General features: G+C 45.0%; 1 protein-coding gene and 1 long non-coding RNA gene across 2 annotated transcripts, besides 16 other annotated features; one reads left to right on the top strand and one right to left on the bottom strand.

Annotated features, from left to right (window-relative positions):
* Window positions 1–13,679: 13,679 nt before the first annotated feature.
* Window positions 13,680–60,765, bottom strand: Wt1 (Wilms tumor 1 homolog). The gene is made up of 10 exons (NM_144783.2): window positions 59,852–60,765; window positions 54,234–54,356; window positions 53,790–53,892; window positions 44,132–44,209; window positions 43,102–43,152; window positions 23,873–23,969; window positions 20,326–20,476; window positions 18,171–18,260; window positions 17,276–17,368; window positions 13,680–15,071 (listed from the first exon to the last, which is right to left on the bottom strand). The coding sequence occupies exons 1-10, from the start codon at window positions 60,495–60,497 to the stop codon at window positions 14,950–14,952; spliced, it is 1,554 nt and encodes a 517-aa protein (NP_659032.3). The 5' UTR covers window positions 60,498–60,765; the 3' UTR covers window positions 13,680–14,949.
* Window positions 60,512–61,278: a promoter, noted in NCBI's record as "-513 to +254 fragment for Wt1 promoter". NCBI's record gives the evidence for it as "EXISTENCE:reporter gene assay evidence [ECO:0000049][PMID:8119964]".
* Window positions 60,521–60,750: an enhancer, noted in NCBI's record as "+261 to +491". NCBI's record gives its function as "mediates induction of expression by nuclear factor kappa B" and the evidence as "EXISTENCE:reporter gene assay evidence [ECO:0000049][PMID:9572484]".
* Window positions 60,541–60,585: a protein binding site, noted in NCBI's record as "footprint G". NCBI's record gives the evidence for it as "EXISTENCE:nuclease protection assay evidence [ECO:0001106][PMID:8119964]".
* Window positions 60,623–60,639: a protein binding site, noted in NCBI's record as "kB.d". NCBI's record gives its function as "positive regulation of transcription" and the evidence as "EXISTENCE:protein binding evidence [ECO:0000024][PMID:9572484]".
* Window positions 60,672–60,742: a protein binding site, noted in NCBI's record as "footprint F". NCBI's record gives the evidence for it as "EXISTENCE:nuclease protection assay evidence [ECO:0001106][PMID:8119964]".
* Window positions 60,673–60,689: a protein binding site, noted in NCBI's record as "kB.u". NCBI's record gives the evidence for it as "EXISTENCE:protein binding evidence [ECO:0000024][PMID:9572484]".
* Wt1os (Wilms tumor 1 homolog, opposite strand) lies at window positions 60,784–110,756 on the top strand. The gene is made up of 7 exons (NR_015462.1): window positions 60,784–60,971; window positions 86,533–86,704; window positions 86,996–87,091; window positions 97,785–98,283; window positions 101,490–101,656; window positions 107,509–107,731; window positions 108,835–110,756. It is a non-coding gene; the product is annotated as a Wilms tumor 1 homolog, opposite strand (long non-coding RNA).
* Window positions 60,811–60,844: a protein binding site, noted in NCBI's record as "footprint E". NCBI's record gives the evidence for it as "EXISTENCE:nuclease protection assay evidence [ECO:0001106][PMID:8119964]".
* Window positions 60,860–60,894: a protein binding site, noted in NCBI's record as "footprint D". NCBI's record gives the evidence for it as "EXISTENCE:nuclease protection assay evidence [ECO:0001106][PMID:8119964]".
* Window positions 60,910–60,961: a protein binding site, noted in NCBI's record as "footprint C". NCBI's record gives the evidence for it as "EXISTENCE:nuclease protection assay evidence [ECO:0001106][PMID:8119964]".
* Window positions 61,027–61,058: a protein binding site, noted in NCBI's record as "footprint B". NCBI's record gives the evidence for it as "EXISTENCE:nuclease protection assay evidence [ECO:0001106][PMID:8119964]".
* Window positions 61,046–61,062: a protein binding site, noted in NCBI's record as "P site". NCBI's record gives the evidence for it as "EXISTENCE:protein binding evidence [ECO:0000024][PMID:8861958]".
* Window positions 61,046–61,062: a protein binding site, noted in NCBI's record as "P site". NCBI's record gives the evidence for it as "EXISTENCE:protein binding evidence [ECO:0000024][PMID:9336463]".
* Window positions 61,046–61,083: a transcriptional cis regulatory region, noted in NCBI's record as "38 nt human/mouse conserved region". NCBI's record gives its function as "mediates positive regulation of transcription by Pax8" and the evidence as "EXISTENCE:reporter gene assay evidence [ECO:0000049][PMID:8861958]".
* Window positions 61,064–61,083: a protein binding site, noted in NCBI's record as "D site". NCBI's record gives the evidence for it as "EXISTENCE:protein binding evidence [ECO:0000024][PMID:8861958]".
* Window positions 61,064–61,083: a protein binding site, noted in NCBI's record as "D site". NCBI's record gives the evidence for it as "EXISTENCE:protein binding evidence [ECO:0000024][PMID:9336463]".
* Window positions 61,100–61,125: a protein binding site, noted in NCBI's record as "footprint A". NCBI's record gives the evidence for it as "EXISTENCE:nuclease protection assay evidence [ECO:0001106][PMID:8119964]".
* Window positions 110,757–121,896: the final 11,140 nt, after the last annotated feature.

Genomic DNA, 121,896 nt, shown 5'->3' with positions numbered 1-121,896 from the left:
AAGACAGAGGGATGGGTAAGATGTCCCCCTCACGCTTCCCTCCCCACACTCGAATGTGTTGCATGCTTTAGATTAAAATAAAGGCAAACACACACACACAAATGAAGCCAGTACCTATAGGAAGACTTTTCAATGGTCAAGAATGTCAAAAGTCATTAAAACAATGGCCAAGATAAACACACAGGAAAAGACAAAGGGAGAAAAATCACCCCATAAATTTTTCCGGTGTTTTTATATACTTTACATATGGTCAACACTGCGCTCCAAACACATTCATTTTAAGAGCTATTTGATTTTTGCCAACTTCCCAGGTTTCGTCTTATCTGCTACAATGCTTCATTTCACTTTGGAGAGACCTGAAATCCCAGCTCTGAGTCTTGTCCATGTATTTGGCTAGAAGCAAAACTAGTTTTCTGCATGATGTATACCCCAGCGGCTCTGGGGGCCCTGATCCCCTTAGGCTGTGACGAAGGCAGCATACAGCAGCTTCCGAGTTCCCAGAGACAAGGCCTGCTCCCAGTGGATTGCAGCCACTCTCTGAGGCAATGTCTCCATGTGAAACCTCCTTAGCTCCAATCTCCCAGTGCTAATGGTCTTTCCTGAGGAATGGCATCCCAGCTTTTCCAGGATGGAAAAAAGTCCAAAACCAGGAGATCCCACTTCCTGCTGATTAGAACCTGAACTCTGCACGGAGCTCAGAAAGCTAGACTCTAAAACTGGCTTTGCTACTAATGTTGGAGTATGAGTCTCTCTCTGTACAAGGAGACTGGGCTACACGTTTTCTTTTACGCCCCAATCCTTTAACCCTCAGAATCTTTTCAGTTCTGTTTAGTTCTAACAACTTAAATTAGTAGTGGTTTCCCATTGCCAAGAGCTCACAATGGGTCATGCAAATTGTTCAGCACCTTAAAGGCACACGCCATGCCCTCGGAGCTATGACGTCATCTCTCTTCGGCCCACTGTTTTAAAATGCAGTCAGCTTATAGAGTAAAGCGGGACAAGCTACTGTAGGAGTCCTCCCCTGACATGGGTCACTGACTGATGCCCTCGCCTAACAAATGTGCTCCACATGGGATTCCACAAGGAAATGTCGGTAGACGCTACAGTTTGAAGATCCACACCATTCAAGCCCCACTAGAAGGATTTAGGGGGCTAGAAATTACTCTGGCTACAATATTTGTGTGGGGTTTGAGGGTTAAACGTGGCCATAAGGATTAGACCCTAATCAATGAAACTGTGGCTGTAATGGTTAGTTTCTAACGTCAGTCAGCTCGTCACAACTTGGAATCATCTAAGTAGAGAGTCTCAAGTGAGAAATGTGTCCATCAGATGGGGCTGTGGGAGCATCTTTGGGAAACTGTCTTGATTGCCTTAGTTGATACAGGGAGACCCACCCTAAATGTGGGTGCTGCCTTCTTGTAGCAGCCCAGGCTAAAAGGACATAGAAGAAGAGTATGTGCCTTTTGGTTGGTTGCTTTCTTCTCACAGAGTTCATTTATCTATTGCTGCTGCTGCTTCTGATGATGATGATGATGACGACGACGACGATGATGATTCTTTTGCTGGTATCAGAAGAAGCAGCTTTTCTGGGCTTCCAACATGGGCTAAGGACCAGTGGTCCTCTAAGAGCCCTCTAGTCCTTCAGCACCAGATTGGGACTGCAGAGGTTCCCCTGCCTCGTAGACTGGAAGTAACCACCTGTTTTCTGCCTTTCAGATGTAAGACTATTCCAACCTTGTTGTGTAAACTGATTTAATCAGCCCTTCATGTATATTTCATTATTCTAGACAACCCTGACTGATACAGCAGCAGCTTTATGACAATAGAGAACTAAACGGAACTTAGAAGAAATTGCTGTGGCTTCTTTTTAAAGTCAGCGCCAGTTTCTACAAGTACTGAGTGAGGATGAGGAAGGAAGCAGAAGTGGTCAGGTGCAGTTAGAGGAGACAGAAAGAGAAAGTGAGAGTGACAGCAGAGGCCACACACCTTACACAGTCCTCCTCAGCTCTTCGCAGGGATCACCCTCACCTCAATGGGCTTGTTAGTCTAGCAGGACAGGATAAAAAAAAAGTTTCTGGGGATGGTTAAGAGATGTGTCCCCTGACCACCACTGATCATCAGTTGAGCCAGAATTAAGCATCATGGACTGCTTCTATCATATTTGATTGGCACAACTGATGGCTTGTGGCCAGAGAATTCAAAGACCTGGGACCCAGGCTCACATCTGCTAAGGACAAGGTTATGTTGGGTTTCAGAGAAACAACCGGCGTCTCTGAAAGGTGGAAGACATTTCTTTGCCAAACTGGTCTTTTCCTGTGTAGTAATGGAGCTGAGGTGACGAGGGACCAGCCAAGCCCAGCTGGGAGAGGTTCTTCTGTTCAAGGGATGCCCCATGGCTGACACAGGAACCATCTCATGAATTGAGGTGTCAGGACAGCACATTAGAGGAAGCATAGGACATGTGATGTTAAGCCAAAGCACAGCCCCTGCTGAGCACATCTTCAAAAAAAAAGAAATTGGGCTTCTTCAACACACACATACACACACACACACACACACACACACACACACACACACACACACTTGTCTCTTTGGCTCTCTCTGTGAAGACTATATGCTTAAAAAGGAAATGCCCCTCCTGAGAGAGGGAATCATGGACTCTACTAAAATAGACTTGTTGCCCAGACTCTCAGGGATTGCCCACCATACAGAAAGCATCCCCAAGATCAGATCAGGCGGCCCTGGCTCTGGAGTTATGGGTGTCTGTCAAACAAACAATCCTACTTTTAAGCACTTACCAATAATTGTTGTATAAACACTTCCAATTTGAGTTGACTAAATGGTCTCTCTTGAGCCAGTTGTTCCTGGTAAGTAATTTTCTGAGCCAGTTGTCAGAATAGGTAGCTTGGCTCCTATTAAGAAACCTATGAAAAGTGGTTCTGAAGACCCCTAGAGTGCTGTCCCTGAAAAAAAAAAAAACAAAAAAAAAAAAAAACAAAAACAATGTCTTATAGACACTGGCACCATGGTTCTTGATCTGAGCAGATCAAGAAATCGCCTTGCCTGTCCTTTTAATTTTTGTACTTTCTCTATCTAGAAGGTTCTTTTCTTCCCTTCCTAAACAGTTCCTGTGCAGAAAAGCAACAGAGTCAACTCACCTGGACCCTGGGGGGCTCCCAGAGACTGAAGCACCAATCAAAGAGCATGCATGGGCCTAGGCCCCTCCTCACATATGTAGCAGATGTGCAGCTCAGTCTTCATGTGGGTCCCCCAACAACTGGAGCGGTGGTCATCCCAAAAGCAGTTGTCTGTGTGAGGAATATGTTCCTGTAACTGGGCTGCCTTGTCTGGCCTCAGTAGGAACTGATGTGCCTAGTGGTGGGAGGACCCAGGGGGCCTCCCCCCTTTCAGAGGAGAGGGGAGGGGGTTGTGGGAAGGGCTGTATAAGTAGTTGACTAGGAAGGGGCAGCGATCAGGATGCAAAGTAAATAAATATATTTTTTAAAAGACCCTGTGCATCTTTGAGACTTAAAAACCCACTAAAGCTTTCCTTGACCCTACAGGCAAAGGTCAGTTTTGATCCTTAGGAAATGTGTGCATCTCCTGTTTGTGTTTCTGTTTCTCTCATAAGACGGAGGCCCTGAGGAGGAGGGTGACACGTGATTCAGCACTCAACTAGGGGCTGGACACTCAGCAAGTTTGCAACAAATGTCTGCTAAGTGGATGAGATTGGAGCCCTCTCTGACTTGAAGTTATGGAGTGAATGCTATCACTCCCTGGCCTAGTTTAAATATCTATGTCTCCAGAATGGCAGTATGATAGAACTGTCTAATGAGAGGATTGGGCAGAGCAGGTTCAAGGTTATGCTTCCTCTCCAGTTATAGACAGAGCATCCTTGGCCACTCTCAGTTCTGAAAGTGTGTGCTGGGGGCCGCTGGGGCACTGCCCTGGGTGTTGACTTTATGACAATCTAACCAGGTGGGAGAGGTAGATCTTATCACTAATACTTAGTCCATCTTCTGTGTTCCCCTAAAGACTGGATCCTGTAGTCCTTCCTGTGTAGGGCTGCAGACAGAGAAAGTATCCTGCAGGACGTCCCCTCAGGATCCATCAAGAGCACTTGAGCATCAAAAGGTCAGAAGGCAGGGCTGAGGGCGCAGTTTAGGGACAGTACTTGCTTAGCATGCACAAAGCTCTGTGTTCAAGAGCATACTCTGATAGCTCCCACCTGTAGCCCATGAACCTCATGCACTCCAAAAATGGCTATGAATGTGGTCCAAGGGGGGGGGGGGGATGATAAACTTACTTAAAACATTATGGGGGTGGGGAAACAGGTTGTGAGGATTTTTGTTTGTTTGTTTTGGTTTAGTTTGGTTGGTTTGGGGAGGGTTGTTGTTATTTTGTTTTGCAACTAGATTGTACGGTTCTCCACCACGAACTTTGTAGATGACAATGTAAGACTCTAGACCAATTGCCTCAACTGAGGATTTCCAATCTGCAAGAGCCGTAGCCCTGGGAGAGGCTGGCTCACATTCCTTTCCTATTGTCTGCATTTCTTGCTGACCCGGTGAGGCAGAAGACAGCCACTCCACCCCATCCTGCATGCTCTATATACACTGCCCCAAAGCCCCGGATGCACTCCCAGTAGGGGACAAGGGGAAAGAGAACAGTGAATGAGAAAGGTGGAGAACAAGGCGGCTGGAAAGAGTAGTAATGGGCTCTACATAAACAGGTGATAAAAGCTGATAACAGCAATGGCAAAATTCAGGAAATAAAAACACTGTTCAGAAGATTTATAGACGAGCTAACACGGAGCTTCGCTGGCAATAACTCGAACTGATAAAAATGTAACAGGGCATCAGCCACATAAACACCCAGCCACTTCAATGCTTCCATGTATATTATGATGACCCCAGTTGGTTGACACCATCCAGCCCCCCCTGACCCGGCACCAGGAGCAGCGCCCGATGCGTCAGGAGGAGGTTGTGTCGGGTCGAGGCTGCCGGGTAGCTTTTTTAGAAAGACAAGTTATGTTTGACTGGATGCAGATGGCCCAGTGAAAAATGAATTCTGCCAGCAGACCCTGCTTTATCAGTGGCAGAAGTTCAGCGGGGATGAGACTTGCCCACCCCTGGCCCGACAGAGCAAGCCTCTGGTTTCAACGCCATATCACACTACGTCTTAAAGAATTCCTCCAAGTGCTTGGAGCCGACACATATCTGCTTCTGGGAGTGCATCTAGGGCTTTGGGGCATAGTACTGAGCATGCGGGGTGGAATGGGGTAGCTCTTCTGCCCCACTGGGTCAGCATGAAATGCAGACAGCAGGAAAGCTCTCCCAGGGCCATCGTGCCTTGGTCCTGATGATAATGGACTGAACCCTCAGAACCTGTAAGCCTACCCCAATTAAGTGTTGTCCTTTATAAGAGTTGTCTTGGCCATGGTGTCTGTTCACAGTGATGGAAACCCTAACTAAGACAAGTGCATTGACTGAGTGTAGAGATGGCTGACTCGGCCCAGGGCGTTTTCAGCAGCCAGATGTGCCTGACTGAGAGATAATGACTGCAGTGGGGTTTGAGAGCCTGTCAGATGCAGCGATTTAACTTGACTTGATCATGCGCAGTAGAAGGCAGAGCCCTGCTCCCACTGGCCCTGGGCTAAGGGAGCCAGCCTAGGCAATGCAATCCAGCCCAACCTAGCCATTGTGGAGAGATCGACGGTATCCCAAAGCATCATCCTAGGATGAGAAAGTTGGATGGTCCATGATCAATGATTATGGACCATAGAGTCTTGAATGAAGTAGTACCTTCTAGCCCACACTCTAGCTGACATTGCTTTTTAAGAAAATAATTGATACGAGAGGTGGGATCTTTTCATTCTATTGACCTTGTTAACTTTTTAAAAATTTAATTTATTTATTTTTTTACATATTCACTTTACACCCCACTCACTGCCCCTCTCCTGGCCACCCCCTCCCACAATCTGTTCCCATCACCCCTCCCCTTCTCCTCTGAGAGGGTTTTAAAAAGTATCTTTCTGGCTGCTGAAACCCTCAAATTAATTAGTATATGCCTTCAGAGATCCTACCTACCTGCCAAGGTTTCATTATATAATGCTACCCTCTGTATGTCTTATAGATGCAGAAACACATGCAGACGATGTGTGAGCATACCTAAGGGAGCAGAGGAGGTCAGTGTGCAGAGTGAAGAGCCAGGCACAACTGTGAAACTCTGGGGATTTTATGCTTGGGTAAGGCATAGTGTGATGCTTAACAAAGTTGTTGAGAAAAAAAACAAAAACCTTACAACAGCTCATGCCTTAAATGTTACAACGATGCTTAAGAGTTTAAATAGAGATAGCATGCACAGAAGGAAAAAGATACTCCCAGAAACCATAAGGTTATTGAATGAAAACTCCGAATCAAGAGTAAGTTACCTCCCTATAATTGTGGGCCAGGAATGTCTCTAAAACCCCTGACAAAATAAAAGCTAGCATTACGGCTGCTGGCTGCATGCCAGAACTAAATGCTAAGATCCTGTTACTTATCTCTGTTCCTGAAGTTACCACACACTCTAGGTGGGATACATAAAGAAATCAAAAGCAGGATTCTCCCTTCCTGTCAAAGGGGCTATTGGGCTACTAAGGAATAGTCATTGAATGATAGATCACTAGCATAGGTTATTATCTAAGGCTACCATCTATACAGTCTGTGCCTGGCTTCCTTGGAGTTGTTCATCTATCTATAAAAATAGCCTGATAATGTCAACAGCATGCCAAGCAAGAGGTATTCTCTGGGGTAATAGTGGTATGGCCGTTATGGATACAGTTGTTTCCTAATTGGATTTAAGGCCCATGTCACAGAAAGGAACTCACAGTTGGTGTTGTAAGACAAACAAAACCTTGTGGTTAGGAAGATCATGGGCACTGCTGTGGAAACTATTGTGTCTGTTTTGTTAATTAGAGACAATATGCCTGTCAAGTGGCCTTCAAGACCTTCCTGTCTGTGCCTATAGGTTGCTATGATGTTGGCCTTGGCTAAAGAAGTTGCTTTTTGCAGTGGGCGGTGCTTACTTCAGACCCATAGCTAGTCAAAGTACAAAACTAGCAATCCAACAACCAAAATGATGAGGTGGCTCTCGAGGCATGTGAGGCTTCTCCCTGAGGATATAGGCGCGGCTAACCATTTCGGGAGGTGGGTATCAGTGGCGTAGTTGTCCAAGGTTCCAAGACTTCTGTAAATAACCCCTCCTTTGTGTTCCTCTAACCCACTTAAATTTATTGCTTCACTAGTTAGACTGGGTGAGACCTTTTACTTTTGATCTGTCATCACTGCCTTACCCAGGGCAAACACATGCTTGTTCCCATTTCCCCATGCGCAGTCATGTAACGCCTGGTCACCCCAGTCACTAGAAAATACTGACAGCTACAGTTCAAGGGAGAATGACTAACCCTGGCCTTTCCTGTAAGACCACCACAGCCTGCTCACTGCCCAGTGAACTCAGGGCATGTTTATCAGCAGGGCATCCACAGGAAGAGGTCAGTTCCTCCTCGAAGCTGTTTCTGGGATGAAGGCAAATGCTGATTCTTCTGCTTGTTGTCATCTTTCTTGCCACAACATCATCATGGCCTTTTAGCAGATGAGTCTCTGCTTCTCCCCATTGCTAGGACAGAGGTTTGTTAGGGTCCAAGATAGATGGGAGCCTAAGCCCTCATTAAATGATAAAGGCCATTTGCAGGGTGTAATTTTAAAAATACAGATGGTTCTACTACTGGCCCCATCATCACTAGAAACCAACAGCTTCCCCCCAGGCATCTCCTTCTAATGTAGAGCTTTGGAAAGCAAGATGCCATTCTCCAAAAGTGATCATTGACCCTGAACTTTTCAAATGTGTTTCTCAGTTTTCCTCTTTTCTCAGTACCTGGCTAACATACCCTCTTTGGTTCTGGTATCTAATATAAAATACTGAATGAGCCTATTAAGCAAATAGGCTCTCTACCTGAATATAAGAGAGGGAACATCTTGCCAGTCCTGCCTGTTGTCTCTGGAAGCGTGATATCTGTCTCCAGTGCCCTAGATAGTGAATGAGCAGGGCAGCTGTGTGCTCCTCTGTATAGGCCTACTGTTATGGTAGGGGTCCAGCAAGCCCTGAGATCAGAGGAAGGGAGATACAGAGCAGTGTAATAGTTAAGAGCCGGCCGTGAGCCATTTAGGCTACTGTCCCACAGTGCCATATGCACAAGCTGACTGACCCTGGGGGAGAACGAGGTGTTTCTTAAGCCTTAGTTCTTCATCTGCAAAGTGGAGATCGCTCATAGAGAGAGCACGCACACGCAATGGTGCTGACGTGCACAGAGAGGTCCAGCAGCGGATGTGCACAATCGCTCCCCTTGTGTCCCTTGAGCACCCTGCATACGAGCCCCGGGGGTGGTGCCAGCACAGCATGTCCAGGTTCACACAGGGGTCGGCCTTGTCAGACCTCCCTGACACCCACGCTTCATTACTCATCGGTCTCCTCTCTTCCTGGCCATGTCTTCCTCTTTCTGCCCCTCCATCTTTCCCCCAGGAGTCCGCCTGTCCTCTCAGTGGGCCTTGGAGTCCCTCTTGTCAGACCATCCTTCTCCAACACTGTCAGCCTCACCAGTGCTCCAGGGATGATGCAAGAGAGGAAGCCCTCATGTTCCAACCATCACCCCCTGACATTTATCTCAGCCCTGTCCCCCTGGACCACCTTTCAACCCTCCCCTGCTCCATGAAAATCACTCAGTGTCTCTTAACACATATTCGGAGTCTGGTCTGCTCTTGCTGCTTATGTCTGTCTACAGGCTCTGCCCAAGACTTCCCAATGGTGGCCTGATTTCCAGCCTGTGCTTACTGCTTTGCCCCACAAACCTTAACTTCAGGGGCACCATTGTCTCCCAGTCCCTACCCCTGCAACCCACCCTATGGGAAGTCTGTTGAGAAACATAAGGTCTCTTGTGGTTCTCCTGGGATCTCCAGCCTTCTGAGACTCCACCCTGCTTTGTTTTCTGTCTCACTCTCATTGAAACCCAAGAACTAACAGAATCAGGATTTTGATCTGAAAAACAGAAAACCCCAGAGCCTTCCCCAGAAGCAGCTACTTTCTCGGCATAGCTTCAGTGATGATGGGCATTCCATCAGTCTGGAGACCATTATCATAAAAATTTATTTTTGTTATATGTGTTTTTGTGTTGTTTGCACCATGCATGTGAGTATAGATGTGTGCATGTGCAGGCCAGGGGTTAATGTTGAGTGTCTGTCTCCATGACTCTCCACCTTGCATTTTGAGTCATGGTCTCTCATTGAACCCAGTGCTCATCAACTGACCACCTAACTAACCAGAGAATCCACCTGTCTCCGCCCCTAGTACTGAGAGTTAAGAGGTGGGCTGCTTCTCCTGCGTTTTTATGTGGGCTCCAAGGATCCGAATTCAGATCCTCGTGTGAATGCAGCAGGCATTTTACTGTCTGAGCCAGCTCCTCCTAAATTTGTTTTTAATTCATTAACTTCTGCATGATTCTATCAAATACATATTTATCTAGATTTCAATCACTTGATAAATGATCACTAGAAGAAGAGACATCAGAGGAAAGAGCAAGAAGCCTTTAGACCATCTTCAAAATTTGTTTTTCCTGTAGTTTGTTTGCATTCATCTCAGATTCATTACAAAGCTACTCTGCCTGCTCAGACACTTCAAAGAAAAATGTCTCCTCGGAGTAGCTAGTTCAGAAAGGAGGATTTAGATATCAATTGGAAAACACCCGACTGGTGATTAGCTGGTGACAATTCTTTCTGGTAAAAGTGAGTCCCTTTTTCTATACCAGGATCTCTCAAACTTGGCACCACTGACTCTCAGAGATGGATAATTCATTGGCAGAAAGAATGGCTATCCTGGGCATGATGGGCTGTTATCTATCTCTCTGGTGTAAGTCCTTTCTCTCTGTCATGATTACCCGAGGCCTGACTAATAAAGTCCTAAAGGAGCAAAGCCACTCCCTGCTTAAAAGCCCTTGTGCTGGCTAGTCTCATGTCCATTTGGCACAAGCTAGAGTTATCCAAAAAAGAAGGAATCTCAATTGAGAAGATGCCTCCATAAAGCAATTTCTTAGTGATTGATGGGGACAGGGCCCAGCCCATTGTGGGTGGTGCCATCTCTAGGCTGGTGGGTTCTAGGTTCTACAAGAAAATGGAGTGAGCAAGCCATGTGAAGCAATCCAGTAAGCAGCACCCCTCCAGGTTCCTGCCCTGCTGGAGTTCCTGTTCAGACTTCCTTCGATGATATACAGCAATATGGAAGTGTAAGCCAATTAAACCCTTTCCTTCCTGACTTGCTTATTGGTCATGGTATTCCACTGCAATAAAAAAAATAATTAAAACAGCTCTGGTTCTACACATGTATGCACATGCATACACCCTCAAGGACACACTGGCAGGACTGAGTTTGGCGAGGATGCTATGATCACTTGAAAGAGAACAGCCCCCTTTCTTTAATAGTTAGTCCTCAATTGGTAAAACTGTTTGGGAAGGATTGGGAGATGTGGTCTCTTTGAAGTCAGTGTGTCATAGGGGAACACTTTGAGGTTCCAGAAACTTACTGCCATCCCCAAATACACTCTTTGCCTTCTGCTTGCAGTTTTGAAATGTGAGCTTTTAGCTATCTCTGCCACCAAGCCTTTTCTCTGCGATCATGGACTCTAACCCTCTGAAAACATAAGCCAAATTAAACATTTTTTAATAAGTTGCCTTGGTCATAGTGTTTTATCACAGCAATAGAAAAGTGACTAGTTAGTACCAAGGAGCTGACTGCTGCTGTGACAGACCTGACATGTAGGTTTGGGATGTGTGTGGAATGTGTTGGGACTGTCGACTTAGATAGGATGGAGTAACAGGGTCTGAAAGGTAACTTCCGATGGAGTGTCTTTCCTGGGCCAGTGTGCACAGTTCCTCCAGTACCTTCTGGATGATCCCCCTGACCTTCAGCCCCACAGAACCAAAGCAGAACTCCAGGACCATCATCATGGCCATTATGAACAGTCAGCCTGGTTTAGTGCCATCGTAGGATTGCCAAGTGTCACCAGTCACCTTTGAGTCCCTTTCAGCAAATACTTGTTGAGCCCACCGTATAGGTCCTTGTTACACGTCTGTTATCCACAGTCCACCATGGCAGGAGTCATTTGGGAGCCGGTCAGAATGCAGATGTTCAGGCTTTCTGCTGGAAGTTCTACAACAGAGGCTGGACCCGAGCAAACTCTTTGGGTGGTTTCAGTGGACATTAAAGCTGGGTTTGGATCCATGACATGAGTAACTCGGGGGAGGAAAAAGAGCACCCATTTAGTTCACATCTTGATTGGGAAGATATGACTGAGAGAGGAAGCAACAGGCCAGAGTATGGGCTTTCATCACCAAGCATGTTTTAGTGGGAAATAGATATTGCTTGCTAAGTCATTCCTCACCTAAGAATGGTCACTGAGACTCAGTGTTTTCATCCATAAAACGGGGACATGTTTCCTGTCTACCTTACAGGATTGCCTACAGATTGAAACAGAATATGGAAAAGTACCACAATGACACAAGACACTGTTCAAGGATGCGTACTCTTGATGCTTAAGAAATTCATAAATGAGAGAGCTCAGGAAAACTAGGAATAGTGTCAAAAGATTCAGCCAAGGAGGGGTCGGGGCTGAACTGGAGTAAAAGAAGATGGAGAACTGCACAGTTTGCCCACCTCCAGTGCTGACCACAGGGATCACCTACTGACCACCACCACCAGCTACCTCCTGACAGCCTGCAAAGGATCAGCACCTCTGCTCTCAGAAACAGTGTCAACCGGTGCTTTGCAAAAGACACAAGACACACAGGTGTGGTCTTTCTGGGCAAGAAGCCTAGCTGTTGCAAATAATCACTGTGGCTCCAGGTACAGGGCAAAGGACATTTTGTCACGTTGCAGGGCTGACTTATGAATCTGGCCAGACACTGCGAGCAAAGGATGGGAGATACAGGAAATCAACAGGTGAGTTAATGGGCAAGAGTTCTAGAAAATTCTCCTAAGACTTTTGGTACACCAGGTTTTGTTTTTCATTTAATTGTCCTGTGCTCATGTCAGGGAGGGGCTATTGCCTTCTCATAGACAAAACAGAACAGCACAGAACAGCACAGCACAGAACAGAACAGAACAGCACAGCACAGAACAGAACAGCACAGAACAGAACAGCACAGAACAGAACAGCACAGAACAGCACAGCACAGCACAGCACAGAACAGAACAGAACAGAACAGAACAGCACAGAACAGAACAGCACAGAACAGAACAGAACAGAACAGCACAGCACAGCACAGAACAGAACAGAACAGAACAGAACAGAACAGCACAGCACAGAACAGAACAGCACAGCACAGCACAGCACAGCACAGCACAGCACAGAACAGAACAGAACAGAACAGAACAGAACAGAACAGAACAGAACAGCACAGAACAGCACAGAACAGCACAGAACAGAACAGAACAGAACAGAACAGAACAGCACAGAACAGAACAGAACAGAACAGAACAGAACAGAACAGAACAGAACAGAACAGCACAGAACAGAACAGAACAGAACAGAACAGAACAGAACAGAACAGAACAGAACAGAACAGCACAGAACAGAAGGCCACAGGCATAGGATTTGAACCCAGACTGTTCTTCTTTCTGAAGTCCATGTTCTTCCCCCTGAGCTACACTGCTGCGGTCTTTGAATCTCTGGTCTGCCCTGAGCAGTGGGAACACTGTGCTTGGACTTTTGTTGTGAAACCCACTCTCTGACTCACTGATGTCTGCCATGCTTGTCCTGAGCTTCTCCAGAGAAATGCTGTCTTCTGGCAAGAAAAGATAAAAAAAAAAAATGCTGATACCCATGAGTCACCACACTCACTATAATTAACGGTGGTGCAAGAGCCAGGAGCAGCAGAAGAGCCTCCAGACCCCTCTTTTAGGCTGTCCCAACTTTGAGCTGCAAAGAGAGTCTCCTGCAGCTAAGCTCCTTTGTGCCCAAGATCCTCTAAAATGAAGAAACAAAACCGGACTGCTTGCAAGCTCTAAGATAATGGAGCTGAGAGAGGCTGAACAAATCCTTAGGATCCAAAAACATACACCAAAACAGGGGGTGCACAGGTTACCGAGTATGCAGATCTTGGCTTTCAGACTCAGCTGCCCTGGGAAGTCTAAGCAGTTTCCCGCCTACTGAGATGAATCATGGCAGCTACAGTTGTACATTCAGTTGTACTCGGTCTTCAGCGTCCGCCCTCCTGATACCTGGAAGATTTCAGTGAACCTTCCAAAAAGGCTAGATATCAGTAGAGCCTCTCTATTTTCCTCTGTTGCTCTGGGCCTGATGCAGTGATTATTTTATTAAAATAAGCCTTGAACCACAATACCCACCAGACCATGAGCAAGCCACCCAAGCGTCCCAGAAGCACAACTGCTTCATGGTGTAGAGCGAAGGTGGCCCCCGCAACTCTGAAGAGATCATTCCCAGACCAACAAAAAGAAGTTAACTATTATAGTCAGGGGCCTGGATGGGCCATTACTGGTAGCTATCAGTGCCGATGACATGGTTGCCTGTTTAAGAGAGGTTCAACCGACCTTGAGATTTGAACACAATACAACCAAAAGACTCCTGCATTTTCCTTTTGAATAGACTTTAATTGACAGCCAAGTGGAAAAAGATGCAGGTTACATTTTTAGTATTATCATCAATACACTGTAAGATTGACATCCACACAGTGATGCAGCTAATACCATACACCTCCTAATTTTAGTTGACAAAGAGCACATCATATATATACATATATATTTACACAGTATTTCAAGCTACAGTAAATAATAAACTCCCTCCCTTTAAAAAACAACAACAACACACGCACACCTTTAAACAATGGATTTCCTCACAATAATATATCTTTTTTTTTTCCCTACATACTTGCAGATTCAAAGATACTTAAGTTACTTAAGAACAGTCTTACCAGTGAAGATCCTGGACCAGCCCCTAGTTTCTTTTAAAGTCATTTTAATTTTTACAACTTGAAGCCACATAACCAGTGTGGTCTATACACTCTAAAGATGCCCCAGATGATGGAACTGAGTCCTCCACATCCTGCACAAGAGGAGGAAAGTACATCTCTGAGGATGTACCTAATTACAACTAAAAAATAAATCAAAGACATTAAAAAAAGATCTCTGCTCTTAAAACATCATTTCTTAAGAGCCCAGTGCTAGTGTTCAGAGTGAATAGCTGAGCAGGAAGGCTCCTCTCTGTCCTAACTATACAGGAGTTCTAGTTAATACCAACCTACTATGCAGTTACTCAAAACCTATGAGCTTTAACAATCGCCTGTAGAATTACATCTGGCCTTCCAGGTTTCCAGGTTTGCAGCCAGACCTCTGAAATTCTGCACGATTCTTGCCCCTGGTGCCTTGCTCTCTGATTTATTTCTTTCTAGGGCAGTTAGTAAATGGGAACTATGACAGAGTTTACATTAGCAGGCACATACACATGCCCTGGCCTATAAATATCCCATGAAAGAAAATGTAACAGTCTCTCTAATCCTGGGGAAATGATCACAAAGGAGAAGAGGAAACCCGGGGGGGGGGGCGGGGGGCATTATCAACAATGGTTCTTCTAACAGTAGAAAATTCAGACAATAGCAATGGACTTTCTAGACACCGTGAACCACTTTTTTCAGGCCTGTGAGTTAATCAAAAGTGGGCGGAGCACCGACTCCTTCCGGCAAACCTGATAGGATGCAGTCAATCAGGTGTGCTGTCTTGGAAGTCGGATGTAGATCCACAGTCGTGTCCTTTGAAAGGTGAGTGGGAGGAATTTCAAAATCAGATTTGGAAGCAGTTTGCACACTTTCCTGCCTGGGATGCTGGACTGTCTCCGTGTCGGACCCCTCAAAGCGCCAGCTGGAGTTTGGTCATGTTTCTCTGATGCATGTTGTGATGGCGGACCAATTCGTCTGAGCGCGCAAACTTTTTCTGACAACTGTGCCACCGACAGCTGAAGGGCTTTTCACCTGTTGACACAATTGCCAGTCAGGGACACTTGCAGCAGAGGGACTGGGCACAGGTTCAACTATCAAAGGCCTGAGTTAAATCACCACAACCCGCCCTGGACTCCCATGGGTCATTCCCTAAGCTAGCCAACTGGCTCTTCACCGGCAGCCCGGGATTAGCAATGCCTTTTGAGGGCTTGAAAATCAGAAGCACTGTAAATATAACAAAATGGAAAACTTGGGAGATAGGAGAGAAGTCTAGTTTGTGGAAATCTCTAAGCAGCTCATAAATTAGGGGGGTTGGGGAAACCTCTGTTTTATCTCTAAGGATGCTCTGTGACCTGTACAAATGTTTCCCTGTTGCTAAGTAGGAGCTGATCTGCAAGGGCCACTGAACCACCACCCTGGATACTACTGATTGATGATCTGGGACCAAAACTTTACTCTTTATATAGAGATCGTTTAAAATAAACCATGGATACCAATTTGTATCCTTTTTGCATCTTCCTAGTGCAGAGTCTGACTCAGAAACAAACTGTGTTAGAGCGGAGGTTCTAGTTGCAAATAATTAAGCCTGCTCTGACTTGGGAGCTCTCGTTCTCATTAAAGACAATAAATAGCTTGCATGTGATGCCTAACACACAGGCGTCACTTAGAGGTGTATGTTCCTTGCCTTTAAAACAGCCTTGCAATGAAATGTTATCTTCACTTCACAGATCCAAACAGGATTTGAATCTAGACATACCTAGTTCTAAACTCCATACTCATCCCTGTATCACATCCCCAGGGCTTGCCAAGGAAAATGTCACAGGAAACAAGCTATGTGCCATCTGGAGTATCTTCCCAGGGCATTGATATCTGCCCCTTGAGAAATGTCTCTAAAGATGAGGTGCTTTGAGGCCAGACTGATCAAATATGGCATCCAGCAGTTTGTTGGTGGCCCAGGTCACAGGGAAGGAGGTGTGCAGGGGCAGACTATGAATTTGGGACCAACTAAAAGACAATATATCAAAAATACCCAAGGAAGGAGACTAGGACCTGTGTCTTCCCCATCACTGGGACTCAGGGGCTTTGACAGATCTAAGGTATAACCTGTCTGTCCTGAAGAACGGGGACTTTCCAGGGCACTTGCAATGCCATGGCTTCCTCCCCTACTATTCACTGGCCATCTGCTTTTCCTAAACTGGCTCCTGCCTGCCACTCCCACCTCCTCATGGGCACTTCTCAACTCCTTCTCACATTGGTCCTCTCAGGGGCACCCAGCTTGGGTGATTCTGGCTCCCTCTTCAATTCCCTGGCTTCTCGGGATGGTTGTTTGAACTCAAGCTCTTTCTCCAAGAGCAAAAACAATAGGGATGAGGTAGGGCAGGAGCGGTCACCCCTGAGGTTGCCACCCAACTGCTTTGTGGCTCTGGACAAACTATTTAATCACCACCCCCAACACAGACTCATCTGCTCAATGAGAACTAAAACCACCTACCCTATACCCTACTCTTCTTCCAAGGATGCTGTAAAGATGAAGGGCTAATTTAAGAGCCGGTCCTGCTTCCTAAGGAAGCAGATGAGCAAAAGGGACGGTGCTATGTTCACTAGGAATGTCCTCAGTCCATGCGCAAACACAGTGCTTCAGCAGCTAAGTGCTTGTCAATCCCCCATTCTCCTCTCTGTGCTGGCATAGAGGAAATATACCCATGGGTTTGTGTTAATCTGGCAGAAACCTAGACTCCTGATTGAGTGTTAAGTAAGTGGAGTACGCTCTGCGATCGTAAATGAAACTTAGGTTCACAGCAGAATAGAATATCTTGAATTTCTGATCATGCTGTGAGGGTGATTGTTCAATTGGTAATACAGCACACTGGGGACAGTGGCACACTGGGGACAGTGGCACACTGGGGACAGTGGCACACTGGGGACAGTGACACACTGGGGACAGGGGCACACTGGGGACAGTGGCACACTGAGGACAGAAGGGATGAGCCTTTCTTTGAACCTTTGTTCTGAATCTCCTGGACATTCCCTGCCCATCCCTTGCCTACCCAATGCTCATTGACCCTTTCTCTGAAAAACATTATCATTTATCATATAAAGATAGCCAGACATAGCCACTCTCTAAGTGAATTCTCAACTCTAGAACTTTTACATAAGTCTCTCTCGTTACAAACAGTTTCATTCAACAGTAGCTTAGAAAATAATGAAAAAATAAACGTGAAGAAAAGTTTACGCACTTGTTTTACCTGTATGAGTCCTGGTGTGGGTCTTCAGATGGTCGGACCGGGAAAACTTTCGCTGACAAGTTTTACACTGGAATGGTTTCACACCTAAACGGACAGAGAAGGTCTAGCCTCGGCCCTAGCAATGTGGGGCACAGTGAGACACATAAGGCCGGCTTTCTGGCAGCTGGAGAAGCCCCGCATATCCTTCACATCAGCCAGGTCTGGGTCTATCTGGACCTCACATTTCTTTGATTCCCCGGACCCAACAGAAGCCACCTGATTCTGTACAGCCACCTCCAGGAGCTGCTCCTGACTTGGAAAAAAAGCCATTTCCTAGTCACAAGCATCCAGTTCTCACCAGTAGACAAGTGCTAAAGACTGAGGAAAGAAAATCACTGCAAACAGGATTCTCGCCACAGCCCTGGTTCCTGACTGGTGGCAGCAGCCTGCTGAGGGATCTCACAGCTGCTGCGGCTCTCAGCTCTCGTGGGAAACATGAGATGGTTCCTTCCTTTCCTTTCTCTTTCTCCTTTGTAAAGAAAGACGTTTTGTGATGTGTGTGTATGTACGTGTGTGTGAGTGAATGTATGCCACGTGTGTGTGTTGCCCTCAGAAGCTAGAAGAGAGTGTCCGATGGAGCTGCAGTGGCAGGCAGTTATGGGCCACCTGAGGTGGACGCTGGGAACCGAACCCGAGTGCCCTGCAAGAACAAGTACTCTTAACTGCCAAGCCCTCGTCTCTAGAGCCCTTCTTTTTAAAAGAAAAGTCTCCAGGTGAGGGGAAGAAAGCTGGAAAAAATAAACAGATAGATGACCCTCTCGTCTGTGTTCAGCAGAGAAGACAGTCACAACATCAGCTCTAACCCAAGGGCCTGTGACTTCTGGCAATGAGAAGGGAACCAACAAACCTGTGTGTCTCCTTTGGTGTCTTTTGAGCTGGTCTGAGCGAGAAAACCTTCTCTCGCAGTCCTTGAAGTCACACTGGTATGGTTTCTCACCTTAGAGAAAACACACGTCATTCTGAGTCCGATGCTGGAAGCAAACCTCATCCCGGGGAAACCCTAGCTGCAGATGAAGGGACCCCCAAATGCCCAAAGCACTAAGGGGAGCCTGTTAGGGTAGTACTGTAGACTTCCAGGAAAGTGAAATCCCACTTACACACGTGCCCGTGGACACAGGAAGGAGTGAATGAGGGTACCCTGGCACAGTTCCCTCCGTGAAATGGAGCCAATAACCTGACAGCATCAAAGGGTTCAGGAAGAGATTAGACCAAACGGTCCAAGTAAAAGGAATAGACTGGTGCCTACCACTGAGGCAATGCTCAGGAAAGTGTCTTATGGTTTGAAATGGAATGTCTCCCATATGTTAGCATGGACTATTTAGAGAAGCCAAAAAAAAATTGCCAAAAAAGTTTGTTTCAAAGTCCATGTTTGAATCAGAGATAAAATTTTGGATAGAGGCGCCTTGAGGCTGGCCTTGTGAATGAACTGTTCTGTGTTTTATGGCCTGAAGATCTGATGTTCTCTGCTACTGACTTCTTGTTCCTGGGCCCAACATAAATGACTCCATGGTTGTAAGATCCCCAATTAAGCCAGCAGCTGAAGCGCTTAGCAAGGTTGTGGTCCTTTAATCTGGACTGAGTCAGCAGTAGGATTGTGCAACCCTGGACTCAGAAAGAAGAGCCCCACCCCTGTGTCCACAGGGAAAGTTCAGCCAAACGCTGGGAGAAAAGACCCCAAGAGTGCACTGAGTTTCTACAAATGTTTCCACCTCCTAGAATTCTGACTCACTGGATTCTGGGATGGAGAGCTAGCTACTTCGTGGTCAGTAGGGTCTTTCCATTGATGGACAGCTCCAAGTTTCTTTTCCTGTCTCAAGACCTCTGGTGCTTCTCTGGTTTCTGTGTGTCTCCTGTAGCTGACCTCACTACTCTGAACCCTCCTCGCCCTTCATCTTTATGTCCCCGTTCCTACCCATCCAAATGCTAAGCACACACCCTTCACAAGGCTGCTTGCTCGGCAATGCTGTCTTATGGTTTGAAATGGAATGTCTCCCACAGACTCGCGCATTTGACCCCTTGGTCTCAAGCTCATAGTGTGTGAGATCTTGTGGAACATTTTAGGATGTGAAACCTAACAAGAAACAGCAAGCTGCTGTGGTTGTGGCCCTGGAGACATAACCTGGTGCACTTCTGGCTCTCATCTCCCATCTTCCGTCTCCCTCTGCTTCTTCATCCAGAGGTATGAATGATCACCTTCATGCTCCCATTGCTTTAAGGATGTTCCCAACATTATACATTCCCAGCCGTGATAGACTGTGTTCCCAAACAGTGAGCCAAAGGGAAGCCATTTGTGAGGTGTTCAGTGACAGTGGTGAAAGAAACGTCTGGTACAACCTGCTTGGAAACCTCACGGCCTTCTTTATCAAAGAACTGATTCCCGAACATCTATGTGTGTCTTTGGACCTACCCTTCAAAGTTTATGGTGACCTTGCCTGTCAATCTCTGAGCCACCTGATTGTCCTATCCCAGGCTTGTCTTCCCTGTTAAAGATGATAATAGTGCTTCAGGAATAACACTACCATGTATTCAGTCCAGGAGACACAGGTCCTATGCTAGGTGTGTTATAGCTACAACTCCTGTAGCACAGCTTGAATTAAAGTGCAAGGCTTGAAAATTGTGTACTGTTATACACGACAGTATACAGCATTGTCATCCTCATTGTCCTTACAAGGCACTCCGAGTTCAGAAGGATGTTGAGCGATGGTGGCTCAAGGTCTCATCAGTTGGTGGTGAATGCAACGTTCAAACAGGTGTCACTTTTATTCTGTGGCGTTTGCTTCTCACCACCCTGTTCTGCTTCCTTGGATATGGCTGAAAATGTTGGTTTCTTTAATAAAGGATGGGAAACCAACATGCCAACAGCCCTGCAGCTTCAGAGTCACCTTGGCTTGAGCTTTCAAAGCACAACCTTTCTACCCCACAAGTCACCTGTGACCTGAGCAGTGTCAGAGTCCAGAATGGAGGCTCATGAAGCACCATGGCTCGACAGTGGACACACTTACCAGTGTGCTTCCGGCTATGCATCTGTAAGTGGGACAGCTTAAAATATCTCTTATTGCAGCCTGGGTATGCACACATGAAAGGACGTTTCTCACTGGTTTCAGATGCTGACCGGACAAGAGTTGGGGCCACTCCAGATACACGCCGCACATCCTGCAGGCAAAATATAAGAGGCATGGAGACCTTGTGCCATATGTGAACATTAATGTTATCCCATGGGAAACAGAACGCTGAAATATACCAAAAGAAGAGAAGGAAGGTAATGATATGAGACAAAAAAAAAAAAGTTTGCTTCCATACCCTAGATACCTGTGACAGACATCACTAACGGATGATAGATTAGGAAATCTCATGATGCAGTATTCTGATTACAACTGATCAACAGAACTTGGATTTGAAATGAAACTTCTTGGTGTCCCTGACACAGAACCTCTAGAGAAGAAGCATTAGTGTCTACAGAGTTCCCAATCTATCTCTCACTTGAGATAGAATTCCAGATCCCCAGAGGGTATGCATGCCTCCCCATTGGAAACATGACCATTTGTTTATGGACTCAGCCAGAAAAATGGATGAGAAAGTTCTTATTGGAGAAGACATGAGACACTAAATGAGGCCCAAAAGGACCTAAGCTTCACATCTAAATAAATGATAAACAAGTCTTTGGATCTGGGGCCTCTGAATCCACCAGATTACTGTAGTATAATCAGCATGATCCTTGAAAGTGACACAGGAAAACACTGGGCGCTGTCCACCTTCTGTGACTTTTATGTCTTATTTCCATAACACCTACCAGTTCCTGTCATTTAGCAGGGAAAACAAATCTCCTTTCTTGCCCTTAAGCTGTGATTCCTTGATATTAGAAATAATTCCTCCTTGTTCAACTACAGATGTGTCCATCAAGGCCAAAGGCATGGACAGCTGACACAGGAACACATCTGTGATGGTATGAAGACCTGGGCCAATCTCTAAACCAGTGGTTCTTAACCCTCTTAATGCTGCAACCCTTTAATATCATTCCTCATGTTGTGGTGACCCTCAACCATAAAATTATTTTATTGATACTTCATAACTGTAATTTTTCTATGTTATCAATCATAATGTAATTATCTGATATGCAGGATATCTGACATATGACTCCCAAAGGAGTCATGACCCACAGGTTGAGAACCACTGCTATAAGCTTAGTAACTCCCTCTTCTATGTATCTTCCGATCTGCCCATTCACACACTCACATTCTTGTTACTAGTTCATTTCCCTTGCCCTGAGAGGGCACTTTTTTTGTAAGGAGAAATTCAGTACTGTATTGGTAGGTCATAATGTATGTCAATATTTGCCTTTCTACCAGGGCTAATGGTGGTATACAAATGAATCATAGGCCAGTAATTTGTTTAGCATATTGTAGAAGAAAAAGAGTAAGTGGGGAAATAACACCTGTACAGCAAGTGTGGTGTCTACTAGAGGCTCTGACAGTGGATCTGATAAACGGAGTCTGGTAGGAAGGAAGGCACAATAAGCCTTCTTCATCTCTTTTCATCTGAGATGAAGACCATGTAGGATTAAGACTAAAAGCAGCCGTTACTGTCAGTCTGCCGTCTTCTGAATGATGCTGATGGTGTCTGCTGTGGGACACTCACATAACTCCTTCTATCACATCTCTGCATTTCTGAGACTTGTTTATTCCTCACCAGAGAGAGTCTTGTGATAACAGAGAACACTTTACTAATTCCATGAAGTAGATCTCCTTGCCCACACCACATAGGGCCTGGCCCACATGCAACTTATTTTCAGGGTCTTAGCTTCCCTCCAAAGGACACTCTAGCTACTTCTCTTGTGGCAGCCACTGAATTGCATTTGTAAATAACAGATGTGAGTCCTTGGTAATTGTGGTTCTGACTATCCAAAAGAGGCTTGGGGCCAGGTAGGGCCTCCCCTTGAATACACTACATTCTCTGAGATTCTTCACCTACCCTGGAGATCTCTCCCTCCTGTTTCCACTGATCAACAATATTATTTTATTTCTACCAATCAACAATATTAATCAGCCAAACAAGGATTATGGAGTCTGATAAAATATGTGTTGTACACCTGAGCTCCCACTTACTAGCTATGTGGTTTTAGACAAGTCTTTTGTCTTCTCTCTTAAGTGTGCAGTGAGGGTCACATGAGAGAACAAAGGCCTGCATAGACATGCAGGAATCATAGACACAAGTGGCTAAGTCAAAGAAGTTAACCTGAAAATGCCACACAGAGTATCCAAGAATGTTCTGAGAAAGGGGCGATAATTGTTGGGAAGAGAGAAATGGGAAAGGGGTATGATGTATAGGTAGTGAGCACCTTGGAAACAGTAACCTATGCTGTATAATACTAGATAGGTAGGTACATACATACATACATACATACATACATACATACATACATACGTAGATACATAGATAAGTAGATAGATAGATAGATACATACATACATACATACATACATACATACATAGATACATAGATACATACATAGATACATAGATAAATGATTGAGAGATAAATAGAGGGTAAATGATGGATGGATAGATAGATAGATAGATAGATAGATAGATAGATAGATAGATAGATAGATAGATAGATAGACAGATAGATCGATAGATAATTGAGAGAGAGACAGTGGGTGGGTAGGTGGGTGGGTGGGTGGATGGATTGATGGAAATATAAAGAGATAGGTGGGTGGGTGGGTGGATGGAGGGAGGGAGAGAGATTGATTGATTGATTGATTGATTGATTGATTATGTGTGTATCAAAGCCCATAGAAATATATGACAAGGCAATTTGTTACAAATAATGTTCTTTTTGTTTTGTTGTTGTTATTGTTGTTGGTTTTTTGAGATAGGGTTTCTCTGTGTAGCCTTGGCTGTCCTGGAACTCACTTTGTAGACCAGACTGGCTTTGAACTCACAGAGATTCGCCTGCCTCCAGAATGCTGGGACTAAAGTCATGTGCTACCATGGCCTGACCAGTTACGAATAATACAGCAACATTCATTGTAACAAGTGTATCATACCAGAGACATTATGTAAATGTGGGGGCAGGAGGGCATAGGAATTCTATAATTTCTATGAATATTTTGTATAAGCCTAGAAGCTAGAAAAAGTGCATGTTTTTAAAGTCTGTGTCTAAATCCCAGCATATAGAACATGCGTAGCTACAAGTGGTGCTATTGTTAATGCTATTATGAACACTGACAAAACAGTCTACCTCTGAGTGTTTTACTATACAGATCAAATCTTAGAAGCCAAGGGTCCAGGTCACTAATTCAAGTGCAGATGACCCCCACACAAGAACTGTACCACTCACCAGGAGAAACTGGAAACAGTAAGGGAAGAAAGGTGAGATTCTGCAGGAAGGGTCTTTGTGGCCATCAGGCCAGGTAACATCTTTGGGCAGTGGGGAGCTCCTTCCCACCCCCTCTGACGGCTTGCCGGGGCCAGAAGGTCCTTCAGCTGAGGGTGGCAGGGCATGTAAGCAGAGGAAAAGGTGGCCTTGGGCCGGGCCTCCTACACTCACCTGAATGCCTCGGAAGACCCCGTGGGTGTGTATTCTGTACTGGGCACCACAGAGGATGGGGGCCGTGTGGTTCTCACTCTCATACCCTGTGCCGTGGCTGCAAACAAAGGGTTAAAGTTGGTTCATGGTCACCTTTTGGAAATACAGAGTCTTACCTCACTCCATGGGCTCACTCTGGAACAGGGCTCTGTGAAGTCCGAGGCCATTCCGTCTGTGTGTTACCACTTTGCAGCCACCCCTGCCCCAAAATTCACCCTCAGAGGCAAACTGTCTGGTGCTGTGTGCCTCATTCAGACAAGCAAAAAAAAAAAAAAAAAAAAGAAAAAAGAAAAAAGAAAAAAAAGGCCACAGTGTCAGGATCTCATCCCAGGCAAGTTGTTTACCAGCATCTGAGCAGTGGCCCCAGCAGGAGCATCTCAGGAATGAGCAGAATGCTGCAGGCTTCGAGGGAAGTACACTGGGGTTTTGTCGGCACCTCATGACTCAGTTCTTACCAGATAGCACCAAGAAAGTGATGACATTTACAAGAGATGTCACGTCCTCAGAAGGGAGTGGGGGTGCACGTCTGTGGCTCCTCTCATCCACTGATCAGTTTTCCAGATCAAGTTAACTCTGTCTCTCTCTCCCTCTCTCTCTTTCTCTCTCTCTCTTCTTCTCTCTCTCTCTCTCTCTCTCTCTCTCTCTCTCTCTCTCTCTCTCTCTGTGTGTGTGTGTGTGTGTGTGTGTGTGTGTTCACTGCATGTGCATATGTGTGAATGTTTGTGTGCATCCCTAACTAGACATCCAGTACCTTCCTTGGTTTCTCTTCCTTCTATCTTTTGTAACTGAGTCTCTCCCTGAGCCTAGATCTCACCAATTCAGCTAGGCTGGCTGCCCAGCAATTCTAGAGATTCCCCCTGTCTCCATTGTCTCCATTTCTTCAGTGCTGGGATTACAAACACACCTGGATTTTTTTTTTTTTTTTTTTTTTTTTTTTTTTTTTGTGGATAGGTTCTGGGAGGTTGTGCTGAGGTCCTCAGGTTGGCATGGTAAGTACTTTACTGACTGAGCCATCCCCCTGCCCCCAAATAGCCTGGGAGCTCTCAGGTTGATCTTTTTGAAGTCTCACATCCCTCCAGCCTTACTTGTAGTTCCAGGATACCCCCAAGCAATGCATTTCCTAGAAGTTGAGTCAGTCGGGCATGAAGGACAATTGTCCAGTGCTCATTGATGGCTACTTAACTCTTTGTGGGCATTCTGCCCTGAAAAGACTCTCTCCTCTAGGTACAGTTCTGGAATCCTTACTGTAGTGATTTTATTTCCAATCCAGCCAGCACAAAAATTCTGGCCCACATTTGCAATATATGAGAATTATATCAAGAGTCTCTCTGGGGATGGTGAATGAGCATGCACATTTCTGTGAAAGGAAGCAGCTACTTCAAAAAATACCCATAAATCCCACCAAAATATAACTAAAAAGTGGCCATATTATCCAGAAATCCTAGGTGTATTCCTAAGAGAAATAAAAGCAGATATCCAAGGAAAAACACTTGTATATGTCATTCGCTGGCATTCTTTATTCTCACAAGCCAGAAATGAGAATCAACTCACCAATTGATACCAATTTATCAACTGATAAAGGACTAAATAATGAAGTTTATCTACACTGTGGAGTATTATATGACAAAAAGTGAAGTATTGATATCCTATAGTGAGTTTAAGATCTAAGGCACAAAATACCATATATTGCAGAATTCCATTTATACAGAATGTCCAGACTAAGAGCTTAGTAGTTGGTTGCCTGGGACAAAGCAAGCTGAGGAAAACTTGGGAGTAATTACAGAAAATGTCCTAACTATGTAGGAATGGTTACACAGTCTGTAACTTTATCAGAAACTGTTGCCCTGTACACTCTAAATGGGGGAACTGTATGGCATATAAAAGCAATGAAGCTGCTTTGAAATGCTTCAGAGAAAGATGAGCATGGCAGTGCACACCTATAACCCTAGCACTTGGGAGGTAGAGAAAGAAGGAACAAGAGACTAGCCTAGGCTAACATGAGACCTTTTCTCAAAACAAACCAACATACAAAATAATAATGATGATAATAAACTTTGTAGTTGCATCATTTAAAAGCCTCCAAGTGAAATTAACCAACTAGAATCTGCCTCCTCCACCTCTGCTCCTCCATCATCATGGACACCAGGGGAGAGACAGGTGACCTAGTGGATCGGCCCACTCTGTCTGATGGACTTGGGGAAGGCCTGGGGCTGACTCATCCCTAACTCCCCAGAGGAAGGAATTCCTGGAAAAGAGAAATGTCTGCCAGGAAGGCTTTAGTGTCCACACAGCCCAGGGCCACGCCAGCTGTGGGGTCTCATATTGAGTTGTGGATCAAGCATTTCAGAAAGAAAGGTCTGTCTTTTTTGGACTGTTTGTGGAAGGAGATAGCTGTCCTGTTTCCAAGCCTATACTGCACCATGACTGTATATCCCCCATCAAATGATCTGATGCATCTTGCCAAGAGAGGGGGAGCCTCAGAGAACTAAACCAGGGTCAAGCATACAAGAGTTGGGAGGAAGTCAGACAGCATCGGCCTTTCTGACCCTCAGACTGCGCTCAGAAGGAAAGTGAGAATGTGATGCCTTCCTCACACTCTTCCGAACACAGGAGAGGTATCGTGGATGCAATGATTCTGTAGCAGCACAAAAAAGACAGGGGCAGAATGAGCACAGGACACCTCAACAGCTGGGAGACACTGGTTTTACTTGGTTCACCATCTGCATGAAGCCAAATTGTGATTTACACATTTTTCTTCAGGGGAGGGGATAATTAGCAATCTGAATTGACAGCTGTTCTCCCTATATTCGCTGAGTTCTTCAACGGTAGAAACAGGGAGCATGGAAAACAGATTTTCATCAAGATGTTTGTCCAGTGACAGTGAGCATTGACCCTCAGAGTCTCATGCAAGCCAGTAAGCAAAAGAAGCCACTAGAAATGCAACCATGCCTGCCTCTATCACTCAGTTCTTCTACCAAGTCTATGAATAAGGAAAACAGTTGGCCCCTGCCTATTTATTCATCTGTCCCCATACCATTCCACGTGGTAGAACTCCTGTAAGCCAGATTGCTTCCCAGTGTGGTTCTCCCAGAACACCAAATACAATACATGAACATTTAACCAGTGTACTCGTTCTCTCTCTCCCTCCCTCCCTCCCTCTCTCTCTCTCTCCCTCCCTCCCTCCCTCTCTCTCTTTCCCCCCCCTCTCTCTCCAAGGAAAGCCAGCTTGGCTGTCTTGAACTGTAGATCAAAAGAGGTAAAAAAAAAAAAAAACACCTAGGAAGATCATCTGCTTCCCCACTCAAAGAAGGACTCTATTTTAGTTCATGCGCATGACTGTTAACTAGTTTTAAAAATAACCATTTCAGCTGGAAGTCCTGCTGATGCACAACAAATCTCACTGTGCTGAGCTTGCTTACAATGTGTCCTCTAAGAACCAAAAAGCCATGGTAGAAAGAGCAGTACAGCTGGCCATTAGAGTCACCAATCCCAACACCAGGCTACGCAGCGAAGAAAATTAATAGATGGCTTGAGTGCATGTTGTGTTTAAATAAAACCACAAAAGCTGCAAAAAAAATAAATAAATAAATAACCATGTCATTTGGAGTCAGTTAGCTAAACCATCCCTCACTACTGCCTCCTGGTAAACCACAGAGTCAGTGCTCTTAAGTTTGAGCCATTTCTGTGCATCTCCTCTGCTCCACACTAAACTTGACCTTGAGTATAGACTCTGCTCTCCTTTCTGCATGCTGCACCTTAGAAATTGTAGCAGATATGGAACCCATAAGCATTCCTGAGATGGCCTAAGTCTAAACCCTCTTCCACACAATCATCATTCAGTTTGGGGGAGATGGTCTTCCAGGCTCCAGAGCTGTGTCAACTGTAACAAGTGAAATGGGGTCGAAAGAACTTTAGAATCAGGACTGTAACATGAATGCAGGAGGCTAAAGGTGTGGGCCTCATGCATTACATCCAAATCAAGTCACTCAGAATCAATGTGTCAGTCAAGTATATGTCACTATGGCCGTGGTCCACAGACTGCCAGTGCTCAAACCTTGGTCAGGAGCGTGGGCTGCTCAGCTTAGTGTGAACATAGGACTATTTGTAGCAGGACTAAAGATAAATAGTTCCATGGCACTCCATCAACAGTGCTCTTTCTAGGTCTAATAAAATCTCCAATTCTCCCTTATTCCATTCCTAACTAGCATGAACTGGGCCGGTCTCCACGGCCTGAACTGAAAGATGTAATGTTTTAGGGAAGAACTGAGAACTACACATTAGTGCTTCAAACTCTGTCTGACTTGTCTCAGGGAGTCATTCCAACTACTTAAATTCTTCAGAATCTGGACTTGGCTTCCAAAACATTTGTTTTCCATCCCTGTAGCATCTCTACATTCGGAAAGCACCTTCCCAGGGTTGAGAAGATAACTCATCCAGTAAAATGTATGCCATGCAAGCATGAGAAACTGAGTTCAACTCCCAGAAACAATGTAAAAATCTAGCATGGTGATATGTGCTTGTAAGACCAACCCTGGGGAGATAAAGACAGGCAGATCTCTGGGGCTTGCTGGCCAGCCAATCTAGTCTAGTTAGCAAACTACAAGCCAATGAAGAGACTCTGTCTCAAAAAGCAAAGTAAATGGTTCTAAGAATAACTCTAAGGTCCTCTGGCCTCCGTGAGTGTACACATGCACCCCCAGATGCATATTCATAGACACATAGGCACACAAAAGATACCCTCACTAGTTGTTGATACATATTATACGTTACATAATATATGACAAATATTTCTCTAGAATATTGAGATGATGGGATCCCAGATGATCTCTCTGCAGGACAATTTAAAGGATAACATTATAGAAAAAATAAGTCTTATAGATAGAGCAGAAGGTAGCCCGAGACAGAAAGGCTGAGATGATGATGGTGATCAACACAACCACAGAGTGCTGAGACCCACCTGATGGCTTAGACGGACAGGTGAAGCCAAGCTTTGTGCCAGGACAACTCTCCTTGCCACAGCCCATGACTCTGCTGTGGATGAGCCAAACCAAGTCCAAGGGAGGGTGGGACTCACAAAGGCCTAGAGCTACAAAGCCTGCCAAGAATGACAAGAGGCACAGCAGCCATGGTGAACATGTTCCTAAAGGCAAAGATGCACATTCCAAATAAAAGAATCACAGCCCAGAGACAGGAAGTGTTCATCACAGAGCTGTAGCTAGAAGGTGGGTTTTAGAGCAGAGTGTGGACCCCAGAATGACAAATAAATAAGGGGCTCCTTTCTCGGGATACAAATGCATGGCTTCCCTACCATCCACTCCAGATAACAGGGGAAATAAAGGAAAGTAAGATGTGCACATAGCCAAGTATATGAAATCAGCATAAGTAAGCCTGGCCTTTCTTAAGCTAGGAAATTGTTGCTTCATAAGACTGTGGTCCTATTTTGCTATCTCTTAATCTTCCTCTTAAGAATAAGATCTTGATTCAACTGAATGCCAGAGGGAAAGGGTTAGATGACTCTATGGCTAGCATCATTAGAAGGCTACATGATTGGCAGCTACGCATCCAGGTGGAAAGGGGCAGTGTCCTTGGTAAAGACAGGTGAGGGTGTGAAAGAGGAAACTAAGGTAATGTGATTACTTTCCCCAGCCTGAAAGAACTCGTTCTGTTCTAGAAATCACACACTAGGTTGACAAAGACACTTTAGGCTATCTTTGGTACTACTGTCCAGCCAATGATCGACCACCTAGGAGGCATTTAGCCCCTCTCTATCATGCCCACAGAACTTCTAAAAGAACTATTAAAATATCTCGTTGCAATACAGACTCACCATGGTAGTTACCTTCTCTGCTCAGAACAGTAATCCTACCACCAAAGGAACAGACGTGGGCTTGTGCTTTGTCTCTGACTGAGCAAATTTCGTTCTTACTCATCTGATCTGTTTTCTTCCCCACATTCCCTGAAAGACCCAGCTTCGTAACAGTCCCTTACTGCTCAAGGGTTTCCAGAATGCAGTGGCTTTCTTTCTTACTTGGAGTTCTCAATTCCTCCACCACCTATCTCATTCTCCACCAATTTCAGAGAGGATCAGACAAGTGGACAATTGTTTGATGACAAAATGTGGGCTTGCTTTTTTTTTTTTTTTTCCTTAAAGCAGAGCCACGAACTCAAACGAAGTAAATGATGAAGACTCTGAGGAACTAGTAGCATCTCAACTGAAAGTGGCCTGGCCACGTGGCCTGTGTATCACATCTCTGTCGGCCCATCACTGTCTTGTGAACTTAGTGCTGGCATCGGCTCCCACTCTTGAGGAACTTCTCCAAAATCCCCTGATTTTCGCATCCATGCAAATAACATCTTTTTTAAAACCTTCTTCTGAGATGCATAGCTACCGATTTGCATCCCCTGCTTCCAAGGCCAATCAGTGAAGCATAAACTATCAACCAAGAATTCTCCATCTTGGTTCTGCTATGTTCTCTTTGCACGCCAATTACAGGTAAAGACATGCCTAATCCTTCGAAAACTGGGTACCTGCCTCTCCCAGGCCATGAAAACTTGAAAGAATGCTATACTTTTGTCTGTGTGTATAAGTGTTTGGCTGAATGAATATATATGTACCATATGCATGCCTGGTGCCCATGGAGGTAAGAACAGGGGACAGGTCCCCTGGAACTGGAGTTGCAAGTGTCTGTGAGCAATGTGTAGGTGTTGAGAACCAAACCCAAGTCCTCTGCAAGAACAACAAGTGCTCTTACCTACCAAGCCATCTCTCCAGCCCCCAGGGATAATATATGTACACCGCAGGAATGACCATTGCTGTTAGAGTAGAATCTAGTTTTCAGCTGTTGGTGTCAGATTTTAGCTTCTGAGCTTCACTAGCCCATTAAACAATGGGATTAAACATTGACATTACAGACAGAAAGCCATGCCTGCCATACCACTAGTTCAAGAACATTAGTTTCTCAGGACTGCTGTATATAATAAAGAAGCACAAGTTGGGGTGGTTTAAATCAAAGCAAATTTATCCTCTCACAACTCCAGGCCACAGAACCCCATCATTTGAGAGGGTAAAGCAGGAGGGTTGCTGCAACTTCCAGGCCAACCTGGGCTACATGGTGAGTACAAAGCCAGCCTGGGACAGAGAGTGAAACCCTGTCTGGAAGAAAGGAGGTTCAAAATCAACCTAAGCCCTAAGGGACTGGGTGGACACCTTTCTTCCAGTGACTCCAAGGGAAGTTTCTCCCCCTTGTCTTTTTCAGTTCTGGTACTTGCCCACATGTCCTGATCCCTCCTTTTTTCACACCCTACCTGCTTTGTACCTCCTGTTACTTTCCTGTAGTCTAGTTTCCCACAGCCTCCCTCTTCTAAGGACACTGTGCTTGCCCCTCTCCCAACTCCAGATAATCCTGGACCATCCCACTATCACCACCTCAAGACCCTAGCTGAATCGTTTTTGCCTGTTACCGTGAACACATACATGCATGGCTTCAGAAATTAGGATCTGGGTATCGCTAGGTATTCAGCCTATCATACCAAAGGAATCGGTGTGTTCCTGTTCTTGCAGATGCAGTTGAAAAAGCTAAATTCATCTGGATTCTACATCTCCAGATTACTCTGAGGACACACTGTTCTTGAATCCAAAAGTCTGAGTCCTAGGCCTACATTAACCACTAATTTTTCTCCATGTGGCTAGTGAGTCATCTCATTGTTTCTGTATCCAAGACTCATCATTTGCAGGATGAAGCTAACAACCTATTTTGAACTCCTGCTTGAAGATTAAAGAGGTGAACTATGTAGGGAGCAAAAGTTAAATATCGTCAAGTAACCATATCCCAACAATATTCAGGAGGTCTATGATTGTAACTCATAGACACCCATAAAAATTATTTACTCCATGTTTTAGTTATGATTCTGGTGATAGAGATCAATAAAACTTGTATTTTTTTTTATCTTAAATACAACCTATATCTAGAAACCATTAAAGATACACCTATCACCTTAGTCCAATGCTTCGCCTCTGTGGCTCCTGTTCCATGTAAAGTAAAAATAACAACATCAGCACTATATGCCTTCTAGAAGCCCAAACTAGGTCAGGGAAGCATTGTGCAACACTTGGAACAGGATAGACATTAAATAAATGTTCACTGTTGCTTCCATAGTTACCAATGTCATTTCATTACAAAGTATTTTGGGTTTTAAGAAGAAGTTGAGTTATATGTCCAATGTCAGAGAAGGGGCCAATGGCAGAGCTGAGGTCTGAGTCCAGCCCAGTACATTTTTTTCTCCCTTTACAATAAGCAGGACAATTTTGTGGTACAATTTAATCTTCTATCATCATCACACTTGAATGACCTCCAGCTCTTTCCTCCAGGGTCTGACTCAAGTTAGACGTTTTGTTGTTTTACCAGTATAGCCAGGGGTAGACGAAGAGAGGAGAAGGGAATGGGTGTAATAAGTTGAGTACAGCACACTGTGACTTATACTGTGAGACTGTATTTAGCTGGGTATAAAAATAAGCCCTATACTGGGAGAAGAGAGATGGATTAGACAGAAAATTGCTTGCTCCAGAAGCACGAAGAACTAAGTTTAGATCCCCAACACCGATGTAAAAAATAAAGTAAAAAATGTAAATCCAGCTGTAATCCCAGTCCTTAAGAAAGCAGAGACAGGAGCATCCCTGGGACTCTGTGGCCAACCAGCCTAGCTGAATCAGGGAGTTCCAGGTTCAGTGAGAGAGAAGCTCTTAAAAGGTAAGTGGGTAGTGATTGAGGATGCATGACATTGGATACACACACACACACACACACACACACACACACACACACACACACATACATGCAGAGAGAGAGAGAGAGAGAGAGAGAGAGAGAGAGAGAGCAATGCTAATTGATAGAAATGCCCACTTACAGATGACTGATCAGTCCAAACTGTACAATTCTCATCAAAACCTCTTTTCTTTCCATGGAACCATATAGAAGTGGTCAGGTTGCCAGCCCAGCACACACCTCCTGTCTCCGTTCCCCCGCAGCAGTGTAAACTGTATGGCAGCTTTCACAGGCATAAAATGTGTCCTGAGACAACCTGCTTTTCCTACACAGCTTTTAAAAAAATGCATCAATGCACATCCTTAGAAAGCTTACAGAAAGAGGAAAGTGTCCTTCATAGAACACAAACTATAAACCCCCTTCTTTCTAAAAATGTGTACATTGTGGTCTGGCTCAGGAAAGACACAAAACATTCAAAGAGAAGCTTCTTAAGCAATGATTAATTCTGATATTCCACAGGCACAAGAAGATTAATAAAAAGGAATTGAGGTTTTCCAGATGAAGAAAACCAGAGCTTCCCTGAAATCCCTTATCAACAGAAGAAGTTAAAAAAAAAGAAGAAGAAAGAAAGAAAGAAAGAAAGAAAGAAAGAAAGAAAGAAAGAAAGAAAGAAAGAAAGGAAGGAAGGAAGGAAGGAAGGAAAAAATGAGCTTTTTGAAGGCAATTAGCATTTAATACAAGTATAAAAGCAAGGATCTTGGCCTGTGATTTTTCTCCCCCCCTCCCGCCCCCCAGCCTCTAGTTATTGACCAGGTGTGCAAGACCCTACACTCACACACCATCATCACCTTTGCCTTCTCACCTCTACAGAGCTCATCCAGGAGACATGCAGACAACCTCTAACTCTTATGTATCAGACCATGGAATTTACCCAGAATGCTCTCTGCACCCTCCATCCTCAATGCCCAGGGCTTAACAGGAGACATGCAAATAAGTGCCTGTCTTCTTTTAGTGTTGACAATAAACTTCGCTGCAAGCCCTAAGGCCCGTCACCCCCTTGTCTAACACGTAATCTAGAGGGGAAGAAAGTAAAGGAGCCACGTTAAGAAACTAAGAGCTTCCTCGAAGGTTATCTGAGACTAAGCTCTGCCTCACTTACCAAAATCTCCTAGCTTGAAGATAAAGAAGCCCACAGCTAGCCAAGCCTCAAGATGTAATTATCTGACTGTAGAAGTGCAGGGCTTCAAGGTCTGAGGTTGCAAGTCTGACAAAGGCAGCAACCTGCCAGACAGCTACCAAGCACCTGGCCTGCTATCTCCCATAGCAACAGAGACAAAGGCTTCAAGAGAGAACACTCAACAGAGTCAAACAGCACAAGCCTCCTAAGGAATGCTCACCCTAAAGCAGGATAAACCACAGCCAGCTCAAACTGATCAGCCCCAGAACACCTCAGGCCAAAAGGCCCAGGAATCAGCCCTGGTAGTCCTGGTAGTTGCCACAGAATGCTTAAGAGTAGAGCATCACCGAATTAAAATCCAGCTTCCTGTAGCCATAGGAATGTCAAAACACACTTTTACAAATGCAGACAAGATCTGAGTGGGGAAATGAAGGACTCCCTGATTATCCACATTCATAGCTATTGACAACCTGTCATAGAAGTATACGGATCAATGTATTACTTCATTCTGTCTGACTGTGGTCACCTGAGAGCACAGTTATGCATAGGTGTTAAGAGCAAAATTATATAACCACACTCACCTCTTTGTGAAATTCAATTCAGTTTTTCTGGTGATGTTTAATGTGCTCGACCCACCGGTAGTATAACCCAACCCCAAATGATACATCTACAACACAATCCCTATGCCCAAAGCTCAAGGAGCCTGTCCAGAGAAGGGGGAGAGAGACTGTAAGAGCCAGAGGACCAAGACTTCTGCTGCAAGGCACTGTCTTTTATTGTGACAGGGAAGCTTCACACATGAAGTCTCAACAATATGATCTCGTAGACAGGGCCCCAAAATGACACCCACTGACACACCAATGTGGATGGGAGACATGTCACATGGTCTCACCCTGAGATGAAAAAGCTACAAGTTCTTAATGGTTGCTGAGAAGGGGAGAATCAGTCCTCTCCAGAAATAAGCCCCTGACAGATGATTCAGCTGTAAATACATGTGATCATGTGAGCAAAGCAAAGTGATCTCAGCAGACTGCATGTGTGTGTGTGTGTGTGTGTGTGTATTAATTAATTAATTAGTTTGTTTGTTTGTTTGTTTATGTGTGTGCATACACATGAGAGTGGCAAGGCCCATGTATGGAGGTCAGAGGAAACCTTGTGGACACTGGTTCTCTCTCTCCACCATCGAGTCCTAGGGACTGAAGTTGGGTCCTTGGCCTTGGCAGCAAGCACCTTTACCTACTGAGCTGTCACACGTGAACACGGACTACATGTGTACCTGGTTCTGAAGAAGGAATCAGATCCCATGGAGCTGGAGGTGTGAATAGTTTCGGTCCACCATGTGGATGCTGAGACCCAAACCCACAGCCTCTGAGAGAGCAGTGAGTGCCCTCAACTATTGAGCTATCTCTAGCCTCCCATTTAATATTTTTCTAGTTATAATATAATTTCATTATTTCCCTCTTCCCTTTCCTCCCTCCAACCCCATCCCCCATAGACTCCTCCTTGCTCTCTTTCAAATTAATGGCCTCTATTTTCATTCATTGTTGTTACATATACATATGTCTAATTATATTCATATATATTACTAAATGAGTTACACTCTCTCTTCAGTCTGTATTATACAACTTGTATGTAGATTTTCAGTGCTAGCCATTGGGGATTGCATAACCAGTCGGTGTGCTCCTCTCTGGAGAAGACAATTTCCCCCGCTCCTGGCTTTCCTCAGCTGCCTGTGACTCTTTGTGTAGGCTTGAATACATTATATTTTTTGAGAAAGATTTTTTTTCTGTGCAGCCCTGGATGTCCTGGAACTTGTTCTATAGACCAGGCTGGCATCAAACTCAGAGATCTACCCGCCTCTGCCTCCCAACTGCTGGAATTAAACACGTGCGCCACCATTGCCAGCTTTGAGTGGTTTTGTTTATTTACTGTGTATAAGTGTTTTGGCTGCATGTGTGCCTGGTGTCTGGTATGGCTAGGAGGCCAAATAGGGTGTTGAATCCCCTGGAACTGGAGTTACTGACAATTGTGAGTCACCAGGTGGGTGCTGGAACCTGAACTGGATCCTCTGCAAAAAGCAAGCAGTGCTCTTAACTCCTGAGCCAACTCTCCAGCCCAATATACTTAATTTAATAATAACTTTATAATAGTCCTCTTCCTATGAGACTGAGAAAGCATACTCTGCCGCCCATCCCCCACTCCTACTCCATCCTGGCTTACACATCCCATGGAGACCAAGTACACTCACTCCACCACCCCCAACTCCGGCCTCTAGAACCTCTTCATTGAATACCTCTTGGTTTGCTGCCCACAGATATCCCTTCCCTGCCCCGCCCTACCCTTGGATAACAGTCTTCTGTTCCCTTCCAGGAACCTCCACTTCTAACCACATTCTCTGAGAGAGAATACATGGCCGGCTGAGATCTCACCAACCAGACCACTGCATGCCCAGTCACAAGACCAATCCCTTTCCTGAGTCTTTTTGTTAAAGAACCGATAGAAAGCTGCCCTCCTTAGGAAGCTATAGGAGCCAGAATCCAAAACTGGCTTTGCCACAGTGGGGAGAGCCCGCCTGCCTGAGAAGGCAGCCAATACAGACAGTTGAAAGACAGTATTCTAATGGCTGCCCAAATCCAGGAATCCTCACAAGCCTTTTAAAGTATATCGAACCTGGGGATGGAGAAATGGTTCAGTGGTTAAGATAACAAGTTGTTACCTGGTCCATGTCAATCAGTTAATGACTGCCTATAACTCCAGCTGTGGGGGACTCAACACCTTCTTCTAGACTCTGCAGGCACCTGCGCTAATATGCACATGTACACATAATTAAAGAATAATAAAAATCAGCATTTAAAGAATACAATAAAATAACCTACTGAATTCTCCTTTGGATCCTACCTATGCAAAGGGCATTATTTAATAGTCAATAGGTAACTGGAGTGTGGACCCTGTTTGTTCCATCCACATGGTTCTCACTAAACCTTGACTATATTCCCCTTCGGGACGTTTAATAAGGGACTCAGTGGTTCGTAGCCAGTCCTCCCACTGTATCAATCAGCCTTAAGAGCCATCAAAACCCTCACCACATGCAATGCTCCTCCAGCTCCTCCCAGCTGATCTCACCCAGAGCAGATGCTCTATTACCCAGTGTCCACCGGCCCTGGATGCTTAGCAGGACAGCTTGAGGACTTTTAGAAACTCTCCTTTCTGCATGAACACACAGACTCAGGAACTCATAGTCTCATGGACCACCTCATCAGACCACACAGGAAAACTCTGGACTCTCCTCATACATCACTGGCAGTGAGGTGCTAACTTACCAGAATCCTTGGTTCATCCAACTTGCTGGGTTCTTCTGTATTCTTGATGGTTTGGCTCTATAGCCAGACGCGTCTACTGGCTCTACCAGAAGAGCAGTGCCCTAAACCTAAATGATAGGTGATGCCATGCACTCTTGCATCTGAGAAAAGCTATTCCAACCATATGAAAGCTTCTAGGAAAGAACCAATGGTTCTCAAAGCTCAGGTTCTGGATCAGCACGGGGTTCTGGAGACTCCTGAATTTCCAGTTGCAATAGAGGCACATGGGAGAGATGGCTCAGCAGTTAAGAACACTGACTGCTCTTCTGGAGGTCCTGAGTTCAAATCCCAGCAACCACATGGTGGCTCACAACCATCTGTAATGAGATCGGATGCCCTCTTCTGGTGTGTCTGAAGATAGCTACAGTGTACTTACATATAATAAATAAATAAATCTTTAAAAAAAATTTTTTTTTAAATCTCTTCCAAACCACCCTTCAAAATGACCTTGATGGGCCGGAAAGATGGATCACAGGTTAAGAACACTGGCTGCTCTTCCAGTAGGTTCTGAGTTCAATTCCCAGCAACCACATTGTGACTCATAACCATCAAAAATGAGAGCTGGTGCCCCCTTCTGGGATGCAGGCATACATGCAGGCAGAATGACCTTGAATAGCACTGTCAAGCAGGAAGGCCTGGAGTCCATCTCCAGGACAGAAAAACAAGCTTACCATAAAAAGAAAAAACCTCAAGGCAAAGAAACAAAGGAAACCCCACGTAATAATTCAAGTGAATCATAGTCTCAAAGATATTATAAAAAGCCCCGCCCCCGCCCCCAAGACAAAGTTTCTCTGTGTAGCCTGGCTGTCCTGAAACTTACTCTGTAGACCAGGCTGGCTTTGAATCCAGAGATCCACCTGCCTCTGCCTTCCTAGTGCTGGGATTAAAGGCGAACACCACCAATACCTGACTAATAAAAATCTTTTAATGGAAAGAAGCTAGCCATTGATGAGAGTTAAACTACAAAAGAGAAAATACCTACAGTGCATGTGACAAGAAAGAGACCGCGTATAAACAAAGAGTACCGACAAAGCAATACCATTACTAGATAACCTGTGAGCAGAGCCTAGGGGGCCTCTCCCTGCCTCACCTACATTACTCCATCATCCCTTCCTGTTACCTAAAGGTCCAAAAAAGAAAAAAGAAAGAAAGAAAAGAAAACCACCCTCTCCTGACTGGCTTCCCCAGTCAGCCAGAGCCCTTGTCTTTGGATGTACACCCCTGTTCTGTAGCCCTGCCTGAAGAAGTCTTTATGGGCTATCTCCACTCATCTCCTCCCATTAGCCCTTGGGCACACTAGGCAAGCACACTACCCTTGAACTACACCCTAGCTCCTCAGAATCTCTTAAGCCCATCTATCAGTCTTCTCGCCTCCATTCTCTCTAAACCATCCATGAATAACTGCTGTGAATAGAAATGTGTCTCCAGCATTTTCTTTCTGCAGATACACACACAACAAATGTTGCTTTTTAAAAATTATCTATGCCATGAGATGACAGGTGATTTCCATGTGATGTTCTAGCACTGCCTGAAATACTTTTAATGAGAAATTTGTGTTATTTTCTAATCAAGGTGGGGGGGGACTGATTTTGTCTCAGATAAAGTGAGCATCTTTGCTTTATGGGGCATTCCATCTGTGCCTTGTTTCAAAAGTGAGGAATTGGGAAGGAAGCTAAGACAAACGAGTGTGTTTGTTTTCAGTAGAGAAACACCTACTAAAAAATGCAGTAGCCCCTTATTTCTGAGAAACGTTTGGATGAGTCTTTAATAGTGTACGTTCTAAGTCGGCATTTCATTTTCCTAGCTGGAGATTATTATCTCGCCTTGGACAGATGACAAAGGGAAGGATAATAGTGGCAGGGGGTGGTCTCAGAAGGGCAGGAGGAGCCAGGTCTGAAATACTCCTTGAGTCATAAGATCCTTCCCTTGTGTGCTGTACCCTCTCTTCTGAGAACACATAGTTCATTCTCCCACCACGCCCACCAGAGCCCTTGCTAACCTCACTTCATCTCCAAGTGTGGAAGCCACCATCATCCTCCTTTTCTAGTTGGCCCCTTGGTACCAGTTTCCTTTTACCATCTTTCCTGTCTGATCTCAACAAACCTGTCATTTCCCTTTCGCATTTATGAGACAAAATATAATTCTGACCTTAAAACCGAACAGTCATAAACATACTTTTGAGGCAATAACAAAAACAAAACCTTACATTGCTCAAAAATTATTTTTAAATTAGAAATAAGTTTAAGATAATTTTAAGGGACTGTATTCCAATAATGAACACTCTCATGAAGTCTGAAACTCTAATTTGATGATGGCCTGTCAATATGTGTTTACCGGACTCAGTAGGTGGAGTCAATCATTTCTTCAGAGAAAAATGGCACTGGGGTAAGTGTATGCATAGGACGTGTAAAGGAGTGCGCAGCACAATGTTAATAAGACTCCGCTGGGCCACTCGTGGGGGTGGGGTGGGGATGGTTGCCTTCCCACATCACTGCATTCTTTGAATGCTCTGATTTTCACAACTACTTAAAAATATTAAAAAAAAATAATAAATGCACTAACTCGATACATGCTCAAAGGGAAAGGGAGGGGAGAGTGTAAAACCATGAAAGCAGCAAAAGTCTTCCTGTCCTCCCGTAGCTAGAGGGACAAGGACACTACCCTGAAGTCTCTGTCTCCAGCAAACGCAGGAGTCCATTCTACAAATAGAAGATCTATCAGACTTCTGCCAGGTCCAAGGCAAGGCAAAAGCAAAGAAGTGTGGCAGAGAACCTATTTAGGATGTATGAGATAGGCATTCCATCCCAGCAAGCCCAAAGGGAGGGGATTGCTTTCAGGAGCATAACTTGAGCCATTTGGAAGAGGGAAATGAACAGCTTGGGGCACGGGGTAAAAGAGCAAGCTCAGGAATGTTCTATTCACGGAGCTGCTCGTATTCCTGGAATCATGTCTCCCAACCTTTGCTTTGGCATCTGAAGTGCCAGGAGCTACTTAAGAGCTGGTTGTCTGTTTTCAAGAAGTAAATCTCTGGGACAGGTACTGTGTGCGCAGGCGCAGAGGGAAGGTGCGGGGCTGTGCCGGAGCTCCCAGCCAGAGCCTCAGCTATCTCTTTTGGCAGAGGTTCTCAGAGATGAGACCATGTCTAGTGGGGATTTTCTCCAGCTTTGACAGCTTTGGCCCCACCAAAACACACAGTGTTGTTTCCCCATACATCACTCCTTGGAAGTCTTCTGGGTTTTCCTTTCCAGCATCCACGGGTCAAATACCGTGTGTTCCCAACAGTCTGTGAACTTCTTGGACCAGCAAAGGGACATTGATTTTGCTCAGCACTCCTTTTGAGTTTCTATTGTGTTGGATTTCCCACTCCCCCTACCCAGTCCCAAGAGAGTAACTTCCTCCTCGTTCTAATAACTTGGACCACAGTCAAGGTTGATGTGTTTCTCCATTTTGTGGGCTATTTTCTTCAGAAGAGACAAAACAGAGGCCAACAGGGTAGCTGAGGTTTGTCAGCAGCCTTAGGAAGTCAGCAGCCATTAAGAATACACAAAGAACATGTTTTCAAACAAATACAAAGTAGACAGAACAAGACGTTGGTCTGGTAGGAAATAGAAGTGTTCAAAATGGAGTCTTTATGCTCAGCAATGACTCCTCAGAAGTGTCTTATCCTAAGAACCCACTTTGAAAAAAAGAAAAAAGAAAAAAATTCTTGCTTCAGGAGATGGTAAAAGTGCTTGCTCTTGCAAGCACGAGGACCTGAGTTCAAATCCCCAGTAGTCAACACAAAAACCCATGCACGACATCATGTTCACACACACACACACACACACACACAATGATTTCTATTTGGCTATGGGAGAAGAAAGGAAAAGGGCTTCACAAAGTGCCTTCTCTCTAACTGAATCTGAAATACAGGACTCTCCCCTTCGAGGTGATCAAAGCAATGTGACCACAAGGGACATGAGGAAACTCAAAACTAGGTAATGGGGAGCTGTAGAGATGGCACTTTCCAGGGGGCATGGATTCAATTCCCACTACCCCTGTGGTAACTCACAACCCTCTGTGACACCAGTTCCAGGAAATCGAATGCTGTCCGTCTTTTGGCCTCTGTGGGCACTACAAGTATATGGTGCATAGACACATATGCAGGCAAAGCAGCCATAAAATAAAATAAAATATTTTCTTTGGGATAGGAGGGATGGGTGAGACAGGGTCTCTCTACATAGTCCTGGCTGTCCTGGATTTATTCTGTAGACCAGGCTGGCCTCAAACTCACAGAGATCCACCTGCCTCTGCCTCCTGAGTGCTGGGATTAAAGGTATGTGTTACCATGCCAGGCCAATAAAATGAATCTCAAATAAATTAATTAATTCATTAATAAAAATTTAAAAAGTACTCTCTTCTGGAGTAGAAAAAAAGGGTTCAATCGGAGGTACATGGTATTTTATTTTAATTTTAAAAACTGACATTTTTATGAGTTATGTGTGAATAGTGACTTCTTTCTTAAAATTATGAGTCCAATTGTCAGTGTTCTCATCGCAGAGGAAAAATCCATTTCTTCTCACACAGCACTCCAAATGAAGTCAGTATTCAAGAAGTCTGTTTTTATGTTAGAACTGTTTTCCCAAGATGAAAGTGATGAATGGGTAAAAATTCTTCTCTTATAGATGTGTGTGTGTGTGTGTGTGTGTGTGTGTGTGTGTGTGTGTAACCCAATCACCCTTAGCTTCATCCTGATGATACAACTTCCAACCCCTGCCAAGTGATACATCCTACACAGATAAGTCCTTTAAGATACCCAATCTAGTCCAGACACAGTGTCATTTTGGGGAGCCAAAGCAGATATATTTCTGTAAGTTTCTAGCTAACCTGGTCTACACAGGGAGTTCCAGGCTAGCCAGGGTTACAAAGTGAGACCCCCCATCTCAAAAAATAAAATAAAAATAAAAAACAGACTAAAGAAAAAGGTATCAAATTGTCTCAATTGTAGAAAGACTCAAACAAATACATACCAACATTCTTTATCCATCATTTTGGGGATCAAACAAATCATGAAACTTGTATTTTGGCATGAAGACTATTTTAAAATTAAAACATACTGCTTACTTTAAGATCACACTCTGGCGTTTCATCTGGGAGAGTTACCAGATTCTGTACAGTGGTGGAAAGTAGAACCCCCAAATTAAGAAAAGTTCATGGAAATAGAGAGAAAAGCATTTCAAAACTATAGAGGTTTTGTTTGCTTTGTTTTCAGTACCACAGAAAAGGGGAAATACTTGGATACAATAGCAGAAAATTTGAAGGACAGGGACAGGTCTCAGATGACAAAAAGTGACTCCGCTGAAGGAGATCCAGTGAGGAGAACAGAATCGACAAAGGAAGGTGAAGGCTGGTCCTGGTGTGTAAGCAAAGAAAACAAAATCAAGAGACACAGCTCCAGCAATGCCCCAGAGTGCAGCTCTAGGGCTGGCGAAGAAGCTTAAGAAAGAGTGGGGACAAGTGCATGCAAAATCTGCCCTGAGTCTTGGTAAAAAGTTGGCTCTCCCCGGAAAATGTAAATCTATGGAGAAACGCAAGGCCAAGTAAACCCAGGCTCAAAGACCTGACTGAGCTACGAATAATACATTTGACACCACAGAGTGCTCTGTGAAACAAGGGAACGAGTGGGCATCCTACTGCATGGATTTTTTTTAACCTGTTTTGCACGGATATTGATGAGAAAAATATCACTAACTCCATGCGGATCATGATAAGTCTATACAGTAAAGAAGAAGAAGGCAGAGGTAGTACGGTAGACAGATCTTCCCTACACCCACCGAGTGCCCTTAGCCCCCATGTCAGGCCTAACTCCTGCGTTGCCCCACATGTCAGTCAACAAAGCCATTGTCCACTCACTTGCTCTGCCCTTCTGTCCATTTCACTGAGCTGGAGCTCCCAGCAGCCATTCTAGAAGAGAAGAAAAGTAGGAATGGAGCACGGAGGACGCACGGACCGGGCAAGCCCCTGGCGCCCAGAATCCAGTAGGAAGTTCTAAAGCTAATGACCACGTCAAGAGCGCTGAAGTAGGCCCCCAGTCACACTGGTTGGGGGTCAAAGGAACCCCGAGAAAGGCTGGACAGAGACTGAGCTTTGGAATCAGATCTGGGCTTGGAACCCAAGATCGCCCACTGACCGGTTGGGAATCTGAGAAGTGGTTTGACTCTCTAGGATGTATCGTTTCATCTTCCACACAGGAGCCGGTGCCTAGATTCCAGAAGCCTGTTAGGAAGCCAAGGTGCAGCGGCCTAGAAGGGCACCTGTCATCTCCTCAGCCTTGTTAGAAATTACATGTGAGCTCCCTGACTACCGAAAACCAGCCCCACCCGCCTTCCTCGCTTCTGTTTTTGTTTTTAGGCGCAAAGAGATGCTCTGTACATGTTTGGCAGCAGCATTCCCCTACAGTGTTTGTATATCTTGATCGAACACTGACTCCTGGTCAGTGCAACCAGGATTGGTCACATCTAACTTCAGACTGTTCAAATCATCGCCGCACTAATACAATTCAGATCGCAGACTTTGTACATGCAAAGCATTTCTTGACAAGATAGTGCAGTGTTTAACATCTGGGATAGCACCAGCGAAAACATAAACATTCAATGAAGTTTCATGGGCACAACGTCTTTGAAGATTTCTAAAACATTCAACAAAGAAAGGCCACACTGAGGGTTGCCAATATTCTGCGTTCCCTTGATCCAGACAAAAACATCCCATTTACATTTTTGAAAATTTCATGTTAAACATGCCCCTCCCACTGGGAGAGGGAGGAAAGTCTCCGAGTGCCACTGTGAGCTAGCTCCCCCGACCTTTTCTAAGCCTAGGCCTGTTCTCCCTTCAGAAGCTATAAGAACCCTGAAAATGATTTAAACAGGTATAAGTAGTTCCTTACCCCTTTAAGGTAGCTCCTAGGTTCATCTGATTCCAGGTCATGCATTCAAGCTGGGAGGTCATTTGGTATAAATTGTCACTGTGAAAAACACCCACAGTTAGAAACACAGCCACAGACACAATACACAAGACTGTACTGTTTCTTTAAGTGAAATGAAGTTTTTACTTTATAGCACATGCCTTCTAAAATAATGAATATGTGAATCTGAAATGATTTTCATTTCATACCATCAATCTCTTCCCTTACACACACAAAAAGATTAACACACACATACATACATACATACATACATACATACATACACACACATACACACACAAACTCACACATACTGCAGAAGAAATGAGAACCATTTAGTTGTTAAAGAAAAAAGCCTCAATCTCATGAACTATGGAATTTCTAATGAGATAGTAAACCTTGGAGGGAAGAGGCAGAGGGAGTAAGGCTTTGAAAGGTTACACGGGCTGGACAACTCAACAGTAAAGTTAAAAGCCTGAAGCTGAGAGCAAACCGACCGACGGCGGCAGATTAATTATTCGTGACAGGGTCATTACATTTGTTTAATCAAAAGGATGAGTATCATGTGGATTATGAGAGTCCGAAAGGTCAGAGTGATGGGCTAATACCCACGGATGTGATGACCGAAAGAAACAGGGCACTAATCCCAGTTCACTCACAGCTGAGAAACTATTCTGCATCTATTTTATAATTCTTGTGCAAGTCAAGTGAGGTTTTTAGGAAAAAAAAATTAGCAGCCCATTATTTACATTAACACTTCAAAGGGGAAAATATACCTCCATGTCAACCAATCAAGAGCTGCTCTCTCCAGTCTGTCTCTCACTACTAACACACACATGAATGGCCAGAAATCTACAGTGACCAAGCCCGATTAGGAAGGCATTTAGGGCAGAACTGAAAGGGTTAATTATGAAATCTGTGGCCCAGGAGATTAATGGCTTGTCTGGTAACCTTCGGTCTAAACGTATTACAGAAGAAAATTTTCACCCTACCTTCATGGCAGAAGTGAGCAGAGATAAGAAACATTCGCTACCTAATGTGTGATACCAGATCACAAATCCTAATGTGTGATACCAGATCACAAATCCTGGATAGTCTCCTGTCTTCTCCCGACATTCCTTTCTGTTGCTTCATCTGGCACAGGCAATCGGAGTTTTTAAACTCAGTTTTCAGGGCCAACTGAATGGAACTGAGAACTTGTGGAGAGGTGACAGAAATCACAGCACTCTGAATCACTGAATACTGTGCATGCTCACTCAGCCTTGCTTGATGAATAACAGAAGAGCCCATCTGACTCCTATAATCTCTCTGCAAATTATTTAGAACTCCTTAAGGCCAGAACATGGGCTGAGGAAGGAAATCGGCTTCCAGGAGGAGATGTTTGCCAATGAAAAATAAACCGACTTCAAACTCCAAGTAGGTGTAGCTTCATTAGTGAGTGTATATCTGGGCCCATCGTTCATCCCTGGGTCTGACTGCTTATTAAGCTATCACAATATCCTGCATATCAATGGAGGGGAGAAAAAAGATTAAGTTCCTCCTGGAGCTTTTCCGTTTGCAGCGGCAGCAGCCCGTGCTGGTCTGTGCCACTGTGTTTCGCAATTCCACAAATTCCTTCTGTAAGGCTGATGTAATTAATTCCTGAAAGACCCCAACTTTTATTAGAAGTGCCAGGCTGCTGCATTTACCACAGCAGAGTTTCTTGAACTTTCTTTGGGCTGACAGTTCATTAATAAGTGGCCTCCTCCACAATCTCTCCGCTGGTTTTTGTTCTCCTGTGCCTTTTCATCAAGCAATCCATTATTAATCTTGCCATTAATCTCAGACAACAGGCCCTGTATTCCCCAGGTAGCTCTATATTTTTGTCACTGGTTTTTAAAAAATTGTTCACCAACTAAAATCACCAAGCTGCTGTTGACAATTTTCCTGGGCCCCGTTGGGATGTGACGTCTCTCTGGACGGATTCAATCCTTATATAAGTCTCAGAACATCATCATTTTCAAGGGTGAGTGACAGAGGTCGATGCATGTGGGTGAATGAATGATTCCCAAATACCTAATCTTACATTTAGAGATTGTCTAAGACTGAATACACAGCCCTATTGATTCCTAGTTGCATCAATACCAAAGGATCTCAAAGACAAATATCTTTAAATGCATTTCCTTGGTCCCCAGAAAGAATATTCTCAAATACAGAACTTATATCCCATACATGTGTGTCTTCCTACAGGAACTCTGTATTACATTGTAAAAATTCTGTATTACATTGTTCAATATGGAAACCACTAGCTGAGGTTGAAGAATGGAAATGGAGCCTCATTGAGAGGAAGCTTGGGTTATACTGGGTTAAGTACAGTGCTTTAAAACCACCTTCTTTGTTTCTCTTATTTTAATGTGGTTACTAGCACATTTCAAATACACATACAGCTTATACTGTGTTTCTACTAGACAGTGATATTTATGAGTGGAACTTGGTAAGTCCTCCTTTGGCAGCATTTGGCATCTGAGCCTAGTTCTCACTGTTATTTACATAATAATCATACTTTCACAATAGTATCATAATAATTTTTAGATAATACCACTAATTTTAGAAAGATATTTTCTCTTTGTGATCTTTCTCTATAGAGAAATCAATGGGATTATGTTTTGAGTCTATGAAAATCTGAGCAAATTATCGTTCTGCTCTCTGTACCTCAGATTTCACATCTGTCAAATGAGAAAATTAATCTTGGTCTCATTTTCTAGTGATATTGTAAGGCTCAAAGAGGTTGATGCTCGTAATGGCTCTCCAAAGATGATACGGAGAGCACACAGTCTTCTAACCTGTCAACTTTTATCTGGCACATTTGCACATTCTGGGTATCACTACCAACAGCTTCATGAAGTCATCACCCCCATTTGTCAGACAAGGACTGGGACACGAACGGGTATCTGGTGCTAGAATGACTGACGACCCTCTTTCCTGCCCTTTTACAGGTTCCTGAGAATGATTCAACAGTGGAACCTATGCTATCATTTCTACAATAACAGTACAGAGTGAATCTGGAGGTAAAAGACAGTACACCCAAAGGGACATCAGGACCAGAGACTCCTGGAAGCTGCAGAGATGCAGGATGCCTGTTGTATCCTCTCCTCCTCACTCAGGAGAGTGCATCCTCCCTGGTCAGGTGACTGACCTCCCAACGCTTTGGTTGTTCTGATATCTCAGCAGTAGAGCTTCAGAAGAGGGAGGGTAGGGACACTGATTGGGAAAGAAGAGAATGCAGGAAGTCTCCAAGCTACTAGTGGGTTTCCTTAACTATATCCTGCCTTCTGTGGCTGGGGCTCCACAGTGGCTTCAGTGGGCTGGCTGCATGGCACAGCTTTTCCTCTAAAGCCAAAAGGAGCGATGACAATAGCTACACAGAGGGCAGAATGTCAATGTGAGCTAAAAATACTGGGTCACCCCATCGTCAGGTTCTGATCTCTTTGGGCAATCGTTCAACACCCAGCTCTCATCATGGAAGCCTGCGGAAAGAGGCAGCATCACTCAGGGAATACTGACCTCTGGCAAGTGAGGCATTTACTTATTAAACGACATGGTGTCTGCGTCCCTCACCTCATCCCCAGAAGGGATCAGATAAGCAGGTGGTTTGGCTCAGGGCAGCCCCAGTGGTCACGTAGACATTTCAGCTCCGACCATTAAGCTCTGCCTGGTCGGAAATGGACTCCGAAGCTACAGGCTGCCAAAATATAGTCCCAAAGTCATGATGGCTTTTATATTTATAAGAAAACTCTTTTTTTGAGTCACTTGTTTCCTATGTAAAAAAATAATAATAATGTTTGAAGTCAGAGGCAAGGGAGAGAAGAAAGAAACTTCTATAGCTGGGATTAATGCAAGTTGGAGTTAAATAAAAGGAAGTCAGTCCTAGCAGAAGGGGCACTTGAGAGGAAATCAGTAGTAGATCATAGAGTTTGTTTTGGCCTGGATTGCAGAATTACTGTGTTCTTGACCCCTACACAAAAGAAAGGAAGGGGGGAAAAACTCCACTATTATCTAGACCAGAACTCCTCCACTCTTCAAATGCAGTGGACTTCAGCACGTTTTCATCTTTAAATGTGTTTACTACATTCGGCAGAACAAGGAAGAAAGAGTCTTGTCAGAATCCTCTAACTAACTTCTTAGAGATCACGGTCTCTTCCACCAACCACTGTGTCAGTGAGAGAATCTCAGCAGAGATAAAGCTTGCCTGTGGGATTGAAAGACAGGTTTTTGTTGTTGTTGTTGTTGTTGTTTTGGGGGGGTTGTTTTTTTTAAAGTGGAGACACCCAGCATCATTAGTGGTAACACTTTGAGAGACTTTGAGATAAGGACTTCGGCTACAATGGCCCAGCACTGGACCAAGGGAGAGGTCTCGATGGCCCTTAAGCAAGGCACATGTGGAGAGACTTCCACAGAGTCCCTTTCGTGCACCGATCCTCCCTCCATGGCGCCAGAGAGGCTGACTGTCCTGAACTTTCTGCCCAGCAGGCTGCAGTGAATAATTATTTCATAGTCGCTCTCTTGGTATTGTACTTGCCCTCAGCCTCACCAGCTAACCAAAGGAAAGCCCACTGGGGACTCTATTTCTAATAACAAACACTTGGTTGGCATACAAGTTACAGGAATACTTGGGACTAGATTGCTCCCCTCCCTGGATACGGGTTCAGTTCAAGCCTGTGGCTTTGATAACACGGCCCACCACCCTGGATACCACTTCAGACCTTCCACCTCTGCCTGCTCTCTGGAAAACGAACAGAAGTTTGTACTTCTGTACAGTGCAAAAATATACCGTATGATGCACATGGTTTGCCAGAGGAAGACAGGTGGAATGAATGGTAATTTTATGTTGAGGACAGCTGTCATCTGATTTATGACTTAATTGAAGTCCAGTCCACTTGGTAAGTCATGGATATCCCTTTGACCAACAGTTTCCAAAATTCCACAGAAAATCTAAGGTGGTTGTTCTCCTGTGAAATCCACAGGTCGGGGGCTCTACTGAACACATAAGTGTTAGAGAATCATCAGCATTCCATTAAAAATATTTTTAACATAGGGTTTTGATTTTTGTTTTGCTTCTTTTAGAATTGGAGTGGTGCTATCTGCCAAAGGGCAAATATAGAGCAAAGGCAAACTTTCTCATTTAAGCCTGTAGCACAGCTAAAGAAAGCCAATTATTCTATTGCCTGGAGCAGCGATTCTCAACCTGCAGGTCTGCATAGCAGATATTTACATCGTGAATTATTAACAGTAGCAAAATTACAGTTACAAAATAGCAATGATATAGCTTTATGTTGGGGTGGAGGTGGTCTCACCACAACCTAAGGAACTGTATTAAAGGATCAAAGTATTAGGAGGGTTGAGAACCACTAGGCTGGAGAGATAGCTTGGCTTCTAGAAGACCAGAGTACAATTCCCAGAACCCACCCACCAGAGGCTCGAAACCACCTATAATTCTATTTCCAGGGGATCTAATACTCTCTTTTAGTCACTGCATGTACATGACACATGCAGACAAAACACCATACACCTAAAAACAAATACATTTTTAAAAAGAAAGACATATAGAGCTAGTGGTAAAGAAAAAGGATGGGTTCAAAAAAAAAAAAAAACTACAGTGTGAAGGGGGAAAAAAACAGTACAAACAGGAATGTGTTCCAAACACAGTACCCAGCACTTCTCAAAGTAGCTGTGAGGCTCACGCCATGCCTTAGGGAGTGGCAGCTCCTCCCGTAGAAGTAGGTTAGCAAGCAGAAGAGCCCATAAGACCTGGACACAGTGTCCAGCCAGCCGCCTTGTCCAGAAAGAAACTGCAGTGGGTTTTGCTGAGTGAGGTCAGACTTCATGACACCTCACTCTGGAAGATCATGTGGTTCACTCTTCCCTGAAACCTTGCTTCTGAGCAAGCACAAAACAGTGTAAACCTGGAAGTGCTCCCAGATCATCGCAGATGAGAAGAACGATGTACTCTAGAAGTCTTTAGGGGGCTTCTGCTGTACTGAGCATCATCCCAATGCTAGATGCCGTGTGGCAAAGCTTCAGGAGCTTCAGGAGCCTGGAGAATAAACAAAACCCACCAGGGAAAACATTGCATAATGCTCTCAATGGGAGGTATGAGTAAAATGGGCCTCTACCACTATGGGAGAATTAGAGTGGTGGCACATGCCATCCCCAGAGTGTGGCACTTAGCTGTCCCCAGAGAGTGGCATTTAGCCCTGTGAGAGGGAGGTGTACAGACAGTTGAAGAATAGATTGGATCCTCCTCACTATCTAAATTTTAATCCAAAGTTGTATTTCCTATCATGTTTCATGGGGTTGGGATTACCTCTCAGTTTCTTCCTTTGTAAAATAGAGGTGATAACCAACCCTTTGCCCACCTCAAAGAATAGTGATTACTTACTATTTATCAGTAAAAGATGCTGGCATAGGAAGGGGCATAATCCAACCAAGCAGTCCAGATCACTCGTGTTCAGAATACAAAAGGGCTTTAGACTCTCTTCATCAAGTTTCTAAGCTTACCTCCTCATCAGTAAAATGGAAATTATAGCATCTACTTCATAGATAGTAAGATTAATGGGTGAGCTGAGCATGCTACAGGAGACAGAAGATGATGCAGAGGATGAAAGAGCCGACATTTTGAGGCTTTCTTCAAAGCAGGCTCACATTAGTTTTCTGCTTATTTAATGCCAGAGGCATAGCATTTCTGTGTCACAAGCTAGAGAATGACACTAGACCCCAAGCCTGGGAGAGAGACAAAGGGAAGAGTGGGCTCTAGTCAGGAAGCATCAGTTGATAAGAGGCTGCCTGGGGCATCAAGTGCAGCAAGGCTTACAAAATACAAGCAAGCCTTTCTCTCCCAGGTGCTCCCGACTTTACAAGGAAAAAGGTACCGAGCCAAGGGCCAGTAAGTAGCCACACCACTGACCATCTAAAATCAGAAGCTAAGCCATGTAGCAATCGAAGTTTGCTCCCATTTTCTCTGCTACTTAAACATTACATTCACGTAAGTGATTAAACACACTTCAAATATTTTTAGAAATAGAAAAGCATGCTACCTTAGTACACTTGTCCTCATCATTTCTTTGGAAAGTTATTCCAAAAGTTATTTGGAAAAAGGATTGCCAATCCTGTGAATCTAAGGCAAGCACCAAAGATGCAAGTGAACGCTTCAAGCAAGAAATCTCTCTTCCTACAGAAGTCACAACTGGTCTTGCTGCGTTTCTACTTAGGAAAGCTATGTGTTTTTAGGAGATCAGTGTTAAAAAAAAATAAGATCAAAGCAGGTTTTAGAATGTCGTAAAAAGAATAAAAGGATAAGCAAATATTTATGCAAGGTGAATCTGACAAAATTGCTTCAATAAAGGCCAGTCAGAAGCTAGGTTAGAAAATATGTGTGCTTCATATATGAGATATGATCTTGGTGTAGTTCAGTGGTAGAGGAGATGCTTAAGCATGCAAAAGGTCCCAGCGACAAGAATCTGTGACAATCAGATTCCCATCCCACCTGCTTTCATTTGAGAGAAACCATAGATTCATCCCAAAGTCACATTCCATCACAAAATCTCCCCAAATCAAAAATCCACAACAGTAACTTCATTTGGGAAAATGATACTAAATCGTAGATTGTGATCACTTTATGCAAGAGACCTTCTTGTGGCTGCTCAGCCCTTCTGATGGACCCCCTTTTCAGAGCCCCTCAATATGGGCCAAGGCTTGTAAGAAAGGGAATAAGCAATAGCACACGCGTGAGTGAGTAAGAGACAGAGACACAGAGAGAGACAGAGAGAGAGAGAATTACATCTTGCCAGTCCCCAGCTACCAAGAAGGCACGGGCCCCATCTCAACAATACCCACTCCCACACCAAGCTCTTCCTGACTGAGGGGACCAAGGTCTTCACACCAGGAATTGTTCCAGAGCCTCCCGCCCCCTTATAGCTACTAGAATAACATCGATGACACTCTAGCCATAGACAGGAAGGATGTCTGTAGCTGTTGCCACCACTCTCTGTAAGGGAAGAGGCTTCCAGCTGCGAGTGCAGTCTGCTCTTGAACTTGTTCTGGGGATTTGGCCCCACTGAGACTGTGGCCTCTGGGTAGCATCCTGGCTCTGGAGAGCTCGCCCAAGACCACTTTCTAGATAGAGAGAGGGACATGCATATGTCCCTCTCTGCTCCTTGTGCATATGTTTCTCTCCCTCCTGCCTAAAGAAAAGCCATTCAGAATCCAAGATTCGATTAGATAGGATGGATTTTTCACGCTAAATAGAAACGTTTTCGAAGTCAGAGCACTCCAGAGGGCAAATAGAAGAGACCGGGCTTTATGCCTCTGATACCAAGGATGGGAGAGAAAGACCAGCCTCAAGGTCAATGCACCTGAGGCTCTAGGTTTCACCGTTGGACTGCAGGCTCCAGAGTCTACAACAAGGACGTTCCCCTCCTCCACCTCAGGGACTGGAGGTCCCCAGGCGCGGCCATTCCCCCACCCAATCTCCCAAGACAGACGCTTTTCCTTCCTTCATTACCTCATTACCTCCTTCCCTTGACGTCAGCCTCCCGGAGTCAAGGGGCGGGAGGATGGGAATGGGTTTGGGGCAGTCGGTGTCAGGAGCCCCATAGTACAGTGGGGAGGAGGGAGCGGTGAGGTAATGCGCACCCAATCCTCGGCAGCCAAGATGAGGCGCGCAGCACCTTCCAGCCTGTCATGAACCGGTGTGTGTGCATCGCAGTTACTAAGCAACGCTATCTGCGACGCGGGATGCCCGCCAAGTTCACCCAAAGTTGAAGAATAAATTTGGGGTAGAAAAGGTGGAGAGTGGAACTAGAAGCCAGAGAAGGGGGCGGGGGGGGGGGGGAGCAGAGTTAAATGAGGAAAAAAGCTGAACTTCCTTCTCCAGGGAGCAAGAAGGCTTTGCTTGCCAGCGCAGACATCTCCACAATCACCATCTCGAGCAAAGGCCCCAGAGCGCACACAGGACAGCCACAAAACACGTCCACAAAACATTGCCACAGGCCAAAACTCTAGAGAGCAAGGGTGAGAGGAAGGAAGTGGCCCACTGTTTAAGTAGTTTGGCCTGTGTGGTCAGTTGACACGGAAGGCTTTTAACTGGAAGGACAGGGTTGGAGTACACTTGGTCCTTTTTTTTTTTTTTTTTCTTTTTTTTTTTTTTTTTCTTTTTTGTCCGGGCAAGTTAAAGGGCTCCCAGCAAAGACCACTAAGAAATAACTCATGACAGGGCATGGTGGCACATGCCTTTAAATCTCAGCACTCTGGAGACCTGAGACAAGCAGATTCCTCAGTTCGAAGCCAGACTGGTCTACAGAAAAACTACCAGGACAGTCAGAAAAATCCTGTCTCTCGAAAAACCAAAGAAAAGAAATAAACCCTCAAAGCAGCAGTTCCCTTTTTATCTCCAAACACAACGGCCGGCCGTCGTTTTATAGGCCAAGCAATAGCCCAAGACACCTGCTTTAATTAGAGTGTCTGGGTCTAAAGAAGACTTCTTTTGCCTGCCTTCTTTTCGCCTGTTGAACGCGATGCGGAGGGTCAGGCATTCTCTCGCCGCCAGCTCACCTGCACTTCCTGGATTTCCAGGATCTAGTCTCGGTGCTCCGCGCCTTCTTACCTGCTGTAGGGCGTCCTCAGGAGCAGGGCCTGGCTGCCTGTGCAACTGTCAGTAGGGGTGTGGCAGCCATACACCGGAGGTGGCACGGAGTACTGCTGCTCGCCTGCCAGAGAGCCAAGGGCAGCAGTGAGCGAGACTCGGGAGTGCGAGTCACTGGCAGAGGTTCTGGTGGAGGGGGGACGGGATGGAGAGCTTGCTGAGCATCAGACGGTGAGGTTTGGCTCCAGCTGCAGGACAGCGAGGCCGCCTCAACTCAAGGACTACTTCCCCACGATGAGCGGAAGGAGATTCGATCTTTTAAATAGGGTAAAACAAGCTAGTATTTCTAATGTCCCTTTAAATGTTTCTACTCGCTCTCCCAATTTGCTAGGGATTGAAAATTCGGATAGGATGCGGTACTATAGATGGAGGCATCCAGTAAAGACCCGCATCTTTCCCACTCACCCAGCGAGCCCTGCTGGCCCATGGGGTCCTCGTGTTTGAAGGAATGGTTGGGGAACTGCGCCGCGTGATGCGAGGGCGTGTGGCCATAGCTGGGCGCCCCGTCGAAAGTGACCGTGCTGTATCCTGAAGAAGCGGCAGGGAAGAAAAAAAAGAAAAAAGAAAAAAAAAAGTACAGAATCAATTAGGTTCCTGAAAAAGCAGGGGCACTAGCAGCGGGTACCCGATGTCCTAACTCTCGTCAGCAGTAGAGTCGTCCTCTGCCACCCCTGCCGCCCCCCACCCCCACCCCCACCCCTGCCTTCTAGGACTTCAGGCTCTAAGCGGGGAACCCAACGCTGTAGTGGGAACTAATCCGATCCTTTCTCCCAAATAAAATTACAAACTCCCCGCTTCCCCCAATTCCTCTGTGCCTGTCTTCCATTGCAGCCTCCAGCAAGTTGGGTGTAAAAACCGTCGCCCGCCTGGCGGAGAAACTGTCTTTCGTAAAAACAAACAACACCGTGGCTCTCGCGCTGGGGCGGCTCGGTCCAGAGGACTGGGTTTCCTCTGCTGACCCCGCTTTGACTCAGGGCTGTAAATCAAGGGCCCGCGCACCAACTTTCATTAATTACTCTGAGCCAGTTCAACGGTCTGCGCTTTAAAAGGAGAGAGTAATTACCAGGGCATGTTACCTCTCTGGTCTGCACAGCCTGACACCAAGACACTCAAGGCCTTTAGGAAAGCTTGTAGGGGGGGGGGGTGCGGGAGGAGGGAAGAAAGACCCTTCCAGTTAGGGCGAATCCTTTTGCCCCTCCCAGCCTACCTGGAGCCCAGAGGGCTCAGTTCTGCCCACAGCTGTGGTGACCAACCTTCTTGCCCCACAGGCCAGTACAATGTCCCTACCTATCCCTGTGTAGCAGTATCTCAGCCTCTGTTTTCTTGCTGAAAGCTGAGGCTGGTGACCTCCCCTATCTCTCAAATGGATGAAAATCAACAGGGAGTCTTGAAAATCTTATTCTTTCACGATATTGTTACTAAGTTTCTATAAACACATTCCCCACTTGTTTTGCCAAAGCTCAAGTTGGTGTGCAAGCCGACATCTTAAAGATCCTTCTAGGGACTTAATTGGGGTAGGGCCTCCTCCCCCACCTCTTGGTGAAGTTCAGGAGAGGGAGCCAGGCCTTTCAGGACAGAATGAGAGCTGAGTGGCTACACCTTGTCCCTTCAGTAGCCTCCCTCTGTAGCCCCAGTGGCTTCCTACTGTGCAGTCTCTAAATCCCAATAAATTCTAGCCCCCCCCCCCCAAGTAGAACAAAGTGCCCACCTGACTTGGAAATGTCTGGTTTCTTTGGAGACTCAGTTATGTCATGTGATGTTTTTACCCACCAGCTGATGGAGGTCCTTCAATCGATAAGGAGTTGCTGAGACCATTCATTCAGTACAGAGACAGCTATCTCCAATGTCAAAATACCGAGGGGACACCCACTGTCCAAACAAAAACACAAGCTTCCATCCTATCGGGGTTACTCCGGAGCAGTCGATTGTGGTGTTTTACAGTGAAGGGGAGAAATGGGGTACTATGGGAATAACCAACTTGTACCCTGGGAAGGCTGAGAACTCTGGTCAGTGACTGAGGAAGCAGCCAGCTTTTCAACCTGGGCAAGCCCTGAGTTTCTCTGTATCTGAAGTGAGGAAAGATAATGCCCTGCCCTAATACCTCTTGGGTGTGGATTAATAAGTGCATATAGCCTTTCAGAATCTTCCTTTTGAGAAACAAGGCGTGGTTCCACTTGAGGCCTACAGCTTATAAACGAAAATGGGTCCAGGCACCCACCCGGGTTTTCCCAGCAAGAATACGGAGTTTGTGAAGAGTCCTTAAACCAAAAAAAAAGGGGGGGGGAGAAATAAAGGAATTTTCTCTAAACGAACCCTTCTCCATTCCTGAGTGGCCAATGATCTCAGGCCACGCACAATCTCAGACCCACTGCTCAACCGCTGGTAAAGAGAGCTGCTGTTGCCCCGGCTGGAGCTCCCACGCCAGGGACCTCGGCTCCGCAGTCCGGAACTCCGGCTCGAGGAAGCGGGCACCCGGCAAGGCTTCCTACTGGCCTTCTCATAGATGAGACCCGCAAACCTTGGCGGGCAGCGACAACCTTGAGCCCCTCCCTCGGGTCTCCTGGGAGGGGCAGCAGTGAAGGCAGCGGGATCCGAGGGAGAGCTCTTTTAATTAGAAGCTTATCAGAGCTCGGGCTGATTAGGAACCCGCTGTACCCGAGGACTGAGCTGAGCCCATCTCGAGGAGGGCGTGAGTGGGGGCCGGCAGAGAGATTGCTGACTTCGCGAAGTTTCAGAGTGTTCAAAGGCTTCTTGTCCAGGCCTCGGAGGGAGAGGCCCTCGCAGCCAAGGTAGCCACTTTCCCACGGTTGATCTGGACCAGGGAGGGGAGAACAACCTTGACATTGCGGGAAGGAGAATAAGGCTCTGAGCTCTCCTCCCCTGCCTCTACTGCAGAGGAGCCCGGAACAGGCTGCTCCAGCCTGGCCCTGGAGAGCTGAGGGGGAGATTCTACCGCAGGCTAAGCCAGGAAGGTGTTCCGGAAAACTCAGTTGCCAAGGGATAGGTGGAGTCCTCACTCCCACCCGACAACAGTCTTTGATATGACCGGAGGGGGGCGCCTTTGGCCCCATCACAAATGGACTCCTCTAAGGGACCAGCAGGGCAGAGATCCCTTACAGCAGGGTGTAGGCTATCTAGAAGCACTACAGGGATGGAGGTGGGGGGCGGGAGTCAGAGGCTGACTGGCAAGCCCTGCATTGGTCCAGACTAGGAAAATCCTCACCCCCACTTCTGGGTCCTGACAGACCTCCCAACCATCTCACACTCATAATAAATTCAAGGCCTATTAGGCTGGGCAGAGAAAAGCCATTTCAACCATGGAGCCAAAATTCTGGGAGAAAATAAGAGGAAAATGTGAGTTCAAGTCCTACTTCTAACAGGAACTAAGAGGCCTCTTGAAGTCAATTCTCCAAGTGACTGGATTTAGGCGCCCAGTATTAAGAGGGTCCTTAGATCTCAGTGCTTCTTGAGAAGGTTCCTATAGCCGTTAGCTGTCTTAATGGATACTCTACAGCCCCACTGCACCCCACCAAGAAAGGTTTGCTTTTTGCTAAATTAATGTTTTATAAGATTATGGTGTTGGCTATAGAAGAAATGGGGGGGTGAATGTCCTTAAGAAACTGAGGAAGGAAGGACGAGTGTCAAAGTTGCTCTCCCAGGCTGGCAAACAGGTAACCAGAGGCAGCTTGAATTCCTCTCAACAATAGAGTGGGAGCAAGCTGGTGGCCATTTTCATATTTTCCAGGGACCGTTGACAACTTCTCCTAATCAAAAAACCTCACACTGTATCCTGCAATATTGAAAGGATCCATAGGAAACCCTAAAGTAAAAGGAATGACTATTCAAAGAATCTCAGATCTTGAGGGCCCCTCCTAGTTGCTATGGGGGTGGGTGGATGTGAGCAGCTTCAGGCTTCTCACTTCAGCTCCCAGGAGCCAAGGAAGCCCACAGACTTCACTTGTTTTAACTAGGAGAGAAGAAGGTAAGTTTCCTGACAGGAACCCGCTTCCAGGGTATGTCGCTACACGGGAGACATCTCCCTACAGGCCTTCTCTTGGTTTGAGAAGAGTGGAATGTGATGGGGAGCCTTCACCTGTTGGGCCTCATCCTCATATCCCAAGCTTTCTTCTGTAGCAGCCCAACCTGTCTACTCCAAAAGAACCTGGATGTTCCCCCCACCACCACCACCACCACCACCACCACCACCACCACCACCACCACCTCAAGTGTACTGGCAATGCGCTCCGGCTTTAAATTCTCAGCCCCACCCACCTTCTCCTATAGGTTTCTTCTACTAGATTCGCAGTGCAGAATGCTAAGCCTCACACAGAGCCTAAAAAGACTTATAAAGATGGTGGCCCATTCATATTTGCTAGCTAAAGGATTATAGTGAGCCCCTCCAAGTAGCAGGCATGCTCACTCAAGGTGTACACATGCTTGACAGTGGCTTCTTTTCTGACCCAGGGAGGTTTAGGGGGGGCTGTGTGTTCTGTATTTAGACGCTGGTCAGATTTCCTCCCGTTTGGCCTATAACTTCTGGCCTAACCCAAACTCCCGGTTGTCCATCTCCGTTCTCCTCTTAGTGGCGAGCAAACTGACCTGGAGGCTTGCCAAAGGTAACACCTGCCTACTGGAAAGAGATGGCAAGATCAGAGACCCTCTGCAAAGGCACCAAGCTCTTCCCCCAACTCTTGTTCAAAACTCTAGTTTCCTTTATCAAAGACCTAAATGGAGGGACCCCCCCCCCCAGTCCGCTCCAGGTTTCTCCTCAAGACCAGGCATTCCTGTTCTTCAGTGGTTTCGGTTTCGCTAGGGCTTCGGGTGGTCGAGGCGCTCCAGGCTGGGTTCAAAGGGTCCTAGAGAGCCCTTCAGCACCCCCTGCACCTTCCCCAATCGGTGCCGGCTCTCCGCGCCCCCAAACCCCATTTCAGAAACACCCAGACCAAAGATATCAGAATTTTTGGTCCAAAAAAAAGCGTCTGTGTCAGTAAAGAATTTCCTAAAACATCGACTCGAACGAAATTAGATTCTCAACGGCAAAGAAATCAAATGAGAACAAACGAAGAAAACGACAGTGGCTCAGGAATCACAGTTCCGCCCGGGCGCTAACGAAAGAGAGGTGTTCGGGCTCCTGCGAGAGTTAAAAAATAAACTCGTGCATTGACTGAAGACCCGCCAATACATTTGTTCTTATTTCTTCATCCCAAGCCTTATGAAATCTTTCCCCTAACTTCGGTGTGCGGTGTGCGTGACTAGGAAACCTCCAAGGAGCGCGGAAAGGAAGAAGGCCACCTTTCCCCAGCCTCACTCCAGGGATTTGGTTCGTATCCGGTGGAGTCGGACCAGCCCGGCTGTTTCTCCCATCCCCGTGGCCTTCAAACTCCAAGAGAGATTCCCAACACTTCCGCAAGGTACGCGCGAACACTGACTAAGTCCCCCAAAGTGTTAATCCCTCATTCCAAAGCTCCCTACTGCTTCTGGTGGGCCTGGAATGAGCCAGGGCCCACCGAGAGCTGGAAGTTCTTCGGGTCGGCTCTTCGGGCTTGTCAGAGGCAGCACGGGGGCGGGGGGTGGGGGATGTCCCTAAACCACAGCACCACTCGGAGTCCTCATCTTGGTCTACCCTAGACGTTTTAAGAGTCAACGCCTGGTGAGGCCTTATGCATCAGACTTTCCCCCGGTGTAGAGTCACACGTTACAGCCAACCTCCTCTTCCTCCTCCCGTGGAGTTCCGAAATCTCTAGGACACCCCGGGGCCCCAGATGTCCTCCCGCGTCCTACGAACTATCGGACTCTGGGGTTGCGCTCAGTAATGTGTAAGTGGTGGTGGTGGTGGTGCGTTGTCGCGTTGTCACTCGCATTTGACAGAGCCCACTCCTCCCTGTCCGCTACTTTCAGACTCCCTTGGAAGGCTGCTGAGTAAGAACTGGCATCAGGAAGGAACAGACAAGGGGAGAAGCGGCGTGGGAGCAGGTCGCGGAGCCACTACCGCGCGTGGAGGTCGCGCTGTCCGGAATCCTTACCTTGGTTGCGGATGGTAGGCTGGCTCTCCAGGCAGCTGGGCAGGTAGGGCGCATTGGGGAACATCCTGGCCTGGCCCGAGGACGCCTGGCTGGGCGGGGGAGGACCGAAGGGTCCGTAGCGACAGGCCCCGGCTGTACCGGTGAACTGGCCCGAGAAGTGCAAGGTGAAGGCGCTCAGGCACTGCTCCTCGTGTGGCTCGGCGCCGCCCCAGCTGGGCTCCTGTTTGATGAAGGAGTGGGGTGGCGGCGGAGGCGGCGGCGGAGCGGGAGGAGGCGCGGGACCGCCCAGCGACCCGTAAGCCGAGGCGCCCGGAGGCGCGAAGTCCAACACGGGCGCCCACTGCGCTGCGCCGCTCACAGGGAGCCCGCAGCCGCCGCCGCCGCCGCCCAGCGAAGACACAGCGGGCAGCAGCGCGTTCAGGTCCCGCACGTCGGAACCCATGAGGTGCGGCTCGGATGCGGACGGTTCTCCGCTCCTGCGATCCTGCGGATTCTCGGCGCTGGACTTGGCCCAGGCGCTCCGGGGGCCTCGGTCCCCAGGTTGCTCCGGCTGCTGGACGCACCCGGGCTCCCGGCGGAGCGTGTGCTGAGACGCCGGCTCCGGGACACACGTGGAAGCCGGCTCCTGCGACAGGAGGAAGTCCAGGATCGCGGCGAGGAGGCGGCGGGCCCGGGTTCCTGGGCTGCCGTCCTCTCTCTGGGTGGGTGGGTGAATGAGTGGGTGGGAGGGAGGGCGGGAAAAGGAAAGGGGGAGCAGGCAGGCGGTCGGGTTGCGGAGAGCCCCGGGTGTGGGCGCTGCCTTGAACTCCTTACCCCAGCTGCCTGGCTGCCCCCAGCTTCCCAAAGCTCAAATAAGAGGGGCCGGCAGCAGGGAAGGAGGAGGAGCCAGGATGCTCGGCCGCTCCATTCACACAGCAGCCCTAGCCTAGCTCAGCAAAGCGCGCTGCTCGTCCCGGTTACTAGCACCGGGGGTGTGGGGCGGGCCCGAGGGAGCGTTCATCTCGGAGACACCCTCCTCTCTGGCCCGCCACGTGCTCTCAGCTGGCCTGTACCGCAAGCCTCCCCCTGCTACCCTAGCTGGCCTTCCCGAGTGTAGGCGCCTTGAGGCAAGGCCGTCTAGGTAAGTAATGAGTCCCCTCGGTGTCGGACCGAAGTAGGAGAAGAGTCCGGGCTGTTAATCAGGAAGGGTGGGGGTGGAGGGAGGGGCAGGTGGGCTCCAAGAGGGCGGGAACCAGAGAGCCCAGAGAACTCTCCTGGGTTCTGAGGCAGATAGCCTAACTTTGGGGCTTATCTCCTCCCATGTCCAGAATTCTAGAGGCTAGCTGCGGGGTCACTTTAGGAGATTAGTCCCTCTGGGTTCGCAGGTTGAGATTCAAGGTGAAATTGTTCGGGATAGATAATTATGAAGTGTGACGTCAGTTGTGACAAGCGGGACCTTTTCGGCTGTCTGATAATTGGTTCTTTGGTACGGTTGGAACCCAGAGGGCGGGTGTTACCTACAGTGTAGATGACACTTACTGTCTCTTTTTGGCAATGGGGTATTTAAACCTTAAATTAACTGGGGGAAATTTTCAGCTGTTTTGGGGGGTGCCGTGGGAGGCGCTTAGCAGAAATGCCCAGAACCTACTTTGAGTGTGGTGGGAACGTTTCGGCGCCTTGTTGAGAAGAAACGGGAATGGAGGAGCAAAGCTACGTCTCCAAACACAGCTTCTTCTAGTGATTAGGGAATGATGGCGGACCTGCGGTGTTTGATCGGGAGATGCAAACTAGTCAGACTAACCTAGAAATGAGCCCAGGAGAGACTTCACAGGCCCTTTGCTAGAGGCGTGTTTGCACTGGTAGCCCAGAGGGTTTCCAGAGAGTGGCTTCTCAAAAAGAGCTCCTCCCTACACCTTGTAGCTGTTTGGAATCTTGGAACAGGTGTTTGGGGGTTGGTTTGTATTGTCTGAGTTTCCTAAAGCAGTGGAATCCTCGGAGGAAAGAACCCGTAGGCAAATAGAAGCCTAAGGAGTGTAGTGGGTTTCGCAGGTCAGACTTGGGGACTCTTGGAGGCAGCAGCGACTGTTCACCCTGGGACTGCCAGGCGCGCGGGGCCGGGAAGCCAGCTGGTGGCAGTCAGGCATCTGGAACCAGAATGAGGCTTGAAGCTTTCCAACTAAACCTGGGTGGGGGGGGGGCAGTCAAGGATGTTGACTGTAAACACAAAGAAATCTAGCATTTCAATGGTCTTAGTGCATTCACCAGTTGCTGCACATTGATTTTAACTCACACGGATTCGTGAATCCAGAATCGTCATGAATTTGACTTGGAACCCAAGGCTCAGAAAGTTATTTGCCTTGAGCAATTGCCGGTTCCTCTTGGGGATACACAATATATAGATGAAGACTGTCCTAAGGGAGCTTAACAGAGCTGCACTATCCGTCGATACACCTTCACTTTCCACCATAGTGGACACCGCGTGAGATGCTTGGGGGTTTTGACTAATTTGTAAAGGACTAGAAGCCCCCCCCCCGTCCTCTTTCTTGAAAGGAAGGAAGGAAGAAAGGAAGGAAGGAAGGAAGAAAGAAAGAAAGAAAGAAAGAAAGGAAGGAAGGAAGGAAGGAAGGAAGAAAGAAAAAAAGAAGGAAAGACAGACAGGGCCCCCACGACAAGCTTCTCCCATCTCCCCTGTTCTCTATCCCTAACTGTGTAATAGTGCCCAGGGTCATTGGACTTCTTGGGGAAGACAGGCCCTTTGGGATACAACCTCTCAAGCCAGCTTGCCCTGAAAGTCCCTCGCCCCTGTCCCTCCTCCCCACCTCCCGACCTCGTATTTCTACTCGTTTCCCTGTTTCCCTTAACTTGGGGAAAGAGGAGCCCTTCGCGAAGAGCCAGGGTTTCATTACCAAAGGAAAGTGGAGATACTTTCTTTTTTAGTCTCCTGCAAAATTTTTGGGAGGGAGATGTGGATGGAAGTGATGTGTAGAGAGGCCGGTTTGATTTGAGCTCCTGAGAGTATTGTATTTCAAGAATGGAAAAGGACATAGCTCAGTATCCACCTTTACATTTTTCAGGTTTGTCTGGGGGCGGGTTTGCGCGGTGGGCTAGCAGGAGAGAAAATGGGCGTTCGGAAATTGGAACTCCTCTGTCATTTTTTCTCAGAATTTCTGAGGGGGAACCCAGGAAGCATATGTTTGACTCCCCATTTCAATCCCAGGGTGCCCTTTTACTCTAACTTCTCGCATAAAAGTAGCAAGAAGTTCCTATCAGGGTGGAGAAATAAGTGCGAGGCGAATTCCAGAAGCTGCCTGCGCTCAGTTGGAGGACTCCTGGTCAGACTGGACGCTCCTGAGATTCCCCTTTGCCCAACTATGTCTAGAAGTCCAAGCGGCAGGAAGCCAGTGCTCTGGGACCCGCAAACCTTGGGGTCACAGAATACCCCATCCCTTTCTCCTCTGGTTACCCCAGCAGACGCCTTGCTACACTGACTTGGGTGCCCTGAGCTGACTGTGAGAGCTACTGACAGCCTGCCCAGGGGGTGTTGCACTTGCCGCCCACCCTAAACCCCCCTCCTTTGAGGCCTGCCCGGGTTCCAGAAAAACGAAGGTCACGGCGAACTAGGTGCTTCCTACTCTTCCGTTTTCTCCACCACGTTGGTGCAGCCTCGGGCCTCAGAAAGGATAACGTTCCAAACTGTCTGTCTGCAGGCAAAGCCTGCTATTAAACTCAAGCCAGCAGGGGAAACTGAGACCCAACTGAGATAGGAAAAGCAAATGGTACAGCAGTAGTTAAAAGCAAGGTGGATTGAAAATGAGATCTCACCTTCACTTGGCAACCAACAGCTGTATGACTCCTGAAGAGTTTTAGCAGTGTTTTTGAGCCTCAGTTTTCACATTGGAGAAAATATGACAGTAGCGTTCTACCTTCGGGGTTGTAGATTAATCCCATAGGAAGGTAGTGATCTGTTTACAGCAAAACCACTCGATTTTGATACTATTATTTGAAAGATTTTTGCCGAGCTCAACAAAACCCCACAACTTTCAACGTCCAATTCGTTCTGGAATGGTTTAAACCACCGTCTCTGCTTCTTTAGTACTGATGGAATTTGGAAGAAAAGAGACACTGGCAGTCTAGGTGGCTTCAATACGTGTCTTAGAAGGCGCATAATTATTACAAGATGAAAACCATCACATCTAGACGGAAGGGGGAGCGAAGATCTCAACCCGGTCTTTCATCCCGGGGCTGTCAACTTCATCTGGCTGAGCACAGCCTGGAGGCTACAGCCGTGGCCCCAGGGACCGGCGCGCACGCCAGGGCCGCGCTCTGGCGGGTCACCCCGAGGCTGTTGACAATTGAATAAACACGCTGTAGCCTTGCGATCTGTCAGTGGCTGAGGCCGCCAGTCTGCGCCCACGGCCAGAGGATGGCGCGAAGAGTGACCCGACCTCCAAGCCACCAGTCACTGGGTTAGCCGCTGCCCTAGGGCCAGGCCGGAGGTCTTGAGCCCCAAGAGCAGGACAAACGTGCCAGCGCTGTTTCTCTCTCCCAGCGTTTCTAAGTAAGCAGTCCGCCCAGGGCTGCAGGGAAACGCGCATAGGGCTCAGTTTCCAGACTAGCGCAGTTGGCAAAAACAAAAACAAACAGATTTATTTTTGCAAAATGAAAGAAAAATGTAAACATCGGTGGACTTTTTTGTGATACAGCTCACCCCTAGACTTCTTCTTTCATTTGAAATTTATCTCAGTTCTTTCTTTCTTTCTTTCTTTCTTTCTTTCTTTTTCTTTCTCCTTTTAAAAAAATATTTATTTATTTATTTATTTATTTATTTATTTATTTAAACCAACCTTCCATCTGGGCTTCAAACTCTCCTCCCTGGCCTGGTTAAGGGGCTAAAACCACCTAGCACTGCCTGGTGCGAGATGCAAATTTTGCCCTTTCCCCCAGTTCCTGGTGCCTGGAGCCGCAGTGTTTTGACGCCACACCACGGGTTCCCCAGCTCCCCAAGAGCCACCAATGAAAGGATTCAGCAGCGCTGCTTCTATTATTATCCCGTAAATCTTTTTAAATTCTGGAACTAATTATATAGAGGATATGTCTCAATTTGTTCTGCATTAATGCCACAGTGGGGATGGAGACCAGGCCGTGGCCAGAGCAGATATGGAAGCCCATGAAATTGATGAACTGAGAGTTGCTTCCAGTCCAGAGCGCACCATCTGGAATTCCAGTCTGAGGTTACAATTAGAACTCCTGACCCCAGATTCAACTTTGCAAACAAGGGTGGGGGCGGTGAAAAAAAAAGGAAGAAGAAGAAAAAGAAGAAGAGGAGGAGGAGGAGGAGGAGGAGAACTTATGCTACACCTGGAGAGAGAGACAGAGAGAGAGACAGAGACACAGAGACAGACATAGGCAGAGACAGAGACTTTAATCTTCTCACCTTAGAAAATTCTTTCAAAGTATTTGTGTTTTTATGTTTTTAACCTAGAAATGATAACATCCTTTATAGGCAGGGCTTCATCTCATCCCCCTCACTCCTGGCTACACTCCGGGTCACTTTTCTGTCAACACTGGAATTAATTAAATATGAATGAATTATTCCTCAGAAAACTAGCTAAATCTAAATATCACTTTGTGATTTCCCTTTTGATAAGTAGTGTAACTGCAGAACATTATATGGACGAGGAACTCCCTCCCTCCCTCCCTCCCTTTGCTGCCCTTTCTCAGTTTAACTTTAATCAAAGATTGTATTTGTGTCATGATTGTATTTGGTTTCTAATTCAGCAGAACAATCTCTTCTTTCCTCTAGTATTATGCTCTTCTCTCTCTCTCTCTCTCTCTCTCTCTCTCTCTCTCTCTCTCTCTCTCTCTCTCTCACCTTGACTCCCAGAAGAAATGAAAGACCAGGCAGAACTGGGGAATCTGTTCAATTGATTAGCATAAATGCCTCGACAAAATGAGTTATAAATCACGTGGATGCATTAAGCCTGAAGTCAGCCCCTTGCCAGGGCACTGGTGTCTAAATAAATGTTCATAGAAAGCACAGTATCCCTGCTCACTCTCACCCTAGGTAAAAATGTAAGGATATCCAAACGTTGAACTAGGAACATGGAAGGTGGTCTCAGGATAGGAGGTTAACATTGTTTGGGCTTCCAGTCTGTGACAAGGACAGAGACTCTGGACAGTCTGCATTTTGGTCTTCAGCAGAGTTGTTTTATTATCATTATTATTGTTAGTAGTAGTAGTATTTGTTGGGGGGGGTATAGAAAAGTCTACAAGATATCTTTGGTGGAGTGGGGTTCAGAGGGGGAAAAGAAGCAATGGTTTCCTAAGACTAGTCAGCTTCAAAAAACCCCAGTTAGAAAAGTCCCTGGTGCTTCCTGCAGATAACAGATTAGCTTTAGTGAAGAGCCACCTGGGTCTCTGTCTATGTCCAGCTATTCAGCTGGGGCATGTGTATTCACCAGAGATGGATGAGGAGGAGAGGTGGGGTGGGGGGAGGCAGGAAGAGAGATTGACAGAAATCCTAGAGGAAGTTACCAAGACAGAAATCAGACAAACTGAGCCATCATCGAGAGAGGCTTCATGCCAAGCTTGATGATCTGACTTCTGTGCCTGCAATGAGACCAGGGAACCAACTCTGGGGAAGTTGTCTAACTTCCACATACTGACCCTGTGACACGCACCCCACAACACACGCACATACGATCAAATCACCTTTTACAAAACAAACAGTTCAAGGTGCCAGCTCATTAACATGACTATAAATCTTGGCAAATTAGAGCATCTGTAGCTTTAAGAAACCAGTGTCCTCACGATTTTCTTTAAATCAAGACACTCCTCTCCGTCCTCAAAGATGCGTGCATGCTCATCTGTCCAGTACTGCCCATTCAAGCACCTCATAGTGACTGTACGGTGGCACAGCTCACCTGCCCTGCCAGTAAAGACATTGAACTGGGAATTCAATAGTGACAGGAGATAGCCCTCCTGTACCCTTGGGGACCATCCATTCCAGGTAGCGCCCAGGCAGCTCTCCGAGAAACAAATCAAATACGTCCACATAGTCAATCTAAGTACTATAAAGCTAAACAAAACAAACAAACCAAAAAACCGGGGTGCTACAGGACTGACAGCTGATGGAAGGAGCTTAGGAAGGGAACAATGGAGAGCCCTCGTATCTTGTCACCTTCTGCTCTGTTTGAATGCCTTTGAGAGTGTTCTACCCTAGGCACACATAGAGCTGGCTTGAAGGGTTTGGAAAACAAGGTCTAGAAATGTCTCTCTGCAGCCTTCATAGCCTTATAGCGTTAGTTACAGTTACTGAGGCAAAGCTAGGTAAGTGAACACTGCCACCAGCTCAATGACTCGGAAAGTCACCTAAGCTTGGAGAAAACTTAGTTGTCCGGTCTTCAAGGTAAAAAATGAGACCACTACCTATTGCTGTTATCAAAAGCCACCACCACCCCTCTGAAAGAGTGGCTGCCGCTCTTCCTATAGATGTGTTATAATTTGCCCTGCTTTGCTTGTTACTAACTAGCAGGTTCTAAGCTTAGAACTGTGGGTTAGAGCAGAGAAAAGGGCAGGAAGTAAAAACTTTGTTAAAAGACTTTAACCTTAAACAAAACTCTTGGCATTTCAAAAGAAACTGAAATCCTTTGTCCTAAAGCAGGAAATAAAGGGATTTTATTTTTAAACCAAGTGGAGATTTTTCAAGACTAGAAGTTCACACAGGATTGTGAGTAGGGGTTGCACTGACTATACAGCTAAACATCAGGTGTGAATGGTGTGCCCACAATAACAAAGAATTCAGAGGCAGGTATGAAACCATGGAGCTCCAGGCCTGCCTCTGGCCTCGAGAAAATAAGGAAATCCTCTCATCTTCCAGGGCTGTTATCTGTAAATGAGAATGACAATAAAAACCAAAGTGCTAGCTCTACAGTGCAGAGGACCAGCATCTGCTGCATGTGGACACAAGGAAAAGAAGATGCTTAGGGGGAAAGTGTGTGTGTGTGTGTGTGTGTGTGTGTGTGTGTGTGTGTGTGTGTGCGTGCGTGTGTGTGTGTGTGTTTGCGTGAGTGTGCATGTGCCTGTAATTATGAGTGTGTATGTGTGCACTTGTGCATATATGTGTGAGTGTAAGTGCATGTACGTGTGCATGTCTGTGTGTGTGTGTGTGTGTGTCTGTCTGTCTGTCTGTCTGTCTGTGCAGGTGTGTTCACCTGCATGTGCGTGGACACAGAGGTCAACACCGGTGTCTTCTTTGATCAATTTCCACTTTATTTTTTTGAAACAGGGTCTCTCCTGAATGGAACATTCAGTGATTTAGCTAGAATGGCAAACTGGCTATTTTACACGGGTGACGGTGATCAAAACACAAGTCCTTCCTTATGCTTTCACAGTAAGGGCTCTACCCATTGAGCCATCTTCCCAGACTCTGCTGTTGCATTTCTTGAGCAGGGCACCTTCCTCGTGGGACAAGTGAATGAGAGCATACGCATAAACTTTTAGAACACTACCTAGGACAGATTGGGTGTCACTGTCCCGGGGATGTTCTTCTCTAGCCATCTTCTTTCTGAAGCCTAGAGTCCACCCCCCACACCCCCATACCCCCACACCCACACCCCTGCCACGGACCTTTTCTGAAGCCTAGAGTCCCCCACCCTACCACACCCCCGCCCCATGAACTTTTACTTTGCAAACACCTGCTAGCAGATAGAGTTGCTATTTCAGGTGAGGCTGCTAAGGCTTGAGTCCTCCTATGCTCTCATTTCTTGATTTCGGGTGACTGTCTTCTCAGAACCGTCATTTTCCTAACTGAACTGGAGTGGATTGATACAGCCATGAAAAGAAGGCAGTCTGACTCAGTTATACTTCTACATTTTACACAATGCCAGGCAAAGGAAAAAGGATCAACAGATGTTAATTGAATGATGGAACAAATGAGTGAATGAAAAAAAATCAGTCAATAATCCTAAAATCCCAGTACATTAAATATATATAAAATAAAGTGCTTGTGTGGTATATATAGTACCTGGCATATAATAGGACTTTAATAACCAACAGTTACTAGACTTTTAGTTTGGCTAATCTAGTAGTAACCTTGACTAAAACAATAAGTTGACCAGCCACAGCTTGAATTGCAGCATTCACAGAACGGTGTGTTTTGTGCACACAAGCACACACTCTAAGCACACACAGAAATGCACTTCCGTGTGCTTTCAGTCCGTGTTGAAATCTCATTGTCTCATGTGTAAAGCGCGTGCGGTCATGTCACCGCACTGAGTGTCTGACTTTTGACTTTGTACCCTTTCTTGATGCCCCCATTACTGCTGCTATTTTCAGCATCTGAAGAATACCCAACGTCTCTCAAGGACTCTGGCAATCCCATGTTTTCCCAAAGAAGCAGGAAAGTGTTTTCAACAAACGCAGAGAAAAAGCAGTTTGACCCTCTTCCTGGAACTACCACGTAGCATTTATTAATAGTCCTGTAAACAAGCTTAAGCACAGTATCAGCTTGCTGTTCAAGAATTACAAACGTTTATGAGAAGTCACCCAGGAAAAACAAGACAGACTCCCTGGAAATCTAACACTGCTCCATAGTGCGTTTACCCAGCGCCCTATAAATCCCAGTGCAGTGATCAGTCTTCCAGATCTGAGACAGCCCCCATTACTATAGAAGTCACACCCAACGCACGCTATGGTTTCCTCTACTGATACAGAGGTTAATTAGAAAATTTTCCAAGAAATAATAAATATTACACTCCAATCAACACGTGTGATGCAAGATAAATAAGAATCATATAACTTAGCCATGGTTCTCTATGTCGGGGACATATTTGTCTTTAGTTACCTCCCACCCAGGAATGGAATAATCATTATCTGTGATGTTTACTCTGTACCTGGAGGATCGGTCATTTGGGGCAGGACTGTGTCAATTTGAGCTGCTAATCCCAGTTAATTATAAATGGCTCATCCTGTATTTCTAAAGTACCCTGGTTGGAGTGGTAAGTAATAAGAATATGCTGTTTATTTAAGATTTTTGTTTTATGCTCAAGTGCTAGGCAGAATGGGTAGATCTTTATGAGTTCAAGTCCAGCTTGGGTCACATAATATATGTATATTCCAGATCAAGCAAGGGATATATATATATAGTGAGACTCTGTCTCAAAGGGGGGGGGAAATCATTTTTTTTAACTTTATGAGAAAGGAAGTCTTAGGTCTTAAGCAAGCCATTAGTAAGGGTAAAAGACCAGAGTTAAGTATAGCTAGTAAGATGAAAAGATTGTCTCCTATTAAGATATTAAAAATCAAAGGATGAAAATAAATATAAAATGGGGCAGAAGGGTGTGGGTCTGAGCCTCCTGACAGCAAAACCAAAAGGAGTTGGTTTTGTTTTGCTTTGTTTTGCTTTGATGCTTTTGATTTTGTTTGTTTGTTTGTTTGTTTTGTTTTGTTTTGTTTTGTTTGCAAGAGATAAACTTTTCTGTCACTTCAAGTGGAAACATTTATCACACTGGACTTGCTTTGCAGTGGTGTAAACGAGAGTGTTTTAAAGATGCTGGACAGTCTCAGCTTGGCAGGCTCTTCCTGCAACCCAGTCTGAATCAACCAATCTCAGTTAGTTCAGTTTTAGAAATGTCCTGTATGCAATCTTAAAATGCATCCTTTATTCTGAATCATCAAATAGCTGAACATGAACCCTCACGTGGCCAAACGTCTTATCCCTGTCTCTGAGGGAAGAACTGAGGAGCCGTCACAGGCAAGGTTTCTTAACTGGCCGCTCGCTCCCCAGGGGACACCTTACATGCCCAGTCCAGTGATTCTCAACCTTCCCAATTCTGTCACATTTTAATACAGTTCCCATGTTGTGGTGACCAGCAACCATAAAAATATTTTTATTGCTAATTCTTAACTGTAACTTTGCTACTGTTATGAATCATAATGTAAATATTTTGGGAATAGAGGCTTGTCAAAGAGGCTACCCACAGGTTGAGAACCACTGACTAGAGACTTCTGTTGACAGTAGATGCTGCTACTATCCAGTAGGCAGAGGCCATGGATGCTATCACATACTCCAATGCAAAGCACAAGGCATTTTGCCTTGTCCAGCCTAACATAAAGCAACGCTGGGTTTGAAAGTCTGCCTTAGAGTACCATTATAAAAGACATAGCAACTTCATTCCTCCTGGAGGACAGAGACAGTGTAAAATCAGAAAGGAAGAAGGAGCCTCAGGCCATGTCTCTCCACTGCAGCTCCTTCCCAGTGGAGCCCTGAAATGCCTTTCCTTAGGCTAAAGAAAGGTTCGTGAAAGAATTAAAGTATGACAAGAGGCAAGGCCTGTAGTTGGATGCAGTCCTGAGAGGGAACTGTGGAGACACTAGTTTAACTAGGAAAAGAAACTCTGTGTGGAAGAATAAGACAGTCAGAGGACTTGTAAACTCAGGGCAGATGCTCCAAGATCCCTAAATACTGCTAGTGTGTTTTGAAACCTCACAAAAAGCATAAACTTTTATTTTTTTATTTTTTGGGGGGATCTCATTTTCTTTTTTTTAATATTTTTTATTACATATTTTCCTCAATTACATTTCCAATGCTATCCAAAAAGTCCCCCATACCCTCCCTCCCACTTCCCTACCCACCCACTCCCATTTTTTGGCCCTGGCGTTCCCCTGTACTGGGGCATATAAAGTTTGCGTGTCCAATGGGCCTCTCTTTCCAGTGATGGCCGACTAGGTCATCTTTTGATACATATGCAGCTAGAGTCAAGAGCTCCGGGGTACTGGTTAGTTCATAATGTTGTTCCACCTATAGGGTTGCAGATCCCTTTAGCTCCTTGGGTACTTTCTCTAGCTCCTCCATTGGGGGCCCTGTGATCCATCCAATAGCTGACTGTGAGCATCTACTTCTGTGTTTGCTAGGCCCCAACATAAACTTTTATGTTTGCAAAGATCATCTCTGGAATACTGGCTTGTGGTGTATACGTGGATACATAGTTTTGCTTCCTCTCCCCCATGTCCTTTCTCACTACTTAAAAAAATGGGGATTTAGGGCTGGAGAGATGGCTCAGTGGTTAAGAGCACCGACTGCTCTTCCGAAGGCCCTGAGTTCAAATCCCAGTAACCACATGGTGGCTCACAACCATCTGTAATGATAACTGAATCTCTTCTGGGGTGTCTGAAGACAGCTATGGTGTACTTACATATAATAAATAAATAAATCTTTTTTTTAAAAAAATGGGGATTTACTGTGACTCCATTTCATATCACATTAATGTTAAAAGCATGTGCCCACTTTAAAATACAACCTCTGGAGGCACAGACAACCCTGAATTCCTGCTGTAACTCAGTGACGCCGTGGGAATCTCTGTTTAGAAATATTCCAACCCGGCTCTCTGTCAGGTTGCAGAATGTCCTTCTCTGGAGTCACTCAGGAGACACTCTGAGGAAAGACTACAAAGCTGAGTCCCTCGGTATTAGACACCTCACGCCTCAAGGTTCAGCCAGGAGTAGGACAAAGCCTTTGTCACCGTGTTGTCATGTTTACTTACGGCGCAGGAAAATCCTGCCGTTCCCCAGCTCAGCTTCCCGGGCAGTTCACTTGCCTAGAGACCTCTATTTTATGTGTTTCTTTGATGATCTACAAATAAATTAGCAAGATCCACTGAGGTCTGCCAGCCTATGTGCATTACTAGAGAAATCCGAGATGTTGAAAAATGATCGTAATTTATCAAATTCCAATTCTTCCTTCTTGAGAAGCAAATAAATACCATCAGCTAGTTTGTACACCTGACATGTTTACTGCAGCCTTCCCGCCGGCACTTCCCACTGACCTGTGTTCTTACACTGTTTTCACAAATCACCATCTTGAAAGAAGCTGAAGGCAACTCAGTCCAGGGAAGGAGGAGGTTATCATTTGGGAAGGGTAAACCCAGTCTAATGGAATCCTCCGGTGGGTGTGATAAACCCACAGGATTGGAATCCAGGATTCTGTATGGGACCTTGGAGTCATTATGAATAATTGGGTCCTCTTCCAAATAAACACATTGTGTCGTTATTATTATCGGACAAGCGGGGAGGGGCATCTGCTCAGTCAAGCTCGCCCTGTTTCCTTAAAGATAATGTTCTTTCCTGAATGCAGTCCCGCGTCCATCACAGATAGATCTGGAAGGGAAATGGTACACCTACCCTGCTCAGCTCTGGCTCAGAAGTTAGATTTCCAAAGAGCGAGCACCTGCTCACAGCAGGAGGGTTCCATGCTTTTCTGAATTACATCCACTGAGCTTTTGTGAAAGATGAAGCCTGGAGGAAGCCGGGCTTCTTTGTATTAAAGGAAACCCCACCGAGTCTAACTGTTTCTGTGGGTAGGAGGGGGTCTCAGTATTGCTAAGCTCCCATTCACCTTTTCCCAACTCAACCTGGCTCCTCCTTGAGTACCACCCAGTTGGATCAGATATGGAAACCCACGTTTTCGCTAACTTGAGTCTTGTTTGCAGTGTTACAAAATTCAAAAGACTTTTGAGAGCTCCCAGTCTCACCCTTCTTTCTCAGCAAGGAGGTTCTATGGGTTGTCCAAGCCAGGCCTGTGTGAAGGGAGAACCCTCTTTGTGTTGTAGAGAGCATTCACTTTCCCTTGCCCAGTAACTTTTACAAGCCCAAGACCCAAACTGAGAGCGGATAATAGTGGCTTTTAGATACGAGTTATGCTATAGGATTTGGTCATAATTGTGGCACATTCTCCTCCTGCAAGAAGAAGAGGACCATTGAGATGGCTCAGAGTAGGCAAAGGCACATGGTGCACAAACATGATAACCCGTGTTTCACGGTAGAAGAGAGAATTAACTCTGCAAAGTTGTCCTCTGACCTCCAAAAATGCATTTAACAACAACAACAACAATAATAATAATAAATTGATGTTAAAAAAAGAAGCATTACAGAAAATCGTCACTTACAGCAGAGCCAGGAATTCTCTTTGGCTCCTCTCTGCATTGTCCAGCTAGACTAACAGCCCCTCAAATTTCACAGAGAGGGTCTCCGGTGAGTGTGTGAATACTTAGCTAATCACAATATTGTCAGAACTAGAAAAACATCATGGCACTTCACTGGGATACCTAGCATGTTACTGGTATCCTTTCTAGAAGTGTCCACTGATGCCTGAAGCAGAAGGTGTTCTGGTGTGGAACAGAACGGGAATGAGCGGCTGAGCAAACCGGGAAGGCCAAGCTCTTAAAGCTTTGCTGAGTAGCATGGTCAGCAAAGGAAGATAACCAGAAAACCCCAAGGAAACAGCTCATCTTCCCCACCCTGCATCTTTGTTGCCTGTTTGATGCTGATGAAATTCCAACAGCCTTTGGAGGGAGTATTACACAATGTGCAAACATCACAGACATTTACCAAAGATCACATCCCAGGACTTAAAACAAAATACAAGAAAAAAAGCAATTTCTCCCAACTGGGTTCCCAAAGGACCAAAAAGCATTTTAAACGTGTCCAGTAAGACATTAAAGATAATCATCCTGGACAGAAGTCAGCCCCTTGGCTGTTTTAATGTACTTTTGTCGACAAACAAGGGCAGTTTTCAAAACCACTGCCTTGGCTGACTTTGGAAGGTCCCTAGAATAAAAGTACTTGGTGACCTCAGAATTACTGGGCAAGAGTGACCAAAGCTGTGGATGAAGCTGGAAAAGAAAAAAAAAAATCTGATGATGTTTGATGTCAAAACTAAAATATTACCATGATCAAGACATGTTTCTAAGCTGGAGTTTATAAACAGAAACAACCCTACTGGGAAATTCAGCAATCCTCTTTAAAAGAGTGTTCGGATTTTTCCAAGTACGTATAAACTCCTATGTGTCTCAGATGGCTCTCTGTGGGGGCGGCTGCTTCGGAGAAGCAGAGCACGGTTTTCTTCTTCCTCTGTCCTCCTTCCGGCTCCCCTTGTCTTCTCATAGTAATCCTAGCTCTTACTGGCCACCGCTTACTGCATGCTTGAGGCTCTCATCCATTCTCTTCGCTTCTCGCAAACTGCCATTTTAAGAAGAGGTCATTGTACCCTTGTCCTTGGCAAGGACTGGGATGGCCACTCTCGTACAGTGTAGGCAGAGCAGCGGTTGTCACGTCGGATAGAATATTCAGAAGTCGGAATTCCAAAAGGAAAGGAGGTGGGATGACTGGGGGATGACTAAGAGATGCGCACCAGCATCAGCTTCTGGCGTCATTTACCCTACTGTGAGCCAGCAGGTCTCAGACAGACCAGCAACCCTGAGAGGAATTCCATTGCTCTGTCACAGAATGTTTCTTCCACACAGTTTGCACTGGGCAGGCGCCTCACTTCCTATTTGTACTAAATTCTAGCATCCCCCATGCTGCATCCTTCAAGTGATTTTTTTTGTTGTTGTTATTGTGTTGCTAATTACAATGAAGAATAATGCCAACTCACTGTGTGGAAATCACAAAAAGAATGTTCCTTTAGGAATCCCATGGTGGTGTTTTGTTTTTTGTTTTGTTTCCAACTCTATATCCTTCTCTTTCCAAAGGAGAATAGGTCAGGTACTTGGGAGTCACCCAGCCTCTAAAATGTATGTCTTAGTTCTGTCCCTTTTGAGATCTGTGGGCAGAACACAAAGCCAGCTGCCAGAGCCCGCCGGCACTGCCTACCAGGGTTCAACCTAGGAAGCATGAACACCATTCTCACCCAAAGGCAGATTGCAGAGACATCAGTAACGCTTCCCCCTCGTCGAAGCTCCCTTCTGAATCTCTAGGAAGCATAAAAAATGCTTCAGAGCTTCATTCTGGTCACTTGGCCCCTTTGCAGAGCAGGCAGACGACAGCGCAGAGATAATCATAGGAAATAACAATAACTACTTTTTATAGAGCACTTGCTAAGTGACAGCCGCTGCACAACATACTTTCTAAGATTATACCGTGTGGTCCTCCTAGGAATGCCAAGTAAAAAGTCATAAAAACAAGGCTGGGGAAATGGCTCCATGATTAAAGCACTTGCCGTGCAATCATGAAAACTAGAGTTTGTATTTCCAGAGTCCCTGGAAATGCTGGATGGGAGCTGGCATCCACTTGTAATTCCAGCACTTGGAATGTGGAGCTGGGAGGCACTTACAGCAAGCTGGAAAGCCAGGTTAGCTATCTTGGTGACTTGTTCAACTGAGAGACTCTGCCTCAATGAGCAGGCTGGAGAGCAACTGGTGAAGAGTGCTGATGTCAGCCTCTGGCCTCTCCATGCACATGAACACGCATGTACACCCCCCCACACACACACACATGCATGCACCTACACACATGCCAGCACACATGCACATGAGAAAAAAAAAAGTCATAAAAACAAACCCAGTTTTTGAACTAAAGATGTGACTCTGTGGTAGAGTACATGACAATCAGTCAGTCATTCGGTCGCACAACTAAATCTCCCTTTTTAACACAGGACACACAGAGCTTGTCATCAGTGCAAACTGGGATTTGTAGCTGGGATGTGGCAGAGCCCAGGATCATGTGAGTCTAAAGTAATTCTAGGGCGCTGGAGAGATGGCACAGTGATTAAGCACACTGACTGCTCTCCCAGAGGTCATGAGTTCAATTCCCAGCAACCACATGGTGGCTCACAACCATCTGTAATGGAATCTGATGCCCTCTTCTGGTGTGTCTGAAGACAGTGACAGTGTACATAAAATAAATTTAAAAAAAAACAAAGAAAGAAAGAAAGAAAGAAAGAAAGAAAGAAAGAAAGAAAGAAAGAAGGAAAGAAAGAAAGAAAGTAATTCTAACCACTGTGCCATGCTAGCAGTAAGTGAACTCATCCATTGGTCCTCTGGTCATTCATGTGGGTTAGGGGCCTGCAGGAGACAGAAATAAAGTCAAGCAGAGCCACTGAGAGATATTAAATGCACAAACTAATTCTTAAAATGTAGATAAGATTCGGTAAAGCTAACAGGGGTGCCACATTTCCAGGCTCTGGCCAGCAGGGAGCCTGTACCCATCTGAGAGAAGAGACAAGAGGAGAGAGAAATTTCCAGACCCAGACAGAGCAAGTGAAGTCACTAGAGAGAGTGGGAAGGTCCATCTGTAAGGAAGGCTGACCTCCTGAAGGGACACAGTAGGCAGATGTTTCTTCCTCCCTCTCAATAATGGTACTGAGCACATTCAGCCAGTATTTACCATTGGCCAGACTCTGGGTCCCATAAATACAGTCCATGCAGATTAGTTCTCAGGGCCAGAAAAGCATCCAGAAAGCGGATATGGATTTAGATCTTGTATGTCTCAAATGACTTTAGCCTTCTCGTCACTGGTGTCTGACTGGCTTGATTATTACAGAGCAGCAATTGTTGTTACTTGGGCTTTGAAGATGTTGTTCTTTGTGCTTCTGCATCTATTGTTGGCTTTCAGAAATCTAAAGCCATCCTTTGCATCAAGCCCACAAGTGGAACTAGTATTTTCTCTCAGGAATTTGATAAGACCCTCTCTTTAGGAATCCTCCAAATGGCCAAACTGAATCCCCATGATTATTTTCAAAGATATTTGCATATTTAATGAATGATCTCAACCAAATTTTAAATGACAATTTATAGAATCAGAAAAAGAATCACTAATTTTAAAAGTAAGCCGCTTTCTCTTATGCAGTATTTGACTCAATCTAACATAAGAATCAGGGTTTTCACTGTTGTTGTTCTGTGTTTTGTTTAATTTCAGTTTATTTATAACAAGATTTTATTATACAGCCCAGGCTGGTATCACAGTCAAAACTCTTCTGCCTCCACCTCTCAAGTATAGGGATCATAAACCTGTCCCATCACACCTGACATAAGTATGACATTTTAAATTCCATTTTAAAATTCGATTTTTGAGCAAATGATGTTAAAGACAAATATAAAACAATTCACAACTGAAGGCTCATTCAAAGGTTTTTGGTTTTTTTTTTTTTTTGTTTTTTGTTTTGTTTGTTTTGTTTTTCAAGACAGGATTTTTCTGTGTAGCCCTGGCTTTCCTGGAACTCACTTTGTAGAGCAGGCTGGCCTCGAACTCAGAAATTCGCCTGCCTCTGCCTCCCAAGTGCTGGGATTAAAGGCGTGCGCCACCACCGCCCAGCTCAAAGTTTATTTCTTCTCAGGAGTTAAAATGCCCCGGGTTATTCTGTGTCCCTAAAAATAAGGTCCTAGGTTAACTCTGAACAGTGAGTGTGTTTTCATAACAGTGGGAAATCACAATCTCTTAAAAACAAACGAACACACACACACACACACACACACACACAAACAGGCCTATCAGATACTTCTCTTAGCAGAATGGTGTGCTTTCTTCCAGATGATCTTATTGTTGTCCATAAAGATAGCAGATCTGGGAGGAAAGGTTGCCCTCTTCTGGGACTCGCCATCCAGTGCACTGTGGCCCTGGCACAGAGTAACTGGTGACAGAGACTCTTTTGTGAGCTGTAACCTTGTAACGGAGCCAGAGTTGGTTGGCAGGCTATGATTTCCACGGTCCGCTAAACAGCAAGAGATGAGCCTGGCTCTGGGCCACAGATGCAGGCAGCAAGCCCTGCTCCCGTCTACTTGCTGCTGCCTTGACTTCTGATACTTAAACAATGGAAATGAAACCACCACAGTGCGGAGAGAACAATGGTGTTTTGACAAATGGAACAAAGACAGACTCTGACAGACTATTCAGGTCAGAAAAAAAATTAAGGCAAAGACTTAGGACCTTCTGCCTCCTGCCAAGAAGCCTGTGTGTGTGGGGGGGGGGGAGGCTGGCCCAGGCAAAATGGTCGAACTGGGGTCCTGGCAAGATGGTCCACCTGCTTCCTGGTGGTCTTTTGGATTCAACAGTTTTGTTAAATATTGTTTCTCTTATTAATTTTTTAACATTTATTTTATTTTTATGTTCATTGGTGATTTGCCTGTATGTGTATGAGGGTTTTAGGTCCCCTGCAATCGGAGTATCAGACAGGTGTGAGCTGTCATGTGGGTGCCAGGAATTGAACCCAGGTCCTCTGGAAGAGCAGCCAGTGCTCTTAACCACTGAGCCATCTTTCCAGCCTTAAACATTTATTTTATTGTGTCTGTGTCTAAAACTGGGTACATACTTGTTGTTGTGGGTCTGTGAGGCCAGAGGACAACTTGACCAGAGTCACTACTGTCCATAAAGGACATAAAGGTCGCACGGCTTGAACTCTTACTGCTGGGCACACTTTCCTCTGAGAACCCTTGCCAGCCCTTATTTTAGGACTTTAAACACAATCATAGTAAAATATGAATACTTGGGCCCATACAACCACAACACCTCAGAGATTTAAGAAGAAAGAGATTGTGAGACTTATGGGAAAAATGTTCTTTGTCTTTTTGGAGATGTCCTAAAATGGTTCCAATAGAGTTATGGCCAGGAAGCTGGTACAGACTAAGAAACCTCTTGCTACCCTGTCTCTTGTGAGACTATGCCGGGGCCTAGCAAACACAGAAGTGGATGCTCACAGTCACCTAATGGATGGATCACAGGGCTCCCAATGGAGGAGCTAGAGAAAGTACCCAAGGAGCTAAAGGGATCTGCAACCCTATAGGTGGAACAACATTATGAACTAACCAGTACCCCGGAGCTCTTGACTCTAGCTGCATATGTATAAAAAGATGGCCTAGTTGGCCATCACTGGAAAGAGAGGCCCATTGGACACGCAAAATTTATATGCCCCAGTACAGGGGAACCAAAAAGGCCAAAAAGGCCAAAAAGGCCAAAAAGGGGGAGTGGGTGGGTAGGGGAGTGGGGGTGGGTGGGTATGGGGGACTTTTGGTATAGCATTGGAAATGTAAATGAGCTAAATACCTAATAAAAAATTAAAAAAAAAAAAAAGAAACCTCTTGCTACCCTTTTGAGACTAGTAGTCCTCTTAAAGATGGAAATTGGGAAGCATTCATTTGTGACCTTGAAATGTCATATATATGTGTATATATACATATATATACATACATATACATATATGTATATATGTATAAATATATATATTAATGTGTCAGTAAAGTGAGCTGGGAAAAAGGTTTAAGTGTGAGCTATTAGAGTGCGTGCCGTTCCCACCCTGGCTCCCACAAGAATGTGTAAATCGTACCACATGGAATGTAAGTGGCTGGGGCCGGGTTCCATAAATCTGCCTCGCAATGAGCCTCACAGGCCTTGTGTGAGAACAGAGCCCAGGAAGGGAAATTCTGTGGATGTCTAGTGATTAACTGGGCCAGAAACTGACCACCGACAATTTCTTTACAATGTTCTTAGTAATACTATTTTCTGACAAAGGGGCACTTTCTCATGGAGCCTATTCCTCAAGTGGGTAATAGGCTCACCCTCCTGCTCTCTGGAAGGCCTGTGAATCTTGACCTAAATCCTGAGCAAAGTGGAAACGTCACCCACCTCTAAAACGGGACCTGACTTTACTCAGGACTGAGTCTTGCAAGTTTGGCCCCCGTGAGAAGACAGGGGTCACCAAGGAAGCGTGAGTGGGTTGCTAAGCGGGAACTCACTCCTCCCCCACACCATCTGGTATGGAAAAGTGGATTATTCATACTTCTGTTTCATACTGTGATGGTCAAGAAAAGACTGACCAGTACACCCAAATCCCTTCAGCAGCCAGAGTGCCTTCACACAAACCTCACTTCTACCATTGATTCCCATACTGACCATTAAGATTGGAACTAAAATGAGGAACTGGAGAGATGGCTCAGCGGTTAAGAGCAATGACTGCTCTTATAGAGGTCCTGAGTTCAATTCCCAGCAACCACATGGTGGCTCACAACCATCTGTAATGGGATCTGATGCCCTCTTCTGGTGTCTCCTGGAAGACAACTACAGTATATTCATAAATAAATAAGTCTTTAAAAAAAACTAAAATGAGCCAGGTGAAGCACGCCTTTAATCCCAGCACTTGGGAGGCAGAAGCAGTCAACTCTCTGAGTTTGGGGCCAGCCTGTTCTACAGAGTGAGTTCCAGGACAGCTAGGAGAAACTCTGTCTTGAAAAACCAAAAAGAAAAAAAAACAAAAAAACAAAAAACTCCTCCAATGATAGTTATACCAGTGTCTCTTCATATTACCAAGATGGATACCCTGTTATCTAGTGTATTTTGTGACTTCTATTTATTCATTCAGCAAAGTTTTGCATATGTGGACTGGGGTGACAACTTAGAGGGTAAAGGTTTAATCTCTAGAATCCTTGTGGTTTTTTAAAAGACAGGCATGATAGCCAGAACAGGGGAGGAAGAGACAGGCTGAGCCTAGGGCTCTCTGGCCAGGCAGCCAAGCCTCTCTGACAAATCCCAGAGCAATGAGAGAGATCCTGTCTCAGAGATGGGTGGTACCTGAAGACCAAGACTAGAGGTTATCCCCTGGTCTCCACATACATGTGCACATGCACACATCCTGACACCCCTGCACACACATACACAGATCTACATACACACAGTGTGCAGATGTGAAAGACACAAAAGTAAAATAGAAATCTCTGAGGCCCCCAGGGCTAGAGCTATCTCCAGACTGGTCCCACAAAGGCTAAAGGACGCAGCCGTTCCGTATGGTAGGCACTATGGTAGCCTCCCCCAAGATGTGTCCATCTCTAATATCTAGCTGGCACTTGAGAATATGTTTCTTGGAACAGCGAAAGAGACTCTGCAGAGATAACACATTGACACATTGAGAAAGGAGGCCATCACGGGTTACCCGGGTGAACACAACGTGGTCATAAGAATCCTTATGACATCGGGGGAGGGTCAGAGGCTGAGATACAAGGACATAAACATAATGGGAGATGCAGTCGCTTCAAGGGGCCACAAGCCAAGACATGAGTACTGCCCTGGAGCTGGGACAGCCAGCAGCAGAGACCAGGAAAGAAGCATAGGGTGGCCAATGTCTTTTTTGTTTTGTTTTGTTTTGTTTTGTATTTTGTTTTCTCAAGACAGAGTTTCTCTGTATAGCCCTGGCTGTCCTGGAACTCACTTTGTAGAGCAAACTGGCCTCGAACTCAGAAATCCGCCTGCCTCTGCCTCCTGAGTGCTGGGATTAAAGGCATGTGCCACCACACCCAGCCTGGGTGGCCAATGTCTTAAATCTAACCTGAGACCTAATTAGGACTTCTGATCACCATATCCATTAAAAGTTATACTGTTTTAAACCACTAACTTTACGGTTCTTTGTTGTGCCAGCACTACAAAACAAGGACAGTCCCCACGCCATCCAGGACCAGGAACACACCTTTAATTCCTCATGGTTCACACTGGGAAGATACCCATTCCCAATCAACCTAGAAGCCAACTCATTTGCCATCCTCCAGGGTCTACTCTGCAGGTTACACCAGAATGTATTCCTCCTGGCATTACCATATAGACTAGTTGGTTACTTTAGCTTTTCTTTCCCAATCATCTAAGTGTCTCCTAAAGTGGGTCACTGAAATTGCTGTGTACCCTTGGTCAAATCAGAGAGATCTCTCAGCTTGATGTTTCTATCTTTAATTTGAGAGTGGTGATGCAGTGTGTCTCCGGCGGCTGCACAGAACTGTGGGGAATTGATGAATTGGACAGGAAGCATTAGCAATGACATGTGGCATGATGTGGTTGGTCAATGGTATTGTGGCTGTTCTCCTGCACTGGTGTTCACATGACACCTCAGTATGGGAACACACACACACACACACACACACACACTCGAGCATCAGTTGATAGGATCTAGTCAGTAGAAGAGGAATGAGAATGATGCAATTACTTAACTGCAATGATGTGGACAGACTTCAGAGAAGCTTGAGAGGTGAAATGGAGGTCTGTCGGTGAATTGAATGCAGGGGATGGCGGGTGCCTATGTGCATAGGATGACAGAGTAAAGAGCCTAACAGTGCTGGTGTTAACCCAGTATGGGAGTAAGGCTCCGCCTCTCTTCCTTCAGTCTTTTCCTACTGTGAGGTCTTGTCTTCCTTTCAGATTAAGGACATCAGAAAAAGGAAGGAAGGCAAAGGGAAGGGAAGAGAAGGGAAGGGAAGGGAAGGGAAGGGAAGGGAAGGGAAGGGAAGGCAAGGCAAGGGAAGGCAAGGGAAGGCAAGGGAAAGCAAGGGGGAAGGGAAGGCAAGGGAAGGCAAGGGGGAAGGGAAGGCAAGGCAAGGCAAGGCAAGGCAAGGCAAGGGAAGGCAAGGCAAGGCAAGGCAAGGGAAGGCAAGGCAAGGCAAGGGAAGGCAAGGCAAGGCAAGGGAAGGCAAGACAAGACAAGACAAGACAAGACAAGACAAGACAAGACAAGACAAGACAAGACAAGACAAGGCAAGGGAAGGCAAGGCAAGGGAAGGCAAGGGAAGGCAAGGCATGGGAGGGAGGGAAGGTGAGGGAGGGGAGGGAGGGGAGCCAGGACTAAAAGGAAGTCCTGGGGAGGGTTAGAGGCAGGAATTTCTGGCAGGCATGGAGAAACAAGAGACTCTACCTGCATTTCAGTCTGTTGGTGTCAGAATCTCAAAAACTTTGTAATAGGACAGAAAGAGGAACTGTGAGATGAGAGAAAAAAGTAAAGAGGCCATGAGATGGTCCAGTGGGTTACTTTGCCACAAAGCCTAACAAACTAAGTTTGATCCACAGCCCCTACTGGATGAAAAGAGAAAACTAACTCCTGTGTTTTGTCCCCTGACCTCCACACATACTGTGGCACACCCCAACAATAAATAAAAAGTTCTATTTTTAAAAAAAGTAAATAGAACTAAAATGTCTGCGTTATCAATCTACCTATCTATCTATCTATCTATCTATCTATCTATCTATCTATCTATCTATTTATGAGACAAGGTCTCACTATGTAGCTCTGGCTGATCTGGTATGCAATATATAAACCAAGCTAACTTTGAACTCACAGAGATCAGCCTGCCTCTTCTTCCCAAGTGCTGAGGTTGAAGATGAGCATTACTGTGTCCAGCTGGGTTGATTTTAAAACAGATAGACAAACAGACAAACAAACAAACAAACCCACATCTGTGGAGCAAGAAAGATTTTTAAAATATTCCTTGTGAAAATAAGGTGGAGCTGAAGGAAGTAAGTGGGGCCATTCATTCTAGGCCCATTGAGAGGGTATAGGAAATCACCAGGGACTGATGGAGAAGAGGAGAACATTCTAGAAATAGAGGCAGTAAAACTGTTGTCAGCTCTAGACTTGCCCCCAATAGACTCAAGTATAGAAATCTCTGATAATCTCCCTGTTCAGTTCACAACTCAAGGAGTTGGTGAGATGTGAAAGCATTTGTGGCTATGTACTTGGTATGCTAAGCACATGCAGTTATTTCCAGAGATAGCCCACCTTGCTGGCATGCCCCATGCCTTTAACCTCTCAATAGCCCACTAGCTTAAATTACTGGAATCAGGGGATGTCCCCTACCCAGAAAACCCTCTGCTTCTGTCTTCCCAAAGTGGCGTCTATTCAAGGCAAACTGTTTAGCTTGCTAGGCACTTCTGTCAGGATCTGTGACTTGGCCTTGCTCAGCAGAAGGGAGACAGGAAGGCATACTTTGAAACTGTAGCGAGCCTTTGAGTTGATTTGGTTCTATTCTGGATACAAATATCAAGAAAAAGCCTCTGTCCCCATCTTGCTTACTGTGAAGGTGTGGGATGCTCTGCTCAAACATTTGCTGATTTGCCAGGCTGGCTGATACTGATACGGTACCACTGGCAGAGGAGACCTGGGAACAGGAGGGAGAGCCACTTTCCTGGGGGTGCTGGGTAGATAAGGACAGCCCCTGATGTAGCCAATAGAGAGGGGGTAATGCAAGGGAACTGCTCAGATCCCAGCCTTGCCACCCATACAATGTGTTCCCTCTTCCCCGCATTTGGCTTTGATGCTTCAGGCCCCTAAAATAAAAGGACTGGAACAGATGATCTCAAAGGCCTCTTCCCCCAACATTCTTTGATTCAGGCATTTGGAGCATCTACAGATGCTGGAGAATGCTGCAAGGCATGAGTGCATGATAAGAAATGACAAGACTGCTGGGGAAGGGTGGAGTTCATTTTCATTTTTTTCTTTTTGGCTCCAAAATGGCCTTTCTTAGCCTGTGTTATATGGAAATAGTATCATAAATATTCAAATGTGATTGCTTGGAACTGTAAAACATCAAGAGACAGGATTTCTCTGTGTAGCTTTAGCTGTCTTAGAACTCACTTTGTAGACCAGGCCGGCTTCGAACTCAGAGATCTGCCTGTCTCTGCCTCCCAAATGTTTGTGCCACCACCACCTAGCCAGAACTGATTTCCAACTGCATTTTAATGATTTGTTATGAAGCATTTCCAAAGAGAATCAAGCATCCAAACAGAGAGGTGTCTAAGTATAATGTACACAGTAAATACTAACGACAGTACAAATGATGATAAACAAGTCTTATTAATTTTATGGCTCATTAGTAATTTCATTGCATATTGAAATGATCATTTTCATATGTTAGTATAAATAAAATATGTAATTAAAATTAATGTCACCTATTTCTTCTTCCTGTTTTAAATGCCACATGTGGGCTGGCTTTGTGTTGTCACTGGACCACACTGCTCTTAGGAGTAGGGTGGGAAAGGGGCTGGTCAGGCTTAGAGTTATTTACTTTATATATTTTTGTATTGTTTGATTTTTGTCCTAGTACACATTGCTTACTTTCATCATTTATAAAGACCAATAAAGGATCTATGAGTCACTCAAGCAAGTTAGTTCCTATGACGGTGTATGTATATATTGTATGTATATGTATGGCTATCCATGTATGTGCCTGTGTGTAAGGATAAACACATACAGAAGTCAGAGGTAGACCGGCTTCGATTGCTTTCCACCTCAGTCTTTGAGGCAGTATCTCTCTCTGAGGCTGGAGCTCACCGATTGGTTAGGCTGGCTGCCCAAGAAGCATTAGGGATCCTCCTGTGTCCAGCTGTACAGTGTTGGGATTACAGGCTTGCCTTTTTACATATGAGGACCAAAGATCTGAACACCGGTTCTCATGCTTGTGCAGCTGAGCCATCTCCCAAGCCCCTTAAAATATCTTTGGAGATCTCAAGCAAACTGTGAGAATCTTCCCCCTGATTCATTTCTGTGAGACCGTTGGCAGAGTCTGAAATAAATGTGTTTTCCCATTGGTGACAATGAAACTTCCCGGGTATCTCTCTGATTTACCAGCAGTTTCTAATCGCCTGACCCCCTCGCTTTTTTTTATTACTGCTATCATTAACAAGGTACCCCTACTTGACAGCCATCCCAGCTGGGTTGGTAAGGAAATGTTTTCAGGGAGTAGGAGTTAAGCCCAGGAGACCTGGAGAAAGGGAGAGAAAAGATAAATAACCCTTAAAGAAATTTCTCTTCTTTTTCTTTTTTCCAATTCCCTCCTTATACCATATCAAGATTCCCCAAAGCATTGGGGTCTGTAGCTCTAGGCTGAACTTCTTACCTTGCTAATTGACATAGCCAGGATTTGAGCCTTCCCCCCACAGACATGTCTGTGTTACACATAAACATGCACTGGTTGTAACAGTATCACTTTCAAAGGAGCACTAATCTGCTGAAGTCATCCAGTCAGAAAACATTTGCTTGTCCGCGTCTTGTGTCTGATCTGCGTGTGTATAAAGAAGAAAATTGGGAGGGAAGAAAGAAGGAAAGACTAAGAAAGAGCAATTGTACTTCTTTCCTGTGGTGGGAGCGGGGCTGTCTCACATATCCCAGGCTTGTCTCCTTTTGCTATTAGGACTGGAATGACCTTGAACTTCCGATCCTCCTGCCTCCACTTCCTGAGCAGCAGGATTACAAAACAGGAGCTACCCTGCCTGGTTTCGGCAGGGCTGGAGATGGGATGCAGGGATTTGTACAAGCTGGAGATGGGAATGCTGCCCACTGACTCGCCTTCCCAACCTGCAACAGTGAGTTTACACAACTGGGCTTTGCCAATATAAAACTAATTTTCTGACTCTTCTTTGTTGCATCATCAGTTTTTACATTGTGTACCCTGTGCTTAAAAAACCAAGCTACAGGCTCTCTATGCAAACCTAAAGATGCCTCACTTGAAGGTTAGGGAGGAAGTGGCTGGGTTGGAATGGACATCAGGGTAGTTGCATTGAAAGTTTTTTGTGTGTCTTCAAAACTGTGTGGGAGTCATATCACCAACACCATCCCCCTGGATCATATTTGTCTGTTTTTGTCTTTCTTGCTAGACTGAAGAATCTAGAAAGTCACCACTATGGCCAGCACCCGGCTAAGTCCAGCCAACACCCGGCTCAGTGAAGATGTACCGATAACTCCATGAAAGAGTGAGTGAAGAAATGACTGGACTTGTTGCTCTCTAAACACCGATGACATTTAGAGTCCATCACAACGAAGGGCTTAAATACACTGATAGTACTGTCTTATCACAGAGCAGATGGAGTGTCTCTAGTGGGCTATCAGCCTGCTAAACAAAGGGAAACAGAAACACATACATCCCTGCTTTGGTTTACAAACTGGAAAGAAAAAGAAGGCTTAAGGTTAGGGATCAGTAAAGTAAATGGGAACCTTTAGTAAGCTCTTCCAGCAGTAGAATGAGGTTTATAATGGAAAATAGAGGGGGCTACACCAACTTAACCAATGTCTGTCCCCTCCGAGGGACAGTTAAGGTGAAAAGCAAGGGTGATAAGATCCAACACCTTTTTGCCCCTAGTGTTGGGGCTCAAACTTTTGGACTTACCTGCCAGGCATACATCCTACAGCTGTGCCACATTATACCCTTGGGGGTCACTATTAAACTATTAAATCCTACAGGAGGAGGGAATGACATGGGAGGGGGGAGAGAAAGAGACAGACAGACACAGACACAGAGACAGACAGAGAGTTGAACATTCCAAGCACCTGGCGCAGGGCCAGCTGCCTGTGCCACTCACTGCTAAGACGAATAAGAGCTTGAACTGGGATTAATTCACATGAGTTGCAGAGCATACTAATTTATATGCCCCGCCTCGGTTTGCCATCTGTGGGAACCCACGCGCTGAGAGTGGAAAAAGACTGACCCCTCTTACGTGTTGGACAGTGTCTTTAGAAAGAGAGGATGCTGTGATGAGGATGGAGAGCTGGCCAGCAGGAGGCTGGTGGGCTTCACTCACTTCTTGCAAAGCCTTTCTGATCTGCTCTCATTCTGAATTTTCTGTGTTAAAAATATGCCCTCCCCCCAAAAGTTGTTATACATGGAGGGGGTTCCAGGTATTTAACAGTTGAGAATTCTCACATTTCAACACATTGGTCTTTTTGAATATTTTTGGCCATTGTTTTTTAAAAAAATTTTTTTAAATTATGTGCAGGTGTGTGTGTGTGTGTGTGTGTGTGTGTGTGTGTGTGTGTGTGTCTGTGTGTGTGCGCGCACACGTACGCACATGGAGGGCAGAGGTATTGGATCCCTTGGAGCTGGAGCTACAGAGCTGTGGGCTGACTGAAGTGGATGCTAGGAACTGCACTTGGTCCTCTAGAAGAACAGCAAGTGTTCTTAACTGCTGAGCCATCTCTCTCACCCTGCCATCAAGTTTTATAAGTTAAACTAGAGTAAAGAAAAAGTTATATTACACACACACACACACACACTCACGTTTATCCTATCACAATCCTGTGACCATGATCAGGAATTGGTTTTTCTTCCTGATTATTATGAAATATAAGCTTAATGAAATAAAATGTAAATAGTTCAGGGGAAATGTTTGACATAATTTAATCTCATAGATTACCACTGCTAATATTTTGGTTATTTGTTCATTTGCTCATTTACTGTTTTCTTCAGACAGAGTCTAACTCTGTAGCTCAGGCTGGCCTTAAGTTGTAGAAATCCTCCTGCCTCGGTCCCCTGAGTGCTGGGATTGCAGGTGTATGGCACCATATTCCTGTCCATTGATAATATTTAATGGTCCTGCCTTCTCAGTTAACCAATGCTCTCTTGACCAATATTTTGGTTGTGACTGTTCATTATATAATTAACTTTGTATCCAAATATGTATGGAACTTTTACTTGCCTGTCATCATCCAGGGGAATTGCTTGATATTTCAAAATCTAACATATAACAGTGTTTCTTACCCAGTACCTAAAAGTAAGATGTTCTTTGCAAACACATGGCCAAGAAATTTGAATGATGTTCCAAGGGGTATAAACATGAAATACAAACACAAAAATATAGAAGTGTTCCTTCACTTCATAAAAGAATTTCTGTCAAGTTTCACTTATTATCAACTATCTATCTGGAAGGCATAATGAGAGTTAAGGAGATATGTCTATGGATTCCTAATGCCCTATGATTGAGTGATTGATTGATTGATTTTAATTTTAGTTTGTTTCCCAGAGATGAGTCCCATGAACTTTTGCACACATGCTCTACTAGTGCGCCATGTTCCCAGACCCACTAACCTACTAACCAGGCATTCTTAGTGACCCATGTCTATGACTCTAGCACTCATTCAAGGCTAGACTGGGCTACATGTCAAGGTACCATCTTAAATAAAACAAGCAAACAAACAAAGAAGAAACCATCTTGTTCTGTTGTAAGTGTAGAGAGCTCCCATCCACGATGCCACCCTCGGGCCAAGAATGCAGACAGATCAAGGTATGGGGCCAAGGCAGAGTTCCGTACACCCAGAAGTCAGAAGTGAGTCGGATGGAAGGATGTTACCAGTAGGAAGGCCAGGGCTAGGGAAAGGAACCCTCGATAGGTTGTTCTGCAATTAAACAGAAAGGAGCCAAGGCCTGGCTGGGTTTGTGCTGGGTCAGCCTCTGTCTCCACGCCAGCGGCCCACACCAATCCATTCCGCCCTCAAACCTGACGTTCTCCTTGGTTACAAGCTGGTGATTTTCAAAAAGACTTTTCTGTTTCTTTTTCGGCCGTAGCAACCTGCTCTCTTAAATAGCTTCTTTATCTGGTGCGGTAATTACGGTCTGTGACTAACTGCCGCAGTTCATAAACACGGGGTTTACCGTTAGGGTCAGTAGTTCTCGGTCTTGTCTGAATGGCAACTCCCCCAGCTGAGCTCAGCACTGAGCAAGGTACCTCTCCTTCCGCACTGGGCTGGTTCTCCCTGGTGCGAATCACCGTGGGAGGGTTCCAGTCGTCTGTTATAAAAAGAGGTCACATTTTTATTAAAATTGAAGTCTAATACCAAAACACGCTTCAAGAGGTTGTTGCCTGGACATTTTAATTTCCCCTTAAACTTCTTTTCATGTTCCAAATGATCGGCAGTGTGCACACATCTCTTGTATATTCAGGAAGAGAGAGGGAAAAAAAATGCCTTTTCAAAAAGTAATTCATAGGGGCTGGTGAGATAGCTCAGATGGTAAAGGCATTTATAGCGCAAGCTGGACAACATGAGCGCCATCCCGGGAACCCACGCGGTGGGAGGAGAGAACTGCTTCCCCAAAGCTGCCCTCTGATTTCCATGCAGTTGGTATGGCATGTGTGCCCTCCTTCCATCCACACAATAAAGACTATAAAACCTTTTTTTTTTCAAGACAAGGTTTCCTTGTGTAGTCCTGGCTGTCCTAGAACTCTCTCTTTAGACCAGGATGGCCTCGAACTCCCAGAGATCTGCCTGCATCTGCCTCTCAAGTGCTGGGATTAAAGGCATGCGCCACCACTGCCTGGCCCAAGTATAAAACTTTTAAAAGAAAATGTCATAGAAAATCTACAGGATCTAAGTTTGGAGAAGAGGGTTCTTAGACAATGTCAAAAGCATAACCCACATGGAACAATTGGTAAAATTAACTTTACACAATTTTTTTTTTAATTCCCCAAGAAAGTCTTTGCTAAAAGGAGCAGTTGATGAGATGACCTGCTGTGGAAAATCTCTGCAAACCATACATTCTAAGACAAGAATCTATTTTGTGTTTATGTAATTCTCAAATTTTTATATATAAAGTTAGAAGGAGAGAAAATACAAAATTAAAAACTAAGCCAATGAAAAGCTTATTGGAACAGTGGAGGCAAAAACATAGGGGTGTCCAGTTGTAGGTAGGCTGAGACAGGAGGATTGAGGTCCCCAAGCCAGCCTAGGTTACCCAGCAAGATCAAGTCATTGTGACTCTTCCCCCCCACCCAAAAGATGCTGAGAATTCAAAGAGCTAGATCATAGCTGTGTTGCTAGTGAGAGCCTAAATCAGTGGTTCTCAACCCGTGGGTCAGGACCCCTCCTGAATGATCTGTTTACTGGGGTCACCTAAGACCCAGCAGAAGCCACAAATATTTACATTATGATTCATAACAGCAGCAAAATTACAGTTATGAAGTAGCAATAAAAATAACTATATGGTTGAAGGTCACCACAACATGAAGAACTGTATTAAAGGGTCACATTAGGAAGGTTGAGACCCACTGCCTTAAACGGTCCATCCTCTCTGAAGCTAGTTTGGTACTCTCTTAAAAACTAAGCATGTACCCTGTCCATGATACGACTGCAATCGTATTTCTTGCCTTTTATCTCAAGTAAAGAAAGTTCATAACCTACACAACCCTCCGCCCACCAGTGTTAATAGCCACAGGACATCCTGCTGGCTGGAAACAGAGGATCGCAAAGTCAAATACTGTATGACTCTACCTACCTAATTATAAACAGCCTACACATGGCAACATGGCCGAGATGGAGAAATGGAGCGATTGCCATTGGTTAGGATCGGTAGGTAGAGGTGTGAATTAAAGACTGGCAGGAAAGCGAGCATCTTGGGGAAGAAATGGCTGTGACTCTTTGTTTCAGTTCTAACAAGTCTCTCGGGGTTAGAAGAGCAAACGTTGATTGTATCAATGTCAACTTCCTGGATTCCATTTGGACACAGTAATGTAAGATTATAACCACTGAGGGGAAACCCAGTACTAGGACCTGGCCTACTATCTTTGCAACTTCCTGTGAGTGGCTCATGCTTTTCAAACAAAAAGCCTTTTGAACGAGTAATTTATGCTGTGTAGAAAACTATAGAAGATGGAGAGAAATATAAAATTGTTATTTTTAAAATTTAGAACCTTTGGGTATTTGTTTTAAGATATTGGAAGTTATTGTTTAATTTCTGGTTTCGATCCTCACCCCCAAAGACATGATTGACATAACATAAACCACTGCTTTAAGTTTTTTTCTATTATGATTATGTGCATGCTTTTGCAGAGGTCAGAAAACTTACAGGAATGGACTCTGTTCTTTCATGTAAATGACTGGGATTGAACTCAGATCCTCAGCCTTGGTAGCAAAGACCCTTTACCCATATTTGCATCTTCACTATTGTATTATTTCAGAACATTTTCACCGTACTCAAGCAAACCCTAAACCCATTTCCAAGCTCTGTTCATTTTCCTTTGTGTCTAACCTGTGGGCTGTGACCTCTTTTGGGGTCACCCATCAGACCATCAGAAAACACAGATATTTACATTATGATTCATAATGGTAGCAAAATTACAGTTATGAAGTAGCAACAAAAATAATTTTATGGTTGAGGGGGGGTCACTACAACATGAGGAACTGTATTAAAGGGTTGCAGCATTAGGAAGATTGAGAGCCACTGCCCTAGTCCCTGCGGATCACAGATCTGCATACTGCCTCTCCATTTGTGTCTGCTTTTTTTTTTCACTGAGTATGTTGTTTTTAAGGTTTCTTAGTTCTGTAGCTCACAACAGTAGACCATTCCTTTTTTATGAATAAATGTTATTCCACACATAAATATGTATAATTTTGTATTGTGTAACATTTTTACTTCTCTTCTCTTCCTTTACAGTCTCTTTTATAAGTAATTAGTTTAATTAACTCTCTTCAGCCCAACCTTGTAATCCGTAGCCTCTTCACCATTCCGAACCCCAAGGCTGGCATATATGTTCATTTGAACCTCTTATGTCTAGGTCTCTCAGTACCCTACAGCAGCTGAAGTAAAGCTGCTTCATTGGATGGGTCCTGATATGGGATGCACAGGATCTGTATCCACACATCTCATCAAGAACTCAGAAGCCAGGCAGAGAGAATGGTTTGGGGAGACTATCTCCATGTCTACCAGGATCAGAGCTAAGTCAGTGACTTCTGACACAGAGGCTTGACCCATCCCTGGAAAATACTAAATATCATTCCCAAAGCCACTTTTCCAAAGCTATTGATTGATTGATTGATTGATTGATTGATTGATGACATGAACTCTACCTTGAAAGTCTCTCTTCTCTATGTTTGTACCCAAGTCCAGAATATTATAGCATCAGGAATTCATCTGTTTCTAACAACCATGATTTTCTCTCCCCACTGGCACAGGTAGACCATGCTGACTGCCTGCACCCTGCAACTTGAGTAGGCTTTATGGTACGCCAAGAACCACCTGAAGCCATCACGTTTGGTACTTAGCATTCTCACAAGTGAAAACAGATTCAGGAGAGCAGGCTCCAAATGTTTCAGGATCCATTCTGAAATTATATCTCTGTTGTGTAACAGTTTCCTCAAGATTGAAACATCCCATCTTTGGGGGAAGCTCCTTAAACCAGAAGGTTAGCAATTCAAAATAGCTTCAGGAAGTCACTGAAACTGACCAGATTCACTAGGCCCCTCCCTACCAGATTAAACAATGAAGTAGAGAGTCCCTCTGAGACCCACTGAGCTGCAGAGGAGGCTGAGACCAGATCGACTGCTTGGAAAAAGCAGAAACTCTCTGAGCTATCTGGAAGAGGCTTAGATCAGACTCACTTGGCCTAAAAGAAAGTACATTCTTCAGTGTTTGAGCTGCCTGCAGGCTGCACAGTGTGTTCCAGGTCCCCAGATTTGTGAGCTGTCAATCATGCTGGGGTGGGCTTTGTTGATGCAACTGTCTGTGAGTCATTTCTGTTCCTAATCCTATAAGTAACCCCAATAAAACTCATTGGTTGACCAAGTTGGACTTCTATGGTATCTGTACTTTGGTCTGTCATGAGGTCCCTATCTGGGGTGAGGAGATTTGTGATTCATCTTCCCAGGAAAAGCTTTGTCACACAACGGTCACCATGAGGGGCAGGATTCACCAGTCAAGTCTTACAAGCATAGATCCAACAGCCTTCCTATGCTCCCTTTTGATTATCAGTTGGACTTTGATTTTAGTTTCCTCGTCTTTAAAATGGGCACAAAATAAATAAAAGCAGCCGCGTAAGGTTGTTTTTAAAGACCACAAAAATGATTTCTGTGACTCTGAGAACTATGGTGAAGGCCATGTTGGCTGTCCTCATGATTTTATTAGTATGCTGCATTTTAAGACTAGGAAGGTGCTGTGGTTTGATGTGAAATGTTCCCTATAGCCATTACATTTGAACACTCGGCCCATTTTGGAAAGCTGCTTCCCCACCATAGCTGCATCCCCTTGAACTGCAAATAAACCCTTCCTCCCTTAATCTGCTTCTTGTCTTGTATTTCATCACAACAAGAAAAGAAGCTAAGGCAGTGCCATCCATCCACCTTGGGATTCTGCCAGCAAGGTTATCACCAGATGAGGTTTCCTGCTTGTGGCCCTTCACAAGTGTGAGCCACAATAAGGCCATTTTCATGTCTTCCTATGGATGAGTCTGTCCTCATGTAAAACTCACAAAGCCAAGTCTCCACTAACAATTGCACTGATGAAGTGTGCTAAGCCTATTCCACTAAACAGCCTGGGATGAAGGGTATGATCCACATGAATGGGACAGGGGATAGTATACAGAGGGAGGGTAGCCACCCAAATGTTTGGATACAGTGTGGTTCCATTCACCTGGAAGCAGAGCACAGAGATGCAGAAATGAAGGCCCATGGCTGACGATCCAGACTACAGTCCAGTTCTCTACCATATGATCCACACTGCTCCAAACAGTCATTCCTTTCTGTCAGAGACCTGCAAGTCACCTCCCTGCAGATAACTGTGTCCTTAGAATCATTCTGAACATCCTGATGCTATGTTCTGTGGAGACAAAGAGGGAAGATGTGCATACGTTTTGGGTTCTGGCTTGATTAAGATTCAATCAGACAACCCTGTAGGCTCAAAATGACTCGGAATGGCTGCTGCTGCTGCTTCTGATGTTGTATAAATGGATGAACATCAAAATAGAATGCCAGGCATTCAACTGAACTTAGCTCTATCTTTCTCCCCACCCCACCCCAGGACCTCTAAGTTATCACAAGGACTGTGGAGCATTGTCCTAGAGCGTTCAAAGGACAGGAGCAGAGAGCCCATCAGCTTTGGGTGTTTCATCATCCTGTTAGAGAATTTGAAGGTGTCCAATCTCTGGTTCTTCTCTGGTGTGTGTGTGTGTGTGTGTGTGTGTGTGTGTGTTTGTGTGTTTGTGTGTGTGTGTGTGTGTGTGTGTGTGTGTGTGAGAGAGAGAGAGAGAGAGAGAGAAAGAGAGAGACAGACAGACAGACACACACACACACACAGAGGCACACAGACACACAGACACAGACACACAGGCACACACACACAGACACACAGACACAGACACAGACACACAGGCACACAGACAGACAGACAGACAGACAGACAGACAGACAAGAAAGAAGAAAGATAATTTTTACACATGGATGCAGTGCTCTTCGAACCCAGATGAGGGTGTCAGATTCCCCTGGAGCTGGAGTTACAGGTAAGCCACCTTATGTGAATGCCAGGAACTGACCTTGCATCTTAGAGTATGCACGCCATTAACCACTGAACCACTTCTCCATCTACTTGCTGAATTTTTCTTATACCACAAACAAACAAACAAACTTAAATGGCTTTTAAGCATTTCAGAAGCCAGGCCTTCTCTCTATGTAATCTTGGGCTTCACATGAGCAGTCTTAACTTTTTCTTGTATCCTGAATATTTCTGCAAATGCATTTAAAACAAGAGGCAAAAGTATCAGTGCTATGCAGAAGGCAACAGTACGTTAGGAATGCCATGGCGAATTGAGCTGTACTCTGAGAGCAGATTAAAGTTGTTTGAAATGCTTCAAAGAGAAGGAAAACTTTAATCCCCCAAAGGCCTCCATCAAATCCATATTCCTTAATTTCAGAAAAATTCCCAAGTCATTTAAAAGGCCCAAATATCGTTTTACAATTTGGAAAGGAGTAACAGAGAACCTTTCTAATGTTTGCTCAACATTCTTCCTTCCTTTAAGGGCTCAGTAAAGCTAAGTCTCCCTTGCAGAGACAGGCCCAAGTGGACTGATGGCCCTCCTGTCTTGGGGGTAGGGACAACCTTCCCTAGGGCTCTGCCTTGCGTTCATGCCTAATGACTACCTGGAGAATTCCTTCAAACTGCAGAGTCAGGCGTTTTCACTGTTATTTCTGGGCGAGATTCGCATGTCTGTCACTGTGTGGAAGAACGCCCAGTCCTTCCAGAATGCAACACTGAAGGAGAGAAAGTTTCCAAGTGAGAAGACAAACAAGGCAGGCTACAAGTGGGACTGTGCTTGGTCATTGACTCCATAGCTCAGAAGCAAACTCACATCCTCATCCTTTGCTGCCCATAGAAACCCTTAGTTACAGCTAAGGACCCCAGTGGTCACAAGGTCATAGAGCTACCAACATGGCCAGTGCTGTGCCTAAGATTCCATATGCACCACCTCTTTCAAAAGCATTGAGACAAATACCTTGTTAAGAGTTTTGTATTACAAATGAGAAAATCAAAGTGTAGACAGGCTAACTAAATTGCCTGTTGTCATAGCTACTTAGTATTTGATCAGGATTCAAACACAGATTTTTTTAACTCTCTCTCTCTCTCTCTCTCTCTCTCTCTCTCTGTGTGTGTGTGTGTGTGTGTGTGTGTGTGTGTGTGTGTGTGTGTTGTGTGTATTTACAGGTGTGTAACTTTTCCAAAGCATAGTAGAAAGGACCAGCCACTATGAATTACATGGTAATGAACACATTTCCCAGGGTTCTGGTTAAGATAATTATTCATTTAATCCTTCCCAGTAGAGTTAAATGGCATATGCTCCTCTGACCCAGGAAAAAATTTCTTCTCCATTGGCCTCTTAGCTCCTGCTTCCTTCCTCCTGCCTCTGCAGCTCCGAGGTGGTAGGTATATGCTGACTACACTTTGTCTTGCTTCTGGCCTACCCTGACACAAAACCCACGGAGGAGATGAAGAATGGGGGAAATTTCAATTGTCATTTGTGTTTGTTGGAGGAGAAGATACAAGAGGGATTCACCCCACTGGCTTAGCGCACAACTCCAGAACACTGATCTCAGACCACAGCTCCATCACTGATTGCCAGTAATCCTGCTCCAGAGGTGATAGAGTGGCCTTCCTTTGAAAAGGGAGATTAGAAAAAAAAATCTCTGAAGAAACAGCACTTGCTTTAGTGCTCTGAAAAGCTGGCATCCTTCCAGGACAGACTTATGTACTTGGAAGAAAAAAAAGAGAGAGAAAGAGAGATGGGATTTGGGCCAAGAATGGTCCTACAAACGAGAGAAATATAGAGCAGGCAGCTGGAGCAGAGCAGCCAAGTGGTACCACCAGCTGCAGGCCCATTAATTAAAGTTCCCTGGTATGTGGCGGTTCCCGTGACCTTGATTCTTGTTGAATTTACAGAGATAATTTTAACAGAGCCTCTACTTTTCTCACTGGAGTATATTTATCCAAGGAGTACCTTACATATTTCCCCTCATCTCTCCAAGCAGTAAATTTATTCTAATTGCAAAGAGATATAGTAAACGCCTGATTGAAAGCTCAGCAGTTTATAGAGATTTATTTCTGGGGCTTAAGGGGATTTTTAGAGTGTGTGACTAGAAGAAGGGTTTGAGGAGAGCTGTGGGGAAAGGAGCCTAAGAGAAAATGTAGGTTTAATGAATCTATAAAATGACCCCGTTGTAGATAAATGTTACTCCAAAAGAGTTTAAACAGCCTGACTGAAGCCAGCATCCATGACAGTCAGTCTGATGTGAGGTGTCTATAGCTTCTCTTTGGGTTTCCCTGGGATAGTTGTTATTCTCTGCTCACAGACGGGGTGTGTGGACGGGGACTGGGTAGAAAGTGAATTTAACTGCACATTTCCAAGTACTAACTTACAGGTTTGTGAAGAGGCTCAAAGGAACTACCAACACCTGCCCTGCAAGCCGCTGCCATCTCAGAATCCCAGAAGCTCTGGACAGCCTGCCCTCTGTCTCTGGGTTTCCAACCAGTAATGGGGAGTCTTTCAGAGCCTAAGGCTCTCCCAGCTAATGATGAGATAGACGGATGCTTCAACCCTAATGGGGGCCTTCTGCTTAAAATAGGCTTTGCACACACACACTACTGAACTTTTCCCCGAAAACCCTCCAGGCTTTTGATCCCAGGAGAGACATTCATCTTTTTTGCAGCTGCTTTGCAAGTTCCGCTGGGGCTGAATTTCAGGACTCCCAACTGTTAAACTGGTTACATTGTAAATCTAGTCACAGTGCTGAAATGGAGACATCTGTCCTGGAAGAAGAGGGAAGATGGGAAAGAGTCTCAAGTAGAAGATATGGGGAGCAAGACCAGAGTGAAGACACCCACACCTCGCTCCCTAGCCACAAGTTGTTTGACGTGTAGGTCAGTCTTTTTTCTTTTTTTAAGGACTTGATATGGGGGAACCTTGGAGACAACTGTTCAACCTTTTCACTGTGAAGCTTAGCCAGTAGTGACAAAATTAGTAGTGATGTCACGAGGTGTCAGGGGACAATGTTTCTTTTGTACCCTGTGACTTGAGTGGGAATCACTTCTACGTTATTTAGCCCCTGAGTAGACACCATCTATTAATGTAGAGAATGAGATTCGACACATCTGCTTTGAAACCTTTAGAAGTGGAATCTGAACCCTCATTCCTTTTGTGTTTGTTTCTTTGGCTCCATCTGTATATGTGAGGTCCCTCCCTACTGGACGCAACTGTAGCTCCTGTTCATTGTAACCTTTGCATTTGGGGGACACAGTGCTGATAGGCGTTCTGAGTGTTTCTAGCTTGGGGGTGCTGCTGGCGGGGCTCAGAAGAACATTCGTGGGCATGTGTGCAGATGCATGCGAGAGTTCAACATGTCTAGTGAGCAAAAGGTCAAGGCTATCCCTAAATTTAAGGACAAAGTCAGCAAGATCTGTCCCTTGTTCGCTCATTCACCAAACACAAACCAAGAAACTGCCGCCAAGGATCAGAACTATTTGGATGTGTCAGGCTGGCAAAGTGATAGAAGCATGCACACACACTGAAGGTTAGAATCAGACATTTCAAATACATGGGACAGCAGCTATGGGGAGAGGAGAGTCTTTTGATATTGTGAAGGGTTTCATGCATGTCAGAGCAGCTCAGGATTGGCCATCAGTTGTGTAGACAGGAGCTGGGACATACTATAGCCATAGAACTGAAGAGTCATTATGACCTGGCCAATCCTGGGTCTTGTCTCCATGACTACCAGCTGGCTCGTGTGGCTGCTGATAAGCACAGTGGTGTGATGGCCAGCCTCGGCTCTGTCCCTGTGACTTTAGTCTGTCCTCTGTTGCTCCAGCTTCACCATATTTTCCTCTCAACCAATCAGCCTCTGATGCAAGCTTGGTTCTGCGAGTTAGGCCACAGCACAACTTGGGCTTGGGTTGGACCTTGAGTTACTGCGGTGGGCATGGCTCTGTCAGGGTGCTGCCTAGGTCCCCAGTCCTGCCTTGGGCACTGTTATGGATTAGTTAGGGTTCTCTAAAGGAACAGAACTGATTTATTAGAGCGGCTTACAAGCTGGGATCTGGGTAGTCCAGCAATGGCTGTCTCCTGCCCAAAAGGCCAAAGATCAGGTAGTTGCTCATCCTACACAATGGGATGTCTCGTCTGTACTGGAGTTCCAGTCTTCCATATTCATTGCAACCCTAAAGACAGAGGTTCTAATACCAGTAAGGGAGTGCCTCGGGAACAGGGTGAGCTTGTCATGGAGAGTGTTGACAAGCCGGCAAAACACAAGAAGTTCTGTGTCCTTTTATGTAGGTTGCTCCCAGAAGGGGTGGCCCAGATTTAGGGTGTGTCTTCTCATCTCAAATAATCTAGTCAAGCAAGTCCTTCACAAGTGTGCCCAGCTGCTTGGGATTCAGTTGATTCCAGTCAAGTTGTCAGCGACGATCAGCCATCACATGCCCCACAAAGTGCACCTCTTTCTGTTTCTCTGCTAGATTTCTCTTGCTGGGCTGCTAGTACCCATAGCTATAGCCACAGGCAGCACAGGTTAGAAGTTATCAAATGAATGATGAACATTGACATGGTCCCAGGGTCAAAATTAGAGGCCATAGTTCCATGTGACTCTCCAGTGGCCACACTTTCACTCTTAGGTCAGACTTGAACACGGAAGTCTTATTTTCCCAGGTCAAGGGTCACATGTACATTCTCTGATTCATGCAGTTGCTCCTTGTGGTGGGTCAGGGAGAGAGCTAGTGCTATGTAGAATATGATTGATAGCTACAGCACACCAGGCTTCTCTGTGCCAGGTGTTGTACTGGACAATGGGGTGCCTAAGAGAGCAAAATCCTCCTCCTGGCCTTAAGAGGGAGACGGTCAGATAATACTTACGAAATGATAGCTTTGCTTTGCACAAATGCTTGAGTATCATAGCAGCAGAAGAACAGAAGGATGAGGCGCCGAAGGACGGAGGAGAGAATGAATGTAGGGGAAACAGAGAAGTGAGAGAATGTCCACCTTTCCTGGCTGCTGGGAGCTCAGCTTTGGGTCCAGCTTTCTTCCAAAGAGGAGCAGGGAGGGAGCAAGAGAGAATCTTGGACACTCAAGGTTCAAACTTTCTATTCTTATTTTCCCCACTGATGAGGAAATCGGTCACGGCACGTGTTGTGAGCCAAGAAAAATACTGTTTTAGAGTAGAGGGAGAGAAGGTTCAGAGAAGGTTAGCAAACGGGAGCTGGAACAGAGAGCCAGTGATAGGAAGATGGTTTCCTTTGCACACAGCAACTGCACCTGAGGTAACCAGGAGCTTCTTTAGAAGCAGCCACAGTTTGAGTGAACTTGTGTGAATCTTCTGTTCTCCCAAACCAAAGTACCCCTGTCTTCTAAGCGCTTGAAAGGACTTGTCTTCCTGTGGAAGAAACCCAAGGATAGGACTATGGTTAAAATATCTAACGACTGTGCCAGTCAGAAATGACACAGTCCAGAGATGCTATGGTTGGCCAGGCTAAGTGTCTACATACTGAGTCCCAAGCTTGTCTTAGCTGCCACCAACCCCAACCTGTTGCTTTGCTGCAGAGAGGGTGTTCCCACTCCAGCTCTGCCCAGAGCAAGGCATGGCCTTGAAGTCTGCGTAAGGCAAGCACAAAACCGGACTGAGTCTGTCACATCCAAGGCTGCCCTGGGATGGTGTTTCATTCTTGCTTGCTACCAATGCAGGGAGCTCCCAAGGAAACAAGCTCTTGTGCTTCCACTCAGAATCAGATTTCCCATTTCCTTCAAGAGTTAGCCTTGAAGAGGCTTTTTCCATTAGCCAACAAATGCCTGCTATGTGCTTATAAGACTAAATGATATAACATGGTGGGGATTACAGGATAGCTTTTTAAAATCTTTTTAGATTTTTTGTAGAATCAAACTTCCCATTTCTATTGATTACAGTTGTTCTTTGAGTGATTCCATGTATGTAGAAAGCATGTTTAGTTCACTCACCCTCTCCCCTCTGTCTGCCTCTCACTTCTACAGTTCCTATCAAGGACAGTAAATGTAGAGATGCTGCGTTGGTTAAGGAATAAGTGACTTTGAGTGTCTAAATGGGATTTATACCACCTCTGTGCAGCTCAAGGAATGTCACCAAAGAGGGAGAAGGAAGTATAGACCCCACTGAAGACACAGAGAAGCACTGAGAAACACTGTCTTCAGGCCACCGCTCAGCTATCTATCACAAACACAGTAACACCATAGCTGTGCTGCCTGCATCGAGCACAAGACGGGGCCTGTCAACAGGTAATGATGGATTCCAAGGGGTCTACAGTGCTCTTCCTTTCTGTGCTGAACTACTGGCTACTGATGGTAGGAGGGAGAGGCAGTCCTTGTCTTCAGTAGTGTACCCAACAATGAACCACAGGCTCCAACTGACAGTTCCAACCCTGTGATCACACAGATGGTCCTCATGAAAATCCATGGGAATAGTTTGTTGTGGTTGTTGGTGGTAGTTGGTTGTCTTTGTTTATGGTTTTTTTAAGGCTCTCAGCTAGACAAGAAGTGCTATTATTAGGTCCTATGTGATGCCACCAGTCTTAAAACCCAACATTCAGGAGGCAGAGGCGGGCCAACCTCTATGAGTTCAAAGCTGGCCTGGTCTACATAGTAAATTTCAGGACACCCAGGACTACACAACGAGACCCTGACTTAAAAGATTTATCATCTCTGGCATCCTCTCGTAGCCCTCGTTTTCCATGGCATGGTCCATCAAGGCTCCACACTTCTCTAATAATAACATGAGTACTGTGTTTATTTCTTGTTTAACATGCACACACCAATACTCAGAATGATTAATGCATTTAACCCAAACTTTATTTTCATAAAATACACTAATACAAAAGTTGCCACCTGAGCCATTTTTAAGTTTGGTGCCATAAGATATCAAAGGCAAAACTTTAACAAAGAAAGACTGCATTTGATATTCTGCCTGGTTAAAAACTCCATGCTAGGCTGGAGAGATGGCTCAGTGGTTAAGAGCAGTGACGGCTCTTCCAGAGGTACTGAGTTCAATTCCCAGCAACCACATGGTGGCTCACAACCATCTGTAATGGGATCTGATGCCCTCTTCTGCTGCGTCTGAAGAGAGCGACAGTGTACTCATATACATAAAATAAATCTTAAAAAAAAAAAACCAAAACTTCATGCCAAGCATTACATAGTGTGGATGCCTGACTGATGGGAAGAAAAAGACTACTAATTTAATATTTCAGGCAACCATCCTGTTACACAAACTTTCTATCATTCCCAGTGAAGGCTGACTTGTCCATACTAAACTTTGGCTCAAGTGTTTTACATAAAAATAACCGAGCTAGCTGGTAGACAGTAGTACATGCCTTTAATCCTAACACTCAGGAGGTAGAGGAAGGCAAGTATCTATGAGTTTGAAGCCAGCCTTGTCTACAGATGGAGTTCCAGGACAGCCAAGATTACACAGAGAAATCCTGTCTCAAAAAACAAAAACAAGACAAAACAAAACAAAACAAAACAAAACAAAACAAAACAGAACAGAACAAAGAAAAAGAATAACGATGCTGAACCTTAGCAACCCTTGAAGATCTTAGTCATTTGGTCTGAAGCCAGACTCTATGCTTTCTGCTCAGAGCCCTCTTTCCTGATCTAATTAGACCTCAACCTCCACCACATTCCAACCTAATGACTGCTTTGGATGCCACCTCTGCCAGCCAGTGAGAATATTCCCTCCCCCTACACGGGGTGTGGCATTGTCTGTTCAAAGGGTAACTCGTTCATAGTGAGGACACTGGGACTGGACAAGCCTTGAAGACATGAAAATCCAGATCTGGATGGATGGAGTTTTGTTTACTATGGTGAAACTTACGTGTAGGAATGGTTTTGTAGTCTGCACTCCTATACAGACAAGCTTTGTCATTTGCACGTGTTCGTCCTACAGCTTCAAAGCATGGCTCTGCAGCACCTATCCGAAAGTCATGAAGGGGACAGGAAGAAACCATCAATGCTGGACCAAGGACTCTGGTTCCTGACCACAGCTCCTCTGGGTTTGGGTTCCATACGTCCAGCTTGCTGCTGGATCCCTCCACCAGGAGCTTCTCAGGAGCTTCAAACTCAGCATGTTCTGCTCTCCACCCCAAGCAAAGTGCTCCCTCCTGACATCTTAATTAATGTTAACGGTATTATTTTACGGGATGGTTGCATTTACAACTTTCCGATGATCTTTGTCTTCCTTTCCCTTGTCTCTATATCTGGGAAGCTGGAGCCTTCTGTAACGCCATCTCCAAAGACCTCTCGGTGCCGTCCTTCCTTGTCACCACCATCACCAATCTGCTGCTTTGGGATCTTCTGAACACTGTAATGTAGTTTCTTCAGGCATGGATCTGATCTCTCTGATGTCTGGGTCAATCTTCCTAGGTTTGTTTTCAATCCTGTTACTGGAGGGTGGGCTAAGTCAAGGAACAAACTATGTTTTATTCACTTTCATAATCCTAATTCTTAAAGTAGAGCCCAAAGGAAATATGCAATAAATACTGGGTTGACATTTTATTTCCCCGCCCCACCCCCCAGAAGTTTTCAGTGGCCTTTTATTCTCTACCAAATGGCATCCTCTTCTGGCATATACGGAACACTCAGTGTTCAGTTAGCATTTAACTGTTCTCATTTGCCATCTCTGCCCCCATGTGCCGGAAAATGCATCCATTTCTGTGACTATTTCCCACACCTTCGAAGCTCATTGTCACGCTACTTCCCACTCCCCTGTGGAATGCAAACCCATGAAAGCCCCGCCACTTTACTCGTTTTCTAAATTGAAAAACACGTGAGCAATAAGCGTGTGTTACTTCTACAGTCAGGAAAGCGCTGAGCATTTTTCAAATTGGTTTGTTTGAAACCATGAATGATAAAATTTGTTTTAATTCCCACCCATCTGGGCCATGGTCCATTAAACCGGCATTTTACAGCAGTGGTGGTTGCTCACTATATAATACTTTTGAAGGATTTAAAATGTGTGGTTACCTACAATATGTCAAAACACAGAACTGCTCATAAGGTTGGGTGAATAAAGAATGTGAGAACTGTCGCAGTGTTCACTGTCATTCCAGTTCCCTTCTTCCTAAGCAAATTCCTCAACCTTTTTGGACTAAGCGTGGACCCATCACTCTTGCTTTGACCAACCAACAGTCAGCAGAAAAGATGCATGCTCCACTTCCAGATAAACGTCTTTACCGGCCAGTGTGTGAGGAGTCTTATTTCCTCTTTCCTGTAAAGCAGAGCCGTGCTGAGCATGAGTAGGGAACACCTTTATCTCTGAGCTGTAGTAAAAGACTGGGATTCTTTGTTGCTGCAGCGTGAGACCCGCCCTCACTGATGCTGAGCAGGAGGTCCCTTCAAGCAGTACTGATAACTAAATACTGGAAGACCTTGCCAACTACAAAACACCGGGACCATTTTTTCAATGCATTGCTGGGCATATAATTTGTAACAAAACAGTGTTAAGAACAGTCCTTCAAGAAAACCAGCTGAAACCAGAGCGAAGAGCAGAGTGTTAGGGAGTGCCTTGAGAGAGGCAGAGGGGATTAGGCTCCCTGGAGAGAAAAACAGCTAGAACAACACATCCCGGCCTGAGTGCCTGCAAGGTGGCAAAGGAAGACTCAGACTTCTGCACTGGGCTGGGCACTGCAAAACAGTTGAAGGGCATTTGTATCTCCCAGTAGATGTAGATGCATCTTCACAGCTGGAAAGCCACAGAGATTCCCTCATCCAGGCACTGTGTAGCAGTTCTTAACCTGTAGGTTGTGGCCCCACAGAAACCAAATATCAGCTAACTTGCATTACAATTCATAACTGAAGTGGAAACTTAAGGGTTCTTGGGAAAGTCCGTTGTGTTGGAAGGTGTTTTGCTAAGGCAAACACGTGAAGGAGAGTTTCGCTGAAGCGGACACAGGTGAAAAACTAAGGCAGACCCGTGAAGGAACATTTCACTGAAGCAGACACAGGAGAGAGGATGTTCTGCTAAAGCAAGCACGTGAAACGACGTTGAATGAAGGATTCTTCCAGAAGAACATGCATGTATTAGTCCACCTTACACTGCATAATTGAGCTACATTTGTCAGGACTCCATAGAGAGAAATGCACCAAAAATCTTCTAGTAGTGTGTCACAGTTTCTTGCCACTTCCACAGACTCTGACTGAATGGCAGAGTGATGTCAGCTGAGACAGACTCACGTGCTGGGGCAAGACCCATGGAGGACATGTGATGTTTGGAAGGAGTATAAAAAGGACTCCACGGACAGACAGAGGCTTAACTTGGCTTGCTTATAGAGCTAGCTATGGTCTTCACTTCCTTCAGAGAGGCAGAGCCTCTTCTATTGTCCTTCCTGGTCCCTCCTACTGGCTGGTGCTGAGGCTGAGGCCTGGCTGTCTCTGCTAGGTAGTGCCACTCACTGTTGCTGATTCGTGTTTGCTAGCCTGACTCTATTGATGTATCCATGAGGTGTTTGTGAGTAGAATGAGTTGCCACTGTTGACCTGTGAACTGATTTCCTGTCCTGCCGATTTCTAGACAACACATACAGGAGTTTCTTCAAAGAACCTAGACAGGTCTACTTCCACTCCCCATATCCTTCCTTCTCCACTACCTCTAGTGGGTGGTGGGCTAAAGGGGAGGTTAAAGTATTTGTGAACCATCATTAAAAGTAGACTTTTTTAAAAATTTAAGTTACACATAAGAGTAGTAAAATTACAGTTCTGAAGTAGTAATGAAAACAATTTTATGACTAGGGTTACCACAAGAGGAACTGTATTAAAGTGTCGAAGCATTGGGAAGATTGAGAACCATGCTCTAGACTGTGGAAATAGGCCCTTTTTGTTAAAAAGGGAAACGTCCAAAAAAAATTCTATCAAGTTTGAGTTCAAATCAAAAATCACTAAGCACAGACAGAAACCCAGCATCTGGCTTAGACTTCAACATAAACAAATTATTGGGATCATTAGATACAAAGTGTCTTCTAAAATGAACAGTGATCATTATGTGCTGGATACTGCTGTTCAGAGTCTTCTAATCTTAATTTTCATGGCCACTCTATGAAACAAGTAGTGGGTGCTATTGCTGTCCAACTTTATAAATGAAAAAGCATGTCTGGGTTCGATCCTCAGCACTAGGGAAAAGTGTAGTTAAAAGGCAGGGTAGAACAGGCTTGAGGCAGGCTGAGGCAGGCTGAGGCAGAAGCACAGTACAGTTAGTCATTTGTCTCCCATCAACTTCAGGGTGGAGAGCTACTGAGTGACGTCAGGAAGTTTGGGCCTAAAAGTCTTTATCTCTGTGACTGGAGAGATGACTCCACAGTTAAGAGCACTTGCTGTTCTTGCAGAGGTCCTGGGTTCCATTCCCAGCATCCACACAGTGACTTCCAATCATCTGTTCTCCAGAGAATCTGGCATCCTCTTTTGGCTTCTGTGGGCACCAGGCATGCACATTGTGAACACACACACACATACATATATGTGCATAAATACATAGATATATGTATAGGTATATAGATATGTATATAGATATTTATGTGTAAAGGTAGGTAGATAGATAGATAGATAGATAGATAGATAGATAGATAGATAGATAGATAGATAGATAGATCCATACAATTAAAAATAAAATATTAAAATCTTCAAAGTCTTCATCCTTATATTTTTCTGCCTTTCTAATAAAGAATGGTATAAAACAGTTTAATAAATGAGGATTGAGAACCTATGAAAAGAAAACAATGAAAGAACCTCTGGAGTAAGCAGGTAGATCTGAATTTTGAAAGGTGAGGGTTGGGGGTGGGTGACGAGAGGAAGAAGGAGGGAGAGAGAGAGAATCCTACAGACTGAAAAGTAAAACTAATTTAATGACTGTAATTAGCGAACTGAAGAGCCACCTGAAGAAAATCCAGGCCTTGAAAGGCAAGATAGAAAGAAATAGAAAATAAAAAACCAAAAGGATGAACGAGGAATTGTCAAAGATATAGAGAATAGAATAAGAAGTTGCCTGGTAGTCATTTAACTGGAGTTTTGTATAGAAAGGGAAGAATGTAGGAGATAAGCTTTGAAGTAGCTGAGAGTTTTTCTGAACTGAGTGAAATATCTAAGCCCACAGATAAGACATAGGAAAGTCATACCCTGGACATGCTGGAGAGAAACTGAACAAAGAGAAACGGAGAACCACCCAAAACAGCTGGCCAGACAAGAAGGATCGTCTAGGGCCTGCCATCAGCTCATCCCCAGATTTTCTGAGAGCCTCCATGAAGAAGGCAGGACAAGGAAAGGCAAATAGCCACCCACTGCTCATCTGGAATGGTTTCGAGTCATAAAGGTGAGCAAAACAGGCATTTACAGATAAACAAAACCCCTCAGACTGTCACTAAAGAATCTCACACATGGACTTCAGGTTCATCTGAAATATCACTTATTTTTATAAGCAACTGTGCCTAGAGTCTCCCTTTTGGAACTTCAGTAGAAGCTTACTTGAGCATCCCCCCCCACCCTGTTTTTTACAGCGTTTATAAGGTTCATGTGCTGTTAAAGTTATGTGTGCTTTTTTCTCTCTTCTTTTCTTTCTCTCTTTCTCTTTCTTTCTTTCTTTCTCTCTCTCTCTTTTTCTTTCTCTCTCTCTCTCTTTCTTTCTTTCTTTCTTTCTTCCTTCCTTTCTCATCCCTTCTGCCTTGTTACAGTCTCAGGACACTCGAGTGACTCTGATTGCTTTCTTTCTGCACAGTCATGACCCCTTGCATGCAGCGGGTGCTAACTGTCCGATGGCACCAGCTGGTCACTCTCTCATGTGTATCAAGGACTATCAGAACAAGAAGATACCCCAGAAGAGATAAACTCTTGGGGTTTTTAAGTGTCTAACTCCAGCTAGGTGAGGACAATGTACTGAGGAGACAATGGTAAATTAAGCATTTTATTGCTTTTTGCCCGAGTACTAATCTTCACTGCTCTGGATCTAGTCATATGCCAGAGAACACTGCACTTAGATGATAAGTTAACATGAAAGAGGCATGACATTTTAAGACCCAGTGGCTCTACATGTCTGTTAATGTTTTCTGGAAGTATTTCAATAATAAGACTTTAAATTGTTTCCTTGAGAATTTTGAACTCAATCCTGTATTTCTGTAATTGTATCAGTTATATGAGAAATTATAACCCCAGTAGAGGAGTATTTTAATCATAAAACAGGGTATTGTTAAAAGAAAAAAAGAAATATAGTCAAAGGAACATGAACTACACTCTGTCAGTGAGGATTCTTGGCATGTAGCTTCAGCAGTCATTTTGCGTGGAAATGGATAAAACATAAACAGGGTGCTTTATCTTGGATATGACAAGAGACTTCAAGACTGAAATGTGCATTAAGATAACATTCCAAACCTATCCTTTCAAGCTCCCAGCCAAGAATTTGTTTTTATAATTTCTTTGCAGTTGGCAAACAGCTACCCTCTGCTTGAGAAATCCATTTTCGCGCTGTGGTCCTGATCCTGTCGTGTGTAACTGTTAACCAGCTGGGTGACCTGGACTGATTCACTGCCCCGACTCCAACCCAGAGGAACGGCTCAGCTCTCTCAAGCTCCTTATACCTTTAAAGTCTGTGACTCTAGTTTATGGTTCATGAAGACATTATAAAAAATTCCCGCCAGGATTAGGTTTCCTAAAAACTTGAGATGGTTTAGTGTTCTGCATATAGTCAAAGTCGGCTGTGAAGTACATCTCAACTGTGACGCCTGTGGCCGGTGGGTGACCTGCTTGTTTTGGTGCTAGATAGCAACTGATATATATGATTTGTTTGTTTGTTTGTTTGTTTGTTTGTTTGTTTGTTTTTTCACAGATTTTTGGAGAGGGAACAGGGTGTTTGTATGTAGGTGTTTGTTTGCATAGGCCAAAGATCAACCTCTGCACAATGTCAGCTCTCAGGGGACAGTCACATTGTATTTTGAGAGAGTCTTCCCCTGGGACCTGGGATACACTGACTGGTCATCAAGGTCCATGATTCTGCTTGTCTCCACCTCCCCAATGCACCACATACAGCTTTTTTGTGTAGATTCCGGGTACCAGACCAAGGTGCCCACATGGCATGGCAAGTATTTTAGTGGTTTAGCTATCTCCCCAGCACAAGCCGTCTTTGTTTTAAGTCAACAATCCCTTTTGGCATTCCCCAAATTCGCAGATTTTAGACAAAAATAGCAATTATCTGAGTGTCCACCACACAAAAGATAACTATAAGCATCTTTCCCCAAGCTGAAGACCAGTGTGGACACTGCTTATGCTGCCCAGTGCTTAGGCCTCATCACTGCTGGTGATGTGAGAGCTGCTAGCCTTCCACTGAGACCCTGAGATGAAAGGACTGCTTTGCCTAAAGCCACATCCAGTGCTCAAGCCTGTACCCCAGTGGGTCTAACTCTAAAGGGCCATGCCAACGCCTGAGTTCCTGAGAGGTGAGCTGAGGCTTTTACTGTAGACATATTTACTACTGTTGTAGGTCAGCTTCCCCCACCCCCACCCCCCTGCTCATGACTCCATGGAGCATGTCCTAATAAACTCGCTGCACAGCCGGTCCGGCCTTAGCCTGCTCCCTGGAGGGTTTGGCCTATCCAAGCCACATATGGACCTGAATTCTAAATTGGGTTCTCTTCGTTTCTAGAGTGAGACCTGGAATGTGTTTCAGCAAAATAGGAATAGAGATGACCACCTCGTAGAGTTGTTTATCATAACGAAATATGGAAACTAATACCAAGTACATTGCCAATGACCAGCTAAAGTTCATACTCACAGAACAGTCACGATGTATCAGGTTCTAGTTTATGGATGTTTCCACAAAGGTACTCTGTGGGGACAATGGCATCCTTATTTCACAGAGGAGAAAAACCAAGACATATATAAGTTAAGTAACTTCATGAAGATCACACAGCTAATAAATCATAGTCAAGAAAACAAACCAAGCAGCCAAACTGCAGAAGCAACGTTCTTCATTAAAACTCTACTGTCTCTTAGCAAAGAAAGAAAAATTAAAATAAACACATTTTTCCTGACAATGAGCAAAAGAAGAAGCATGAATTTTGATTCTGGTCCGTTCCATGGGTTGTGTTTGCTTTTGCTTCAGATAAACCCTTGATACGAAGAGTGAGTAAAACGGCAGGAGGCTGCTTGGGCCCGTATCTTGGCACCTAGTTAATTAGTTAGTTAGTTAGTTAGTTAGTTATTGACTCCAGATTGATCATTGGATCACTAGAATCAATGCATCACTTATTTTTGTTGTTCATTTTCGTTCTAATGAAACTTGGTCTGGGTTTCTTTCTTCGTGAATCCTACTGAGTGGAGGGTCAGTGAATAAAACAAAGACATTTCACTAATCTTGTTGTAATTTCAGGTACTAGAGGGTTTATGTTCTATCTCTTCCTACAGTGCTATACTTCCATTGCCCGAGGATTATTGGAAAGGACTCGGGGAAGGTGAGGGGACTGTGACAAAGGCCCCATCATTCCTCCCTCCATTCCCCTAATTACAGTTCATAATTGTGTTCCCTTCAGACTGGCTAGCACCCAGAGGAAACCATTATTTCCCATGCTGACTTTACTGCAATCAGGTTTGCACCATAATTTCTCTCCTAGGGAAAACTACATCAACAGTGCTTGTTTGAGCCCCTGTTAATACTCTGTACGTCAGAGGAGTCCCTTGCTCTTTAAGGCGCAAGTCTGTTAAAGTTTTTACGACTTGCAAATGAAATGGTTTTTCATCTTCTGCTATGAGACAGCTAAAGTGGAAGAGAGAGCCTTCCACACCAAATAAATTAAGCATCCAAGTAATATACAGTCCCAGGTACTGTTGCCAGACTAGCATAACTGAATAAAGTCAACAGACTAAATGTTCCCTTGGCAGTTAGCAAGGGTATGAGATATAGCACCTGGGGCTGTCCCCATGGGTCCCCTCATTAAATCACAGCCAAGAGCTCAGAATCCCAGGATCCCAAGAGACGCAGGAGCCGGTGTGTGGAGCACTCGTCCTGTTCTAGGTGACATAGTTGTCATGCCTCTTGTTGGAGGGAGTAGAAGCTCTCAGAACAATAAAAAGAGTGGAAGGGGGTGGGGAATGTGGGAATCTCCCTTCAACATGGGAAGATCCATTACTTACATGTCATCCGTAAAACTGGATTTTTACCATATCACAGGAACACTCATTGTTGTGGGGACATTTTGCCTATGGATCCAATATTTATCATTTTCAGGCCAGGAAAACGTGGTAGACATTTCTCTCTCCCTAGTTTCTAGGTGTTGGTCAGCACCTGAGTTTTCTAGAGAAGTCCTGGTCTACAAGGGTGGTTAAAAACAACACATGAACAGGTCTGTGTTCAGGTTCCATGTATTCGGTTCATTTTGTGGACAGCCTCAGGGGCAGGGACCCAGTCCTCAGTTTTCTGCTCTTTGAGCAAAAGGAGCTTTAAATTAGAATCTGGTTTTGAACTTATCCACTTCCCCCTGGGAGGGTTCAGGCAGCCCATGGAAACTTGGGATGAGGAAGCAACAGCTGCACTTATTTGGTCAGTAGGAATTCTGCTTGCGTCCTGTCTTTTGCATGTGGTCTGTGTGTATGACACATGAATGTGTTTGTATGGGAGTGTGCATGGGGTGGAGGCCACAGGTTAACATGTGGTGTCTTCCTCAGTTGCTTTTCAGCTTATTTTCTAGGGCAGATCTCTCACTGAAGCCAGAGCTTAATTCAGCTAGGACAGCTGGCCAGTGAGGTCCAGGAATCCACCAGTCTCTGCCTCTCCAGCAATGGGGTTATAGGTACATCTCACCTAGTTTTCTACATGAGTCTCTGGGCATCTGAACTCAGGTCCTCATGCTTGCGTGACAAGCACTTTACCAACCAAGTCACTTCCTAAGCCTTGGAAATCCACTTTTAGATCATATTCATTGTGTAGTAGACAGACAGGATCCCCTGTCCTCTCTATAAAAGCCTATCAGAATCAAGGGCTAGGAGAGGACTATGAACAGCAGAACCTTGTGGATCCTTCTTAAGATGGTTGATGCAGCATCTCCAAAGAGGAATACATGGAAAGAAAAGCAGCTATGACAGTTATGTTGTGTACTGACCCCTGGATAATCGTAAGGCACGATGGTCCCTTTATGGTGAAAGAAAACGGTGAAGTGGTAGCTTAGACTGTAGAACCCATAGAGCATCAGAATGTAAGGTGAAACCTTTCCTTGGGACCCAGTACAGAGACAGTCCTGGGCACACTAATGTCTTCATGTTCTTCTAGAGAGAAACAAAGAAGAGAAACTTCCCAGGGCCTGGGTTATGAATGTGGCCTTGAAAATGTCAACAGACTTATTGTCTTGTTGAGTCTGCAGCCACACAGCAGCACAGCAGGTGTGAGTGTCCCCCCCACTTCAGAGGCAGCTCTCTTTGAAGCTGGAGAATCAAGGACACTGGTACCTTCAAGGAAACAGGGATATAATTATCAAACGCCCTCTTTGCCGGTGACCTTCCATTCTTCAGGCTTCTCAGACTCCCTCTGCTGGCACCGGCCCAGGTCCTCACAGACAGAGCTCAGTGTCCCAGACGCTCAGATGGAGAAGTGACCCCTCAAACACCCTTTGAAATTCTTCCTAATCTCTTCTTACTATACTGCTTTCCTGACATAAATCTACCAGCCCCAGGCTCCTCCAGCCCCTTCCACTGGCCTGTGCAGACCATTGGAGTCTGAGCAGCTCCAGCGTGGAATGTACACTTCCCTTTTCCTCACCTGACCCACCTGTCTGGGATCTCGGACCCCAGTGTGTCTGCAAGGTTCAAACATCATCTCCTAGCTTCTTGCTAAGCCTCAATCCTCACCTCTATCCTCAAAGCATGATTTCTCAAGGCCACAGCAAGTTCAGAGTAGAGGCTGGACTTGAGTATTTGAGATGTTGAAAGCAGGAGCCTAATAGAGTGGGTGAAGGAAAACAAAAGGAAAATAGTCATTTGAAAGAATGCTGAAGAATACATCTACCCAGAATTCCTCTGGGCAATCTCTCAACTGCAGCCCATCTAGTATTTGGGTTCCTTGTGTTTGAGGCTGTTTACTAACCTTCTGTGAGTCAAGTGTCCAGACTCAGGGTTATACAACATTTCTACCCTTCTTCACACACCACCACCACCACCACCACCACCACCACCATCCCCATCTAGTAGCCTTGGTCCTAAGAGAGCCACTGAATTGTAGAAATTCTTTCAGAATACCTGGAATGTATTCTACATCACTACAAAACAATAATTGTTGCTGTTATATATTATTTAGTAAAATTCTATTTTCTGGACTTCACAAAAACTACCTAAACTTATAGATTTTTTTTTCTGGAAAAGAAAACCAGAATCATCATTCCCCATAAAGTCTGAAACAGATCAGGAATAAACAGATTAGGAATACCAATGTCTTGACAATTCTAGAGCACTGATTGTCAACTGGGGGAGATTCCACTTCTTAGTAGAAGCTGAACAATATCCAGACCTAACTTCAGTTGTCCCAACTCTGGAGTTCAAGGGTTACCAGTATCTGGTGTGGGAGGAGCCAGGGATGTGATACTCGACTGTGATGCACAGGGTAACCCATGACAGAGTCATCCAGCCAAAAGTCAAGGTCACTGGAGGTGAGAAGCTCTGTTTACAGGATGCAACAATAACCCCACCAACATAAATAACAGATAGAGCTAAGGAGATCACTACCTTTCATGTCATTAACTCTGAGTGATACGGGCCACCTAGAGAAAGAAGAGCATTAGATAGATGTGAGTACCCGCTCAGGGATGGAGAGCTTGCCTAACTGCACAAGTTTTGATTCTGTCCCCAGCCCTACAAAGAAGAATACCATAGTTAGATAAAATGTCTTCAATTCTGAACCAAGAAGGAGTCTTTACATTTTCCAATAGGTTAATTGAGTTTCACAAGAGAACACTTAGCAAGCATTAGTTCTTAAAGTCTGTTATAGCATATAAAGGTTATAACGCCCTTTGAGACCAGGGAGTCAAGTTTAAAATGTTTTGATGTGGTTTTTTAATTTATCGAATTATTCACATGTGTCTATGGGGCGGGGGGGCAGGCACAGTATGCCACAATACATATGTGGAGGTCAACTCTAGGCAACTTGTTCTCTCCTGCCACCTTGTGGGATCCAGGGATCCAAGTCACAGCATTAAGCTTGTGAACAAGGGCTTCCACTCACTGAGCAGTCTCCTTGCTAGCCCTGTACCCTAACACTGCCGCAAAAATCCTTTTTAAGAGAGAGTTTACACCGTAGCCCAGGCTAGACTTCAACTGCAACAACCCTCTTTTGGGTGTTAGGATTAAAAGTGTAGACTATTCTACCCAGTTAACTTTAACAATTTAATGACCTACAACCCTGCAATACAAAACATTGAAACAAAAAAACCTTAAGTAAATGCCAATTAAACACTTTGATTTTTAGTCTAGTAAAAAATGGCTAGTGTCATTTGTATATCTTGCAAATGCTGGTAAGGGTGTGAGGAGAGAGAAACCCTTGTTCACTGCTAAGGGGAGCATAAAGCAATACAGCCACTATGGAAATCCAAATAACTAGAAATAGAACTACCATACCTCAGCTGCACCACTTGTGGGTATCTACCCAGGAACTCTACATTAACATGCTACAGAGGGACTCGCATAGCCACTTTTATTGCTGCATTATTTGCAATAGGCAGGAACAGAACCAGCAACTAGAGGCCCATCAATAGACGAATGGATAAAATGTGGCACAGACACACACTGGAACTTGATTCATCTGTAAAACAAAGAGACAAACTAATTAATTAATGAGAAAAAGAGAAATCACAACTTTTGGGGAAATGATAGAAATGAAGATTATTATGTTAAGTAAAATAAGCCACTATCAAAACAATAAATGCTACTTGTTTTCTCACATGAGGAATCTAGAGGGGTGTGTGTGTGTGTGTGTGTGTGTGTGTGTGTATGTGTGTGTGTGTGTATGTTACATGAAAGGAAACCATGAGAGGAAAGAAAGAAAGCTAACAGGAGAGAGCAGAGGTGGGGAAGGTAATAGAACATATGATGTGAAAGCAGAATGGGAGTGTGGCTTGTAGAAAGCTAACAGGAGGGGGCTGGAGGGGCTGGAGAGATCGCTCAGTGGTTAAGAGCACTTGGTTGCTCTTTCAGAAGGCCGAGGCTTGAAGACTAGCACCCACAGGGCAGTTTACAGCCATCACAGTTCCAGGAAATCCAACACTTTCTTCTGACTTCTCCTGATACCAGGCACACATGTGCTGCACAGATGTGCACACAAACAAAACACTCATACACATAAAATTAAAAAAAATAGATTAGAGGGAATGAAGAAGAAGAATGGGAAGGGGGACAGAGAAGAACAAAATGTAATGACATTCATGGATGAAAATAGCATAGGAAAATCCATCATTTTGTGTGCTCAGTCAAAAGTTTAAAACCCATATAACCCCAAAATATATACAGCTTCCCAAACTATAAGCAGGAGTCAAGAGCTACAGTCAAAGGTAGTTTAAATCTCCCAAAACTATCTGTGGGAAATGAAGGTACATACATATACATAAATATAAATATATGTGTATACATATATACACATACAGACATAAACAAACACCCCTTTTAGATGCCAATTTCTCCAGAGTCCTTAATAAGAATAGTATTCTAGCATATTACTGGACATCACTAAGTAAAATAACATTAGATCACTGTGATCCAGCAGATACAGTCATCCTCAAGGGAGGGCATATGCTTTGTCTTTCTGTCCCAAGAAACAATACATATCATAAGCCCAATAAATGTTCAACAATAAATGAAATAAGAAATACACAGAGAGGGCTGGAGAGATGGCTCAGCAGTTAAGAGCAACTGTGTAGGTGTTGAACAAAGAGTTGAAGAATTCGGTGAGCATGAGAAGAGCAGGCGGGCAATGGGCTGGAGCTCTGACGTCCTGAAAACCCTAGGGAGGACTCCTCTCAAAGGAGAGGGATGATGCAGAGAGTTTATTAGGATGCAGGGCTGGATTCTCTGTCCGCTGATGGAAAGAGATGGAAGGGACAGCCACAGACCAAGGGAAGACAATGAGGAAATGTAAATTAGGTACAAGATAAATACAAAGGGGTTGGGAGTCACAAATGTGGGCTGGAAGTGTAACGTAGTGGGAGAGAGGTGGGAAGGGAAGAGGAGGTGTACTGGCTAGTTTTGTGTCAACTTGACACAGGCTGGAGTTATCACAGAGAAAGGAACTTCAGTTGGGGAAGTGCCTCCATGAAATCCAGCTGCAAGGCATTTTCTCAATTAGTAATCAAGGGGAGAGGTCCCCTGGTGGGTGGTACCATCTCTGGGCTGGTAGTCTTGGTTCTATAAGAGAGCAGGCTGAGCAAGCCAGGGGAAGCAAGCCAGTAAGTAACATCCCTCCATGGCCTCTGCATCAGCTCCTGCTTCCTGACCTGCTTGAGTTCCAGTCCTGACATCCGTTGGTGATCAACAGCAATGTGGAAAGTGTAAACTGAATAAACCCTTTCCTCCCCAACTTGCTTCTTAGTCATGATGTTTTTGTCCAGGAATAGAAACTCTAAGACAGGAGGGAAAAAGCAGTTAGTGTGTATGAGGCCTTGGGTTAACTCCTACCGCCCAAAGCGAATACACACAAAGATCATATTGGCTCACATGTGGTTTGAAGGTGTGATCAGAAGAATTTTCCAGCAAAGTGAACAGGGTGTGAGGAAAGAAAAGAAACTAAATAAACAAACAAACAAACCAGAAGACATGAGGAATAACAGGGTTTTCACTTCCAGTCAATGCAACAGAGATAGATGGTGAATCAAGGCAGAAGGCTCCATGTGCCTGTTAGAATCCAGGATTGGGACCATATGAGTATAGGTATTAATCAAATCAAAGCTTCAATGCCAACTATTGGCTTCAGAACTTGATAACTGGAGGCCTGTCCCTACTTTAGAAGCAGGAGGGTGAAGCCATTTTCGTCTATCCTACAAGTTAGCCAGAGGATGACTATGACCACAATCTCATTTTCATGTGAAGTTTTGCTTCTGACTCCCCCAAGCATTTTCTTCTTTCCAGTTCTGACTGCTCCCTTCTCACACTACAGATAAAATGTAGGTACACACCTCTGATCACAGAACTTGATAGGTGAGCAGAGTTCAAAGACAGCCTAGGGCACATGGTGAGACTTTCTTTATAAACTAAGGGCTCGGTGTGTCGCTTAGTTGGAACACTTGTCTAATATATATGAAACCCTGAGCCCAGTAAAAATCTAAATTCAAATTGGAATTTGCTGAAGAAGTTTCTGGCATAATGACAAGGTCGCTGCTCCCAGTGGGATGAATGTACCATTCACAGCTGGTTCCACAGAAGCCATGGCTCTGTTTACTGACACCTTTTGAGAACTACTGTGAACTCAGACACTCCCTCTATCCTGGTCTGCTGGGCTGCCGATGCCCCTGGACCTCTTGACCAGTTCAGAGTTTGTCTGTACTGACAAAGGTGGAAGATGGGGAGTCAAACTAATCACTCTTTAGCCTTGTGACGTGTTAGGAGATTCATGAGGGTCCTTATCATTTGTGTTTTCTTATCTTGGTTATAAGTCAGGGTCACTGTGGGTTTTTAGACAGCATATGAAAGGGAAAGGCAATTGATCATTATAGGAATAAAAGAGAGGGCTATTCCTCAAAGCAGATGTCTTTTCTCATTAATGCTGGAAGTTTTATGTGCCCAGATCACTAGTTGCTGCTTGGGATGTGGATATGGGATCTGGGTTCAGAGATGTTTACCAATCTCCTACACTGCAAAGGCCAAGTGCCCTTGCTGTGTTAGTGCGTGGAATCCTTGTGACCCCTCTGAGAGGTGATATTATTCTTTGACGGCAGGAGAAAAAGAGCACAGAGAGTTAGAGCCACAAGCTCTGAGCCTGTGAGTGAGGAAGGCAGCCTTCAAACTTCTTAACCCCATGCCATGAGCAGAGAATGAAATATTTAGATGCAAAACAGGTTCTAAGCCCCCTCTTGGCTAAAGATACCCCATCTTCAATTAACAATAGACTATCTCATGTAGGAGAGTTTTGCCTTTCAACATGGAGATCATACCCTCTATTGCCAGGAAAAGATAGATGAGTGAGCACTTCATCAAGTTTTCAGAGATGGGTTGTGGGCACAGGATCGTCCCTTTTTCCATGTGCCCATGAGAATGTCCACACCCACACCCATGAGAATCAGTGGGGTGACGAGATCACCATTCACCATTCACCAGCTGCTTCCTGCTCCATGCTGAATGCCCTCTGCGGAGTTCCTCTTAATCTCTGCACCAATACTGTGGGGCAGCTTCTGTTATTGCCCCTGTTTTACATCTGAGGAAAATGGACCCCACGTGTTAAATATCTTTTTTTTTAATATTTTTTATTATATATTTTCCTCAATTACATTTCCAATGCTATCCCAAAAGTCCCCCATACCCTCTCCCCCACTTCCCTACCCACCCATTCCCATTTTTTTGGCCCTGGCGTTCCCCTGTACTGGGGCATATACATCTTTTGATACATATGCAGCTAGAGGAGTTACAGAGACAAAGTTTGGAGCTGAGACGAAAGGATGGATCATCTAGAGACTGCCATATCCAGGGATCCACCCCATAATCAGCTTCCAAACGCTGACACCATTGCATACACTAGCAAGATTTTATCGAAAGGACCCAGATGTAGCTGTCTCTTGTGAGACTATGCCGGGGCCTAGCAAACACAGAAGTGGATGCTCACAGTCAGCTATTGGATGGATCACAGGGCTCCCAATGGAGGAGCTAGAGAAAGTACCCAAGGAGCTAAAGGGATCTGTAACCCTATAGGTGGAACAACATTATGAACTAACCAGTACCCCGGAGCTCTTGACTCTAGCTGCATATGTCTAACACTCAAGCTCCTCCAGGTTCCAAGAGGCAGATCTACTATTCCAGCCTTAGAAGGACAGTGGTGTGTTGCTTTCTCTGCAGCTCCACCCCCACTGTTTGGAAATCTGGTTCCCATTGCAATGGCTCAAACTGCACTCATACTTGTGGAGGCTGGCATAAGATGCTGCCTTGTACTATACATCTTGTTGTGAAAAAGACCCCTCCTCTCTTCACCTCTTTCTTTCTTCCCTTCTTCCTTCCTTTCTTTCTTTCTTTCTTTCTTTCTTTCTTTCCTTCCTTCCTTCTTTCTTTCTTTCTTCCCTTCTTCCTTCCTTTCTTTCCTTCCTTCTTTTCTTTCTTTCCTTCTTTCTTTCTCTCTTTCTTTCCTTCCTTCTTTCCTCCCTTCCTTCTTTCTTTCTTCCCTTCTTCCTTCCCTTCTTCCTTCCTTTCCTTCTTTCCTTCCTTCTTTCCTCCCTTCCTTCCTTCTTTCTTTCTTTCCTTCTTCCTTCCCTTCTTCCTTCCTTTCCTTCTTCCTTTCTTTCTTTCTTTTTTTCTTTCTTTCTTTCCTTCCTTCCTTCCTTTCCTTCTTTTTCTCTTTCTTTCTTTCTTTCCTTCTTTCTTTCCTTCTTTCTTTCTTTCTTTCTTTCTTTCTTTCTTTCTTTCTTTCTTTCTTCCTTCCTTCCTTCCTTCCTTCCTTCCTTTCTTTCTTTCTTTCTTTCTTTCTTTCCTTCCTTCCTTCCCTTCCCATTCCCTCTTTTCTCTCCCTCTCTGTCTTGCATATATGAACATGACCTTGAACTCACTCTGTATCTGAAGTTGATCTTTCTGCCTCCACATTCCAAGTGCTGGCACGCTGCACCACACCTAGTCTATGCGATGCCCAGAGGACCCGTGGCTTTGTGCATCTTAGTCAAGCATGCTGTATAACTGAGTCACATCCCTAGCCCCATACAGACATATTTTTTTTAGGACCAGCAATTTCATTTCTAGTTTTTCCTTAGAAATGGCCAGGTACATGTATGAAAATGTAAGTTTCATCCCTTTTTTATTTAAATCATTATTTTTGTTTATATGTATGTATGTATGTATGTATGTATGTATTTTGAGACAGAATCCCATTATGTAGCCCTGGCTGGTTTGGAACTCACTATGTAGACCAGACCAATCTCAACCTTATAGAGTTCTGCCTGTTTCTACCTCCTGAGTGCTGAAATTAAAGATATGTGCCATGGTGTCTGGCTTTATTAGGTGGTTAACTACATTACTGTGTGAGCTTTTAGGCTGAAGTATCTCAAATAGAGACACTAAATTCATTATAGTATACCCGTATTAGAAATCTTACAAGGGAGCTGGAGACATGGCTCAGCGGTTAAAAATACTGGCTGCCCTTCCAGAGGTTCTGAGTTCAATTCCCAGCAACCACATAGTGGCTCACAACCATCTATAGTGAAATCTTGGGCCCTCTTCTGGCATGCAGGGGTACGTGTAGATACTAATACATTAAATAAAAAAACTCTTTTAAAAAATCTTACAAGGTCATTAAAAATCATCTAGTAGAATATTTAATGATGGGGCACGCCTGTGAACACAAGTGGGCATCACCCCAACTCTGTGATGTACATAAAGAGTAAATGATATGCAGTGAAAAGGTATTGATAGAAGTGTACTAAACCTCCCCAGAGGACCCAGCCATGTTTTCATTTCCAACCTGTTCCTATGTAACTGCACATTTGGGTCTCAGCTTACATGTCACGTCTTCAGGAGTCCCTTCCATGACTACATGCTATGTTATATGTATGTAAATCACCCTTTCCTGTCCTTTTGCAGTGCATCCTGGTCTCTTTCCCTTTCAGCACATGTCACTGCTGTGAGAATGTACATAGTCCTGTGTTTGGGTTGTTCCACACCTGTTTTCTCACAGCATTGAGGCTCCGTGAGGGTGAGACCCACATCTGTTTGAGGACCGTATCCAGATACCTACTGAGAAGCCGTTCATGGAAGACTCTCAATCAATTTCCTTTGACTAGACCAACGCATTAGTGACCAAAGGATAATTGAAAGTTGTTGGGCAGTGACTCTGCCTAGCTTAGAGACAGACGGCAGGGAGTTTTCAGTATGTCGGCTACCTAACCGGAATAGGGCACCATAGCGCACTAGCTGTAGCCATTTGTACAAAGAAACATTCCACTTGTTTCTAGACCATTTCCTATGAATGGATCACTGGGTTTGAATTATGACTTACATCTCACAAGTAATATGAAGTGGGAAAAAAATCACCAAGTGCAGGCTGCCCGTTATTCTAAACGCACAGAAGGCCAAGTCCATAGATTAGCATGGAGCTAGCCTGTATCGATTTGCCTTGGCATACTACACCTTATGCCCCATATGATGCCTCTCAATCCAACTCCCTTCTTGGAGTGGGGGGAAGGGAAACTGCTACCCCAGAGATTTTCTGACCTCTCCAGGACAGCAGTTCTAAAGTAGTAGTCATCGCCCACAAGTACCACCCTGGAAACCACACAATAAACAGAAAATGCTGGGGGCAGGTTGAGAACAGATCACTTTCCTATGAAAGGAAAT

The sequence above is a fragment of the Mus musculus genome, chromosome 2, assembly GCF_000001635.26.
Source record: "Mus musculus strain C57BL/6J chromosome 2, GRCm38.p6 C57BL/6J".
Lineage (NCBI taxonomy): Eukaryota > Metazoa > Chordata > Mammalia > Rodentia > Muridae > Mus > Mus musculus.
This window is presented reverse-complemented; position numbering and strand designations above follow the sequence as displayed.